A 125,846-nucleotide genomic window follows, 5' to 3' on the forward strand; every position below is an offset into this window, starting at 1 on the left:
TGATAGAATATTTCCAACAACCTGCGGCACATGTTGAAAAATCTCAGCTTCCTCAGGAAATAGTCTGCTTATTCCTTTCTTGTAGACAGCACTGATGTTGGTTTTCCACTTCAGTCCGTTGTCGAAGTGGACGCCCAGGTATTTGTAATCCTTAACTGTCACAACATCCTCTCCCAGAATGCACAGTGGCTGTGAAACCGTCCTCTTCCTCCTGAAGTCGACCACCATCTCCCTGGATGTCACCACATTCAGAAGCAGATGATTTTTCCTGACCCTCTCTACAAAACCATCCACCAGCGCTCTGTACTCACCCTCGCTCCCATCACTCGCAGTTAGGTAGGAGTTGTACAGCGTGAAGAGGAAGGGCGACAGTACAGTCCCCTGCGGAGCTCCTGTAGTACTCACCATCACATCAGACAGACAAACTGAGGTCTGTCTGTCAGATTGTCAGTAATCCAGGAGACAGTGGATGTGTCTACCCCCATAGCTTGCAGCGTCTCCCTCATAAGAACTGGCTGGATGGTGTTGAACGCTCTGGTAAAATGAAAGAAAGTGATTCTCACTGTGCGAGCAGCCTGGTCCAGATGTGAGTGGACTCGCTGCAGCAGGTAGATAATTGCATCATCCACTCCCAGATCAGGCTGGCAGACGAACTGAAGAGGGTCCAGTGATGATTTCACCTGTGGTCTGAGGTGGGCCAGGACCAGCCTCTCCAGAACTTTCGGTAGTCAGTGAGGCCAGATGGAGTCGGCTTCTTGGGAACTGGAAGAACTGCTGTACTATGTGTTTAACCTGAACTGACAATATTTTGGACATTTTCTTAACTAAATATATAACAATTTAATGACTCAGTACTATAAAATTTTTACAACAATAAAGTGAGTTAAAAAATGATTACTGTGTAAGGTCATATAAATTACAAAATTAGGATATATTTATATATATATAACTTGTAACTGTATAACATACAACACTTTAACATGGAAAATTAAAATGAAGAATAATTTAAACTATGACCTTTTTAACTGAAAAAACTGATGTGTGACATTTTTTTCATAACTCACTCCTGTAGCATTCTATTTAACTCACTGTGAGTATAATAGAACATAATTACTTTCCTGAATATACAGATAAATGTCTAAAAGGTAAAAATATTTTATGTCCAAAAAGTCATCTTCACTGTGACAAAACACCTTTTTTGGCCATAGTATAAATCAGCTCAGAATGGGAACTGGGACCATATTTTACAGATCTTGAATGATTGGATGTCAACAAATTTTGAAATTTTCATCCACTTGGTGCTTGAAGTAAAGTGAAAGAAAAACAAATATACCAACAGGTAGAAGCAAACAATGAAAAATTTATTAAGAATCCAGAACTACAACCCATTAGATTTTCTCTCATACCTGAGTCATGTTTAATGTGTCGGGTAATTCAACTAAAATAGATCTGTTTTAAATAACAGGTCATCGGACGTCTTGAATGCAGTGAAAACATGTTTTATACATGTAAGTGACATATAACTGGTGATTACACAGGAACTTGTTGAAAACCAATGAAGTTTAGTTGTTGAAATGTTGAAACATATAAAAAGGTCTTGTGTTCGCTGCATTTTGTGGTAAAGTTTCTGACATATTCAAAAACCAAACCAATAATATCAAACCTATACCACATGGGCCTCTCTTTAAACACCAGACATTATATAATTATATCTTTCACCTGAAAATCAGCAAATCAGAGATTCCTGGGAAGTTTTCTGATTACTTAATAAAATGACTATATCAATACAATATCATGTGTCCCATCATATGTAAAATATGAGACACGTAAAATAAGTGTTGGTGGAAATTTAAAAAAAGCTGTATCATATTTTAAGCTCTCTGTTCCTCTAAAAACCAGCTGCTATGTATTGTAGGCATCAACCTCCTGCCCCTCACATTGAATTACACACCACAGCACATGCCATCACCATCAGATTCTTCCATTTTTGGTAAATCATTTGAATGTAAAACTCTACTTTTATACAATATTTCTGTATCAAAAAGCTACATTCTTGTAAGTAATGGCAACATTTCTCCAAACACAAGCTGCACTGTTCAAACTCCAGGTTCCTTCAAGAGTCTGTTCAGAGTGATGACTCCTGATGCTCCTGCAGCTCCGAGCCGCCTCAGAGCTTAGTTCCTTCTTCAGTTTGACTTATTCCAAACTGACAAACGAGTCCGTTTAAAAAAAATAAATCTCATAGCCCTTTATCTCCACTGCAGAGTGAACTGATGCATATCTGAGCAGTGGGGAGGAATCGGAGATAGTCCATTGTCTCTTGTGGCAAGTATTTAAAAAAACACATCCTTTGGCTCTGCGTTCAGTGTCTGTGTTCGCTCCGGCTCCCCTTTGAGCATCCTCATTGGTGGGTTAGCCCTGGTTTACGTCCAGTGGTAGAGGACCAATGAGACGAGCACAGAGGCAGAGAAAAGACAAGAGGACAGGGAGATGGCCGACGCTCCGCCACATTCCTTGGCATTCTCCTGTGGAAGTTACAGTGGATATCAAGTCAAGTCAACTTTATTATCAATAATGCCATATGTGCAGGACATACGGAGAATCGAAATTGCGTTTCCCTCTTATCTGCGGTGCAAACAGCATTAAACATGAAATATAAAATATAAGTAAGTAAAAGATATAAAGTAAATATAAAAGACAGAGGCAAATCTAGAAGTTATAAAAAGTATAAATATGGCAAATATAGCGGTATGAACAGAATTAACGGTGTAAACAGAAACAACAGTCTGACAGTGTAGGTACGACAACATAGACAGAATTATCAATGAAATATAAATATGGCAATATGGAAGTATTAACAGAATTTATAGTATAAATATAAATATGGCAATATGGAAGTATTAACAGAATTTATAGTATAAATATAAATATGGCAATATGGAAGTATTAACATAATTTATAGTATAAATATAAATGTGGCAGATATAAGCAGGATTAACTGTATAGACAGTGAGGTCTATCAAAGATAAAGATGTATACAGTGCAAACAGTGTTGTAAACAGTTGTTGTACAGCAGTTGACTTTACACAGTGCAATTGGTTTGTAAGAGTTTTTTTTGGTTTTTTTTTGAGTTTGTAAAAGTGGCTGGTGCCATTTGGTTTATATATATATATATATATATAAACCATCATCGTATAATTTAGGATTTTCTAAAAAAAAGTAACAAGAGAATTTATACAATGAAATTGTTGTAACTTTGTTAGTCATCTATGTTGTGTGTAATCTAATTAAACAAATATCTGTAACACACTATAATGTTGCTGTAACCAGCTGTGATGATATTTTTAATTATTTAGTTGATGCAACACTGGAAGAGTTGTAGATGTTAACAAATAAATTAACAGCTAAACTTAGGTAAGTGTTACCATGTTTGTTATTTGAAATAATATTGTTGTATTTACGAAATATTTTTTCAGTCATGAATGTAAAAGAGTTACACACAAGCCAGTCTGGTCAGTATCAGTTAGAGGGGTCAGCAGCAGCAGCACTCACCTTTGGGTGGTAGGAGTGGCACGACTCTGGACGCCGCCGGACCTTCTGGGATTTCATCCTGTTGCATTTCACTGTGGCATTATGTTCACTGACGTTAAGGAAAACAGACTGCTCACTGCTTGGAATATAAACCAAGACCACAGACAACTGGCACAACTGACAAGAAACACATGGATGGACAGACTGGCTGTTAACTGATGGACCTAACTAGTAGAAATATGCACCGAGGGGTATTTTAAAGCATTCAGTCACTACATGAGCTCAGGAGTTTCTGTTGACACCATCAGCACCACATAGTTCAAATAACAAGAGCTGTGTCCTCTCTACAGCGTCTCCAGCAGGGGGCGGTGTTGTTGCTGTTTGTCAGTGAATGAAGGATATATTTGATCTCTTTGGGCTCCAGCGGGATCGGTCCATACTGACGGGAACAGTCACAGTCGGCCTGAGTCACAACCAGAACCAGATTACTGTCGGGAATCTGCTGCACCACGAACATCCTGAAACAAACAAGTTACATTTTACACACTGAACCTTTAATACACACCCAGATCATATTCACTCAGTTCACCTCAAATAAAGTGCGTTGAGATAATTTATGTTGTGATTTGGAGCTAGACAAATAAAATCGATTTAAAAATTGAATTGATTTGGTCTTTATCAGTCCAATTAACAAGCTAGTTACCTTCACTGTAACTATTTATATATAAGTAAGTAACATAATAAAATATATAATAATATCTTTATTTATGTAGCACTTATCTGAACAAGGGTACAAAGTGCTTCACAAAATACACTGCAGTAAAAAAACAAATGAATAAAAAATGAAAGGTAATCGGATATTAGGGAAATATTCAATTCAGTTCAATTCAATTTTAACCACAAAATCACAACATATTAATGTTGAGACCTTAAGACCTTAAGTTGAGACCTTAAAAATAGAGAAATAAAAACAGACATTTAAAAGATAATCAGTCACAATGACAACGATGTTTGTTGATTACAGATGACACTCCTTTTAGTGAACAGAGGAAGTGTGTTTAGTTTAGGTCAGTGTGTGTGTGTGTGTGTCGTACTTCTGGCAGCGTCCACACTTGATGAGGCTGTTGGCTTCTCTGATAGATGAGTCGTACATGAAGCCGGGATACACAGTGTCACAGGGCTGCTGCGCCTCCACCTTCCTCTGCTTATGAGCTGAAACACACACACACACACACACAAACACACACACACACACACACACACACATTTTAACAATATGAGCATGCAAACACAACAGAATAAACTGATGGTCAAACACCCTGTGTTTCCAGTCTTCCAAGATTCCTTTTGCTCCTATGGTTTATTTGTTCTATGCCATAATATAAAGGTTGGATGGTCTGATTTGTTGTGTGAGAGGCTGCGGAAACACTAGAAGGGATTTCCATATTAAATCAAATTAATGAAAAGATATTAATAAGTGTGGTAATCAATGATTGTAAGATTGTAAGACTATTAGTGTGGAATATTATGAATATGTGATGCTGATAAAAAGTTCAAATGAATATATCTGCTGCCGGAGCAGAATATTAGTATAGTAGATCATCCGGCTTATACATTACATTTTTAATAATAGGGAATATTTAACACTGTGTGGATTATTTCTATGTTAAAAGACATCAAGAGTCAGGAATAAAAAAAACATCAGTCTCTTCAGCAAATAAAATTGAGTTATCATCATGACTGTGTAACCGTCAGACAACTCACATTCAAAATGTTTATTGCAACACAACAGAGTTAGTGTTTGGTGTCTGGGCTCAGATATTATCACAAAGATATAATGAGCGTGATGAGCAAATATTTATAACCCCTCGAAGGAGCCTACAAGTGGCTGCTGGGTAGTGGAAGAGCTGAATCAACCGGCAGCAATACTGATGATGCAGCATCAGCAGGGGGCAAGCAAAAGGCGTGATGGGAATTTTTTGCAGCTCAAATAGACCACCAAATTGGGAGAGTGTGTACTGTGGAGGAATGTGGAGAATGGAACATGATTTGAGTGCACCGCTCGAGCTTCGCTCCATTTATTCAGGTGGACTCACTCTCTGTTTCTGCTGTTTTTTAAAACACTTCAAACTTTTATTGTAAACTTTTTTTTCCATGTCAGGATCCTGTAGGAATGACGACTCTGTCGACCTGTTAACAGGATTTTTGTAATCTGATCCTCTGAACCCCCACACCATCTGTTACCATGGTGATTTACCACGGTTAAAAGTGAACCAGCTTCATGGTGCAGGCTGGAGCAGGATAACCCCCTAATCTCACATCATGATAAGAAGCTAAACCTGACGACCATCAAACCACCCCCACAGTCTGTTTTTATTTTGCTATAAATGTATTTTACAAAACAATAATTTTGAAAAGCAGCCAACAAGTAAAGATTTTAATTTGATTTTATCAACCTGCTATTTTAATTGGGTGCATGGAAGGGAGAGCAGTGATTGGTCAGCAGACATGATGTACTTACTTGTGTGATAACCAGCCTTGGCTGAGTGGATGAACATGGACCACAAAGAAGACACAGGGAATACACCAAGGTGGTGATGAAGATCATGATGATGGTGATGATGATGATGAAGATGAGACCGCCATATTGGAGACAGATGTTTGTAAATTAGACATAAATGAAAACACACACCATCAGCGGCTCTGACACACGTGTTTTTATTTAACATCTTTACTTTTTGTGACTTATCTGCTATCATTTCAAAATATCTGTTTTCTTCATCAGTAACATTCAAACAGCTGACATTTGATTCCACTGCAAAAACAACAACAACAAATCACCCGAGCATTGATATAAACGAGGCGTTTTGCTCGAGTTGATCATCGGAGCATCTTACCGTCCACAAAGTAATCAGAGTGCCAGAGACCACAGAAGTTAAAGTCCAGCAGAAACCTGCAGGAGACACAAACACCTCGTTACAGACACCAAACGTGTTTATTCTCTCATGGGATAGGCAGAGCCTCATTCCTTTCACCTTATTTTATAAAACGCTTTTTAATGCAGGTGGTATTGGAAAGATTTTAACATATTTTCAAAAAAAGAAAAGTTAAATTCAGCATACAGGCTCATTACTATAAAATAGCAGAGTGAAGAGTCATCGATTAAACTTGTATTTATTGTCTTTATAACCTTGAGAAAATGACTGATTTTCATTTTCACTCTCTGGGATGATTTGATGTGTTCACCACTGTTTAAGTACATAGAGTAGCCATGGTTGTGAAATGAAGTCTATGCTTTGTTTAAGTTAACATCTGAATTCACAGTTGCAGGAGTGCCTCATGTCACTGTAACATCCTGGATTCACATCAGCCTCAAACCACAGTTCCTGTCAATTTCACTTATAGGACGACAAAGTAAAAAATCCTCAAAAAGCAAAACAACACTTACATCAGTGCGTTGGAGAAGAACCACCGCATCAACGCCGCAATGCCATAAAATGGCTGCAAGAGGAAAAGAAACAAGAAGTTGTTTTTTAAATCTAAATATTTTAATATTTAATAATTTAAATATTGTGAACAAACAACATCTTTTGCATAATTCTTTCATGACACTTGTTGCTTTTCTTAAACGGACAAAACCGAACATGTCGTTAACGGATGGATTTCTAATGAAAACCAATAAACTACATTTCTACAGCAGCTATAACAGTAACTACACCTACAGCTGTAAAGTATATTTTAGTGCAGTGATGCGACTCACGCTGAGCAGAGGTCGGGCGCTGCTGGCGTGGTGATGAGTGTTTTTACACATGGCCTGGTAGTCAAACAACGACACTCTGCAAACATGCAAACATTCAGCTCAGTCACTCAAGAGTTCACACACAGTCATGACTCACTGTCAGTGCTGCTGGTCTTACCAGCAAAATCACATGTATACATTTGCAGGTTACACATCATCAGTGTAGATGACATTTAGAGCCACTAACCAGAAAGTTGGTGGTTTGAATCCCTGTCTCTCCCAACTGTGCTGACAGTGTGATTGTAATGTATCATAGAAAAAGTGCTGCAAATAGATATATACAGTTTGAATGTGTGTAAATGGGTTAATGGCAAAAGCTAAATATTTCTATGCTTTACCAGAAAATAACTTGTTTTAAAATGTTTGGATGTGTAATGTGTCAGATATATTTCTAAATATAACAACATGTTGAACTGAGATCAAAGCAGCAATCATACTTTTTAAACATGCCCATCTTGATGAGTGACGCCATGACAGACCCGTCCACCTCGCCAAAGAAGCGACCGACCTGGAAACGACAACGAGAATGTACAGTTGAGATTTGTTCTTCCAGTTCAAGGAAACAAACATTCCTCCACAAAGAGACAGTTATTAGTGCATTATGATTTATCAGTCCATATAACAATCAATGCTAACAATTAAAAGAGATAGATGAAGATAGAAGCTGTAATTGTGGACAACTAAATAGAGTGTTATGACTTTTATTTCACAACCGACCAGAGTAAATTAAGATTTATAATGCCATTTCATTTTGTGTCTGTTCCGTCTAACAATGAGTTCACATTTAATGTTTTCTGGATTATTTTGCTCAAATCATTCAGTCATGATGTATGTGTTTTTTTTTAAATTAATTTATTTTCAGTAAACACAGGAGCTGTGGACTTGAAGGCCTTGAAATCTATAAATAGTTTGGATCAGTTTATGAATCTGAGCAATGGAATCTTACATTAAGCCTCTATGTCCAGCCAGTTTTGATTATTAAACAAATATTGCATAAATATTGCAACCATCTCCTCTGGAGTACCACACAGCCATTCTAGGCCCTGTTTTATTTTTCTAATAATTGCTTCTGTTAGTCTGCTAAGGACTAGTGAAGTACAAAGTGGGTTTAAAATGATTTGATTTGTTTTAAAAGCACCTCATGGACTGGAACTACGTCACATTACATACTCCAGCTTCTGACCCATCAGATCTGCTGACCAATCACTGCTCTCCATTCCATCCACCCAATTAAAATACCAGGTTGATAAAATCTAATTAAAATCTTGTTGGCTGCTTTTCAAAATTACTGTTTTTGTAAAATACATTTATAGCAAAATAAATACTGAGCTCACCTATTATGTCTGACAACCAGTAGAGTCGCTCCACAGAGTACTTGGCAGAGATACACTGTTCTTTGTCAAAAAATTGTTCCAGCAAATAAAACTACTTTAACATTTCTGTTTGGTCACAGATCAAACAAATGAGATACAGTGAGTTAATTAACAAACTTTAGAGGAGTTGGTCGGTGTGTTTATGAACTGTGGGAAGAGTCAGTGCTCTTTCCTCACATTAAGTTTCCCAAAAATGTTCCTTTTGCTTTAGGTAAAACAAACCTGACAGCCCAGTACTCACAAAGCTGTTATCTTCCTCTCTGCTTGACCACATACATCTAACTGCATATTTTAGCATTATACTTTTTCCTGATCAATAAAAATGTGGCTGTGCTTCCCTGATGCTGTTGCACTTCAGCTTCAATTCATTTACCATTAGTTATCTTAGAATCTGAGATCAAAGCAAACAAATTAAATTTCACATTATAATTAGCTCTTACAAATATTAAAACACTGCCAACAAACATTAAAAACTCTAAATGAATTGATCCGCAATGCACTTCATTACGTTTCTGGAAGATAATTTGTCTCTTGAAAGCCTCGTCTAGTCTACTGCTTAGGCATGATGTTTGAGTTTTAAAGATTAAAATTTTGATGTAAATGCAAAAAAATAGACAGTCTGAGGTAGCAGCAGGAATAAAATATTAAAACAAAGATTTTCACACTCTTTCTCACTCACTCTCGCTCTCTCTCTCTCTCATTCTGTGTGTGTCCCCTGAGCGTTTTGCCTAAGCAGCTTTGTTCGTGTTTGCAAGCTGCTCACTGCTCGCACTTTATCTCTGTCTGGACGGATTTTCCCAGCAGCCTCAGAGGACTCACAGGTTGCTGAGTGTTAGCAGTCAGATATGCTGATACTTCACTCTATTGTGAAACTCCTGCCAGGAGCTATGCAGACATATCGCACAGGAGCAGGCTCAGTTATGATGAGTCTGCATGAGAGTGCCATCAGAACGGGTTTACCGACTCAACTAACACCCTGAACAGACAGCTTACAGTACAACATCAAATCCCGAATGTGCATCTGACAAATCTGCAGAAATGATGTGACGCAGAACTGAATCTTACAGTAAAGGAATGTTTCCAATATCTTGTGGAATCAGTGGCCCTGTTCAGACATTCCTTCTGAGAGAACTGGGCAGCTGTACGTTTTGGATGTTGATATGGTGACTGTGACCAAATAAATCAATATATGATCACTAAGATGTACAACATTTCTTTGAATTCATTATGAAACAGTTCAGAGGAAGCCACCTCCTTCAATGTGGTCCAGGACATGTTCACATTCACACAGCTAAAATAATGTGACCACACGAGTCCCAGATCACCTTTCAATGTGGTCATCAGATCTTAAGATGCACTCAGGATGCATTTGAGATTGTGATCAGATCTCTCGATAGATAATACCAGATGTTAAGGGGTCAATGAATCAGTATTAGTATGTATATTATAATAGTAATTTAATCTTAAAACGAATCATTTAAAAAAATAACTAAATAAAAACCTTTTGGTGTACACATCTTTGTTTGATTGATTTGGATATACTATATGTTCTGGGTCATTGTCATGCTTGCTCGTTGTGGGAACTGTTGGTTTTCCATATAATTTAGTAAAGTCTCAACCTTACTATGTAATAATAATGTATGTTGTGATTAGATGCTATGCAAACAACATTCAGTTTTATTGAATAAGTCCTTGGCTGTGTTTCAATAGAAGTATTTCTGATGTGAACCCTCACATGGTGTCTGAGCTGCTGATTTCCTCACATCTGTCCAGTGAGGAGTTACATAAACAACAGTTTGAAAACATCACCATCAGAAAACTAAATAGAAATATAAAGGTTACTTCAATCCCCTGACTGTGGAATGGACACAATAAATCTCTCCACTTAAATAAGGTTTTTATATGTACATCCCTCACATTATTGTGTTATTTAGACTTTTCAGTCAAGTTTTTTCCATTTTCAATTAAATCCCTTCTGTTGTTCTTCCCTGTGAGTAAGTGATGGTTAAATGTTTTTTTTCTGAATAAACTGAAAATATCTCTTCTCAGGAATTGCCATTCTGTTTCTCTCTGGAAACTTTATTATAGCTTTCAGCGCCCGGCCTACAGCACTGTACATTTTGTTCATATCTTCTGTTATAAATAACGTTTCTCCTTTCCTAACTCATCATGGCTTCTCCTTTCCTTGACCTTGTGTTGTTCACGCCCAAACATGTCAAACATGTTTGACCTTGATAATTATTTTACTTGACAAAACCCTGCCATTTTAACAGTATATCCACCGCAGATCAAGTATATCCATCTGAGCCCATCTGAGCGGTTTGCAGCCCTGAGGATGAGCTGTGGGTGCAGACAGGGACCATTGATCACACAGACATTTCCTCAGCACACGGCCCAACACCACCAGCAATAACCAGCCCTGTGTTTTGCTTGGTCACCCTGCTCGCGCCACTTCCTCCCTCCAACATCTTTAAGTCAGCACTGACCCAATTTCTCTGCTGATTAAATATTTACCATGCCTGCGACAACCTTCGAGTGGCACCTTCACACCTCCAGAGGAGGATTCTGGGTGTTTCCACAAGCTTCCTGTAAAAAGTTCAGACCTCAGCGAAATATGGAGGGAGCACTTCATCATAATATCTGCTTAGTAAGGCCATTGGGAATGCAGCAGACATGCAAATAATAAAAAATGAGCTCCTACAGTAAGTTATTCGAGGTTTAAGGTTTCCCTTCACCACAACATTTTGCTTTTGACAAATGTTGGAATCATTCCCAAAGAAAAGAGAAGCTAACACAAACTTTCAGGTGATGGAGTGGTCCCCTCACTTGGATAGTACATAAATGACCGTGTTGATTGTGTGACTGTCTGTATCAGTGTCCGTTTCTGACTGTGAGCTGCTCATTGCATCGTCTGAAAAACATGCACCCTCACTTTATATATGAGGCCTGTTGTGAGCGTGGCTGCATGAAAAGCATTTTGAGTGTTCGTAAAGAAAATCACATACAGAGCATTTATCATGTTAACAGGCCTGCACGCTCACCGCTCAATTTCATTTTTTTTACCTTTTATAGGCAAAATGATATAAAATGGACACTTTTGACAATAGCTAACCTCAAACACTCAAGATTCCTGTCGCGTAAAAGCCAAATGAGGTTGTGTGAGATTGTGTTTGTCGGCTACTGGAGGTTTGAGCAGCCTCTTCTGTCGATCCTAACAGAGCAATTACTCCAGTTTCCTTTTTAAGGCCACTTGGGGATGAAGGTGGGGGGGTTGTCTAATTTGGACACAGAGCAAAATGATTATCCCACTGGAGTTTTATTTGTGAGTTAGTGAGTTGCAAAGATTACAGTTAATTTAAATGAGTCTTTCCTATTTAAGAGGAGAGTCCAAAGGGAACGTCAAGTCACTGTGTTTCTTTAACATCCATTTAGAAACTAAAGTGCATTCGTTTTTCACTGAATGGATCTAGAGACACAATAAACTATTGCAGCTCTCTGTTTACAGCCTACTCACATTTACACATTATTACATAAGAGATGCAGTAATTCCACAGTGTTTCATTATGAGAATGTAAACTACACATAACATTCAGTCAGTACAGTAACCCTGCAGCTGGAGCTCCATTTGACCCTGACAGCCCAGATAACTAAGCCTCATCTCGCCTCAGCAGATCCAGTTGCTGCTGCACATCTGGCAGCCTCACAGTCACCGAGGCTGCACTGTAACACATATATCACAGGTTCGACTCTTGGTAACAAACCAAACAACACGCTGGAGCTCTGGAGAGACATGAAATAAGTGAAATAAAAGTAATATATTGGAGCTGATGAGGAGATGTGGGGCATGAAGTGGGTGTGGCTGCACAGCTGAGAGTGTGTGTGTATTTATCGAAGCATGGTGGGCTCAGGATTAATCCTCAGTAATATGGCTCCTAACAGGCTGAGTTAATCCAGAGCTAACAAGCAGCTGTCAGATGGACAGCAGGCGCACGCTCTGCACGTCTCCACAGATACACCCAACATTCCTTCTGTTAATATTTTGGCCAAGGACAGAAGATTTATGAAAAATAAATAAATGAAAACAACAAATGAACAGAATAAAGGGGAGCACACAACATACATACAGACTCTAATTAAAACCAAAACCAATTATATGAATTTTATGTCTGTATTTTTTATTTTACTATGCAGTATGGAAACATTTTTGTTGTTGTTATTACTCAGTAAGTTTGGACATTTATTAATTATTCTGGTCGCACGCAATTGATTCACGACAGATGGTGATAATGCACCAAGAAATGCACTGATGTAGAAGACTCCTGGCAAGCAAACGTGGAAATGATGTGCATTTAAAAATACCTCATATAAAAAAAGTCTTTGCAAATCTTTTGTGAAAAAAGAAATACAATAAGCGGACTTGTCAGAACTCTACAAAACAAAACATTCGGGGTGTTTTCTTGTCTGTGACAAAGAGCTCAGTGTCTCATGACCTGTCCATGTCTGAAGACAGACACAACTAAACGTCACATCTGTACTTAAAATGAACAGCTTAAAGGCTGCAATTAAAAATACATGTTATAATCCTGTGTCTCTGTGTTAAATGTTCATTTATCTCTTGTTAGTTGCCTTTTCCAAGAGCTACTATTGTAATTTTTAGATCTAAATCTCTGTCTTTGAAAAGTTTGATGACTCATCCTGCCCTCAGGGGTGTTTTCTCATTCTGCGTCCAATCATAAAGCTTTCTGGAATTTTTAGATCAAATTCTTCCAGTTAGCAGCCGGCGCACAGGGACCTACGCTGTCTGATTCATCACTTAAATCCGAGGGCGGAGGTAAATGTGCTGGTCCTCAATAGAGAGCAGGCTGTCGTCATGACTTTCCATGTTGAACATAGCTGTAACAATCACTCCATAGCTTCATTTGACCAGACAAGTTATGCTGATTCAAATGGTGTCCTGACATCTGTTTCATTAGGTATTTAATCCAACAGTTTAGGACTTTAATTAGCTTCAGACTTGTGTGACCTCCGCCTGGACAGATCACGTCCGCCAACTCACTCCACGCTGGCTCAGCTCCACCCACGGTCAGATAAGGTTGGCAGGTGCAGCTGCTGCTATATTTCACTGCTAATGCTCCACACACACAGATTAAAACCATAACTGTCCTCAAATCCTGTGAGCCATCCAGATGTTGTTTATGAGCACGTGAAATGATCCAAAGAGCCGCCGCGCAGCAGGAAAATCACCTCCTGACACTGACCTCATGGACACTGAACTTCCTGATCAAAAATTTATCTATTACTAATCTACCGACTCTGAGTGGATTAAAGGAGAGTGTTGACATTTAATCATCAGCTGTTATTTAGGTGTGTTTTCAGGTTATTTCAGTAAACCCAGAAAACCAACATCAAAACAGTTTACTCGTGTTGGTCAGGTCTCATTCTTTTGAACAGATCTGGGGCAATTCACAGGGCGTGGCTCATCATTGTGACATCAGCCAGCAAGGGGATGCTAGGCCAATAACATTAATGAGTCAGAACCACACAGCGAGCCCAGGTCATTTCCCAGCATCCTCTACACTGTGAGTTTTATTTTCTCCCATCAAGCTGGAGGTTTTACCCTCCTGTGGCCAATCTGACTCACCACATTTGGACTGTGGGTATAAACTATTTCACGCAGCACTCTCTTCCCTGATAAATCTGATAAATCAATTCATGGTTATGAAAGGTTAGGAAAACAGTTTTGCAGAGTCCAATTTGACATCGTCAAATTATTTCTGTTGTGCAACGGTTAAAAAAATTAAGTGTTAATTTTGAGTTAGGTTTGGTTTAAACTCTGTGACTAGGATTTTTTTCTCATGTTTACACTGAAACCTTTTTTCATGTCTGCAAGAAGGTAACTTTGATCTTAACTGAACTTTCTTTGTCAGAAAACTCAGAAAAAGAAAAGAAAACTAATTCATCTCTTTGAAGTAAATCAATGAAAAGGAAAAACCCAGAGGGGTAAAACAGCTTAAGGCTCTGGAGTGGACAACACTTGTACTTTCTGTAACTCTTGGTGACATATTGCACATATTCTTCACCTTTTTTCCCATATCTAAAATTTTTATTGTATAGCTTTTGACTTTTGTACTACTTAACATTTTTTATTGATTATTATGTAGCAAAACACCTGCACAAATTCCTCGGATGTGAAAACCTATACACATGATTCTGATTCTTTATCAGGATTGATAAAATTCAATTTTCACCACAGCCATGAATGGAAGATGTTATTTTTAGGGTGTGAATAAAGTTGGATTCACACTGAGATCTGATCAGATGATGGAGCTCACCTCGTTCCTCTCTTTGGACAGCAGGATGAAGCCGTTATTGTCGACCAGGAAACAGTTCAGGTCCTGGACAGGAAGTGGAAGAAAGAAGATTATGTATTTACATTGTTAAATACACAATCTATATAAGCATTCATATTTGGTGGTAATCATCAGACAGAGGACAGTTGGTACTTACAGAACTCTCACAGCTGAGTGGACACACGCCTTCAATGTTTGCACACTGAGAAAAAAAGATCGAAGAGGTGAGGAGAGGAGGAAGCATCACATTCTCACAAACATGCTGAATCACTGATCAAAGCTGCAGAAGCTGCTGCACAGACCAACTCCACCAACTACCAGCTCACTAAATACATATTTCATGGTATAAATAAATGTTTTTTTGCAGTGGAAGAGCAAACCACATCTTAAAGAAACAAAGGATATGTGACACTGAGGTAAATGGAGCAATGAACTAAATTTTTTGAATTAATTAGTTTTAGGCATCCATCCATTTACCCATCCATCTATCCATCTATTCATCCATCTATCTATCCATTAAATAAAAAAAACACAAAAAATCATTCATTCTCACATTCAATTTAGAGTCTGCAATAAACCTAACATCACTGCATAATGCCAAAATATTAAATATATATCTTTAACAATTAGAACAATAACTCTCGCCTGTGGTCTGTGTTTTGCATGTGGTTTACCAGTTTGAAATAAATAAGGACTTTTTTGAAATATGAATCCTACAGAGCTGCTCTGGTGGAGTCCTACAATTAAAATCTAGAGCTAGATATGAGCATAAAAAAGTCAGTAATCAGAAATCACTTACGTCTGTGTCGCTGGGCTAGAGACAACCATGTGAAGAGTCGAGGAAGTTATAGAGGGAAAAAACCAACAGAAATCATATGAATATCATTATTGCTATTATTAAAATAAATATTTTAAAATCTTAACAAAATGGTGTACACTTAAGGGTCACAAATATTCAGTACAATTTCATTAGGACAGTCCACACACAAAGAATTCACACAGAGAGTAACATTTCAAAAGGGTCTTAGTTGAATCATCAACTTTGGGGTACCACAAGGTACTGTATTAGGTCCTAGCTTTGAATAGAAAAATAATGCACACAGTGAAAGCAAGGATTCCTTTTGACAATGCCAGCTGAATGTAGCTGTGGTACATCACGTAGCTTGCTCTGAAATCGAACTTGGTTTCAAAGCTCATTGAGGTGATCAGCTTTTTCTCAGTGTTTGAATCTGTGTTAAATTTACTTTGAATGGGGTGATGTCATGCATTGATGAACACATTGTGACTTTAAATGAGAAAAAGGAGACAGAGGCAGCTGGTGAACCTGGTGTTTGGATTTTATTTCCTGTGTCCAATGTTGCATTAACAGCTTGCAAGGCACATTAGCATGAAAGCTATGTTGTTTGTATGAAACGGTGATTGTTATTATGATAAGTGTGCCAGCACCAAGTGTCAGGTATGCCCACCGTCAAGCACTAATGCAACATTACGTGTGAGTCCTGCCTGAATATATTTATTTTCTCCATCTGTGTCCTGATTCACTGAAGCTGTCAGTTTCAGAGCAAAGACACAGAGACACAATTAGACTGTTGAAATAAAGAGAAAAACCTTGTGAATCTTAAATATTGACTCTGAAGTGGATGTTTGGCCGAGCTTTGTTTCAAATTGACTTTTGGTTTTTATTGAACAGAAGAAGCCTTGTGTAAACCTCAACTCAGAAAATGTAAATCAGCGACAGGATGACGGGATGTAAATGTGCGTTCAATGACTTTGAATCATATGAGTTAATGTCTTCAGTGAATACATTAATCCAGCCTGTCACAGCTGTCTGCTCTCATTAATAACATTATCTACACCATCAACCTCCACAGGACATCTGCACACATTCAGCTGCAGCTCTGTGTCTGCTTCACTGAACTGCAGGAAATGTCCACAAGGTCAAACACCTGCAGTGTATGTGTGAGAAAGTTGATCCATGTCACATTTGTGAGCAAATATTGAAACAAGACAAGAAGTCTGTAGCCAATAGAGGGTCCCTGGGGCTGTAATGCTCATTACACCAGGAAACTAAATTGCTGGGTGGATTTCTTAAAATAGGATCTAACCATTGGTTAGGCAAAAATAAAATAAGGATTAAAATAAATTTGTCCTGAGGGTGGTGCCAGAGGAAAGGTCATGTTGTTCACTAGATTAAAAAAGGTTTATGTGGCAGATTTAAGACATCTCAGTCTCAGCTTGCATCAAACACCAGCATTTCATAATTTCAGTACATCTGGTGCAGTACATCTGGCAAACTTTCCCTCTTGACTATTGGCAAACCTTTTCATTGCTAACCTTCCAAAGAACTGAAGAGCCAAAGAGCCATAGAATCCAAACAGAGCATGAAATAACAAAGGAGGTGTGGTCTGAAGTCAGTTGGGAAACAAGAGCAAACTGCTCAGTAAGTCAGTCGGCCTGGTGAGCTATTGGGGCTGTGCTTGCATTTCACCAGTTGTTGCATATAACAGCCACAGTAGCTCACCAAGTACCCTTGCAGACATTGATTATGTCACAAAGCTTCTAAAATCACCCATTACTTTACAATTTGACCAGGCACTAAACTGAAAGGAATAACAAAGGACACATTGCACAAGAACGTTTAGCATAAAAGACACAAATGTGAGATTCATTCTTAACTCTGCGACTCAGCTGTCCCCAAACTCACCTGTGCTATGGACTGATGGCTAAATCGAGCAAGCGAAGATGGGTTTGCATGTTAGCATGCAAACTTCTGTGCACATGCCTACTATTGCAACTGTTAGATGTGTGCATGCTTATATTGACTATGCTTGTTCTTTTGTACCTTTAAAATCTCTAAGTTTAAATATGTTTGTAATTATTGCTGTAATTACAAAGCCAATGTTATCATTAACAGCTGTTCATTAAACAAATGCAGCTATTACAGCATAATGTACAAATAGCTCCTTTAAAGCACCACTTTCTCTAAACCGAAAAGACTAAAGAAGAGATGGTTTAATCTTATAATGAAAACTCTTGCTCATGACACTAAGAGCAGACTGAAGAGCAAAAGAGACACTGACATTGTCTTAACTTTGCTCTCTTAAGGGACAAATCCTGTTGTTTTCATCGTAATTGGAATTTATTCTGTGCACATTCCTTTTAAATCTTAATGAAAAGTCTTAATGCCTAAAATTAATGGCCTCTGTTCCCTGCTGAATATAGAGGAAGAAATAACCCTTGAATACAGAGGATTACTGCAAAAATCCTTAATTTGTCCTTGGAAACTCAGGGATGAACTCGCTGTACATGCTCAGTCTTCGATTCCTGCCTAACTGCGGAGCATGCTGCGTCTCTGTGTGGTGCAGTTTATACACCCACAGAACAGGGTTATATAAAATATGATGATGCACCACAGCTAACGTAATGTTTGCTTCATATTTGGCCACACATGGCTCTCTGTGTATACTCACAGGTCAGCACAGTCAGGGCTTTCAGACAAAGAGTGCAAAACAAAACAGTTTGCACAAGACAGTGTTCAGGATAAAGTTTAGCACCTAACTACAATGCTACGGACTACATCATAAAGTAAGCTATCGCAATATTAATTTGTAACCTTGTCTGAAACTGTATATTCTGTGTTCTTCTATGTAAGGGGGATGAGTGAGGTGCAGACATGTGAATTCACGGATGTACAAATCAACTCTTCCATTCTTCTTTTGAACCTAGTCTACTTTGAAACCTGGCAGAAGAATCGTAAAGAACTTGTGGAGTACGTTTGGAGTCCTTGTTCTTGTTCACACACACACACACACGACATGAAGGTGGTGATACACAGTCCTACTGATTATTCTACAGGTGGTCAAAAGGAAGCATGGATGCAAACCTTGCAGGGTTCAACCTTTTCAATCATCTGTGCAAATGATTTATATGGAAGTATATACCTTCAACGTGTCTGTTAGGCCTCAAGGACACACACGATAAGTGTTAATGAGAAACACTGACAGTAAACACACCCACAGGACACCTTTAACTGCACTGTGTCCTTGTGATCCGCTTGGGTTTAAGGAATAAGACTCATGTATCATATCTGTTGACAGTATCATTAGTGTAAGCTTCTGCTAATAGACAGATTTCAGGGAGAAGTCCTCAGTAATGACATGAGCCAACATGTGTGAGACAGAGCGAGTCCTCCAGTCACCTGCTTTGTGATGGTCCAGAACCTCTTCTCCAGCATATCCAAGGACATCTGCACCCCGATGGCTAAAAATAGAGAAAACACACACACACACACACACACACTTTTTGAGATTGACGCAGGACAAGATGGACTGAGCAGTTTGCTGTGTTAGTGACGGAAAGAGGGTGGAGGACAGGAAATCAATTCAACCCTGGGTTCACCTCCGTCGTGTCCTGACACTAATGAAGGGATGTAAACAGTGATGAGCTTGATAGTGAGTGTGTGTGTGTGTGTGTGTGTGTGTGTGTATGTGCATCTGTGTGTGTGTGTGCATGCTCCCTGATGGCTGGGTAACGACATGTCCCTTAGTAATGCACCATAACAGCTTCGTCACAGAGTATCAGAGTCAACGACACAGCAAGTACTTAAATGCAATGTTTATTTTGAACTGTTGATACTGTTGTTTTAAAAGACCCCACAAATCCCACCTCACAACAGCAACTGTCCAATCACAGCTGGTTTATTACTGCAACGTAAAAGATTTGAAATTGAATTTGAGTATTGCACTCCACAGTACTACTTCCTGAGGTTCAGTATTGTCCTATTATTGCATCATCATTTCTGTTGGTTCATCTGTTTCTATCTCAGTCTGAAATCACAAAACACCATCCAAGGTTTTTCATAAACTAGACACATAAAAGTTGTGTTTACTTGTGTCAGGGACCAACAGGGGGTCAGCGCAACAGAATATCTGCAACTCTTTCTGTCACATTGATAATGAAAACTCGTCTTCACACATCCAGCTGGTCTACAGTCTAACGCACGCACACACACACACACACACACACACACACACACACACACAAACACATACACACACACACACATGATACCACCACACTGAGCCTCTTGTGTACTGGTGTTATTGGAAAAGTAGAACTGCTGTAAAAAAAACACATTTCTGGTCACTGGTTGTTATTGAGCTTATAGTTATTGTGTGTTTCACAGACTGCAGATTCTCTTCTGATGCCGCTGTAGAACAAACTCAACACTTCACATCAAACAGTTGCATGTTTTTTTAATGCTGCCTCTGCAGCCAAATTCAGTGATGCCATTTCCAGTTATGCTTTTACCCTTTCAAAATATACGAACCTTTAACCTCTTTTAAGAGTTACTGTTTCAAATCTCGACTATATTACTGCACTGAAAATTAGAAAGTTAAAATCAAACACCCTCCCATGGCTAAATGATCACACTGGAGCATCGAGGGGACCAAGCAGAAAATTGGAACTGAAATGAGAGTTTTAAAAAAATCCCCTGTGAATACACCTCATGTATAACACACTACTAGAAAGCACTGGAAACAATTTTAATAATCAGTTCTGTTCGCATTGCTCTTTCAATATCTGACACATCTCCAAAGACAGAGAATATCTGTCACTGTTAACTTGATGCATTGACCAAGATTATTAAGCAATCTGCACAATGTATCGGCACTACTTTTGATGCATGATGTCTGTTTGATGCTCAATTGAAAAAAATATTGCCCAGTCATGTTTTTTGCGATCAAAAAATGTAATCACATAAATAATGTAATTCCTGTTTCCTACTGATTTACATAAGGCATATATGAATGTATTTCCCCTGTCTTGACTATAATCCTCACATTACTCCAGTTTGTCGGTAGTTCCTGATTCTAGTTCAGAGTTAAGGACAGAGGATTTCGCACCTTGTTTTGCTCTATAGGCAAATTGTGATTTCTGAAAATGGGCAATGCAAATACAATTTAATTGATTCATGGATGGAGCTCTGCTATTAATATACATCACAGCTTTTGACTGAGGGTAATCAGACCTTTGCTGTTGGAGACCACAAACAGAACAGGACCAGTTAACCTGTTGACAGACAGACATCTTTAGTGTCTTTATAAACTCTCAAAATCTGTTGCAGCGTCCAGCAGTGGCAGAGCAACACAGTCATCCCCAGTGTTTGTGTCCACCTGATCAATCTTTATCCTATATTAATTTTCTCCTAGCTATGTTTCTAGTCTCCACCACCTACTGATAAATATCTGTGTGGAGGTGAGGGGGCTGGGAGAGCACCTTCACCTGCACCACAGAGAATCAATCAGCGCAGGTGAGAGGTGTTAGCTGATTGATCCTCAGGTTTAAAAGACGGTGGAGCTGCCTCGAGAAGAAACACAGTGAGACACACACACGCTGGACAAACACGCAGAGAGACGATGGGCTTAAAAGCGAAGCACAGCTGAGACAGCTGGACACTTTAAGTTGTATTCTGAAAAGGTTTTTTTTTTTAAGTTGAATAAAAAAGTTAAAACCAGAATGGTTTGTCTCTGGCTGCTGTGGTGAGAGTCCCACTGCATGGTCTACTGCCACAATCTGGCTCACCAGCTGCCCTCTGACAGTGTCTGTCTACCGTTTTCTTTTAAGTTGGTGGGGAACAGCAGCCTTTTACAGCCTTTCCTATGAAAACACCTGCTGCAACTGAAACTGATACTTTCAGAGTGAAGGGGAAAGTTTTGATCCTGAGGGATAAACAAGAGCAATTAGTTTATTTGTCAATGTTAAAAGTCAGTTCATATGTAGAAAAGTTAAAATGTTATCAATATGAAAGATATCGTTATGTTAAAATAAAATTTTTACTAACGTAGACTGTGGTTCTAGGACTGATTGTATTAATAGCTGTGGGAGTATCTAAGTTGAAACTCTTCACTGAATAAAAACTAAGAAAAAGAGCATGAAATGTGATTTGTTCTTCAGAGGGAGTTGTGACCTTTGAGTCATTTAAACCTCTTAAGGCATCACTTCCCTCCAATTCTTTAAAATTGCTGTGGACTCAGTGGTCTGCAGCTTTGCTCTGCTGTTTCATTGCATTTCTCTGTTTTTTTTCTTCTTTCCTGTCAGCAGTGTCCTTATGGGCGCCCTTCAGCACTGCAGCTGTACTGTCTCTGCTGCAGTCTGTGAGGACACGTCCACGATGGGGCAGCACACACCTAAGACATTTATTCTCAATTATTCTGCTGAAGCAGGAGCTCTTCTCTGAAACCATTAAATTTTTATGGTCTGATTTAAAGACCAGCACGTACTCTCTTTGTAGACTTTGTTCTTTTTCCATCCTTCAAGTGATGTTTTGATCCATCTTTTTCATTCCTGTGCCAGTTCACATGTATATTGTGCTGCTGGTGGGAGTCTCAGTGTGACTCTTTGATACTTCTCATTGCTGTTGTTGTCCCTGGTTTATTCCGCAGCTTATTTCATCACAGTGAATTGTGCAGTTTCATTACGAGTCTAACACAAATGTGTAAATGAACTAATGACAACACAGACACAAACACTTTCTCTTGCCCTTCACTCAAAGTGTATTATGTTTACAATGTGTGAGGTTACAGCAACAATGACCTTTATTCAGCAAAATCTAATCATTTCCTTCTTAAGCCCAAGTTAAAATTTTTACTAAATTTGAAGAACTTTCCTCTTCAGGTTCCTGGGACATCTCCTCCTCAATAATAGGAAAGATGGACAACTTAAGAAAAAAGCTTCCCATGGCTGTTGCCGGCATCAAGGCATAAACATATTATCTGATGAAAACTGCGCTGTGTCTCAATGTGAACTGGGCCAAAGATCGCTTGTTACATCCAGAGATTTGTAGGTTCTATGTAGGCCTTTTTTTAATAAAAACAATATTGCCAGAGTGTTTAAAAGAATGGAGGGAAAAATGAAATCAGTACAAAGGAAAGAATTACGTTACCTAGTTGGAAACATCTAGACCCCAGTTTGGAAGTTAACAGTAATAGCTGTAGATAAAAGTTAAATCAAAGTGGTAATGATGGTTGCAAAGGATTAAAGTAAGTTTAGGAATATTGGCGCTGTTCTAGGTGGCTGTTGCTCAGGTGGTACAGTAGAGCGGATCGTCCACTAATCAAAGGTTTGGTGGTTCAATCCCAGTCTCCCTTGGGCAAGATACTGAACCCCTGATACCAGTGTGTGTGACATAGAGGAAGTGCTGCAAATAGATGCTGAATATGAATGTGTGTGTCTAGAAAAGTGTTATATCAACACAGACTATTTCTCATTCAGTCTGTCTTTAGTCACATTTTGTAAATGTGCTGCAAGTCAAAAAGAATCTTGTCTCTACTTTCAATTAGCTTCTTGAAATGCAGGTTCTGAGTCATTCTATATTTTTCTTTTGGTCAATAAATGTCATATAAAAAAAATTGTAGTGTGAAGAAGTGCATGTGTGTGCGTGTGTGCGTGTGTTTGTGTGCCTACAGCCTCATATATTCTATTCATCTAAACCATAGAACTATAGAAAACACACTGTAGTTTATTTGGACTCAGACGACACACAACTGTCCTGCTGCTGCAAACACTTCCTCAGAGGACCAAATGTGGATTTATCCGCCACTGAAAATAGTCTCCAAATGACCATCAGGCCTTGGAAAAAGGGAGTAAACAATGTGAGTGTCACCATCTTAGAGTGATGTCAATAGAGATTTGTAAAAAATTGGCAGTGAATGTGAACCGGTGCCAACTACTATAGGACTACACTGTTCTCTGAAGGACCTCAGGGTTCAGATAGTGTTTTCAGGGTGCACCCCACCTCTCACCCAAGGTCAGCTAGGATTGGCTGACCCTCAAAGGATAAGTGGTAGAGGAAATAGAAAAACATCTGTGTAACATGTTTGGAAGCTGCTGTGGAACACTTATACCACAAGGTGGCACCATATTTGGTGATGGTACATATGCTCCCCTATCTGTTTTTTTAATATAATTTCTTAGTTCTTTAATTTCATACAGTTCTTCTTTTCAAATTCAAATGTGCTTAGTTGCCAACTATAAAAAGAGTATGACAGAGTCTCTCTCAGACAAAGTGTACCTCGCTCTCTTCATTCATTCAGAGCTCAGCCTGCAGCTGCAACACACATTGCCGTTACTATTTCTGTCAAACCGCTTTAATGCACATCACACAATCCATACAACACAGAGAGGATGGCTGCTCCAACACACACACACACACACACACACACACACACACACACACCATTAGCAGCAGCTCAGCAGCAGCTCCTCCAGCTCTCTCTCTCTCTCTCTGTCTCTCTCTCTCTTTCTCTCAAACACACACAGAGGCTGGCCCTCCCTCACTCTGTGGCTGGGTGTGTGTTGGACAGAGCTCTGAGGCGGTAAGAGGAGGCTGAGAGCAGCAACGTGGAGGAAGTGAAGGAGGAGGACAACAATGATGAGTGGCATTTGATCGGAATTCTAACTCCAGTCCAGCTTCTGGTTTCTGGGTTAAAGAAGCTTCCTGATTCTGGTTTTAATGAGGAACTGATCTCCATGTGTTTAGAAGACAAGACCAGTTTCTGTCCTTGAAGAGTCCAGTTCAGCTCAGATTCAGATTCTGGTTTTAGAAGAGAAACCTCTGGTTTTGAAGCTGAATCTGGAATTTTTCCTTTTTCCTCTGAATGCTGCAGATGCGGGAGAGAGAGAACAGTTTATCTGCTCTGTCTCTGTTTGAAGCAGCAGAACAGATGGTGAGCAGTGTGTGTGTGTTGTGTGTGAGTGTGTGTAGCTACTATATATACAGGAAAGTGTGTCTTTGAAAGTGGCAGTGACTGTGTCTCTGTGCATGTACACTTACGGAAGTAAGTGCACAACCTGTCTTCATACTTTAATGTACTTTTGGTGTGGGGTTGTTTATCCTTGCTCGAGCAGCACACTTCACCTGCAGCTAATGTTTCTTTTCAGTATTGAAATAATCTGAGAATAACAGAATATTTCAACAGCTCTGCCAGTTTTTGGCTCACAGCAAAAAGGATTCTGTGTGTTCTGACTGTGCCTGTGTGGGTTTTCTCTGGTGCTCCAACTTCCACCCACAGTCCAAAGATGTGCAAGTTATTTGGAAAAATGTGAGACCCCTCTTGCCTAATATCAGAAGCTCCAGCTTCCTCCCACAAGCGTCAAAGGTCAAGCATCATAGCTAATTAAGCAAATTCACAATCACTGATTTGGTGCAAAATATGTTCTGATATAAGATTTTTACCCCAACAACAGTTCCAAACTTAGTTTTAATGATTAGCCAACTATCAAAATTGTTGTCTATTTGTTGCAGCACACAAAAGTATTTTAGAGAGTACTGTGAGTTACACCATATCACATCATCATCATCACTGTTGGTTCACTTGTGTATGAGTGGGATGAACGGCTGGTGACTGAAGACAGAAGTTCAACCATCGCATATTGTCCACATAGCTTTGGCCATGTACTGTACAACTGTTTGCCTGTGCTTTTAATAGAGAGAGAGTCGAAAGGCATGTGGGGGTGAGCTTGAGTGTTTGGCGTGCAGTCAGTGTGTGTGTGTGTGTGTGTGTGTGTGTGTGTGTGTGTGTGTGTGTGTGTGTGTGTTGTGCTCATTGTTTACATGCATCTCCTGCCTCAGTGTGGATGCTGCAGTGTGTTTGTGCTCTCGGCCGTTTGGACCAAGCGCTTCGCTGCCTCGTTTTCTGGTTGTTGTGAGGGAAAGTGTAGCCACAGGAGGGCTGAGGCCGCCTGTCAGAGGCCATTAAGCACCTAGCAGGATGCCACGTTAGAGCCCAGAAAAGTGGAGCGATGCACTGCAGATGAAGCAGGGAACATCATAGTGGCAGGACTTTAGTGACAATCTCCAAACAGCAGCAGAGTTTTTAATCGAGATAAATAAACCAGCACTTTTGCACATAAAGAAGAACAGTTTTTGCTGCTTTTTGTGACAAAGTTTGTTAGAATCCCTGGACTGTCACAAAAAATGCTTCAAAAAGACAAAATCCATACCATTAGCGATATTTTTCAGGTGTCTTGGGGGTGATCTATACTAATCGCTACATCCCTGTTCATCACTTGAGCAAGTCAGCCCTAAATTGATCGACAATCAGTAGCTATTGTTGAGGTACCCAGCCAAAGTAGTTCACAAGAAGTGATGCAAGATGTTTGAAAGAAATACAAAAATCAGTAGCAACCATTTATTTAGCATTTACATATTAGTCTGCAAAGGAACTCTACATTAGGCAGTGTACACCCTGCACAGGTCGCCATGCCGTATTACAGGGCCAACTTGCAAACAACCATGCACGCCTCCAATCAATTTAGTCTCCAATTAACCTAATCCAAATCTACATGTATTTGAACTCTAGAGTAAAGTACTAACATATGAAGCATGTTCAGTTCACTATTTACCCCTGGTACTGTGAAAGTGCTTTAAATGAATACCTACAAAACAGCAGGAGTGTGGTGATGGCACAACAGTAAAAACAGAAAACAGCGTGAGCAGGGGGTTGGGTGCCAGTGTGGGTGTGTGCGGGGAGGGGGGGTTTCGCTGGGACCACTTGTTCCGATACCATCTGTCCCACTCGGGGATTGAAACCACATTTTTAATCTGTGACCTGCCGATACTGCGCGAGCGGCGTCTAATCTGGTTGATGGTGCATTTGACAAGCTGGTCGCTTCCAACTACTTTTGCACATGACGTCCACGATGAAGATGACGAGGATAAGACAAAAAAACATGACCTAACCTTTAGAAAAACAATGATTTTGAAAGTGCCACATTGAGATCTCTTACATGTAGTACTTTTTAATAATAGCCAGCATGTAGCCCAACACCAACTTTAAAAATGTCACATACCTTAAACCTTGGAAACTCTCAAGCTCTCTTGAAAAGTAAACTTTGGACGTGAAGATCAACCATATACAACTATTCCAGTTCCCAGCCCAAGTAGGAGATCAACCAGAATCAGTTTGCTCGATGCACAAGGAAATGCACACATGAAATAGTGTCAGTAAACAATTACCTGAATCCCACATCAGTATCATGTATGATGCCCTAAACCTTAGCAACACAACGCTCCCTCAGCCTCTGTCGGTTTAATGGTCACATACACCTGATCTTCACCTGGGTACTATCTCTTTCTTGAGTCACAGTAATTTTAGTTCAAGTACCTGTTTAGTATTTGTTGGCACCAAATTCAACAATGGTGACTGAAAAGTCACCATTGTTTGAAGTGGCAGGAACAGTGGCAGGAACTGATTTTTCGGTATTTGATATTATGACATTGTGAAAGATTATTCAGTCCCTCGTCTGAGAATTCATTTTCTCCATAGAAGCAAAACCCACTACAAGACCTTTCTGTTTACATGGACATCCTAAACACTTTTTTTCATGATGACTTACTATAAAAAAAACATTAATTTAGACAAAGAAACTCAATCGCCTAGCTACAATTGACATAAAAAAACCAAGCTCTAGTTGCGAGACTTCTAATTTAGTGCCATAATCAGTAGATTTCTTTGGATTAGAGCATCACTTACGCTCACAAATCCAAAGAAAGAGATGCCAAGTAGGACAAGGAGGAGGGGTCTCTCAAAGAGAAGCATCAATATAGAGAGAAATCGTGCCGAGCAGCAAAGTAGCACTTTTTCACTCTGAAATGCAAATTTGCATTTGTTTGTCCCCATGTCTGTTTTCCCCACGAGCTTCACTTTTTTTTGGCTTCACCTGGGTCAGCCTCTGTCGGTTTAATGGTCACATACACCTGATCTTCACCTGGGTACTATCTCTTTCTTGAGTCACAGTAATTTTAGTTCAAGTACCTGTTTAGTATTTGTTGGCACCAAATTCAACAATGGTGACTGAAAAGTCACCATTGTTTGAAGTGGCAGGAACAGTGGCAGGAACTGATTTTTCGGTATTTGATATTATGACATTGTGAAAGATTATTCAGTCCCTCGTCTGAGAATTCATTTTCTCCATAGAAGCAAAACCCACTACAAGACCTTTCTGTTTACATGGACATCCTAAACACTTTTTTTCATGATGACTTACTATAAAAAAAACATTAATTTAGACAAAGAAACTCAATCGCCTAGCTACAATTGACATAAAAAAACCAAGCTCTAGTTGCGAGACTTCTAATTTAGTGCCATAATCAGTAGATTTCTTTGGATTAGAGCATCACTTACGCTCACAAATCCAAAGAAAGAGATGCCAAGTAGGACAAGGAGGAGGGGTCTCTCAAAGAGAAGCATCAATATAGAGAGAAATCGTGCCGAGCAGCAAAGTAGCACTTTTTCACTCTGAAATGCAAATTTGCATTTGTTTGTCCCCATGTCTGTTTTCCCCACGAGCTTCACTTTTTTTTGGCTTCTAACAGTTGCTTTGTGTTCTGCTCAATGTTAAACTATCTTCAGCCATCACCAACCAAAACAAATGCACAATTTACCCCAAAAATACTGCAATAGATTTTCAAACGCAAGCTTGTAGACTTTAAGTCACTGATAAACCTGCTGGGTAAAGTTTGAGTGTAGGTGAAGCTGACATCCCCGACCTACACCCAGCAGCCTCAGCGCTCTCAGTTATGTCCTTAAAAGTCACGAGTCCGAAGAAAGACACGCAAAGTCGGGTGGAGGAGAGGACACGCTCAAAGAGACGAATGAATGAGGAGATGGTGAATAGCAGAAAAGCAGCCAGGAGCGACTTCAGCTCTTGATAAACACAGGATGACATACCAACCCCTTCTTTTGCTTTAGCATGTTTGAGCGGGTGTAAGAAAGCAGCGCTTGGTGTGTGGAGTGTTTTGAAGCTGGACCAATTTGTATATTAATCCCAAAGTAAAGTCTCTAGATGAAGACATCGATGGAGACGTTACTTTTTTATTATTAACTTCCATCTGCAGGATTTATGTGAAGCAAGATAGTGTTCTTTCTATAAATCCTTTCTCCTCATTCCACAATGTGTAACATGATTGTTTGCCATCTGTTGTTACGACCATCGGACAGTGCAAAAGGTCAGAAGTCATCTCCTCCACGAGATGCTCTAAGGTCTGATAAAGGCCCCGCTCATCCTCTTACAGGATGCTGTAGTTGATCTAATGTGACTCAATTGCTGTCATTCGGTGCCTGATCTGACACTGGTTTTTTTCATGATGCATTAGTTCCATGCTTTGCTAATGCTCAACCTGAAACCTGCCAGTAAATCCTTAAAAGAAAGCTAGACACCTTGGTTTAACCTGGTCTGGGTTAAATTAAGAACTGATTTCAGGTAATCTTGTTGATAAACATCTCACTTGCTAGAGAAATCAGTTCATCAGAGGAAATAGGACAAAATAAATATAGACAGTCACGCATAAGTTCTCATATCAGAGACAATCACATCTAAAATATATTTGAATTCATCAAATGACATATGGGTCCTTTATAATTCATTAATTTAGAGTCAGCCAATATAGTATTTAAATGGTGCATATGTCAGTGTGAAGCCAAAATTCTTTATACAAGTTGAACTGTATTGAAACAATAGTTATTTTTATTTATATTTCTTTTTTTTGTAAGAATTGTCTTCAAATATCCTGAGCATCAGAATTTACTGTGCATCACTATCTATCCTCTATACTCACGTAGATGGTTTGTTTTGTGAAAATCTCCTGGGAACTATGTGACATTCTAATTTCTTCTCTCCTGCTGTGTGAAGTGATGTCAGATATTCATATGTCACATTTGCCCCCCTCCACATCATCTCCCTGCTCCAACTGCATTCTAATTTCTCCTGTTCTGTAATGTCATTTGTGGCCTGAAGGCACTTTCCTGCCTCACGCAGTCCACAGCAGAGTGACTGGCATTTTTGTGCCATCCTAACAACAGGAGGACCTGCAACAAAAGAAAGACCTTGAGGCAGAGTTTCTCTGGCTCTTTAGAGCAGCTACAAATGGATGATGGAGTGACAGCACTTTTCTTTTTTTCCTCAGCTTTATCTCAAATGTGCAATTCCCTCTGCATGTTGAAAAGGCTGAAACTACAAAAGACATCGTGAGGAAATTAAAATCATCGAAAGAAAACAGTGAATATCAAGAAAACTGTTTTCTTAATAGCATGTGTGAGAACAATGCAGACGCCATACAGTAACTGCAGCGTACAGGAACTGTAGGTGGGTGTTCAGAAGACAAAAATTGGCATTGACTTTTCTCCGGTGTTGCTGGAGGAAAATACAGGTTTATTTTACTTCATCCTGAGGCTCCTTGTGTGTTCTCTCTGAGCGAGAACGAATGAAAAGGACAGAAGAAACAAGCTGTGAATAACATCACAACTCTAATGCCAATATACTGTAGATCAGCTCCGCAGCGACTAAGCTGATGATGTTTTTAAATCTGTACATTCAAAGTACTCCACTTAATCCCACACATTGAGTTGCACTCTTGCTGGCTGCTCTTGCTGAGAGGTTTGAGAAACAGGCTTGTGAGAAGAAAATCATCAGTTTCAATTGTGGACCAGACCGTAAGTATAAAAGCATGGAGAGGGAAAGAAGTAAATCTTTCATTTAAGACCAATGAAATGAACAAATGTAAACGCATGTGGAGCTGAAAGAGAGCAAAGTAAATCAAAACGAAGCTCACAAAGGATCAATGTCTACAGTGGAGAAGTGAAGTGGGAGAAAATCCAGTCGAACGATTTAGCCCAGTTTGTTTTCTCAAAATGTTAAACGATAAAAGTTGGAGATCGTCAAGAAGGAGGTTAGGCAGGTTTTAAAGCATGAGAACAAAAGAAGAGCTGTTAGAAAATATCTGCTGTTACTGTACACATCCAATCACCAAACTTTAAGCTCCCCTCCAATGAAAATCATCAGGCTATTTATGGTATTCTTGTATAATGCAGGACATATAATGATTCATATAATCAATCAATATCATGGCAAAAGTATTTCCACCTTGGAACTACAATGCACCAATGACTGAAAAGAAAAGACTGCCAGCGTTTCATAATTCAAGTACCTAAGCAACAAATTTCTTCAACTTGCGGGGTTGTTCTTCCTTTAACGTTTCTCCATTGCAAACCTCTGACACTCCTTATTTCACCATAGCATATCAGAGAAGTCCTGTGTAGCTACTTATCAGTACAAGCTTAGATAGTTAAGTCCAAGCTGATGATCATAGCCAAGGTTTGAGAACACGTTGTTAAAGCTGTTTACAAACGTTAACATGCCAAAGGCTCATCTGTATGTTTTTTAATTTTTTAATTAAAAAACACTTCCATTTTTCCTCAAATAACATCATCTCATTTCTTTATCTTTTCTGTTCTCAGGACATCCTCGGCAGCCAGATGTCAGCGTGACCCAATAGAAAGTGAGGACAGCCGGATGCCAGACTTAAGCTGCAGTTTCTGCAACAGACATGAAGAACCTGGACCAGTATGGACGAAGTCACATGAAGACTCAGATGGGTGAGGCTCGGCGGAAGATTCCTCCCTCACACAATAATAATTTAACTGATGCTTTTACACATGTTTAGAGCTCTGAAATACAACTCGACGGTGTACTCAAAGAAAATTGTCTTTTTGAATTATTTTACCATCAAGATGTCATAGGTATTACAAACGAAGACAGAGAACCATTCTTATTCATGTTTAGCATTGCTGTACTTTGTTTCCATGCTTATTTCCTGATATCACCACAAGATTTTCATAGTTTTATAAAAATAAACTGTCTTTGAATTTTGTAGTTGATTTCATGTTTGTTTCTCATCATTTCCAGTCTATGCAGCTTTGTCCAGCCTGGTGTTGGTTCTACTTGGACTGTTGGGTTCGGCCCACAGCTGTCCTGGTGTTTGCACCTGCTACGGTAACACCACTGACTGCTCCGCCATCGGCCTCCTCTCTCTGACACCCATCCTCTCGCTGCTGGACCAGGACTCTTTGGTACTCCGCCTACACCAGAACAACCTCTCCTCTTTGGGCAAAACAGAGCTGGCAAACCGCAGCGGCCTGGAGCTCTTGGATCTTTCCCAGAACCACTTTTCTTCCCTGCAGCCGGGAGCTTTCTCAGGCTTGAGCGGCCTACGCTGGCTCAACCTCTCCACAAACTACCTTGGGGTAGGCCTGGTGTCATCTGACCCCAACAATAGCACAGAGGCCACACAAGGCTTGAAAGGAAGCCAGGGAAGAGTGGGCTTGAGCAAGGAGGTTTTCAAGGGGCTGTGGCGGTTGCGAGGCCTCGACCTGTCGTCCAATGGGCTCCTTTGGCTGCCTAAAGGCCTACTGAATGGGTTTCAGAGACTAACCTGGCTGTCCCTTGCCAGAAACCAGCTCGTGGCCCTCGACAGAGTCACCTTTGAGCCCGTGGTGGGTCTGCAGCAGCTCCAGCTGGCAGGAAACCCCTGGGAGTGCGACTGCAAGCTGAGGGACTTCAAGCACTGGATGGAGTGGTTAATTTACAGGGGTGAGCAGGGCTTTAGCAGACCTCTTCAAATCTGAAATACTCTGAATGTTAATAGTTTTAACAGTCGGCTTACAGTGGTCTAAGAATGTGCAGGTGAAAATATATATATTGTATGTATTTCAAGTCTGTTCTTCAAAAGCTGTTTAATCAAAGCACTTAATCTCTGCTCTGCAGGATGGATGTATATTGAGCAAAGACATCTAAAAAAACCTTTTAATGACCTCAATCTCTTTCAATCCTGCCCTGTCTCCCTTCGTTTCCTGTCTTCCTCCTTCCCTCTTCACCTCCCTGTTCTTCTCCCTTTCGTTCCCCTTTCCATCTGTTTTACAGATGGGCAGGTAGATGGCATGAAGTGCAGTCTCCCTGGGGATTTGAAGGGCAGGGACATCCGCAGTGTGCCAGCAGAGATGTTCAGCTACTGCCTGCAGAGTCCAGCCAAGGAGGGCGGGTCAGGTTATGCCACAAGGCCTCCCTGCCCACCTGGCCGGGTCAGCAGTAATGAGGAATGTGTTCGGCAGCGTTACCGCCCTGTAAGTGTGCGCCGGGCACACGGCACGCAAATTGTTGCAGGGGTGGTTTGCGGTACGGTGTGTGTCATGATGGTGGTTGCGGCAACTTACGGCTGCATCTATGCCTCGCTTATGGCGAGATACCAGAGGGAGATGAAGAGCCGTGGGCAGCCTCTGATGGCCGAGTGTGGAGCTGAGACTGACCTGGAGGATGGACTGTCCCCCCTAACCTCGCCGGAGGAGACACCACCCAAAGAAACTTGTGGCATTGTGCACGGGTATCGAATCAGTAGCTTTTGAAATACTGTTTTCTTATTTCTGATTATTCACCCTACCTGGACAATTTGGCTCCTCTGCTCCGGACCTCCCATCACTGATGAGACAATGACAGGAGAGAGAAACCCTGCAGCTCTACCATTGTGCAGAAAATTTGTGGGCGGACCGATTGTGCCACTAATGGAACGGACTAGATTCAGTGAAACTGGAATGCTGCAGCCCTTCCTTTAATGTATGGATGCTCTGTGAATTGTTATTCCCCACGCTGCATCTCTCAGCCAGCTGTGAAGCTGCTGTTTTTGCACTTCTGCACCTTGAATTATCTTAATCTATACTTTTGTTTCTTTGTTAGGAATATGAAACAACCAATTTAGTATAAAACCATCTGTCTGTATCTGAGCCCAACAAGCACAAGTTCAAAAAGTTCAGTACAAATGTTTGTGAAACCCTAAAAATTGATCTTGAGTTTATTTAAAGTCTTAAACATCACCCATTTAAATCATCTTTGTTCCTCTGATAGGTGGATACCCTGTTGAACACTTAACCTTACATCATATCACAATCCTACTGTGGTGGGAGATGCTGCTTTAAGCTTCACCACTGAGATAAACTGCATCCCAACAGATACTGGAGCTGTACTGCCTCCTAGAGGGCAAACTATGAGCTACAACAGCTTGGAATCCAGCACATACAAACTCACACGCTCAATGACTCAAACATTTATATTCTTACCACAGCAAAGTATGAGACCCTGACTGAAAGTATCTGAGGCTGTCAGCCGGTATATATGCTGTAACTTTCATAAGTGTTATTTAGTTTGTCCATATTTTCTGTGATAATTCAGATTTAACCGAAGAACTGTTAATGAAGCTGAAGATAATAAACTCTATATTTATCTAAATAATGTTTTTTATCCTTCTTAAACATGCGCTTGACATGTCAACAGAAACAACAGATGGTTAGGCCTTTTTTTTCCAAATGATGCAGGGGAAAGTTCATCCACACTCTGGATTTCATATCTATAAAAACTCTTCAGACTTGCCAGGCCTGTGAAACTCCACCAACACTCTCACCACCACAGCCCCTGTAAAGTTTTATCGGCAAACAAGATCATCACTATTTGTTGAAGGCAGCATCTTCTGTGTGTCTGTATGTTAATGTTCAAATGCTGGGAATCTTTACTTTCTGACGCAACAGATTCTTATATTATTAAAAAAAAAAAATTGAATCAGTGTGACAACAGTAACATTTGCCATTTGACAGAACCAAAGCTGTTCCTCAGATGGAATGTGGAGTGTTCAGAATCAGAGCTGCAGCAATGACACTCACCTCCTGCCATGGCCATCTTCCCTTCAGATGACACCGTCACTGATGTCGTCGCTATGACATACTTCACTCCTGTCAGGAGGGAACATTTAACAGAAGATTAGCTGATGAGAGAAATTTGATGAGGACTACAATATCTGATGTTCTCACAAACAAAAGTGAAAATAGAAATAAATATTGAAGGTAGGAGACAGACCTTTGTCGTTGACAGGGAAGAAGAAGAAGCTTCCAGGAGTGTTTTCCACGGCCAGACGGTACCACAGAGGGAAGTGGTCAATGGTGAACAGGTTGTCTTTATCAACTGGAGTCAAGAACCTTCTGTTGGGTGAAATTTCATTTTTAGACAACCTTTAATTTAACAACACACTGAAATGTGATGGATTAAAAGCTTCACTGGGCAACTGGTTGTACATGTATAATTTATGTGATCTCATTGTGTACCTTCAACCATGAAAAGGGTTTAAAGGTAGAAAACGGGAGCTTATCTTAAAACAATTTCTAACCTCAGTAATATCAAAGACCAGTTTTAGGTCTAACAGTTGGAGAGAACAGTTCCCAGTGCAGCTGTAAGAGTCCACCCTGGGATGTCCCAGTGGCCTAATGGTTTAGGACAATGACTATGACACACCAGCTGCCTTAATCTGAAGCAGAAACACTTATTAACTATTGTTCCTTCACGATAATAATAATAAAATACAACAGTTCAAAGGGTTAGTAAGGTGCTGTAGGTATTTGTCCAACGTGCTGTTTTGTTGTGAACAGTTTAAACTTACTTTGCCACTCTGGTCTCCACTCCTGCATATCTCATGATCCTCATCAGGCCGGAACGAGTACCGAGGAAGGCCGTCTCAATCCCTGACTCCACCCTGCAGAGACCCAACACAGGATGAGCATGAAGCTTCAATTAATCAAGAATTAAGCTTCAAACTTTATTCCTTTACTCAAGAGCTGTCTCCAGTGCTGGAAAGCAACATAATTGTTGACTACTGTTGGTGGCTGAAGCTCTTTGTAAGAGACCATCCTCACCACTTGCTCCCCACAATGTTCGTAGAGAAAACATATAGCACCTTAAAGCTTCAGATGATGTTATACATATTGTCTCACCTGTCGTTGAGCATCAGTGCGTTCCAGTACGCCTCCAGTGGAGCTGTGACCACAGCGTCAAACAGCATCTGCTGCAGCAACAGCTCATCACCTAACAGACAGGTTCGGTCAAATAAATAGCAGAACCCCTAAGTTCTCTAAAAAGACATTTTCTTATTCTGTCCAACTCCAAAGAGAGAAATCTCTGAAATACCATTGCTAAAATATTCAAAAGAAATGTCTGCCTATAATTCACATGAATTCAGAGTAGAGGGAATATGAATTCAATATATTTTATGCCTTCAATATTAAAAAACCTACACTCAAGCTCGGGCTCCAGCCCCAGCAGGTAACGTATGGCGACCTGAAGCTGTGAGTATTTCCTGTGAGCGGGGTCGATGTCTGTCTCACAGTAAGTCCTGAGGAAAAAGGTTAATTCAATCAGGATAAACACACACACAGACACATTATGAAATATTTTAAATATTTTCACTTCACTATTGAAACAAATCTTTGGTAAAAAAATAAAAAACACAGAGTAAAACATATTGGTATATTAGAATACTGTCATGAATTTGATTTTAGAGATTTAAATTATCCTGACTTTTTACTTTTACACTAATCTCCTGTCATTTCACCAATTACATATAAATGTTTTAAGTTGTCTAATTAGTTTTTCTTTTTTACTGCTGCTCTCATTTGCTGATCACTGTCACAAATAAACTGATGTAAAGTTAAACTGCTGCAGCTGTATGAAACTGTAGCCGTTCGTGTTTCACAGTCACAGTCATGTTTCAGGGTTCAGACGTACCACTCGGAGGCAATGCTCAGGTCTGGGGAGGTGAGGTCATGCAGCCCTGCAGAGGATGGTAAAAAGACTATATTTAGTAAAAAAGTTTTTCTTATTTCTGCCACAGACAGTATCAATTAAAGCAGCTGACTGAAGATGCTGTGCTGCTGAGTGGGTATAAAACCAGTAATTCAAGTAATTCAAAAGCAATTCAACTGAAGAGTTTCTTTCTAATCAAGCTCAATGATACAATCATGTAGGGAATTGTGTGAAATTGTACCTTCCTCAACAGACACATTTCCTACAAACATCAGCCTTCCATGACCCTTTGTCAGCACCATGCCGAAGCTGCGGAGACACAGGGAGGAGATGAGTTTAACATGCTGCTTTCTGGTCACATCACACAAGTCAAGCTGCATGTGTCAACATCATCAGGATGACACAGTTCGACCCCGCTGACTTTCTGGCAGTCAGGATTCTCACTGATGTTGCTATAGGACAGCGACAAATAAGTGATCACAATGTATAAGCAAGTATTTTTTATGAAGAGACAAAAAATATAAGAACGTATGCTTGTATGATTGAGAAAAATTACAAATGGGTTATTCTATCGAAAAAAGAGGACCACGTATGGCTTTAAATGAATGATTCTCATGTTGTGTTGCAGTTTTAATCTATTGACACAGCATCAACATGAACTACATATTTCTGCCCACGTTTTCACAAGTTACTGTTGTGCAAATCAAAAATGCAAGTTCAACTTTGTCTCTGCTACATCGACATATTATCATATAATTATCTAGACTTCAGATTTGACTGAAGTGATTTAGGATCATCTCCAGTATTTCATTTTGCACACAAGTGGCTAACCTGTGGCTAAGCTGTCTTTTTAATAGTGCTTCATTAAAATGACCAGCTTCCAGGTACAGTCGCACATACTCTTATCTTAAGATGTGAATAGAATAACTCAAGTTTTTTAACATCAACCCCTCACATCATCATAATATTCACTTGGTGTAAAACATAGAAAAAAAGGAGGAAAACAGCATAAGTCTCACATGTTGATAAAGAGAATATACTAAGAAGCAGAAGAACTTGGATGATGGTGATTAGAATGATAATTATTAATATAAATAATGTATATTATTATTTTGCATGGATCTTTTGTACGTCTGGTGTTGACTTTAGTCAGATGACCATCTCAAATACACAGAAACAACATCACAGCAGTGTATTTTAAGAAATACTAGCTGATTTACCTGAAAGGGGTGTCATCAATGTTTGTGTAGAAGTAGTCATTGACAATAAACAGAGGTCTTTTCTAAAGAGAAGAGAAACATCAGTAAAGTCAGTGCCTCTTATTCACTGTCACTGCGAACATTTCATCCACAAATCACATCATCCAAAAAAAACTAAAAACTAAACCAGCTGCACCTCTAGATCAATATCTGTCATATATGTTTATTGCTCAAATATGGTGATGGTTAAATTAACATCTTAATGTTTGCATCTATAGGCTTCTTTAAAAGACCCAGTGTGTAAGCAGGTTTAAGCAGCCTGAATTGAAAGGTGCATTACTGCCCACTACTGACCTAGAGGGAAACTACAGGTGTGTTCCAATTCCACAGTGAACAATCTAGTCTACATGATGCTCTGCTGAGGGTATTTGATATCAACAGAGGTAAAGATAATACGAAAGCACACAAATGATAAAATGCAAAATGTAACTATGGGATGTCCCACTACAAAGTCAAATAAAACTTTGAGGGTTCCAAATAAATGTGGCTGAACAGCGTTCAACCACGTACTGAAGGGTGAGGGACAGTTTAATTTCCGGGATGATTGAATTTGCATCATTCCAACCTGATAAAATCCAGTGATTCAGACCAAACATGCACTTGTTTGAAAATCATTTTGGGTGTTATATTAAAAATAACATTCATTAACACTGTAAGAACAGATGGCTTCCTCACCCCTTTGTCCACAGATGCTCGGATGTTGAGGCTCATGCTGCCGGTCTCGCCTTTCACCATGGCTGTTCTCAGCTGAAAGGACGAGAAGAAACAAATCAGTTTCTTGCTCTGCACATTTTTACTGATTGTTTGGAAGATTGGTTGTGTAAAGATTGGGGCTTCTATTCCCATGATTTGAATTTATATAGAGTCACGATGTGTTGTGAAGTGACAGAGCACTACACAACATGCAACAACATTTTTACCTTCACCAAGTTTTCATTTGTGTTTCTTTACCTGTCTGTTAGTTTGCATGATTACACAAAAACTACTGGGCAGATTACAACAAAACTTGTTTAGTTGGGTCATTGGTTCAAGTTTGTTATTCTTCCATCATGCAAACTTTACAACTTAACATGATGAATGGGAACGTGAAAGGTTGATAAACCTTCAAACTACACTATCACCAGTGTTCAAATTTCTAGAGGCATGGACTGAAAGCGTTTTATTCTCTATACTAAGTTCACTTTTGCAAAACATTTTGTCAACATGCATCAGCACAACAGCTCATCTCATCAACATTCACTAAATCAGTGCTGTGTCTCAGTTTGCATACGTACACTCATACTTGCCAAATTGAGTGTATATACGTATGTTCACACTGACAGGTATGCCAACATGCAGTGCACTGTAAGTACCTGGATGCTGAACTCAAAACATTCAAAAAGTTGATTGACACCTCTCATCCTCAACAGTCGCTACCTTGACTACTGTATGTAGCAAAAGGGGAGGGGATTCGACAAAAATGAACATGTAGTCAATGCCAGTGGTAGAATATTTTCCACGTTTCCACAGGGGGCACACACACAAAAGTAAAACATTTGTTTTTTAAGTTAAGGTAGATATTTCGTCGGGTGACAGTAATTTGATACGTTGATGTTTCTGAGCCACAGCTGCTACAGAGCGCTGGTCACGTTTTTACTCAAAGTTTAACAAAATCAAACGTATTGCATGTCCAAAGTGCACCAATTCGACACTGCACTTCCTTGGGCCTTTAACAAAACATGTGCCAAGTGTGAAGCCGATTAGATGAGCAGTTATGTAATGCAAGAATGAAAATGATCAAAACACTGTCCACCCTGACTGATCCTGTGCTGACTGTGTGAAGGGCTTTGAAAAAGGGAACTCGGTATAAAGAAATATGAGTTGGAACTTGTAAACAACAGCGAACACAGGTTTGCTTGTAAAATATTTAAAAAGGTTTCTTTTTTTCAGACTATGAGATTAGCTGACAGCTGTGTGAAGGGTATCACTCCAATATTCCGATAATCACTCTTCCACATTTTGTTATCTGATAATCATACATAGTTATGTTTGTGTACGAGTGTGTGTCTGTGTGTTTACCATTTCCTCGGTATCCTCCCACTCCACCTCAGACAGATCCACACTGTTGTAGTTCGGCTTTGGCTTCAGTTTCTTTCCATCTTTATACTGTAGGACAGAGTGAGATACTGTATAACTGTCCTTATAAATACTTCATAGCTTTTCCCTTAATGTACCCTTCAGGACATCTGCTACACTGCAACACTTGAAACATTGATCTAGTGAATCAGAGCGCTTGCTGCAGGGCTCCTGTCCTAAATTTGACCCATGCAGTGACTTAAACGCTCGACCCAGAGGCAGCACTCACCAGAGGTCGAAGGTCGGGGTGAGCCAAGATGTAACCGTTGTTTGTGAGGAGGAAAGCGTAGCCATGTGCTCCCAGCTGAGGAAGAGGCAGGAAAACAGTGAAAAAAGCTCAAACACGCTGTCACTGATTCAAACTCTAAAACTCATCTCTGGTCCTCTACGTAATACTTTTTCTGAGACATTGACATTTCTGAAGAAATATTCAGCCATGGTGTTGACTGATTCATTTGCTTGTGTTATGTTTTATCATACATGTAAAAAAAAAAAACACCACACAGACATGTCAACTTTGGTCTTTAAGTTTTTTCCTTTCGGTATATCTGACAGTGGCTTGGATCAGAAAATTGTCAGAAATAATGTAGATTCAGACATGTCCAAGAACAAGTGTGTTTGACAGTTTAACAGATCTGAGCTCACCATGTATCGGGGCGCCAGCTTCATCACCTCCATCAGTGGGACGTCTGTGCCGACAACACCCAGCAGGATCCCGTGGGACAACTGGAGGGACAGGACACAGGGTTATGGCTCAGCACTATAAGACTTCTTCATCATAAAGGGTTAAGATATCTAAGGTAGATCTGATCTACACATTCACATTCTATAAAACATTATCTGATTATTGAGATTCAACAGCTCAGAGGTCCTTTGCCTTTTTATATGAAGCAGCTTTTACCATCAACATTTACAGTTACAGAGACACAGGAGATGTTCGTCAATCTTTGGACACTGACCGTCTCCTTCTTCTTGCTGAACACCGGCATGGCCACAGAAGTCATCAGCAGTAGACTCTGAGCCTTGGTGGTGAAGAGCTGAGACAGGAACATATTTAATTCACAATATTATTATCAAATTAGTAAAAGCAGAACCCTACAGGTCCAATAAAACATTTCTAAAGACTGTGTGACTACGGCTGGATTAACGGTGCTGGGTGGTACAGGAATATTAGAATCTGATGTGACACAGTCACATACTGAATGTTTATGAGGCTTATATTGATTTCTTTTGTTTTGTAATTATTCAAGTCAGAGAGTTCAGACTCTTTGCTCAAGTTGTTGTCTATTATTCTTGTGTTTTTGTTTCGATTCCATGCTTCATTCTTTGTGTTAAACAGTAAAAAGTTAACACTAAAATTATATTCTTCTTTTTCAGTGATATACAATACGTATGTTTATGGCGACAATGCATGCAACTACTGCTGCTCTGTGGTGAAACTCTAGATGGCAATATAGGGCTGCTGCACCCTTATCCACAGCAAACCTACTACAGTCACTACAATCTAGAGCTGTGATTCTAGATCTGAGGGTCAGGACACCTGTGAAAGTCAAATAACAAAGTACATTTTCATATACGTATATGTTTCTGATTTTTTTCATCTTTATCAAACATCTTTTGACAAAGATATATTTGTTTTTCATTTTATATTTTTCAGCACAGATGAAATAACTGACGGTTTGACCACTATTACAGCTTCTTCGTACCTCCTTAGTGCTGGGAAGCTGAAGATCAATGGAATGGAAGGCCCAGAGGATCATGGGAGAATGAGGTGAGACACAAGGAGGAAACAGATGAAGTGAAGTGACAAGTGATCATGAAGATGAGGATCACCATATAGTATGATAATAAAGGATCAGTCCAAAATGAAATTAGTTGAGAATTGACATCATTTGTTATCTCTGATATGAATCATGAACTGCTTCTCTCAGCTCTCTGATTGGCTGCTCTGACATACCACAGTGTCCATATAGGCTTCTGTCCAGATGATGTCATGGTCGTGGTTGATGACCATTGGTCGGCTGAGCACGTGCAGGTACTCCATGACGTTCTCCTGCACGTCTGCCAGTGTGGAGACGTGGGTGTAGTAACCTGAGAAAACAAAACAGTGGTGAACACACACACAAACAAACACACACGCAAACACGCTCACTCACACAGAGCTGCTAACCTTTATTGTTGCAGGCGATCCACTTAGTGTTCTGAGCAAAGGTCATCTCTCTGCCGATCAGGTAGGTGAAGACTCGCACCTGAACAGAGGAACACACCAGTTCACACTCTGCTGTGAGTCCTGGATCTTTTCAACATCTGTGTGAGCTGCATATTTTTTGACTTGTTGCTTCATACCACAGATGAGGCCATAATCTTTTAAAATTTTGAATAAAGTTATAATTAAATCATCAACAGTAATTGTTATTAATAAAAATTAGAAATGGTAATTATTTATATTATTTGCATCTATGTTTCTTGACAGTCTGTAATATTTCTTTACTTAAAAAACTGTTCCTGTTAGCATGCAACTATTTGAAGTTTTATTTGATCTTATTCATAACTTTTTAAAAGTGAAACAGTTCTATGGTCGCCTGTTAAAGTAAAAATACCTAATGAGGTGTCCCCACAGTACTGTGATATAGACAAGGACATGTGTCCATATCTGTTTAAAGCAGGACTAATTTTCTCCATATTACAGCACTAGAGAACTGGGCTGGGGTTCAAGCAGACGTTCAAATGCTTTGCAGTGACCATCTCTGAATCATCCCAGTGACTTCACATTTCAAGTTTTTATTTGACTGGCCTAGAACGATTGTGGATTGGAAGGAAGCTTCTGTCCATTACAGTAACATCAGAATAGCGATACCTCATGTACGGTCGATGAGTGATACAAAACCGACCAAAGGTCGCTGGTGTAGAACTAAAATATATGATATGACAAATATAATGCTGACTTTTTCAAAAAATTTAGTTTGATACATTCGTTTTGTTCCAGAAATACTTCTGCAGAGGAGCCGATGTGGTTGATGTTAGGCTGCATGTCTGATTGAGCCACTTGTTGAACCGCTTGCACGGTTAATCTGTCATTGAGTTAGATCTTTGCTGGCATTCATTCAAACAAAATAGTTCCTGTCAGCTGCCCTGTAAGCCTGTATCTTAACATGACAATCAACGGATGGACACAGCTGCAGGCTGAAAAGTGGAGACACTGTACTGAATGATGTGATGTTCTGGCTGATTGGGTCCAAGCTCTTTGACTCTGAGCATCTCTTGCAATATTCTTCTCTGTTATTTTTAATTGAATTTCAAGAACTTTCTGCCCGTACTTAACTAAGCTTTAAATTCTCTGCTCAAGTTCAACAACTCTATAACAGCATCCCTGCATGACCAGCTGCTAATATTCACGGGCCTAATCACTCTGCTGCCACCTTTATGGAGGTGGTATATAAAGCTGTGGAGGCACAGGAAGAATGTACCTCAGCTTCTTTCCATCTTTTGTATTAAACTAAATTTAGATTGAGATGACAGGACAAAGATTGTTGCTTCAAATGATGACATGATTTCTACCATATGATCATAAATTATTTCTATAGGTACAGATACCTCAAAAAGTAAATGTTTAACTATAAAGACATCTGACTTCTTTGTTTTTTCTTCCTGACCTCCCTTATGATAGGACATCATATCAGTCAATATAAGCTCTTGATTGTCTCTCTTGCTCTATTATTTGTGGATGTATCTACAAAAAAGTGTTTATGGACCATGTTAGAGTTGATAATGACAATGACTTTGACCTGTCAGTTTCAAAGTTAATCACTGGGAACAGATCTCGGTTTTAAGTGGTCTGCTGACATTTCCTCACCCTCCGTTCAGGCCAGTTAAACTCCTCAAAGACGGACTCAAAGTCCTCCATGGCTCCGTCTGTGATCAGCATGATGGCCTGGTTACACATGCTGCCCTGGCCGTTCACCCTCGCCTGCAGACAAACACGTAAATACAGATACAGACCAAACAACTTTCCCCTGCAGGATGTCAGGCTGGATTACACCTGTGTCACGGAGGATGGACAGTCTTCATACTTGAATGTACTTTTGTTACACAGGACACAAACCTCATTGAGGATTTTGAAGGCTTCCTTCATGGCATTCTTGATCTTTGCTTCTCCTTTAACATGCAGCTCCTCCACCAGCAGTTTAAAGTGCTGAGAGAAAGAGAGAAAGAAGGATGTTCTGCCTCTATCAGCACATTGTACTGTGACTCCTGTGACAACTTTTTCCATTATTCAATCCTACTAGCCAAGTGCACATGGATTATTTCTGATGTATTTGCAAATGTTCAGAAATAGCCTCTGAATTATGTACTTCCATTTCATATATGATGGAACTTAATATAATTGAATTCATTAACATAATACCAACAGGAATGTTTGCCTTCCAACAGCAGGTCAACTGTATATAAACTGCTTGTTGTCCCACATAGAATGATGTAATACACATCAGTCTGATCCAAGCACCTTAACTCACTCATGACACCATTCCTAACCTCAACCCACATAGGCTTAAAATCAATGTACACACACACACACACACACACACACACACAGATCCAGAATGAGTCTGTGGTTTCTGATGTCAGTCCAGGAAGGAGGCCAAGCAGTTGATGCAAGGACGAGGGTATTCCTCTGTGTGTGTGTGTTTGTGTGTGTGTGTGTGTGTGTGTGTGTGTGTGTGTGATGGCTGCTAAGATGCCTCCCCAGCTCTTTAAGCCTCCATGAAGCAGATAATAGTCTTACCTCTCTGTTATCCAAGTCAGCCTGGACCAGAGTTCCTCTGAAACACGGCTCCACATAACGGACATAGTCAGTGTACTGCAGAAAGCAAGACACACACACACACAAACAGGTTCATGAGCAACAGCAGTCGCTGGTTTTCACACCGTCCGCCAGAATTATTCTTAATGGTTACAGGCAGGTGTATGGATAACGTAACACTTGGTGAAATATCCAATAAAGTGTATGCCTGCGTTTCTCTCACAGCAATGACGTTGACAAAGTCGTTCTCTCCCAAAGTGTCCAGGATGGTGTTGATAGTGTGTTTGGCGATGGTCATCTTCAGCCCCTTCATGCTGCCGCTTATGTCCACCATGATGATGATGTCCTTCGGAGATGTGGCTGCCTGGATGTACCTGTGCACGGGACAACAAAGGACATTCTGTCTTTATTTAATCGAAGTACACAACAGTATTTATTAGTACATCTAAGATAATGCTTCGAATGTTGTAATGTGGGTCAAAGAGGGTGAATCTGCAGCATTATTGTTGACTTCATATATGCCGACACAGGCCTGACAAAAGTCAATGTTTAGGTGAAGGTAAGAAACTGGAATGGCATTATAAAATTTACATTGACAATGAACTGGAATTCAATATTCTTTACACAGGTTTTTTGGGTCAAAGATTAAATAGTTACACAGCAATGTTTGGACCAAAGCCACAGTGTCGATTTAACACTATTTTTGCTGTAGTGAGATTCATATCACCAAAAAGGAAATAACCCAGAATTAGGCCAGTGTATTAAAGAATTAATGAGTGGATTTGATGCTATTTTTGTGTTTCTAGAAAGCAGACTTGGTGCAGCTTGGTTATAACTCTGTTGGAGCTCTTAAGAATGTTATAATATTTGTATTGTATTTAAAAAATTGTAATCTCTATATTTCCTGTACTTAGTATAGTAATATATATAAATGCAGAAATAGGAATATTTGACCTAAATTCATGGGAGGCTTTGTGATTACAAAATGTTCCTTTCTGTCTCTTTCATCAGAATGAAGTTCAGGGAAAAGCTGTTCCCCTTCACTATTTAGAAATGCAAACAAACCAAACAGTTTAAAAGCATGTCACTGAGTTTCAGTTTCTGTGCCTCGCAGATGCATGTTTCAGGCTTTGGCAGCACAGCAGCAGTAATGCGGCGTGACGAGGCGTTCAGGGACATATGCAGCTCTCTGGTATTATTTAGAAATGCATGAACAGTCGCATATGGTGCCATGTGGGCAGCGCTGACCCGGCTAAGGAGCAGCTTATCGTCTTTTCCAGGGGATCAGGGCTCCGGCTAGCCGCTGCTCAGCCGACACACAGCCAGCGGTACCACCGCCTCAGACTGAGTGAAAAGGTGTAACACAGGGGTTTTAAAGGTCTTGTCTCACTGAGTTCATTGTTTTGGGAAATACAGAGATAAAATGGATGCCTGACAACACAGTATCTGAGCATTAAACATTGGTCTAGTAAAGTCCTCCATGCCTCTCTTATTGACTCTACTTGATGCAGACTGACTGACTGACTCACTTCCTCTCAGAGAAATCTGAAACAAACAAAGAACATAGACAATTACCCTGTACCCAAACTAATACTAGTTTATTTGAGGTGGTAGAGGTTGGCTAAAGGCAGTATAATACACTATAGATAACTGCTCTGTGAATAGATACGTTTTACACTCTGTAGTTGCTTTAAGCCTCTTTTATTTCTGGACTCTAACACACCTTTATTAACGGGCTAAATTTAGCAACCCATCTGTCCCAGTGTTTAAATCAGACCAGATAAGCATTTAATATAATCCATATCAGTAAACAGAGTTAATTCAGTGGGTTTGAATGGGTCATCAGCTGAACTGGAAACTCTGCCAGCTCTGTGTAACTCCAGCAGAGCTAAAGCTAGGAGATTTTCTGTTGTTTGTGAAAGTGTGATCTCTTTTTTGACAAAAAAGCAATTGTGGTGACTTTATTATTACTATTTCAAGTATCAACATGACTACTTTATTTGTCATAATGTGGATGTAGCCTTATAGCACTGTCCCTGGAATCCTTGTCCAGACATTTACCATGCAGATCCAAAAATAAAACCATGATAGGTATTTGCAGCTGTTGATTGAATAATTTGAAAGACACTGACAAAAACTGTTTAATATAGATACGAAGACCTGTCTGTGCACTGAACTCACCAGTTTCGGTTCCTGCAGTCAAAGGCTGCCACACCATTGGAGTCTGGGGTCCATTTAATACCTGACGGAGAATCAATTCATTCATTCAAATTGAATTATTTTGAGAGTGGCAGCAAAACAGTTTTCTACAAAAATGACATGTGAAGGTTAAAACACAATGACGACAGAAGAATTATTTATCCTGAGCAGATTGGATGCTACAGTGACTCATGAGACTGACCAGTTACTTCAGGGCCTTTATTTTCTTGTGCATCTTCTATAGTAATTGTGATATGTTCTCCTCAGCCCAAATATCCAGGACTTCAGGTTTTTCGCCTGCCAGCTGGCATTTTGGTCCCATACAGTGTGGTTGCTCACTGACCATCAAAACAGGGGGAGAAATCTTTTTGAAACCAATGAAATATTGATATACTGGTACGCTTCCCATTCATTGGTTCGAAGAGTGTTCACATCAGAACCGCTCCAGAGTTCACTTGGTTGGTTCACACCATCCAAACTAACCGCACCAAAGGCGTAAACAGGGTTCCATTCAACCGGACTAAACAAGGCTGGTGTGAACCAGCCCTTGTCTAAAGGGAATCAGACTGGGTACTGCTCAGCTCTTAATTAAATGTAGATTACATAAACCGTCCACCTACTCTCTTGGACAGTAATTTAAACATGAACCCACCAGGGTAGATCCTGAAGAAGCCAGTGGAGCTGCCAAAGTACTGCCATGTGAGCGTAGGATCTTTCTGGAAGTTACTGATGAAGACGTCGTTTAACGCCTCTGAGTTGTAGATGGCATTGAGGATGTTAGGATCTGCACATAAAAGATAGCAAACAAAGATACAGTAATACACAGATTTTTGTCATATAAAAATAGATACTCCTACAGCTCCAGAACTTTCTGTAGAATAATTTTGTATTGAAGTTTTCTTCAGTACAATAGTAATACACTGGCAGCTCTCTGCACATCAATGCACATCCAGTATCAAGTACTTTTAATGTAAATACATACATGCTAAATACATATAGCATTTTAAAAAGGATAACCACTGACCTTTGTTGTAGACATTGGTGGGAACCTGGATGTCACTCTGCTGCGTGTTCACCTGCAGGTTGTTGAAATGTTCGTTCTCCTCAAGTGGAAACTCCCCACCCAGTTCCATGTAGTTCCCGTCCTCGTCCATCGTGTTGATCAGCATGGAGTTGTAGTAATCAAACTGAGAGGAGACAGGCGGTGGACATGACAAGATTCTTTTTGAGAATGAAAAAAAACACCCAGCGCCAAAATAAAGCGCCCTAAATCAGCTGAAGTCGGTTCAGCGAGGGGGAGAGACACCTCTCCAAAATCTTTGACCTGAATTACACACAACCACATTGAGCCAAATAATGATAATTTGAAAAGCACAGTAGGAAACATACACATGAATGAGAATTTGCATTTTTCGTATTAGGAGATAATTTATGCACCTAGCTATTAATAAGTTCTAATGGGCCATTGAGAGTCATATGGTGCTTTTCTATATTGTGTCCTATATTAACATCAGCTCTGAAATCCACTGAGTTGTTCAGATGAACATATTTTATATATATACAAATAATATCCAGATGTACAGTATATATTTCTTTCTATTGTATTGTTGTTTGTATCTTAAGATATTATCTGAAAATGTGTGTGGAGATATGTCTGTGAATCTGTGCAGGAAATAGCAAATGGGAAATTTGATTTGTGAAAGTGTCAAAGCAAACACAAAAATTTACACAAATTTGTAAATGTGGGCAAGTCATTTAAATGTCTAAATACCAGTATAATCACTCACTGAATACAAATAGAACATTTATAAGTTTGCTACGCTCCCACTGTGTCTGACGTCAACTTACTATACGACATGGTTTCAATGCATTGCATGTTCAAGCATGTTAACACAACTGCTGGAGATGATAGTTACTGGTCTAATTTACTGATTAAACCAATAAAAGAATTGTTTTTTGTAACACTTTCACAGGAGTCATAGGACCTTATTGTGCCACAGTATGTGTTCTCTGTACATCGAGTCTTTGCTGCGCTGTTGACCCAGTTTCCACGCAGGATCAGTGAAGTTTGATCTAATCTAATTTCAGGTGTAAGCTGAGGCTTTAAAGCGTCAACCTGCTGCAGTGCCCACTGTGAAGTGGCCCGCTGCTGCCTCTGATCCAGACACTGATACGATGCTATGCTAGCACTCAGCTTGGAGACAAAGCAAAGCAAATTAAAGTTTGACTACTAGAAATTAGATGATCGTGGTTTATATTTACAATTTGCAGATCAAGTTTAATTGTGTGGTAAATATGAAGCTACTGGCCCTGACCTTGACACAGACATGCAAAGAGCTGGATAGCCCAGCAAATTTCAACTGGTCGATACAGACAAAAAACTAACCGCCATTGAAGCGTTGAATTCATGGTAGAGGTCAGCGTCTTCTGCCGACTCTGCTAACCTCTGAGGGAAGAAAGAGATGAACAGATCAAAACACAAAACAAAAGGGTTTCATGTCTGTGGGGGACAATTATAAACCTTTGTTCGATGTAAGGGATAATCCACAACAAGTTATTTCTCACTGTAAATTTTGACTGTGAACACTTGAAAGTCTTCCTCATCCTCACCTTCACTGACTTCATCTTGCTTCCCAACATTCGTTCAATTTCATCTGAATAATCCTTCACCAAGTCATTTCCCTCAAGCTCCACGATCTTGATGATGGACTCCACATCTTTCAGTTTCTGAGAGGAAACAAAAAATGATTTTAAATTTCAAAAAAACATGACTGTTTGGTTTGTTTACATTTCTAAATAGTGAAGTGGAACAGCTTTTCCCGAAACTTCATTCTGATGAAATAGACAGAAAAGAACAATTTGTAATCCAAATATAGAAGCCCTTTGTATATAATTTGGCAGTAATCTAACTTTGAAGTGCTTCAGGTCACCATGTTTCTGCAAACTGATCTCGTGCTGTTTGCAGATTGACTTATTTTCAGACTGTGAGACACCCTCAGAACAAATCTGTTTTTTACAGCAAGGTAATCAGGTCACTTTCTCTGGATCAAGAAGCTAGAGGCAGATCAGCCAGCTGAGAGAGATGAGGGACTGCCCAGTCCGCTTATTTACACTCTGAATCATTCAATTAAGTCATCCACTAATTCCAATTAGTCCAAGCAACCCTGAAGGGAACATAACAGAGCCAAACATTTGTGTAATGTCAGTGGATGTTTCCTGTCTCTGGTCCTGGAGGCTCTTAATAGAAACAATTGTATTAGCCCACACAGAAAAAGTTTCTCTGCCAGAAACTTAATAAAACCAGCAGTCATCTTGTTACATGATGCTACATCATCACAAACAGTGTTTCAGTGAATCTCTGTGTGAAGGTAGTGAGTTTAAAGGCATTGAAAACCAATGTTCATGATCAGCTTCCAACAAAAGGCGATTTCCATGGTAACAGATATCCCAAAATCTTTTATATTCAACAAACATATACAACAACAACTAGACTAAAATTCAGAGTGCATACCATCACCAAGACCCAACAGTCCCACTGCACCAAATTGCACATACTCATAAATATAATTCTTTCAATATTTCCTGTTTTTTGACAAGTAATTATTTACTGAGAAATCAATGGTGGAAAAATTACTATCTTTCAACACTAAAGAAAGTGAAAAAAACAACTTTAATCCATCCGCTGATCCAGATCCGCACCAAAATGTTAGTTTCTTCCCTGATACACCACCACAGATTTAAGTGGGAGGACGTGAATCCTGAAACAGACCTGTTGCAATCCACTAGTGAGCAGGTGTATCACTAAGTGAGGTTAGGATAAGACAAGCTCAGTGTCCATGTGTCACTCACAGCCTTAATACCTCCATTTTTATTTGGTTGAGATTCACCTACTTCCACCAGGACCTGACTCATCATCCTCATTCCCATCTTCATCCTCCTTTGGATTATCGCTACCCACTGTTTACATGACTGCTCGACTTCAGTGTGTTCAAACTGTAGCCGCCACATCTCAAAAGCAGCTGTCTGTGTGTTTGACAATTTATTTTAAAGTGTTCCTGTTAATCTTTTAAATCACTGCATGATTTGGCACAGAGCTACTTGGCTGAGCTTCTAAATCAGTCCTCTCCAGCTTATTGCCTAAGAACCTCTTTTGAGACTGCTGGCTCCGATGAGACGGAAGAACAATGATGGTTCTGCTGTCAGAAAACATTATCATTATATGTGAACATATCAAGGTGCAGGCTTTGTCCACACAACCTCTTTAGCATCATGGTTCCCTGTCTGATGAAGGTGAAATGTAGAAACCTGATATATAAAAGTGTGAGTGGCAGGTACCTGGTCATGTAAGCAACCAAGTAGAAGTTAAAACTGAAGGAGGGTGTGTCTATGTACATTTTTACACACCTTTTGAAACCCAGAGCCTTTGCCTCGTTTCTTTCAGATATTTGTTGATGCCACTAACCGCTGCAGTAAATGAAAGCAGTGCTGCAAAACTAACAGGTTGAGCACAAAACTCATTGAAGTCAGGATTGGATATTTTTTACTCTTGCAAATATATTCAATAAACATACTTTGGACTCATCTGCTTTTGAATGAATGGTTTCTGTACATTTTATTATCTGTTCTCTTATCGTCTCATTCACAACAAGATAAAACATACATGAAAACAACTGCATGGAACTGGAGAGAAAAAACAATGACACAATCACAAGTTATTTTAGGGTGGGTTTGGTTTCTTTACAGGCCTGTTGCTGCATTGTGTGTTTTTACCACAGGAGGTGGTTTGTGTGTTTGAAAGCAGACACGCTGCAGGCAGCCTCTGATAAATCTAAATCTGACAGATAAATGGATGAATGTCTAAAATCAGAACAGGCCACAAATCCTGGCGCTGGTAAAGAGGGCTCGGTCCTCAATCTGGGCATTACCATGATCTCTGTATGAGTGTGTGTGCGTAGACACACAGATGGAAGCTATCACACAGAGACAAATGAGGATTCACACACTAACCTTCACTTTTTCCTTCTCCCCAGTTCATCCAGTCTGGTTGATCAGTTTGTGATTCAAAAAAATCATCACTCAAAAAAACTGTCAACCTGTTTTAGGATCTAAAGGAAGTCACCCAACCCCAGCAAAGATTTAGAATTATGAAGTTTTGTTCTTGTTGTACTGCATAACAGACAAATGTTAATAAAATGACATGTCCAGCAAACCCAATGCAGTCTGTTGGATATAAAATGTTCAATGACCATAAACCTCAGCATTAAATTTGACAATCTTCAGCACGTTTACACACCATGGACTATATCCTGTTAAATTTAAAATCCTCCTCCTCACCTAAAAAACCCTCAATAATATGGCACTGTCATACTTTAAAGAGACCATAGCACCATATCATTCAATAGAGCACTGCACTCCCAGAGTTCATGCTTACTTGTCGTCCCTGAACTCTCCAAAAGTGGCGTTCTACTTTATCTTTTATGTTTAACAGTCGGCCTTTTTCATCAAGCTTAGTCAGAGCTGGTTCAGGTCTGTCTTGGATCAGCTCCTCTTCTCACTCTTCATCACATTAATGTCTTTTCAATACATGTTGCTGACAGAGTCCTTGTGCTTAATCATTGCAGATCCTGGATCGCTGCTCAGGCCACATTGGGAATGTAGGATCATGGATTGTGATGATGGATTCTGGATAGTGATCATGGATTGTGATGATGGATTCTGGATAGTGATCATGGATTGTGTGATTTGTGAATATGGGCGACACAAATAACATTTTGATTGATTGGTTGAAACTATTTTATTGTTTGCCCATGAATTCTTGCGTTATGTGAGGTTGCTTTGACCTTTGGCCAATATAAGTGAATGTTAATGCCAGACTTAAAGAAGTTCCCTTAAAGCGTTCCCGAGACATTACATTACATCACATATCACAATGTCAAGACAATGTTGTTTGGAGACACGCTCTCTCACAGTCTCTCCTAATAATTGTACTTTCTGCATCTGTTGCAAAGGTCAGCATGACCCTCTTTCTGAGTCATGGCTCAGGAGCAGGTCGTGGTGGTCAGTGGTTTGATCTCCGGCTCCTTCTGTCCACATGTTGATATTTTAGATAGGAAAAGCACTGAACCCCTAATTACCTCCGATAACATCACTGTTTGAATGTGTGTGTTAATGGGTGAATGTGACTCATAGTGTAAAGTGCTTTTATTGACAGGGAAGTTTGATATCATGCACATTTTACCATTTACCATTTGTGGAAATTGCACACGTGAACAATTATGTCTATGTCTGTCCTTGACAAAATCAGGCCCTGAGGGCTGAACTGCAACAGACTCATTTTGGAGAGGGGGAACAGATAACATCTATACATTATCCATACACAGCATGAATGAAAATTAAACCTGATTTGGACTTGACTTACTTTCTGCAGCAGCAGGGAGCCAGAGTATTTGGTGGTTAAGTCTCGCAATTCAACGGAGAACATGGTCGCCCACTGCTGCACCCTGAAAGAAAACAGACGTCAGTGGAACAGCACGATCACAACAACACAATAGCATCGTCAACTGGAGGGATGATTGTCTTTATTGTCTTGCTCTCCACTGTTGTGTTTACATGTCAAAGGCATTGCTCGGGTGACAGACTGTAACTGAGTACATTTACTCATTCTGTACTTAAATACAATTTTTATTTTTTATTTTTTCCTTAAACCATTTTGCTGATTCAGATTTTACACACACAACATCTAAAAGTATGATTGTTGTAGGGAAGTTTAACAGTAAACAGTTAATGGTCTGTATTCATATTGCACTTATCTTGTCTTGATGATGACTCAAAGTACTTTAGAGTACAGTGTTTGCCATTCGTCCATTCACCCATTCACACACATTGCATCTATGTGCAGCACTTTCTCTATGAAAACAGTACAGCCATCATGGCGGTGTGGGGGTCAGTATCCTCCCCGAGGACACTTCAGCATGTAGGTGGGGAAGACTGGGATTGAACTTACTTCTGGTTTCGAGGACAACCCACTCTACCTCCTGAGCCACAGTCAAAGGTCAACAATGAACAGTGAAAGCCAAGGACCATTTTATTCAATGAGTACTTGATACTTCTGATATATTCTACCATTAATAATACTTTCGGCTCCTTTTGTGTAGAATAGATGAAACTTATGTCCACGTTCTTCACAATATAATATGTTTATTTTTCAGTTCAGTAAATATCTTGGCCAGAACTTTTAAAACTAAATATGAGGGATTGTCCATGTTATGTTTTTCAGTTAAAAAATTAATTGCTATTGTCTGAACACTGAACGCTGAGTATCCTGGATCAGTTATGTGGTTATGGTTGTTATGTATATTGTGTGTTGGATGTCATTCCGGTTGTCTGTTGCCAAGGCGACACTCTGCAGGAGCAGCGATTTATGGCTGAAAAAGGCTGTTAAATATGAGAGATTTAGATAATCTGTTCTTCATCTGGGTCACAGCAGAGAGCTGCAGGTGTTTGACCAGAACAAACTCACAGTAACACAATGCAACACAAAAACAGCACAGAGAGCTGCAGACAGTGTTTGGATGACAGGGGAGGCAGAGGGAGCTCAGTGCCATTTTAGGGGACCTGAACCTAACTGAAAAAACTGACAAATAATCAATATTATACAGCTCAGATTCTTTACTACTGTTAAAGTACATCAACGTTTAATTAACATTAATTAAAATGATGTGAAACCAGACGTCATAGACATCTGACCCTGACAACACACTACTGTTTGTAACAAGTCAGAAGTCAAAAAGGCTGTTTTAGTGAGGAGACTCCAGGGTTGTGTTTCAGTCTGAATGGGCAGAAACTGAGCCTTTTTGAAATTAGTTGTAAACACTTCTGTCAGAAACACTTTCACCTTTTTGTCAGTCCCCCCCACAGAATTTCACCATTGCTGTTCCTTGTTTGTACGATTTTCTGTAACCAAACAATCAACTGCAGAGTGGACCATCAGTGTTTTTACTTCTACACACATAACCAGTGTATGTGTGTGGAGTCAGAGCATAGACTGTATATAAAATATAAAAATGTACGATGCTTCTCCACTTCCCCCCACTACGATGATGCCAATATCCTGGATTCAAACACTGCCGTCTTGCACACTTGGAGCCTCAGTCTTTATCTTCCACACTAAACATACATCGGTTTGATAGTACCTACCTATAATGAACAAATATTTGATTTACACTTTGACGCTATGGAGCAGCCAGAGTCAATGACCTATTGATTGAAATGATTTTGCTTTGGTTTTGGGCACCTGTCATGTTGTTCATCCCAGTAGATGAGTCAGACTGGGATCACATGAAGAGACAGAAGACAATGAAACAGAAAAACTGACGGCAGATACAAACAACTTTGTTCCTAGTCAATTGATAAACATAATTGAAAAGCATCTCCACTTTACTTTTTATGCCTTAAACAGACCTGTGAAGCAAACTCTACCTGCAGTGTCTTTCCATCTGTTACCAATTCCACCCCCCATCCCGCACGCACACACACACACACTCATACACACACTCAAAATCAGATGATCCACTGTACTGAGGCTGATCTGTCAAACAGATTAGAGCCAAATCACAAAGACTGATAGAACACAGACATCACCTAACTTTGGAGGTCACAGTCATCTAATAGAAAAAACACAACAAAAAAAAAAAAACACTGCAAGAAACGAATTTGTGTCAGAAATGACCGACGATCATGAATGTTCCAAGAACAGCATTCTCAGAAAGCTATAAAATCTCTAAGTTTAGAATGATAAAGGATTTACAAGCTACCAGAAATACCCGATGATTGTGTAATGTGGGAGTCATATTTTCTGCCTCACACGACTGAAACAATGATTCAAATTATCTGTTTACTTGCATCTTTTTTTGGTTTTCTTTTAGTCGCGATATTGTACACAGAGCAATGCAGGACAACAGATGAACAGGATGTGAGGTTACAACCCAGGCTGGTCTCAACAAACCCAACAACAACACTGTCTGAGTGGCATCACAAAAGTAAAACATGAGATTCAGGGCAGGGTGGAACGTCCTGTAACCAGCAAAGGTCATAACTGACTTACCTCTGGTAATCGTAGGTTAGGTACATTATAGACAAATCAACAGAAACAATGATGAGTAAGAGGTGGGAGATAAACTGTTGCTGTGAAAACTTTTAAGAGTTGTAAAATCCTAGGTTTTATAAACCTTAGTCACAGACACAGCCACATCTCTTCAGCCCTGAATTACCAAGCAGTCGCAGGGTTTAGGTGTGTTTGACAGTGGCAGTCTTTGTCTGGGCCTGCAGTGGTTGGTTGAATGGCCAATGTGGGTCAGGATAGAAGGTGACCCGGGCCGGCGGCGTGTGGCCGGTGGCCAGCGAGCCATGCCGGCCCCACAGATGGTGATGGAGGAGTGAGATTTTGTCCTCCAGGAGGCTGCAGTGGTGCAGGACTGCAGCTGCAGGGAGCCTGACATGTTCATGCTAATGAAGTTGATAGCTGGGACCTAACTTCTGCACCTACATATATTATTACACTGTTAAGTGTGTGACGATGTGTCACTTTCAATGGCTTTTACATAGAAGAGACTGTGCAAATCTGTGTATCTGTGTTCTTATATTGCATTAGTAATCAAACAACCAATCCAATCCGATCCAAACAGTTGAGCTGCCTGATTTCATGTAATAAATATGAGCTTGAACACACTTTTTCCCAGCAAATCGTTTTGGGAAAATGTCCCGTTTAAAGTTTTCACAGATAAAAGGGTCCCTGTTTCTTTAAATCTAAGGTAGAATATGTTGCCATGGATACCATGAGTTAGAATTATGCAAAATTAACTAATAACAGTCCATTTTTCCTATATATCACTGAACATACTGACAACTAACAATTCATTACTTGATCGTGAAGACATTTTACAAACCAGAGGATTGTTAGGTTCTTAAGTTTTCCTGTCCCAGAACACACATACAGTGAAATCCAGTGTCTCACAGTAAAAAAACGAATCAAAACCAAACTTACTGAAAATGACCACTTGAACCTACATCAGTGTGACAAAATTAAATGATGAAGTCATCTTTGTGAAAAATGTGTTTAATATGCACTTTTGGTCCATGTCTGATACATAAGGCGGGGTTAATGACCCACACTGCAGCAAGCCTCCAGAGAGCGATGGAGACACTTTGGCTTCTTTTCTAGGGAGCAGACACGTTGTGCATCAATATTCATAGTCTATGTTCAGACCAAACAAAATGAGTTTTCTACTTCAGCTCTTCACAGATTGTTTGGTCATTGTTCCGATCACAGCTTGTTCTCACAGATCAGTCTACTTGAGTGGGATTACAGACATTTATTGTACTGCAGCAGACAGATAACATGCAGGTGCAGGTTTACTAGCATTCACATTTTTATTATCTGATGTTTTCCACTTCATTCCACTCCCCACCAGTAGGGTATTTATAGAAAAACACATTTGAATTGTGATTGAAAGACTCTCTTACAATTAGCAGGTAATGATATATTCTGTAATATTCACAGAACAGAAACAGCCTCCAATAATCTTTGTTCTCTACACTTCATCTTTAAATCACTGCTTAAATATATTTTTTATAGGACAGCATTTTCAACACGCAATTTTTAACTCTGGTTGTTTTAACTCCCTCGTTACTTTTATCTTACTTTTTTGCAACCACATTTTACTGCCTAAGATTAGTATTTAATTCATAGCACTGCCATACAAGCCACTAGCCAGTCAGATTTACCTTCAGCCTCAGCGTACCCTCAGGTTAGGCTTTTAACATTATTACGATTAAAAGGCTGAAACACCTGATGATGCAAGGTTCAAATGAAGATTATTACTTTGATTTTCATTATAACAACCAGTCTGACAGAGCTTAAATATGATGGTACACAACTGTTCCTGGTCTCCCTTTCCCCCTCCCCCCATCTCGCTCTCTTCTCTCCCCTCTTTCCCACCCATCTCTCCTCTCTTCTGCATTTTCTCTGCTCACTAGAAACCTAGTTCTTGAGGTTTCTTCAAGTAATGATGGAGTTTTTTTCTCTCCACTGTTGCCAAAGTGCTGCTCATTGTGGGAAATGTTTGGTTTCTCTCTACATTTTAAAGTCTTGACCTTATTATGTTATGATTCTTTTTGTGAAGCACTTTGTATCCTTGATTAGGTAAGTGCTATACAAATAAAATTATTATTATTATTATTGAATCAAATTCATGCTCAAAAGTGCAGAGATGGAGCTGAGAAGATTCCATTTCCAATTAATTATCTTCTGTTACTTAGTTTTAAGGTTTCTGAGCACCCACACTGGTGAGAGGATGAGGTCTTCTTTTGAAAAGTGAATAATGCAAAACTTCTGTAGAGTCCCAGAAAAAATACAGAGCTGCAAATGAACATACTAGATCTCCTTTGAAAAGTGTATTTCTCCGGTTGAGTCCTGTTATGACACAGCAGATATGAGATAACTGAAAGCAGCTGCAACAATCTCTGAGCTGAATCTGAGTCACGGACAGAGGAAAGCAGCTTTCTGTGAATCCTTTGGGAAATCTGCCGCCTGTGGACACAAACATATTCCCCTGGGGTTTTCATGACAACAGAGTGCACTCTGGGAGTCTGTCGTCTCCAGCTCCATTTATCCAGAACAAAGTTTCTATAAGCGCCACATCCACACAGACTGAAACACTGACACTGGACGCTGCCCAACAATGCCTTTCTCAAAAGCACATGGAATATAACCTTTGAGCTTTACCAAGGTTCCATTAGCACCACTAAGAGAGCAGACCTAACCCCAACCCCACACCATGCACGGTGAAATAAGATGATATTTAAGACATTTAAGACTTTTATGCTCATCAGTCACACCCATGGAGCTTTGCTATCTCAACGAGACTTCAACGTTTCCAGCAAATATGCCAAAAGAAATGTGTCAGACTGCATTTTGGAGTAATGCTTCTACAATGGTGACAAATATATGGACCCCCTTACTGCTAATGTGTAGTGAAACCTATACACATTAAGGGAAACGATCTGTCTGTGACTGTTGTCTTGCAGCAGGGTTAGGATGTTTGAACCAAGGTCCAAGTGAAGAAGGGACACTTACGTCTCCGGGGGGATCTTCATCTGAGCCTGAGCTGTAATCCACAGGCAGAAAAATCCCAGAATCCTCAGGAACTTCCTGCTGTCCATCCCGCTTCTTAACTCGGGGACCAAGCTCCCCACGGATCTGACTATAAAGTTCTGGAGGCAGTGTCACAAACCGAGATCAGCTCTGAAAGTTCAAAGAGATCATAAGGGGTTTGTAGGAAAAGGTTTCCTCATGTTGCTAAAGTGAGTAGATAGTGATGGGGACAGAAGTGGGGTTTTGACCCTGAATGCTCCCTGTCAGGTCTCCATAAAGCTTTTCTGCTGCTGGCATCCTCTCATCGTCTTCTGGGAAACTTCCAGAAGATTCTTGAACTCACTTTAAAGTTATCCAGGTCCAACTAACAGGATGGAAAAATCTGTTTCAAAATGAAAGAAAAAACTCTTGTGGTTAAAGAGGTAAAGTTGATGTTCTTAGAGGCTGCAGATAAAATGTGACTGAAAGACGTTTCCTCTGCACCTGCTCCAGGTTCTTCAAGGTGTTTCCAGGTTCTTGCAGGTTACTCCTCATGAAACCAGGACCAGTCATAAGTGGGTTAATATCTCCACCTTTAGATATTTACAAAGATACGAAGTCAGCAGCCTGCAGCAGATTTTGCAGCCACTCGTCTCCACTGTCGCCCAATTTGCAACATAATCCACTTGGATTAAAACATCTCTTCCCCATGGAGAGAGAGAGAGAGAAAGAGAGACAGAGAGAGAGAGGGGGGAGTGGTGGAGCAGAGGATTGGACGAGAGCTCTGTTTTATCTAAGAGGATTAGAGTAATTTCTGGAGACAGACTCTCCTGCAACCAATCAGAGCAGGCGGAAGAAGAAAAAACCCAGAGGTTCTGTTTGGCCACTGAAAGAGAGCGAGAGAGAGGCCGGCAGCCAAGAGAGACATGATGCCACAACACACACACACACACACACACACACACACACACACACACACACACACACACACACACACACACACACACACACACACACACACACACACACACAGTCATGTCTCCATGACTTCAGAGGACATTACATTGACTTATTTCTAGATTGTATTGATTTGTTGACTTGCTTGTCCAGTCCAGTGCCTGGCTCAGGGGCAGCGGCATAAAGACATCTGAAAACTTAAACTGACATTAGAGAGTTTACCAACACAAAGAACACTTCTCTGAAAACTTTGAAATTTCAAAGGCAACAGCGGTGCCATTACAATGTCTCTGGAGTTAATCTCATTTGACATTGGACGAGAGGCGGTGCATGCCCTGGGCATCCCCAGTGTATCACAGGGTTGACAAACGGAGACAAACCATTTCACACACACCTATGGATAGAACTGTCTTATCTTGTTTTGTTATATGTGTAGCAGGTTGTCACAGTCAGTGCTTTGTGGAGCCGGGTCCATCTTCTCATTATCTTGTCTTGGTCATGGAAAGAAAAGGTTGTCAACAAACAAATCTAATCTGTTTTCTGTAACCTAGTTAAGACCAATCCAGACCACATCTGGATGTTGTCTGGCTCACAATGAGATCTCAGCCAGAAGTGAATGACATCTTAAAGTGAAGTGAAAATAAGCTCTCCCTGCTGACTAAAGATGAAGCCTCTGTTGTGGCAATGTCCCTTCTTAAAAAGTTCTTTAACATAAAATTATGCCCAATTTCTTTCATGTTTGTTGACACGTCCAGCATACCCAACTCATTTTTACCCTTTTTACTCAGAGATTTGAGGTCTTGTATGTGGACCCTACAGCAGAAGAGACAATGGAAATGTTCTTTCATCACCATTCCAATGTTTACCTGTTAAATATATGTCACATATATTAATGTTTGTAACACTGTACCCATTTCAAAGGGAAAGCATAATAATCACACATTTTTGGCCATTTTCAAAGCACACCCTATAACATAAACCCCCAAAACCGCGACTTACAGCAGAACTGTGGTGCAACTGCTGCCAGTGTGGTTGTGGTGTGATTGTTTATCAGATTCATTATTCTATGACGCCAGCACAGAGCCCCAAGGGGGGAGGTTTTTAAGGATTCGATTGTGTCAACCCAGTGGCAATCAAGAAAAAAAAAAAGTTTTGTGGTCTGATCAAAAAACTCCTTCAGCCAAAAGCCACATCGGCACGGTAAAGTTACAATTGAGCAGAAAAACGGACACCTTGCTAAACACAGTCTGATGCATCGTCAAACATCCATGATGACACAGTCTTGTACCTAAAACTTAGTGAAGCAAGTTTTAATAAAAAGCTTTAACATCCGTTTGACCTGCAGTGTCCGATTATCCAAAGTTTCCAGCCTCCTACAGTCAGTCTGAGGCAGTCCAGCCTCTCAAACACTGTTCACCATCCTGAGCTCAACATTTAAATTTTGTTTTCAAAACCTGCACATGAGAGCCACCGCCCTTCATCTTGTCACTGCACATGTCAGGACTCCACTCCTCCTTCTTTACACTCAGTATAAAGAGACTGAAGCCATCAGGTGTTCAGATGCACACATCACTCTGAACTTCTACACTTCATTCATTATTGATGACAGTCACCAGAATAACCACTGAGTGATCAATAGATCAGAGGGTCCTTCGCTGCTGTGGCTATCACTCTATGCACTTATCTGCACTGCACCTCACAAGAGATCACAGTCCAGTCAACCAATATTGATTTAACAGCTCCCTCTAGTGTTCTAATGTTTAACTCACAACTGATGTACAGTAACATGCTTATGTGTCTATACTTCTATACTTGGTTTTACACAACCCTAAACATCATTTTCAACTTTAATCCTCTAAGCACTTACACTCTCTGTCCAACTTCACATGGTCAAACATCAACATATAGAGTTCACACTGTGATGACTCCACCACATCATCAACAACACTTCAGTAAAACATGGTCGCACACGGTCTGACCTGCTGTCGCACACTAATGACTTTATACTTCATTAAATGTCCATAGTCCACCACTCATATGGTTCCTTTCTGTTTAAAACTAAGACATTAGATGTGAATGCAACAATTTCCAACATTCCAACAAATGCAGTGTTTCATATGTCCCGATGTGGGGACATGAAGATTGGGTTGTATGTAAAGAAATGTTATATATGAAATGCTAAAACATCTTATTCAAAATAGCTTTTTTACGATCACAGGATAATGTTTATGAAATGATAAACTGAAGACATATGGGAAACTATTCCTCCAATGAAAATTGTAGGTTATTGAACATACATACGGAACCACCTGTATACTACAAATACATGTGAAACACTATTAAAAGGGCTTGAGGCCCTGTGCTGACCATCTACCCCTCCATCTCTCCCCTCTTATCCACCCAAAAATATTTTTAAAGCTCTTGCAAGGAACTTTTCATTTTCGTCATATCTGATGACTGGTGCATCACCAGCAAGGTCCCTGCTAATATAACAGACAATGCAACTAATATTGTCTCACCCTCAACTTAGTTTTGAAGGAATCAATTAAGGTTGACACAAATTTTGTGTCCATCCTGGGGACATCTGGGACTATTCGCTTCTTTCACAAAGCACCGAAGCATCCAAAGCTAAAAGAGTACAAATTTAATTGCAATTGCATGTTGGAGACTCTGTGAACAACAACAAGCCGTTATAACAGCACTTTGTCTCCTGGGAGAAACACTTTGAATGGAGGATTAGTCCCATATCAGCCAAACCTGCAAAGCCCTCAGGCTCTTTGAAGACACTTAGGAAATTTCAGCAGAGAAGTATGGAACCATTTCTTAAGTCATACCTCTGATCTCTTCTTCAAAGAGCAACACGCAAAAAAAATATGTGTAAGTATAACAAAAAACAGCCTGTTTCTTCATGTTCTGAGAATAGATGTAGTCATCGGCAGGTGTAGAGCTAAAAAAGAGTACAGTGCTACGTCTGCTTTACTGACCGTGGAACATGGATCAGTACCAAAGCATATTGCTGTCACTCCTGAAAAATAAAGAAAAACGATCTGTATCAGGTATAAAAGACATTATTGTGTTGTCCTCAAAAGAGAAAAGATGTGATTCGACCCCATTACATTTGTTTTCATCGCTCAGGTAAACAGATTTTCACCAAGCAGTATTTTTACAGGATCTCTGAGTTTCCATAGTGGTTCAAAGCTGGAGTGCAGCACTATTACATGTAAAATCACACATGTCAGATTCAAGCTTCACACAACGCTGATTAACCAGCACCAGTTTGAAATCTGGTACCGTGACAACATTTCCCCAATGTGGCACAGATGAGTATTGGTGACGAACATCAGCCTGCAATGGCTTGTTCCTTAAAGCTTAAGGGGGAGTAAAGTATTGTGGCTGAACCTTTGGTGTGAAAAACTAGAAAACATTTCTCTCCAGATCTAGGCTCAGAGTAAAGATGACAAACAGTGGAGACAAACAGATTGTCACTGTGCGGCTTTTCCTTATCAGAGCTCGTTTTTGTGCAATTATCCTCACTGCCAGAAGGAGGAGACAAATGTTCTACACTGTTGAAACAGTGACACACGCAATCAGAGCTCAGCAGACTTAAAATGGCTTCATGTGGCAGAGCCAGAAACATGGGGATAGGTGTGGATTAGGGTGTTTTGAGTCGATTTATAGAAGTAAGTGGTTATGACGTGGGAAAATGATGTCATCAGCTGAATATTAACATTGAATTAAGAGCACACAGCTTTAAAGGCTGAGTAATGACATAGAAAAGTTTCCCTGACGATTGATCCAAGCTCGCTCACAAGTTGTCACACTCAGTTCACCTCTCCCTCCCCACAGTAGCAGTTGCACATAACTGTGACACCTGAGTTGTGTGACATAAAGCGTGACATGCCAGAGTGTCATCGTGTTCCTCTTGACACCCACCGCGGGGGTCAGAGTTCAGGTGGTGTCCAAAGCAACATGCCAGTTATATAACCTGCCCCCCCCCCCCCCCCCCCCCCCCCCAACACACACACACACGCACACACATGTGCTCACTCACACACACACAGTATGTGTTCTTTGCTACTCTCACTTTCAGTAAAGTTTCCCATGTAATTTATGTAACTATGGTCGTCTCTTATGATCATAGCGCCTCTTTGTGCTTCATTGACAAAAACATGTAAACAAACTGAGATCGACATTTTCTGTAAAGTACAGAATCATTTTCAAGGTCCCTCATGAAATATTTACAACAGCAAGTAGTATAATAATGAATCCTCACTTAGGATGAGAAAGAAACAGTTTACAAAATCAGTGCAATAAAGAAATGTGTAAGAAATCAGGCAATGTTTTTATGACTTTATTGCCATTTTAATGGTATAGGGATCACAAGAAATGAGTGCAGAGAGAACAATATCTGTGCTGTGGATTTTTCTCTTCTGCGTCTCTACACAGCAAACAGCTGCTGTGCAATCAAAGTCCAGTCCATCATCCTTAGTCTTGTGTTAACACACCGTCACACTCATGACGGCTGCTGTGTGTATATGTGTGTGTGAGGAGGGTTTCATCCCTCCGATATGGAGGGCTTAGCCCGCCCAAAACACAACAATGGTCGTATTGAGGAGGACGTTGCCCCGCGTGGCCTGGTGTGGATGAAGGGTTATTGAGGATTTTGAGGGGCTGGGGGTAATGGTGATGTGTTTTTGGTAGGGGGGTTGTTATGCGTAGAGATTCTGAGCCCTGCAGCTGTCGCCTGGCACGCTCCAGCCTCTGGAAGAACCAATAGCTCACGTCAGTGCCAAATGTCCTGCTGCGGGCTCAGGGCGGGGGCCTCTGTCATCGTGGGGCATCTGGAGAGGGGGTAAGGTGGTGGTGGGGGGCGACCAATGACCACCACAACACCACCAACACCACGTCTCTCCCTCACCCCTGGGCTGCATGTCACCCAGCTGCTTCACCCTCTCACGCCCTGTTAAAAGGAAACGTGTCACAGCTTGAGCGTCAAGCCGTTTATGCCGCCAGCACGAGCGTCAGAACCAGCAGCTGTCAATCTCAGGTGACTGGTCAGCCAGATCGTTTTCATGATACACTCAGTTAACTTTCTCTGTGACGACAGGGCAGTGAGCAGAGGAGATCAGTAATTAATCTTCATACATAGACTTTTAATTTCTAAACAGGGGGTCATGTCAAATTATCCACTGACATGATGGAAGTTCATGTGATACCTGAACTGGGACAGTGACTGTATGTAGGCGTGTGCAGATTTAGTAATGTAAAATCAAATAAGCACTTGATCTGCTTACAACTATATTCGAGCAAAGGCCTCACAGGTACACAGGGATATGACTGGCTGATTGGGAGGAGGGGAGAGGTATGTGTCATACAATCTGAATCTTTGATGTTATTGACTTTTCAATGAAGTGATTTGTAGCCTCTTTACAAAATTTCTGATGAAACTGTTTTATAAACCAAATTCATTATATATATATATATATATATATATATATCCTTACTGCTCATTAAGTAAACAGCACATTTGGACAACTGCATCATTTTTGGATAAAAATAAAAATGCTTTGTGTATGTTCATATGAACATGAACCACAAATAACACATATGAGTAAATGTGCAGAATGAGTAAAACATGAGCTCTGTGTGAATCCTGTCCAGACTGGTTCCTGACTGGATTTACCCTGTTCCCTCTCTCTCTCTCTCTCTCACACACACACACACACAGCTTTCCTGAAATTTTAGATAAAAATAGCTGTAACTTTATAACTTTATTACTAGGAAACATTTCTAAGCATTTAGCAGTGTTCTACAAATACTGTTTAAATACATAAAAAGCATGAAATAGTAGGTACAAAAAATGGTTGATAAATATAAATGGTTAGTGAGAACTGTCACCACATGTTTCCCTCTAACACTGACTATGTGAGAAATGATTAGGCGTGCCGCATGATACTGCTCCTTCCACTTCACAACTCAATAAAGGATTCTGAAGAGACACATCTTACCCAGAATGACTTGTGGTCTCTCATTGTTTCCATTAGATTTTTGGAAAGGTTGGATTTGAGTAAATAAAGTAAAACTTCATTAATGAAATCAAACTACATGTTATGTAATCAACAAAGTGATTGAATGTGAATAAAAACTGAAAGAAATGTTCTCCAACAGTTCTGCACTTGTGTGACATTGCTGTGGTCGATGATCTTTTACATGGCCTCCTCAGCTTATTGGCTGCCCCTTCCACACATTACATCACCGCCGTCCATATCTGATTTCTTAAAAGTTGAAATATTCACAGCGGCATCTGTTTAATTAAAACTCCAGGCATGAATGATCCATGCCAAACCATAAGTGCAGAGGTTTGAACTGCTGCCCTCCTTCTACATCACCTCTTGTTCTCTGTTCTGTCAGAGGAGCAGCACCCACAGTTGGTTTATTATTTATCTTCCGGCATCAGGCCAACAGTTGCTGCTCAGCCTCTTGTCCTCTCTGAAGCCCTGCGCTGCCACCTGGAGCTGTCACTTCACCTCAGTCCTGCTGCTGCTGCTGCTGCTGCTGCTGAGAATTAGTAAACGTCCCTGAGTGCATTGAAGATGTGCAGTGTCTTCTGAGCATTATCCATGTTGATGCAAAAGCTGGGGCAATGAAGTAGTTTTAGTTTCTTATAAAACCAATAAAAGAGCTGGTTCAGGGCAGAGGAAGCAGGTGATTGGTACCAGCCAGCCCAGAATCAAAAATGAAAATTCAAGAGCAGTAGGTGGTTGCTTGTCTGTTTGATTAGGGTTAGGGTTTGTGAGCCTTTGCATGCTGAGACTTTTCATGCGTTAAGTAAAAACAGAGGAATAACTCCTTTATTGTTCAGATGTTAGGACTTGTCGAGACTCATCCTCACCAAGGAGGAAAGGTCATTTCAACTCTGATGGTCTGATGCCTTTCAACATCCATAACTGCAGCAGTTGTTCGTCTGTTAAACCTCAAACATCATCCTGAAGACGCCAGCCCCTCCTCCCTGAGTCTACCTGATCCTCATATCCACCTCTTCTCTCTGTGTTTTCAGAGGCTGTAAAGGACCCAACAGACTCGCAGTAAAGATCAGGGCCCTCCATCAAACCGGGGGGCGCATGCCCGCTGCCTCCTTGTGTGGTCACTCATAAACCCATCCTCGTGGCGAACGCGTAAAGACACCTCGTTAAAGAGCCTGTTACCTTCGGCTGGCGTGGTGCTCCAAGAAAACAACACCTCACAAACACTGGCACACATGGTTTTCCACTTCAGACTGCACTCATCGCTGCTTATTGACCGTCGGATGCAGTTTCATTCACCTATTAAAGGAAGCATTGTATTGTTTCAGTCGGTTTGTAATGTCTTCACTTACCCACATTAGATGGCAATAGTGTCTTTGTATGTTGTGTTTTTTCTATGGAAGCCAAAGTAATGTGGAAGTTTAAGTGGAAGGATTGTATCCACCCAAGTAGAACAAAGTTGTGTAGCTGTGAAGGATGAAGAGGTTAGCGTCCGACCACATGGTGTCTGCCCCCCTCAGCAGCTACAACACAGATTCCTCCAAACTGAATCACAGGTCAGTTCGTCATGGTGATGATTCGGTTTCACTGTTAAAATGTTTCTGGTCTTTGTCAGAGCCTCTGAATGTTAAAACAGAAACTCAGATGTTCTTCAACAACATTTACTATTTGGCACGAAGATGTCTGCAGCACGAAGGCCTGATACAGTCATAGGTCTGTGTCAGATCACAAACATATCAGGATTTTCACCATCCTGTTTTTACACCTGTAATGGTGAAAGAAAATAACGATTTATATTTAGTATTTGAAGACTTCAAATACTAAGTCTTCACATCACTCTGATGGCAGATGGACTACAGACTGTCGAGTGCTTGTCGAGCTGATGCTGACTCTACAACTTATTACTACAACAGTTTCTTTCCTCAGTGGTGAGAGGAAGAATCGAGTTAATAAAAAAATGACACTGATATAGAATATGTGTAAGACCTGAATGAAGTTTGAGAGAGAACATTGTTTCACAAAGTGTGCAGGTTTCAGTCGTGTACATAACGAGTGGGCAGGAGGGAGGGAGAGAAAGAGCATGTGCGTGAGAGTAAAGACTAGAGTAGAGAATTAGAAGTAAGCAATTTAACTGTGAAGTAGCGGTAATATAGTGGTGTCATTCACTCACTTAGTAATTTGTAGTAAATTTGCAAAACCTACAGTTAATCCCTCTCATGAATTGTTTCAACTTCCAGAAGAATCCAGGACTCCTCTCCTCTGATAACAAGGGACTTCAACGTCAAACACCAGGCATGACTGCCACCAACCCTCTCCTCCTCATAGTAAAGCAGTTTCTCGCGCAGTTATCAGCAAATCCACCATGACACGACTCGTCCACCTCTGTAATCCAGCCGCCTCCATGCTCACAAACGGAGCTCGACATCAGAAACTGGACCGTTGCTTATCTCTTCCCACTCATGGAAGGGAACGGCCTTCCACCACAGTGACAATAAAGTACAATCATTTTTTCTTTTCTCCATCAACAATTCAGGGTTGTACCAAGCCTCCAGTATTTCTGGCTTCCTCATCAGGGCCAACTAACGCCAGCATTGTCACGAGTGACATCACAGCTCTTTCGCTGCCTCCACAGCTGCAACATGCATCATCAGCTTTCCCCAGTGGATGGCCAAGATACTTCCCTGGTGCTTGCTCCTTCTGTGTCAAATTCATTCAAACACAATGTCAGGCTTCTTTTCATCCCTGTGTTCGCAAGCTTTACCAAACTTCTTTGCTCGTGCATACTTCCATCTATCGTAACAGATTTTGTGTCACGATTACTGTGACATGATCACAGTTGTCAGTATTATTGAGATATTTTTAAAACATGCTGTAAATGTTCAAAAATTACTTATACACAAACTATATTTACTATAATTACACCAAGTTTCATATTGATGCTCTTATTTTGTTTTTTTTTATGCTCACCACATCAATGCACAAAGGCATGTGTGCCGCACCTTTGAGGAAAACCTCCTATTTTAGCCATTACTGAATCAGGGTGGCCCCCTGGACCCCCCCAACTCCTCACTTACCTTGTCAGCAGCAGAAGGTCCAGCCCCTTCCAGCAACCCTCAGTGACCATCCGTATAGGATAATCAAATTGGTGAGACCAAGTCTACTGTTTTTTCCTACTGGTCGATCCATTTCCCCCCTAGGTTTCTCCTTATCCCCATAATTTCTCTTACCAAAACCAAACATTTGTTATTTTCAAATTAAAAACCACACTCTATCTGCAGCAGCAACACCACTCGGTTTTGTCAGTTCATCCTCCTTCTCCATTTTCTCTGCATTATACCTGCAGTGATGAAGCCCAGCTCCTTCACCCACCCATGTACAGTATGTCTGGTGCCTCTGTGCAGGCCTCATGCCAGAAATGGCTGCCGTCACTATCCAACCACACCTGCAGACTGACCAGCTGAACTTCTGAACACAATAAGTTTACTATCAAAGAAATCAGGTCAAGGGAACATTAGATAACCACAGTATATAACACTTTGAGCTTCATCAAATGGTTTTCAATAATGAAATTTGATATAAATGCAATAAATGTGCTAAAATGGAAACATGAAGAATTAACTTATCTGCCCACTGTGGTACAAATTTATGGAGCATCAAAATAATCATACAATACATTGACCATAAACTAATAATCTAATGTAAACTAAACACTAACTAGATGACCCTATGACGACCATTTTAAAAAGGCTCCATAGAAAACTTGGGCTGTCTCCTATTGCAGTCCTGGCATTGGTAGAACCTTCTCAATAGACCTTACTGCATCTTCATCTGTACAGCAGCAACAAACTCAGGAAAAAAAAATAGTGTTTAGAGAAATAGAAGACAAAAAGAAGACTAAACCTTGACCTTTTCTCTCAGGTCAGAGGTCACGTCCAGCAGAACAAACCTGGCTTCAGACCAAATCAAGATTTAAAAATCTGGCAAGGCCTTGGCCTCCCGCTCTGCCCCTTCAAACTATCAATAAAAGGATTCCATCTTGGCACTGCGCTCAGATTCTGCAGATTGAACGGACGATTAACACACAACAGGCTCTCAGAGCGGCAGAAATCCCCTCTCTGCTGCATGGTGTCCTATTACCACTACGATTTTCAGGGGTTTTAGCGTCTTCCTGTGGAAATCAATATATTCTCTGTGGTAAAAATGATTCATGGTGAAGGTCTGACCAAAGCAAATCCAGTACCCAGCGGATGCCTGCTGCTGCTGAAAGGCCATACTTCAAAGTGCTCATCCAGAAACCTTCAGATTAAACCACAAACAGCTTGGGTATTGTTTGGGTTTTTTACTACATTGGTGCTAAATCGATACTTTGAAAAAGGTACTGCTGCTTTTTTCCCCAAAAAAAGACAGAAAACAAATACATTGGAAGTTTAAATTTAACATATTAATTGATAACAGTTTAAAGCATACTTAACTTAAATATACAAATGTGGCTTATGTTTTCATTCATATTTCCTCACTATTTTTTGATGAACATATCTTGCGATGGTCTCCTCCAGCAGCTGCAATTTTTCAAGATTGTTTGGTTAAAAGATGAAAGTGAAGTTCAGAGTCTTCTGCCAGAGATTCTGGTCCAGGACCTGCAGGACCTCTGGCTGCACAGGGTTAACAGGCCCCAGGAGACCAGAGGTGCACGCGCACACACACATGCAGAGTGCACCAGCTTAATCCCCCCCCCCCCCCCAAAAGCAGCAGCTTTAGTGTAATTCACGCCGCAGCTGTCTACTGCTGGAAGAATTGAGAAATTGTCCTGCACATGTTCAGCTGCAGGAACAAATGTCACGGAGCGAGGCAAATGAAAAAACAAGATGAACTCCTGAGCCCCCCACCCCCTATTACATACACATACACCCCAATACACATATAGGGTATAAACCTACACATGCTAGTGATGGCATGATGTAGAGGGAGGCAGGTGGAGGCTGCCTGTGGTTTTATGGCACAGAGGGCAGAGAGTGTCTGTGTGTGTGCATCTATCAAATTACTGGATTTCGTTTTTATATCACATTTTTGAAGAAATTAACCCAAACATACATACATACTAACACTTAAAGCATAACTCACTCTTTCTTGCATCAACAAAACTTCAGTGTTCCTGGTTTTATTTTTGATAATTCTCTACAATAATTGTGTGATGTATGTGATATTTGCTGTTTGGTTATTTTATAGCTGTTTTCAGACAGGAACTGTGGAGAATGTCTCCAAATTTAGTTCTTTCACACATGAACAACTCCTCAAGAGATTATCTGGTCAGAGGAGTTTGGTACAAATATTCACTTGTTAAAGTGATTCGATTTTAGTGGTTATAGGTCAAGGTCACAATGACCTCACAAAGTTTACTCAAAGACGAACTGATACATTTTGGGGGTCAAAGGTCTAGGTCACATGCTGGCATTGTTTTGAACTCAATATATCAGGAATGCCCAAAGGGAACTGCATCACATCTGGCACAAACATTCATTTGGAACCAAGGATAACCTGAATAGAATTTGATGGCCAAAGGTCAAAGGCCAAGGTCACTGTGACCGCACAAAAGCAATTTTTTGCCTTGTGAATGCAATATCTTTGTAACAGCTTTAGGGAATTCATTCACATTTGGCCCAAACATTCATTTGAGCTTGGATTTCATCCTGGTAGCCCAAGGTCACAATGACCTCATGTAACTGTACTTCAGTTGTCAAGGGTCAAGGTTACAGAGACCTTTACATGAAAAAAGGTATGTAGAGATATGTACACAGAAACTGCACTGGTTGGCAGAGGCATGCAATTCTAGTTGTTTACAGCACAGTGACACAGAGTATTCTATGGCACCACGTATTCATCCTGAGATATCGGGTGTTTTTTAGTTTCACTTTTGCATCAAACATTTACTTTCTTACATACAGCCACTTTGAGAATGTCTGGAGAATCAAGTGAACGTCTGAAAACAGCTTAAGAGGTCAAGCTGCTGATAACCCCTGTGCCAGTGGGTCAGATATCCCTGTGGTAAACACAATAATTTTACACCCACATATGTCACTTACAAAATTAACTCATGACGTTTGTTCTTTGGTTGGAAAGTGGTCTCAGCACTGACAATGTAACGGCAGCAGTAGTCGCTGCTGTCTGACACACAGCTCCTCGGCCTGTGGGGATTGAGCAGCTGTTATAGCTGGCTGGTGGTTTAGCATTACAATGAATCTGCAGGCAGCTAAACTAAAGAACAAAAAACAATGCAGTGGCATTTACACAATGTTGCTTTCTGCTCAATGAGGCATAACATTCATAACAAATACATACTCTAACTGGTTAGTCAGTCAGGTGAGTTAGAGCGGCTCTCAATGAGATGCATTTCTTTTGTAGTCTATGAAGGGATATGAAGGACGGATTACTGCTCCTCAGAAGGTCCCATTTCCCAAGTTGTGAACTTGTTCGAACTTCGTTGTGTTCATGTGCTTTTTACATCAGAATGTGGAGAAAACAAGGGCGCTGTAAATAAAATCTATGACTTACTGCGTTTGGAGCATTTAAACAACACCTTAACACCTCTTAACATAATTTACATGATATCAAAGAGCAAAGAAAAAGGATCAGGTGTGACAGACATATAAATAGTTTAAACATATGAACGTTAATCATAAATATGTCTGTACTGGCTAAAAATTGTGTTTCACAGAGATGGACTTACAGTTTGCAAGTGATAAATTGTAACATTTGACTAATTCAAATTAAAAGCTACATACAGGCTCATAGTGAAATTATTTTAATTGGTTTATAAGAGATGACGCCAACCACTCGAGATTAATCTTTTTCTGACACCACTTGAATGCACAGATACACTGTATATAAAGATGGATGCAATGACAGCTCCCAAAAGTGAATCAAATCATCTTGATAGCCCCCTAGAGGCTGGCTACACACATTCTACAGAATGCCACATTTGCAGTCTTTGGGGAAACATTAGATTTCAAACTAATTGTGACGGCTTGTGACGGTCTTAACAGTATCAATTTTAATGATGCATAAATACATCAGTATTGGATTAAAAGAGGTGTAAGGGGCTTGTGAGAGATGAACGTGCAGATTACAAATGACAAAACATTTGACAAGCGGAGATATTATGTAAATTGATTTAATTGATAATGTCAGCTCCTCCACAACTTGTGTGCCAAAACTTTCAGAGTTGTTGTTGTAACTTCAGATGGCGTTTACATGAATTTTCCGAGTTGCAAACTCATTTTTATAATTATTCTGACACCACATGAATGCATGGATAGATTTATATAAAGATGGAGAACATGACAGCGGACAAAAGTGAAGCCAAATTATCTTGATTGCCCCCTGGTGGCTGGCTGCAGTGTTGGTCATAAACGCCACCTCCTCCATGGTAGTGGATGTGACCTAGACCACACTTTGTACAGGACAGTGCACTTTCAGGTTTGAGGGAAACTTAAAGGTAGAGTTTGTTATTTTGGAGGATGACTTTTGATATTTGAAAACAAATACACCCCTCCCTTCCTGTTCCTTCAGAAGCTCAACCCCCTCACATTCATATGTGTAAATTGCAGAAAGCAATTAGCCACCAGAGTCATCAACAATATCTGTAGACAGAATACACCCTCTCACAGTGTTTGTCTGCTCTCAAACAAACAGACAGTCAGACACTGATGTACATTACCGCTGCAATACCGGGCCGGTCCACTTGGAGGACATTACGTAAATGTTTGCCGTCTCTGGGGCTGGCCGCACGGTCTGGAAGCTACTCCTAGTGGTTTATCTGGGATTATTTGTGTTAGCTGCAGTCTGTGATACTTAGCATTTGCAGCGTTACTGTGGAAATGATTGTGGATATAATGTTCTGTGAGAGAGCTGTGCTAGCATCTCCAGTGGCTGTTGTTGTTACATTCTGAAACAGTATTGGTAGTGTCCACTATCTGAAGCCACTTCTACAGGTTGTCCTCCCATCCCTCAGCAGTAGAAGGCAAGGAATGATAACATTATCCTGGTTTTATTCAAAAACCATTAGCATATACAGTTAATGTAATTTTAAAAACAGAATTTTAAATACTCTGAGAAAAAGTAGATTTGGGGCTGTATACATATTTGACCTCACTTGGTTCAAAAGAGAATCTTTTGATCTATTGTACGATGGAGAATGTTTTTATACCTTTGTTACTTCTCGCCTCTGAGAGTCTATGCATGTGTTGAAAGCAGAATGAGTTGAAACTGCTCTGGTCACACCTCATCGTATTTTTGGCTCCAGAAAGCCTCTGTGAAAATCCGTGCTAAAAGAGAACACCGGCTGCTGAGATAAAAAAGGAGAAATATGATGAGACGTATTAAATCTTGAATCATGACCATGATAGATGTTTAAAAACAGCTACTCTTGGCTGTTACTCAGATCCCAGCAGAAAGAAAGAAAAAAAACTATCTGAGAACTGAGATTCTCATGGGGTTCTTGGATTCTTTCTACTCAGAACACCCCTGGACAAAACAAATGACTACTAGAACTCGTGACACTTACAATCCTCATTTACCACTTGTTTTCCATCTGGTTAACAGTAGTAACATCAATCTCCTGGTCGTATTCAAACAGAATAATAAGAAGCAGAAGACAATGATGATTGAGAAGACCATACACAAAAAGTGCACAGTAGAAGAAAATGATTGCATGCAGCTCACAAAAGTAATTTCAAAAGGTAAAAGTAAAAAAATTAAAAAGAAAGAGGTTAATTGGATACATAGTGTAAACACACACAAATTGGATTCAATTGCATAAAACACTTTATGTGGTGTTTTGTTATGTACTGTAAACAGAGTATATTACACACAGTGAGAAATATTCATGAAAATGTCTAACTGAAATCTATAGCACTGTAGCTTATGGAGTAGAAATAGAATATAGAAACTTCAGTAAAGCTTGTGAAAATGTAATATGTTACTTTCCAATACAGGGGGAGGAATTCATGATTTATGTTGCCGATGCAGCCTCTGAAGGTTGGAGGCTGAGAATGTCTGACACCCAAATATAAATACATGTCATAACTACAGATCACGTCCCAGCAGCAGAACGAGGAGAAGTTCAGGTGTCTCAGCTGAGACAGGATTCTTTACATTTAAACTCATCACGACAGAGCAACATTTTCTCTGTACGTGCCAGCCTGATAAACGCAGTGAAGCCTGTGGTGTGTGTGTGTGTGTGTCATACATTCTCAGCATGTCATTGGTCTTACTGAGCATTAGTGAATACATTTACCAACATGCCAGGCGACTCAGGAAGCTCTGCAGTGCTAGCCGCTGCCTCAGGGGGGAAGCACTCAGCTGACAGAGTCTCTGAGACTCCACATGGTGACAGCACTTAAATCTGAAATCTAAAATAAATCCACAGGTTTGTAAACATTTAAATATTTTCCTACTGCATCTGAATCAGATTATCGAAGATGCATTATGGGAAACATAGGATCCAGTGATTTTGGAGCTTGACTAAAAGTCAGGATATTTTGGTTTGTGATACTTGACCCTCTCTTTTTATTCTCTCTTATGAGTCCCCCAGATTTAGGGGAGGGCAAAAATAAACTATTAAAGCAAATGTGTTGCCTTTAGCTATACAGTATTGAAGCAGAAACTGTAAGTCAATTAATAATGTTTTGTGTGAGACAGTAATTGACATTTTTGATTAATTTTGATTAATCATGTGAGTAATTTTTACTCAAAAAGCCCCAAAAAGTTGATATTTACTGGTTTTCCAACAAAAAATGTGAGCCTGTAAATGTGGGGTTTGAAAACTTAGAATGGATTGGACAGTTTTATGGACCAAACAATTAATCAATCAATCATAGTATTGAAAATCAAAATGTAAAATATATGTTGCAACCATACTTAATACGACCTCAGCCTCCTCCTGTTATTGAAGCTTATACAGGCATTTTCATCTCAGTGTGATTATGCAGTAGTTGTTTAGCTTTTTTTTTGTCTCCCAAGTGACTCTGATTGGTGATCGTGGATCGTGGTGGCAGCTGATCGTGGAATATCATTACAGTTACATTGCTTAGACATACAATATGCCTACTCACATATACTAGCATTACTAACACCTCTGTCATTACAATTGTCATTGCTGCTCCCTCCCTTATGTTGGACACTGTGTATTGTCTAGAATGTTCTAGAATGTTCTAAATGGGAGATGGGATCCCTCACATGTGGCTCTACTTAGGTTTACATTTTTTCTCTTCCCCCTATTTATAGGTGTTTTTTTTTTGCTCATTGTCACCCATGAGACAAATTGTGGATTTGATTTATTGGTTGATCGATTTATATTGTATCATACACTGCTTAGAATAAATTAAGGGGAACATTCAATTGTCACAGTATAACTCCAAGTGAGTTAAACTTCAGGGAGATCAATCTGTCCATTTAGGAAGCAAGTGATTTTGAATCAGTTTCACCTGCTTTGGTTCAAATGAAACAGGTGCAATGGAGGCAAAAGCAAGACAACCATCAAAAAGGGAATGGTTTTAAATGTGGTGGCCACAGACAGTTGCTCTCTCCTCCTCCTTCCTGACTGATTCTTCTCTAGTTTTGTGTTCTGCTAGTGTCCTTGTCACTACTGGTAGCATGAGGCGGTATCTGCAGCCCGATCAGGTTAAACAGGTAGTCCCTCTGGGATGGCAAATCCGTACGTCTGGTCGCAAGAAGGTTTGCTGTGCCTCCCAGAACAATCTCAAGAGTGTGGAGGAGATACTAGGTGATGAGGAGAGCTGGACAGGGCCGTAGAAGTGCATCAGCCCAGCAGCACCATTGGTATCTGCTCCTTTGTGTAGGGAGGAACAGGAGGAGCACTGCCAGAGCCCTAAAAAATGACCTCCAGCAGGCCACTGCTGGTGTAGTGGGTTCTTCCTGGTGCAGGACAATTCCCAGCCCCATGCGGCAAGAGTGTGTAGGCAGCTCCTGGATGACAAAGGCATTGATGCCATTGAATGGTCCTCTCGGTCCCCTGACCTAAATCCAATTGAGCACCTATTGGATGTTTATATTGGTGTATCTGACGCCACCAAGTAGCACCACAGACTGTCCAGGAGCTAACTGATGCCCTGAACCAGTTCTGGCAGGAGATCCCCTAGGACACCATCCACCGACTCATCAGGAGCGTTCACAGACATTGTCAGGAGTGCACACAGGCACGTGGGGGCCATACACAGTTCTGAGTCACATTATGAGTTGCTGTGATGAAGTTGGATCAGCCTGTGATTTAAATGTTTTACTTTGATTTTTGGTTTGGTTTTGGATCCAGCCCTCGATGGGATGATAGTTTTGGTTTCCATTGAATATTATTATGTCATTTTGCTCAGAACGAAAGATAAAAAAACATCAGTAAAGATTTTCAACTTAATAATTTGTTCATCAAGATGTTTGATTTAAGTGTTCCATTAATTTGTTTGAGCAGTGTGTGTTTTATTGTATGCATGTGGTTTAATGACAGTGTCAATGAAGTATTAGATTTCTTTTTCTTGCTGACACACAGCAGCTGCAGATGCTTAGAAATGGATGGTATATTTGTATGTGTAATATAAATGTGTAAAAGGCTAAATCATAAAGTAGTAGTAGTAGATCAACAAACTACTTCATACTGCAACTTAAACAAACTTTTACCAACTGTACCTGAAGTATCTCCATGCCACATCATCCTACACAAACAGCCCAGTGGCCTGCTGAACGAGCGACATGCAAACGCCTCTTAGGAAGATGATTTGTGACGCTGTAACTTGGCTCTGATACAAGCTGCTCTCTCATTTTTCATTTCAGGCATTTCGCTGACACCCTTTACCCAAAATGACTCCCCAGCAGGGCAACAGGAGAATTATAAAAACACATGTCATGTTGTACTGTGAAGGGTTGAGAATTTTATCTGAGATATACCTTACAGTATCAGGAGCAGATACTGTTTTAACATCTGGGGATCCAATGGGAATAGAGGCTGGCTGAAGTCATCCTGCATGCTTTCACAGCCATGCTGGAAAACCAACATGAGCTCTTGGTGGATCTCGGTGTAATGTGACCACATACCTGTTGGACAGAGAAGCGTTTGGGCGAGAAATAAGATCCATGGAAAGCAGGTTGTAGTTTTGTTTTTCCATCGACAGTTCCATGACGCAGCCCTGCCCCCCCGTGCTGAGCTTTGCATGCCCAACATGTTCTTGTGGATTCATTAAACTTTCATCCTGACGCATCTTTTCCTGACAAGACATACCCAGAGAAAGGTCACATACCCGGGCCTGGGCAGCATCGCCCTCTGTGACGCTCTGGACTAAAATAGTGTCATAAAGTCATCCATCAAACAAGTAGGCCAAGGGTCAGTGACGGGCCAGCCGCAGAGGGGGAAGCACAGAGATAAAACCGAACCGAGCCCAGAATACTCAACAATTTTTAGAATGTAAAAATATGTTAGACTGGTTTCCTTTTATCCAGACAGACATTACAGCCACTGGGCTCAGTTCATACCCCAAAAAATCTGCTTGTAGATACTTTAGATATGCTGTGGTACCTGTGGTATACTGTGTGTTATCATAAACATGTGGTAAACTGATGATGAAACTGGAATAATGTCTGACCAATATGGCAAATGCAGCTTTGACCAAGTCCTATATCCCAGATACACACTAATAATGCACAGCACAATATCAGGGGATAGAAATCACAGTGTGTGTGTGTGTGTGTGTGTGTGTGTGTAAAATGTGCAAAGAATTAAAAGGATTAATAAACTGCATCATCTGCTGGACTGAAACTGGGAGAAGATTCCACAGGAGAGGAGCTTGAAAGCTGAAAGCCCTGGCTCATACTCTTCTTTTGGAAACTTTAGGGACGACAATGCAGATAGTTAAACCGACACCTTTTCAATCAAACCACAGTTTGTACAGAGTAATAATAAATTATCTGCCTCTACAAGAAGAGAAGAGATGTCATAAGGATTGAGCATCTAAGAACCAATAATGTGTCAACAAAAAGTCCAACGGTTTGAGGGATGATGCCAAGAAAAGTCAGGGTATCACCAGAGACACCAGGATTCATCTACATCTAAATAAAGGTCCCCAACCTTTATTTGTGCACAAAATGTCAAGGCAATAGATTTGGTAGAATAAAAAGGGTCAACAGACCAAGTGACAATGTCATCTTGTGCTTTGGCTTTGCTTGTTACACACATATATAATCTGTTCATGTGCAATGTCCATGCATTGTGCACCTGCCTGCTTAGGTGCATCTTGATAGCATTGACTTCAGAGCAGGTTTTTATTGGTCAAAACAGCATCCTCTTTCTGCTGCCTCATGATAGCAATGCACCAACAATGTACCAAACCACACCTCATTTTAAGACCAATGCCACCATGGATGATCAGATGGATGCAAGCTCGTTTGCAATTTACTATATGGGAGCTGGACAGGAAATTGACAACAATGTGAGTCTTAAACTAATAAAGACAATTTGTGCCTGGTGTAAGATACGGCACTAAATGTTTGCTGTAATGACTTAAAACTGGATTTGTAGTTTCTGGAAGAATTGAATTAAGAGTTTACATTTGACAATGGTCAGCAGCGTTAAAGGTCTGACAAATGGAACCCACCAGCTCCATGTCCTTGAGGTAAGGTAAGAAATGAATGGTCAAGGTTAAGATGAATAATACGAGGAGTCAGGTTTAGTAACTTCACTCATTGTTGCTGCACTGTCCTGTGACAGACGCGAATCCCATCACACAACTCCATGTGCTGTGAGTGAGAACTGATCCCGCCCTTTACTTTAATCTGACTCCAGACACTCGGATGGAAGGTGCAGCGCTCCAGTCTGAGAGTTAGGGTTAGCCAGTCTCAGAAAGCCCTCCCTCCCTGTGTCTGTACAGAGACGAAGGGCAGACATGTCTCCGTCTGAAACTGATCTCTGCTGTGAACCCAAAACAAAATGAAAACTAAACAAATCACAAGCCTCTTCCCATGCTCCCTCCATTCATATTCATCCCATAAGAAAATAACAAACCTATTAGTGCCGATCATCAACCATAAATATCAAACAATCGCCAGGCCCAGATGGGGGGGATTATGTCGCCTTAAGTCATTACCGTCACATCCTCTCCTTAAGCTTCCAATTCCCCCTCTCAGCTGCATTGTAATACCCCACCGCGGATCACTTTCCCATATTAAACTCACTGTTTGCCGATGAGCTTATTAATGCTTTTGTTTCTCTGTGCCAAAACAAATGCCCTCCACTCATAAAAGTCCTAAGCGTGATTAATCTGTTTTAGCCCCAGTTCAGTCAGAATGCTGTGGAAACTGGCCGCTTCCTAGGTGGCGACGGGACGTTTTTTCTCTTGACGCCCGCCTCCTTTGAAGTGAGGACAGTGCATGTTTCACGCCGAAACTGACTGTCAGAAGTCGGGCCGGGCTTACAACAGGCCGTAACCTGAGAGCACAGAGGGGCTTAGGCTTCCCCCGCCAGAGTTTTGATATCAATTAGATTTGTGGTCACCTGATATGCAGAGGGCCCGGCACTGAACATCTGCACAGGATAATGAGAGGAGGAGGAGGAGGAGGGCTGTAGCTGTGCTGTGGTACCCTGGCACTGCTGGATCACATGAAACATCAGGCCACATCGATCCACGGATCAGGACGTTAACAGCTTCTTACAGAACCTTAAATAAACCACCAGCAGAAGGTTCACTGCAGTAGACACATCCGCAAGTAACCAACCAAGTACGGCTGCAAATAACTGTAAAGTGACAATTATTCTCTCAAGTAATCAATTATTATTTGGTAAAAATTGTTGTTTGGCCCAAAGGCCTTTGTTTGAATATAAAACCAACAAACATTCAGACATGTTTTCTTTCAAAATTTACAAAATATTATGGCTAAAAAATGTAGAAGACACTGACGAAGATGTCAAAAGACTTAGTGGTAATAAGAGCTGATGTGATGGTAACAAAATAACCTGATCTATGCAGCAGAATTGATACGTTACATCCTGCCTCTGCTTGTTGTGGCACACCTCACCTGAGTCCTGTGGAGGATCTGTTGCTGTTGTGATGCAGAAACCCCCCACTGTGATGTGTGAAAGGAAAACCACAGAGAAAGTCTCAATTCCTCCACAGGACAAGTCTGAAAATGGCTTAGGACATTGATTTCAAATGCAATTCTGTCATCCTCCCATAATCTTCCAATGATAACAGTGTTTGTCTGCTTTCTAAAATCTTTGCTCTGTACACCTGTATGAAACTCACTGTGTCCAGTTGTAGGCTGACTAAAGTTTCTGTAGTGACTCAATTTCTTTCACACACTTTTTAAGCTCATCTTTGCTGTTTGACAGATTGTCCCATTTCTACACTAAAGACATCAGGAGATGAAGAGAGGCAGTTTTCTCTTGTCATGAATGTATTTCCTCTGTGGCAGCAGAACAAGTTACAGCAGCCTTCAGAAACTCCTGCAGGTTAAACATAAGCACTTCATATGCAGATTTTGTTTTTATTAACTGATAAATCAACATCTGAAAATAATGAAACATGTACAATTTTCAAAATCAAATTGTTTTGTCAAATAAGACAAGTAAACAATACGTCCTCAACAAGCTGGAATCAACACATGTTTAACATTTGTGACAGGAATTAGATTCCAAACCTGTGGATATAGTTAATAAAACAGCGGGAGCTTTATTATGATTTGGGGATTTACCATGATGCACTAACATCAGCTACAATAGAAAAAGGGATATTTTAGCAGTTTCAGATGTTTTCAGATGTTTGGTCAGACTCACACTTTTGTGCTGTGCCACTTGCCTTCGGCTTCATGTCTGGAACACCTGACCTTTTGTGGATCATCTTACCAAATCTGGAAGTTACTCCAGTCACGACTTATTCCACAAACCTTAACAGCATAGTTGTAACTTGTAAGCCTGTGACGGGTCATGTGTCAGAGTCGGTGTAGGTAACTAGACACATGATGCAAAATTATTCCTTTCTGATTACTTTCTCATTTCACTAGCTATTAAGAACATTGATGTAAAGAATATACCATAAAAGTAACTGCATTCAAATATTAATTGGGATGTATAGTACAATGGAAATGGTCAAGGTTTCCAAAGCATCTGCATCAGCCCAAGTATACACGAAGACGGGAAAATGCTTCATGCACATGCATCTTTTTTTTTTTATCCCAGTCATTGTGGAAGTGGGTGCGTGTTTAAAAAGCACACATTTACTTACAATCTGTTATTTCCACTGACAGTTGTCAACATTTATGTTCTGTTTGGAGAACGAAGCTTTAAACATGTTGTTGATCAATCACCAAGTCTATAAAATGTTAGACAATAGTAGACATTGCAAGCACAAAATCAGACGACATTATAAATGTCAAGGTTAAAATGAGATGAAGAACCAGATGAGGGTGGATGAAACAAAGTCTTTAATAGGACTCACAGGTGGTGAACAAATAACCAGTGAGGGAAGCAGTGTCCAAAACACTGAGGCAAAATAACGTCAAAAACAAATGACAGCGAAATGTACTGAAAGTACACTGAGAACAGACACAATGACAAAGGCGAGAGCGAAACAGGGAGACTCTATAATGGAGGGAGGAGACACAATAGGTGCGTTTGAGATGGACTTGGTCTGACAATGACTGACTTGATGCCAATGTGAAGGACATGTAAAGTCAGACACCTTTTACTTCTAGTAGTGCGTCAGCGAGCTGAATACAATGACCAATCCCAAGTCTTTTCACATCTCAGTTTAATCAGAGTACTTTTAAAAATGAAAACATGCCCCATGATGTGTTCAGGTGTATGGGGGAAAGACACATATCTGTCAGGGACACACTGTTGGAGTGATAACTCTCTTATTTCTGTTCTTTGAGAACCAAAGTCTGTCAACCAAAAAATAGAAATCTTTTTTGATCTGTGCCTCTTAAGTCAGTCTTCTCTTAAAAGAGCTTTAATCAATGCCATAGGATTCAGGCATGTATGTGTATAGATGTATATGTTCTTTCATATAAACCCCTAGTCGGAGAAAATAAAACTACAGTGTTATACTATTACCTCCAGGAGCTTTTCAGACTCCTGAACGAAACTGATTTTGCAGCTGAAAATGAAAACTATAACATTAAGTGGCCATGTGTAAATAAAAAACTATCTGAAAGCAGGAGATCACATGGACTGCATCTCATCCTATTAGGAGAGAAATAAAGAGCAGAGCAGCTATAGTGTGACACATCATGGGTTCGAGGTGCAGGTCCTCAAAGAAGCAGGAAACAAGGAGAAGTGAGGTGACCATCTTTTAAATACAGCAGAAACAGGAAGTGAGGATACAAGACAAATGATCCAAGACAGTAGGCAGAGACTTACAATGCAGGGTCACAGTTAAACACAGAATATGAATCCTTCAATAGAAAGTCCAAGTCTCTCAAGTGTTTACTGGAGCAGCATCATGGCAATAAAAGGGGACATCCTTCCTCATCCCTTTATATCACACTAACATGAATCTTAAGGCAAATGTGACAGAAAGTTTCATGCCAGACAATATTAGTGCAATTTCTTTGATTGTTAAATTGAACCCAGCATAAAAACTGTAGAAGAAGCTCATACTGCAGCTTCAGATGGATCTTAAAAGTTGAGGTAATGAGAATCCTCATGACATGGGTAACTTTATTCCTCATTTTAGTTCTCTGCTGCTCGCTTCTCCTGGTCAGTTCAGTCCTTGGAGGCCCAAGAGGTTGAGCCACTTTAAATGTACACCGAGAGTTTGGAGAGCAGAGCTGAGGCTGGGCAAAAAGTGGGAAGTCCTGCTCTCTGGGGACACTGGGCGAATCTGTCCCGTAATTAACGTCCTCCATGTTACTTTGCCAACCGCTCGCAAATGGTACGCAAACAACCCTGCAGCCGTCTCACGTTTCAAAGTCAAGTCCTCGGCACCAGCTGTAGAGCAGAGCACTTTTTTCCTTCAGTCTGATGCTGAGAGGAGAGAGAGGACGAAGACTGAGGAGGGAGCTCGTGTGATGAACTGCAGATGTTCTGCAGGACAATCTGAAGCTGCTGAGAGGCCCTCTGAGCACTGACAGCCTGCACAGCAGCAGCATAAAGCTCCCTTAAACAAAATTAGCTTTTATTCCAACTCATTGTCCTTGTCGGAGTTTCATAGAGATTGTAAAACCAGCAAATGTTTGACATTTTTACTGGAAAATATGCTGCAATGATAAATTGATCATCAAACTAGCTACAGATCCATGTTTATTGAGTCAAACAATCAATAATGGACTTATTATCATTGCAATCTCTAATTATCACAATAATAAATCTCACATTTGAAGTCATCCAGCTTTTCACTGAAGAGAGGCAGTGGAGACACTGGAAATCTACAGTTCTACAATGTGTTTCAAGATAACACAATGAGAGTTTCATGGAAGACTCATTCACAGCACCTTCATCCAACATCTGTCCTGCATCCAGACGTCTGACTTTACACTTGACATTCCCTCTTTTCCCTCTCAGTAACCCTAACCTTGGCCGACCCCTCCCCTCACTTTTGTCCTCAGTGACCCCCTCACCGGTGCAGAGCTGAATTTACATTCTTCACCAATCCTTTAAGCTCGGCAACCAAGAAGCTCTCATCCCCTGATCAAAACAGGCCTGTTGACACGTCCAGCCAGGTCCCAGGACGCAGTTTGTCCTCCTCAGCTCTTCTAATTGGCTCACTGAGACGAAAAAGATGTTGTACAGGTCCATGAGGGCAGGAGAATAAGAGCCATTGTGCTAAATTTGCTAGTTGTTGCTAATTGTTCATAGTGACAAGCACTGCAGCTTCATTAGGAAGGGATGAACAGAGGGGGGAGCAGTGGGTCAAAGGTCAGGGATGATGACATGAAGAAGAAAACACCTGCACAGTGAAGCTGTGGAGATGAGAACCAGCTCCACCATCACAAATCAGCAGGGAGCTACATCTGGAAAACCACCTAGATGTACAGACTCTAACTAACAAAAATAACTGCTACTAAAGCTGAGACTCAGCCGGACTCTACTGTATTTTCAGTGAGGGGACACAGTGGACCAATGAGGAACATAAGCATGACTTGTAATTTCTCAGTTGATCAGAAAAGACTCAGTAAGAAAATGATCCATATGAAGTATTCAGGAAACACTGTTTCATCAACAAAGTTTTATATTTATTGTACAATGTACTTCTACATTATAAAAACTATTTATTCACTAAGGACCAGGAATTTACGGATTTGTACTTTATTCATTTCTTGCTAACTACTCCATAAGTGTCTAAAAAAAAGAGATTATTTCCATTTTAAAGCTGTTAACAATGAGTTAAAAAGTGAGTTTTACAGATATTGTTTAGTAAAAAGCACAAAAAAAAAGAAGAAAATGAATGGAATAACTATTACTAAACATATATAACCATATATAAAGTAACTTAATATTTAACAGTTTCACCATTCAAGTAAGTATTCAACTCTGTGATGTATAACCACTAAATTAAGCAAACTGCAATGATGCTGTGTAGCCATGGTAACAGCACAGGTATAGAGACGTCACTCGGTCCAGACGTGAGATGGAATGAAATCTATCAAATAACTCTGTCGAACATCAACCTTTTGTCATCCATTCAATGTGTAAGTTCTTTTTTTCAGGCAGAATCTATTTTATGTGACCATTTCCTACTTGTCTTGGTATCAAATTTTTTAAATTGGATATTTTCAGATTGTTAGTCAGACATAACAAGCAATGTAATGACAACACTTTGTGCTCTACGAAACATGTGCTGGTAATTTTTCAAACATTAAACCTAAACCTAGCCAGACACTCAGCAGTCAAGGAAAGAAATTCCGAAACCCTCTTATCTGATGTGAGGGTTTTTTGTTATTGGGTTTGGATTACTTCTGAGCTTGTGGTTGTTTTCCGAGTCACTGCGATACAGTCAGTCCCTGAGGAGCTGCAACCTAACCTACCCCTGCGCTCACTTGTTGTGTTTACCTCTTGTTTGTGTGAAAGTGAGGTGTATAGCATCTGACCTGAAATCAGATCTATGTATGAATGATGACAAATGGTGAGCTGATGACTCTGTGAAGTGCCTGAACTCTGACTGGTAATCCTGCCACGCAGTGACTCATCATGGTGATATTAAGCCTATGACGGGTTCTCATTTCCCAAGCATTCTCATTTCTCCTCTCTCGCTCTGAGTAACCAGGATGATGACGGCAGTATTCAGGCATTGAACAGCCATTAAACAACCGTTACATGATGGAAACTAGGCGAGACTCTAACAATAGGTGTTACCTTTCTCTGTTTGATGCTGTGCTTTTGTCTGTTCGAGATGAGGTTGCTGCAATTACTTAGTCTCCAGTAGAGGGCAGGAAACCAGTTAGTGATAGTTCCTGGTAACTGAAGGGGTTCTTAGCATTTTATCTTGCAGAAATGTGTGCACTCACTACATCATATATTCCACTTAACCTATAAAATGTTTAACCTATCCAAGTTTAAAGCTGAAATAATGAGTTGATCCATGGAAAAAATTATTGCAACGATATTGATTATAAATTTGAAATAGTTTTTGTGCCCCACAAAAATCCAGCTTCTTATTTTTTTCTTGAAGACTTGTACCTCAATGTTATAAGTGTGTACCTTTAATTGGGGCCCAGAACATGACAGAGTCCAAATTCAGTTTGAACTCATCATGAAATCGGATGAAGCCTCATCATGGCTCTCAGTCGCCATCGGCCCCAATCATTTACATTTCAGGAAGTTTCCAGTGGGTCCAGAAAGTGAGAGCTACTGTCTGATCGTTGGCCGTGGCTGCATGCCTGAGGCCTTTCTGTCATAAAACTCACTCTAATCAATTAAAGCATACAGCTGCAGTGTGTTGAGCTGATCGTGTTTCCCTGTTCAGAGCACCTGCTATCAGCCTTGATCACAGCCCTCTGCGACCCAAAACCCACTGACTCACACCGGCCTCACAGTTGGCCCGTCCTCTGACAGGGCATCTACACACACACACGCATGCATATCAGCTTACACAGCGGCGTGCGTGCCAACAGCTAACACGCTCCTCCACGCACAGCCACACAAACTTTGCCATTTTATTTTCGTGCCCGTCACAATTTCACACGTCTTTTCCGGGCGTGGTTGGATAATCCCTCGCAGGGCGAATGCCTGCAGGCCGGCGGGGGCCGCGGCGTGCCAAGCTAAGACCATCACGACCTCAAAAAAAAACCAACAAAAAAAAGGACACAAGGCATTCTGGGTGCTTTCTACAATCTAAAGAAAAAATGTCGTCTCACATTTCCAGAAGCTTTTCTCACAGAGGATTGAATGACATGATCAGTTAAACTCAGATCAGTGAAGACGACCTTAACATGACAAAAGTAAAAAACTGTCACATTTGTACATGATTTACTACAACCATTTTTAAAATAAAGCCAATTAAGTTTTACATCCAGACATTTTCAAGAGACAAACAATTGTCAAGTGTTTTCAAATTGTCTTGTGATTTCAAGTTCGTAATTCCCTCTTTGTTTTTGGAATACACAGCAAATATTATCAAAATGTATTTGAGCCTGTTTACATATCAAGTGGCCCCGAATAGGACCCGGACGCGGGGGTTGAGAAAGCCTTTGACAGACATCAGTGGTTATACATTGGGCCCCAGAGAATTAATTAAAAAAATCAACAGACAATTAATTTGCAACTAGTTTGATGTTAATCCAGTGATTTAATTAATGGAAATAAAATTAATGTTTCATTGATTCTTAATTATTAAAGATAAACTGGCAATCATTCTCTTGTAGAAACCTAAGGATGTGCTGGTTCTCTTTCTGGTTTCAAAACAAGACCTATGCAGAGCTCATCTTCTTCAGGAACTTCTGATGAACATATTTAACTATTTCCACACATAATCGTTGAAAACTGAGAAAAATATTCAACTATTCAAATACTATTCAAAATCAATAGTCAGTGTGGAATGTTAAAATAGAAAACCCAGTGAAGAAGAGACTCAGTACTTTTCAACAAGCTTGAAGTCATAGTATTAGAACCTCAGAGGGTGCCCTGGTGTCCCCCTTGTGGAATAATATTGTATGTCTGCATTTAGTCGGCAGTAAAAATGTGAGCATGTCCATCAGTCTCGGGACATGAATCACAGTAAAAGCCTCCTGGCTGTGGGACTCTGGAGAATAATCGTCTCCAGCAGTTTGTCTTTTGTCTGCAGTTACAACTCATCACTGTGAAAACACACTCATGCTTGGAGAGTGGAGTCAGAGCTTGTTAAAAACCAGGATTACCTCACCCATTCTGCACGGTAAAGAGAGAGATTCCTTCCAGTCTACTGTCGGGACGGGGATGAGCCCACCACCTCCGACATGAAGCCAGAGAACATGAGTGTTGGTTAATAATGTTGTCTCAGGAAATGGATAAAAACTGTTGGACAGTTAAATACCTTGCAGAAACTATGGTAATGAGCATTGTAGTGTGAGATACTAGACAGATCATTCATTTGATCTTATTTTTAAACCAGCAGTTTTAAAAAAAATCTAATATGGCATATTTAAAATTTCTCTTTGTTTCAACCATCTTTGAGCAAAAGAGTTAAATGGTTCACATCTGTTTAAATCTGACCTAAAACAATAGTTCATCAAATCTGGTGTGAATTCTAAATATTATCCTTAGTATTTCCTCAAGGCAAACATCACTCGAAAGAGGCAGACTAATTATAGCAAGTTAAATCGGTTTGTCTGGGAATCTGACTATTAGATCTGAAAAAAAGAGCCAATCCTTTAAAAACACTGTTTCAGTTCAGTATCAGACTTTGCAAACCCAACTCTTCATGGTCTCGTTTTTTACCTCTAAAGTAAATGAGAGAAATGGGACCATTCACAACTTGTTTGAATCACTTTTACAGTGTCCAGAGGAAATTGAAGTCATCGACACACACTGGTGACTGACCCAAGGCCAACAGACTGACAAATATGAGAGGCAAACTGCAAACTAAGTGACTCCCTCAAGTGTTTAAGCTGATTTATGGACAGTTTGATGAAATCGGACCAGGCCATCTCTCACGGCATCATTGCTGTAAACATGGCCATAAATAAATGATACACATTACCTGACAAAGTGGGGGCCTTGCTGTACAGTGTCTGCGGCTATCCAGTGGGGGTGAGGTGGGAGCACTGGTCAAAGGTCGTGGGTGACAGGGGAGGCTGTAAACAGCAGTGGTGGGCCACAGTGGGCAGGTACAGCAGAGTTTTATTTATGAAGCTGCAGCCCAGGTCACGGTTGCCAGGGGCGACTCAGGGTCGTTACCGAGCCCATGGGGATAGGAAGTTGGTCACAGGGTCAGGGGGCGAGGGGGTGTGGTAAAGGTTTGGGTTTGTGGGCAAGAGGGGGTCAGATCGACAGGTGGGACGCTGCTGCAGACCAGCCACACCTGCCCGGCCTGTCAATCAACATGCTGCCACCAGTGTGTGTGGTTACAGTGAGAGAGTGTGAGTGTGTGTGTGTTTTGTGAATGAAATGACAGAGAGAGGGAGAGAGAGAGAGAGAGAGAGAGGCAAACTGAAAACTATTTTACAAGACTGTGTGTGTGTGTGTGTGTGTGTGTGTGTGTGTGTTTGAAACACTCAAAACAAAGTAGGCAAAAGGCAGCACATTGCACATGATCAAGGGTTTGGTTCACTTGTTAGTGTTGTGTCATATTTTTGGTCTGTATGTCCACATTTGAAGCATCAGGCTATAGTGATACCAGTTACTGGAATGTGGAAATTTAAAGAAAAAACAAGATACAGACATTCAGTGACTGATATCCACTAAATATTAACACAACAAAATACCATAACAGATCTGTTCAGTTGTGTGGAGCTAAATGTGCAACTTTTTGTTTGAGCAGATGTTTCCACAGGTTACAGTTCCCTGGCCAGCTTTGCATCGTCCAACCTCTTTCAGTTTAAAATTTCCCTGACTCACCGTGACTTAACTCTCTTAATCGATCAATCAGCCCTGTTACCTGTTACCCTCTCACCAAATGCACCCCGTGATCCTTGACACAGTTTGATTAACAGTGAATTGGTTTTCTATAGGATCAATAATTTGATCTGCGCCCTTTAAAACACAGAGCTCCAAACATGATATGGTAATAAGAAACTTTATTTCATCAACAATTTACAAAAACTGAAAAGAATTGCAATCAATATATTTAACATTTTCCAAGTGTCCATGAGTGTTAAATAATGAAAAAAAAAGAGATACAACAAGATAATCTGATTAAATATACTCACAATATACTCTACCATTGTATATTGTGTACACATAGGCTACTGGACTTACAAGGAACATTGATATAGCTGTTATTAACCCTGGCCCTAACTATTGTGTAATTATTATTATTATTTAATTATAAACGCACATTAATTTAGATGTGCTGCCCCTGATGCTAATAGAAAGATGTGGAGGACACAGATTCAGAGGTGGAATTGAGGTGCAGAGACAACCACATACTGACCAACTTATTATTAATACAGGTTTCTTTATACCAGAGATGTTTGACTCCACAAAACTTACAGACAAGCTGTTGAATTCATTGTTACAGTTTGAGGCTGAAGCAGGCACTAAAATCAGTCTCCAGGCTGAGAGATGAGGAGATAGAGGAGGAAAGAAGGGAAAAGAAAGTGGACAAAGAAGAAATATGAAGAAGATCGTTAGTTATCTGGGGAAATCTATCAACTAGCTACCAGTTGGTTTCCCAGAATGCTCTGCAGTCAGCCCTTGGCTCCGTCTGGATCTTATGTAGGCCGGCTGTGTATGTGTGTGTGTGTGTTGTGTGTGTGTGTTGTGTGCGTAGTAGACGTACATTTGCTGTGTCAGTGGCAGGTGCAGATTAGACGGGTCGTTGTCCTGACAGTTGCAGTCGAACCAAAACAACACATGCAACACACACACACACACACACACACACAAAGCAACCTCTGTGAGTCAGCACTCTACACTTTCAACGAAACACATTCAGAGAAAATCTTCATCAGAGTTGAATATTTAACTTTATATTTGCTTTTTATATTGAGCATCATCAACTATTTGTGGCTTTTTGGGCTGAATTTAAAACTTTTGAGGACAGCTTCTTACATTACAGTGATAACGAAGGATTTGTCACCTATTGCTCAAACTCAACAAATAGATTTAGTCATAAAATTGGTCAGAAATTAAAAATATTTCACTGAAGTATTTTCTCTTTTACAGTAACTTAGGTTAAATTCTGCCTCATACACAGGCTCTGCCCTCTGGTAGTTTTTCATTAGAAAATAAGTTGGAGTCTTAGCTCTGTATCAGCAGAACCCTGAATAGCACACATTGAGTTTTTCCTCGGACATGTTCACATGTATAAATGATTTTGTGCTTTCACCCTGCACCAGTGAGGATACGCCTGAAGGACGGACACTGTGTTCTGTGCAGGGGGAAACAAAACCCTGTCGTCTTTAGAGGGCGCTAATCATGCTGTACTGCCAGTGTGTGTGTGTTTGTGTGTGTGTGTGTTTTGAAGGCCATGAGGGACCCACGGGACTCTCCAGTTGCAGGCCTGCAGACTGGCTGGCACCCTCAAAGTAGCTTCTTCATCCTGGAGACAGCTGTTGTCTCCGTGACGACACGATTGGCCAATGGGGGAGTGGGTGGGAGGGGAGCTGGATAGCCCTGGATGTGCGTATGTGTGTGTGTGTGGTTGGTCATATCAAGTGGCGAGGATCTAGTACAGACAGATTTAGTCATAAATAGACAGACAGAATATAGTGAAACCTGCAAAATTACGTTTCTGAAGTGTGTACAGCTTGTGTTTAAATTGTTTGTGTGTGTGTGCGTGTGTGTGTGTGTGTGTGAGAGAGAGAGTCCAGTTGGCTCCGTCCAGTAAACACCATTCCCTCAGTCCCACTGTGGCAGGAGAAAAGACTCTATATAGATTGAACAACAAGGAAACATAATTCTGGGTCTGATCCTGCAGTTAGCAGCTGGACGTGTAAAGAGCCTTCAGGGCCAGACGCAGGTTTCTCTAACACAGTGTTAGCTTACATCCAGCTCTCGGACCTGACCACAGCAGAACTCTGCTTTTTGTCCCAATATGAACACACAAACAAATATGTCTCTGTGAGGCCTCATACACACATAAATAACATTCACAGTTGGCTCAGCATTGATTCTTGATCAAATTTCTGGTTTTCAATTTCTTGTTTTGTCTAATGAATGGTAATAAATCCCAAAAAGTTCATGTACAATCACGTAAGATGAAGCAAAGTTGCAAAACGAAAATAAGCAGATACCAAAATATATGTAGAAACTTCAGAAGGAGCCACATGTGAGGAGGGATCCCTCTCCAAGGACGGACAGATGGTGATGGTGGATCCTGGTCATGATGGTGAATTGTGGATCATGATGGTGGATCCTAGTTATGATGGTGAATTGTTGGTCATGATGGTGGACTGTGGATCATGATGGTGGATTGTGGGTCATGATAGTGGATTGTGGATCATGATGGTGGACTGTGGATCATGATGGTGGATTGTGGGTCATGATGGTGGATTGTGGGTCATGATGGTGGATTGTGGATCATGATGGTGGATTGTGGGTCATGATGGTGGACTGTGGATCATGATGGTGGATTGTGGGTCATGATGGTGGACTGTGGATCATGATGGTGGATTGTGGGTCATGATGGTGGATTGTGGATCATGATGGTGGATTGTGGATCATGATGGTGGACTGTGGATCATGATGGTGGATTGTGGGTCATGATAGTGGATTGTGTGTCATGATGGTGGATTTGTTTTCTTGTGTTTTATTTTTTATTTTTGCATCTGCTGCATGTTAGAAGCCTCATCAACTTACTCACTGTGAATCCTGCAGAAGATCTCTGTCTATGTTCTCACATCGGCTCCTTGAGTTTAGACCAGGGGGCTGGCTGGGAAAACTCCGGAGAGGTTTTCTGAAGTTCAGCGCATGTCTGAAAACAGCTTAAGTTAAGTTTACTTTAAACAAAAGTTAACAGTTAATGAGTTAAATTTCAACTTCAAATTCGTCTCAGCTCTAAAAAAAGTTCTTATTGTCATTTTGTAGATAAAAGTGTTGGTTCCGGCACCGTTGTGACACAAGCACCGTTTCAAATGTCAGACTATTAGCAATATGATGAACATAATTTTAACTCTCATGAAGTTTATCCAGAAAATAATCAGCAGATTAATCATCAACAAAATAAACCATTAAAACAGAGGACTTCAGTGTGTGGATGGGAACTCAGAGGAGACAGCTGCTGTTTAAGTGTCTGAGATAATGAATCCTCCGACTTGAGCAGACAGTTGGAGTTCAGAGATAAAATGAAAAAAAAGTCACAGCTATTTTGAGTGAATGAAGAACACACTGTAAAGTGATCGGCCAGATGATGCAGTGACAGAGCGTGACATTTGCTCCTCAGGATGTGACCCTGCACCTCCGAACACAATGTCCGGTGAACCTGTGACCTTCCGCTGGAAAAAGTGCTGATGTGGTTTGAAGTAGGCAGAGAGCAACGACTTGTGTTCTTCAATGCAGAGAGACAGGTGTGTGTGTGTATGCAAAGGAGTCAAATTGAGACAACGCCACCTGGGGGTAAGGATCCCCCAGAAAAATGTGTTTAAACAAAAGAATTCCCCTTAAAAACTTGTAATGAATTACAGAGTCGTGGATTCTGACTTTATTTAATAATGAAGATAAAATAAGTACAAACTGGCTGAGGTCCATAAAAACACCTAAAAACACAAACAGGCCTAAGAAAGAAAAAAAGATGTGAATGCCTCCTTACCAGGGACGATACACAAAAGTAAAACTCAAACTTGTGGAAGTACACTTTAAGGTTGAGCCAGACAGGAAGGGGGTTTGCCAGAACACTTCCAGGGCACGTGGGCACCACCATACACACACACACACAGACACACACACACACACACACACACACCAGTGACAGGGTCAAAAGAGCACACAGCACACAGTGTGTGTATGTGCGTTTCCTCATTTCTTTTTCTTTTTTTCAGTCACTCTCAGACTTTGTCAAGTTGTTAACACACACACACACACACACACACACACACACACACACACAATTCAGACAAAAAAACGTCCACATATTCTCATCTGTGCGCCATTTAAGATTACTGTGATACATGAATCCAGCTGTACTCCACTGAAAACATTTTAATTTGTTGAGGAGATAAAACATAAAATCACTTGTTCAATTGAATTTTCTTAGACATTTGTGCTACTACATCTGCTGTCCCAACATCTTCTGCTTTCTTACAAGTAGCCGGACAGAGAAACAAAACACTAACTAGTCAGAGGGGGGAGGTCAGGCCGGGGTCAAGGCTATCATCCAGATATCATCGGGAGCAGCTGATGATCAATGAGCTCGACGTGTCGCAGGACACAGGTTTGACCCTAAAGCTCTCCCAGTGGAGATTTGAGTGCAGTCCGACACGTCTGCTGCTGCTACTGAACACATGAGGGATTCTAACGTTACAGGTAGGACAGATTCAACCATTAATGCTGCAACAAAAGTGTTTCACCCCACACTGGTAGCGACTAGAGACTGTCCACAACCACAGAGTGTTTTCGAATAGTCCGTTTTGCATAGGAACCTTCCTAAATGAGTGAAATGACCTAGAAGTGTTTCAGCGGCTGCCATAGTAAGAGTTGTTTACATTTGAAGAAGGAGTACCCAGTTACTTCAGTTGTATTGGATTTGGCTGCAATGCTGTTTACCACTGAAACTCCAAAAGTGTTTTGTGGACTCAAACACTTTCACCCTACCCTCCATCGGCATAGTGGTGAACAAAGATAATGAGTGGATTTTCATTTTTGGGTGAACTATCCCTTTAAGGACAGAGGACATCACAGCTTGTTAATCCCCATGAGACAAATAGTGAATATGGGCTATACAAATAAAATCTGATTGATTTTTAAACAAAGCTCACCACTCACACTGGGCTGAAGCTTCACCCTCCAACAGTACATTGACAGACAAAGGTCACAGCCAATCCACCACAGCAGTGGTGTAGGGACAAATGTGTGAGTGTTTATTCAAAGTTTACTTCTTTATCAAAGTTTAGTGAAATTCCACAGAGGAAGCAGGAACCTGAGTTGGAGAATCACGTTTGTCATGAATGTGCCACTTACATTGATGAGTCCCAGCCCTTGCTGCTACAGACACTGTCCGCCTGTCAACTTAAAAAAGTATTGTTCAAGTATTGAACGTGCCACTTGCAGATTGCACCAAATATTCTACACACTGTGCAAGTTCGAAGATGGATAGATGGTTTTTGAGATTGGCAAACTAGGCATACAGACAGAGATTATTTGCAATATAATAAGACGTAAACCCTGCACTGGTAGGACACCGTTAATGCTGCTCTATTTAAGAGATTTATTAAAAACAAGACAAATCATCATTTGAGGACAAATGCAGCATTTCCCCACAATACTTAATGATGTCCACTGAGCATCAGACAAAGTTCGATTTGTTTCATCCCTACATTATCAGTGCTGGGCTGCTGAACTTCACCTTAGCAATGAAGCTCCCAAAGTCTTCAGTCTCCTCCTCATGGATTGATTACCCACGACCCCCTTCTGTTTCTGGGACTTCCTGGTCAGAAAGTCATTTGTCAGTATTAAGGTGGATCAAGTCAGGAGCCACCCTAGGTACCAAGGTTAGGACACAGCAGTTGAGTAAACAGCAGTCAGGGTATCACTTTCAGTCCGGCTGCTGGCCTCACCTCAGGGTAAACAGAGGCAGCGTCCGAGTTCTGCTGCTCAGGTATCAAACTGACCCACACTGGAAAACCTCCTCATTTCTGTCAGACTGACTCAGACACTCACAAGGAGGAGTAGGAGACGCAGAGGGAGCAGACAGATGATGGCTGGGTGTTTATGTCTCCTCTTTGTTAAGCGTACTATCTAGTGTCCTGTCTGAGTGGAGGCTTTCACTGCAGGGCAGTCTGTGACCTGCTGGACCTGCAACCCCCCCCCCCACCTCAAACACCAACAAAGGCTGGGAGAGTCTCACATTGGTCCATGTCTGCTCTTTCTGTTGAGGAAAATAACTTTGATTAAGACCAAAATCTAGTGGTAAGCACTGGAAATCACTTATTATATGATATTTTGGGAGTTGTAAGACTTCATTTCCGCTATACATACAACAAAATAAAAGACATTCTAAACCTAAAAACGTTTTAGTTGATTTGATTAACAAATGATTACAACCATTGCGCAGAATTTGTGCAACATTTTCACAACCTGAATAATGTTACTATGATAAATGTTACTTAAAGATTAGTTTTTTCAGTTTCATAGATGATTGATTTTACTCTCAAAAAAGCACCTGTTTTAAAATAATTGGGAAATTATATTTTGTTCATTTACAGATTGTTGAATATGTACACATGGATAAGTTTATATTTGTTGGGAGGACATTTTTTACATTCAGAATGGGTTGTGACCACTCAATTAGAACACATATAAATATATGGTTTAATAAACTATTGGGGGTGGTGGACTTATTTTTCTGCAGGGATAATAAACCATTAAAATGAAAATCAGATGCCAGTGCTTGTGCAGCAAATTTGCTTCCTCCCCGATACACAAATAGTTGTACACGGGAAAATCGTATTTGTCATTTGTGAATTTTGATATGCACACGTGTAACCATTTTGACTCCAGTTTCTCTCCAACTTTCATATCTGTCAGGACAAACTACGTTTTGAACCATTTTCCTTAAATGGCTTTTGTCTCTATTTTTTCCTTCATGCAACAGTTCTCTGGTGTGTCATGAATATGAGAACATTTCTGATGTAGCCTCTTGCATAGAAATGTATCTTTAAGTCCGGCAGCATATTGCCTAACAGATAATCATCTGAGAATGAATTAAAGTGATACAGATGCTGACTTTGTAAGGTACCTTAAAGCACAGAAGAAGCAATGAGACACCACAAGTGGCTGAAACAGGAGTTTCTGTTTACATCTGATTTAAATATAAGACTCAGAAGGTTACTTAGAAGTCGTAATTACATGAACCAATTACATGTCAGTTTGAACCAATTCTTATTTGGTTTATTTGAAAAATAACGGCCATTGTGGTTTCAGACCAAACTTTTTTGTGTGCACTTTGACATCTGCATATTCTCATTTAGGATGATGATATTGAGAATAATAAAAATAGAAATAATAAAACCTACCCTTTGTCTTAATTACAATCCGTTTGCACCAGACTCACCAAATTAAGAAAATGAATCTTAAAATATTTATGAAACTCTGAATTAAATTCAGATCAGTGACACAGTGTTAACACAACCTGTCCTACAGGAATTAGGGTCTATCCTCTGGTCAGTGAGTCAGGAGCTTGTTTTGTTTGTGTTTCTGAATTCCCAGTTGGCTTTGAAGTACCCGCTCCCTTAAGCCAAACAGAGGAAATGGTCAGAAGGGTCACCGCCTTTTCAGCCGTTGGGTTCACGTCCAATCAGAAGGTCACGGACACTGACAAGGGATTCAGTGTTTCCATGTCTGTCAGGACGGGTCCAGCTCTGCTTTACTCCAAGGTTTCTCTACAGATGTGTAGCATTGGGATTTTACTTTATTTATGAAACCTGAGAATTTAATAACACTTTCTTAACAAGTTAAATATGTGCAGGAAAGATTAAATGAATCTTTAATATTTATCTCATCAAATCATATCCAGCAATGATAACAATTCTGAATAGTCAGTGATTTGTAATTAAAAACACAGAATGAAAACAAGGAACTGTATTTCAAAGTAAGGTTTTCTATATCTTAAAATTTAGTTTTAACCATTTGTTTTTTTTGTTTTGTTCTTTAAATGTCAATATCTGTTTCAGGGTTAAAAACCTTGTCCTTGTCCATTCCTATTCTGATCACATTGTCTTCAACGTTCTTAATCTTAAATCAATCCTTAATTGAAGCTGCATTGTTGGCGGTTTTCCATACAAAGTGGTAAACATCACCTCTGGAATTTTTTTTCTGGTCTGGTTTGGCGTTGAACTTGACGTCCCCCCCATGTCTCTAGTCCACTGTTTGACACTTAACTATCACATTTCCAAAACAGCAGTGACTCGCCATGTGTCCGATGAAATGTTCAATGATGCTTGGGTTTCAGCTCTTCAGCGGCCTGATTCCTGGGGCTCACACTGTGGCGTCCCCTGGGTGCACTACCCTGCCGGACCAGCAGCTCCACCGCGGTAGAGTTTGGACCTTATCAGCAGGAAGCTGGCCCCTGGGAGCCATCTACCAACCCTGAGCTTGCAGGGCTGTGCTTGTTCTCCTCACTCTCTTCTGCCAGGTGTTAAAAGAGAGATTCGTAAAAATGGAGCAGCCATACGTGCGGCAGCCTGGAGCTTTAAATGAGCTTTTCATCAAGGTGGGGGTTGATAATCCTTCTCGTACAGCCCGAAGCACTCAGAGCCAAGGCCAGCCGCCTGCTGACAGGTCGACCATCATGGGGGATTTTATGTGTGGTTTTCATGTTTACGTTGGTCTTCTAAATAAAAAATAAAAAAGTTCACGAAAAGTCATCGTTTATTTGCGTTCCCACGCAAGTCATACCAATATCGCAAATGAACAAAAACTGACCAGTATTTGCAGCAGCCAGTAACTCGATGGAAAAAGGACTAATGCTTACTTAGTCAGCTTGACATACTGTATGTGTATGTGATAAGTTTAACTGTTTATTTAGATTTTGGGATAGCAAGGATATGCTAATTATACAAGTAGCATTTCTATACCCATACATAATGGCCTGCATATATAGTTATGATAAAGCTAGTTTCTCTTATAGTAAAGCTTCAAAATCTTCCTCAACAGGTAGAGTAAGTCTAAACAGTTCAGTCAATCAATCAATCAATCAATCAATCAATCAATCAATCAATCAATCAATCACATTTTATTTGTATGGCCCATATTGACAAATCACAATGTGTGTCATAGGGATTAGTCTTATTATCAGATGTGGTTTCTTTAAATAAGTATTGTTATGAAATCTTCGAACCAATCTTCTTTGTGTTTTGTACTGTGGTGAACTTCAAGTGAAACACGAAGTCTTCAGAAGGACATTTTCTGCAATTTCATGAACTGAAACATGTTTAGAAAGACAGCTGTGAATGCTGAGGGATTGTTGCAGAGGAGTGATTGAAGGAACATCCCGTTGAGATGAAAGTATTTTATGTATCTCTACAACATGCGAGACATAATGGTAACAGATAAATGTAGCCTTTCACTTGACAATGTCATTAGACAGGTAACAACGTGTTGCTATAATGTTAGATAAACCTTGCTCCTGATTACCAGCTCTGATTTAGCTACTTCACCTACTTTGCTTTACATTTTTAGGTGTAAATTTATTATATTTTATTTGAATACTTTAGGTTTATTGTAATTTTTATGTTCTATTTTTTTCCCTTTTGTAATTTCTGAGCATTGCTAGAGGGGAGCCTGGGACTCAAGCATTTCATTGCCAGCAACTGCTAAATGTAATTGTTGTGCATATGACAATAAACCCTTGAATCTTTTAGAATACTGGTTTATACATCTGGCTTCTCCCTGGATACCTCTCATAATGCTATAATCAAATGAGAAGTATCAAGGGTTTCCTATGGAGAAACATTGTTGAAAGAACCATCTCGCAACATGTCTGTAGTGATCGCACAAGTATGTGAAACTCTGGCTGTTCTTTTGAGACTGTCGTTGATTCACTGCAGTTTCAAGGTAGAAATACTGAGATGTGGACCTGACTGATTATTTCACCCATTGTCTATAAAACACCATGTGACATGTCAACAAGGTTTAAAACTAGATTTTTATTGGAAAGCATATTTGAGGTCAAATAGTGGGTGGAGACTAAGGATGAAGAGAGACCTGTGCCGGTTGTCTCAGTAGTAAACTATTTTTATTGGTGAATGTGCTGCAGTCAGTCGCAACAGAGAAAGATGTTTAGTGTAGGTGAGGACAGAAGGCTGCATTTCTCTCTTGACGACACACACACACACAAAGTCACTTTGTGCATACTCAAAAACATACTGTACATACAGTACATTGACAGACAGGTTTAATAACTGCTAAACACTAACACATACTGACAGTAACTCAACACACATTGCTGAAGTCCAACTGTGAACCTAGCAGCTCTTGCATACAGGTGTTATTCTGTTTGACTGGATTGAATTGTGCCAAATTCAAGACTGTTCGATTCATTGAGGATTCATTGAGAGCTGCGTGTGATGGAAGTTTCCTGACCTTCACTTACCAGCAGAGATTGACAGGTCAATGCATCATCTATCATTGAGTCAATCCCGTGGGAAAAATACAAAAGCTGCAGCCACTAGAAATTGCATTTCTGTGGATGACTGGTAGCAGACAGCTGATATAATTATTACTGACAGGAATGACAACTTTTAACCAGAATTATCCTTTAAGAAGCGAATTGTTATTTGTAGACAACAAACAAATCTTAATATTCACCAAAGACACTAATGACTTAACAACGGAAACCTTCATTGAAACAGGAGTGTGAGCAGTGAGCAGTCGGGATAACCGTATGTTCCCGAAATAAGGCCTTGGGTGCCTCTGGTTGGGAATGTGAGCTATGGAGGCCCCTCTAAGCCCCTGGACCAGATTCCTCCTTAAAATAGCGTCCTGGGTGAAGAGAGACGTTCTGAGGCCACGGAGCTGCTTTCTGCAGGCATTCACACTTCAGTTAATTTGCGGTGTCTTAATAGCATTGGTGAACTGCATGGAGAAGCAGGAATATCTGTGATATCTGTTTAAAAGGCATGTCTTGACCTCTGATCTGCTTAGTGTTGGCCTCTTGTAATGATAGTGATGGTTGGTGACTGTCTCTCATGACCTGCAGGAGTCAGGTGGGAAATGTACAGCACAAAAGAATAATAAATGGCCTGTATTTATATAAAGCTTTTCTAGTGTTGATGATCTCTCAAAGCTCTTTATAGTACTGTTTCTCCATTCACCCATTCATACAATGCATCTATGGGCGGCACTTTTTCAATGAGAACAGCACAACCATTTGGGGTTACCCTTCACTGGTTACCAGTAGCTGCGCGTATCCGCTTCAAGACTGCTGACCGTGCTGTGAATGGATCGGGCCTGTCTACATCCGGGACATGGTTAAACCTTGCACCCCAGCCCGTCCACTCTGCTCTGTATCGGCCAATCGGCTTGCTGCTCCCTCACTGTGAGGGACACCTAGTCACTCAACAAAATCACGACTGTTTTCTGTCCTGGCTCCCAAATGGTGGAATGCCGTCATCATTGACATCAGGAAAGAAAAAAGTCTACACTTCATCCGCCGCAGACTAAAGACACATCTCTTCCAACTGCACCTCGGCCAAGAGGATGATGGTCTAAGTCAATTTGTGATTATATGTTGCACTTACATGTAGCACTTTGTAGTTAGGCTTTTTTGAAGCTAATTTACTTACATGATTCTCGTGGGTCTGGGTTTGTAACCTCATGGTTCAATGCACTTATTGGAAGTCGCCAGACATTTACACAATGCGCTGTCGCCAAAGGTATACCAAACACATGGTGGCATCTATTACATGAAGGATTGAGTATCATTTGGTTTTTCAGGGACTGGTGCTAAATTGATACTTTCCATTGCCTAGACGGTGCAAGGGAAAGTTGAATTTAATACATTACCTAGTAAAAGTGTACTTAACATTAATACACAAATATAAATGAGTGCAAAACTACAGGCAACTACACTTGCAACTAAAGTTCAAAATCCAATATTAGAACAAAGTTATAATGTTAAAATGTTATCTTAAGTACAGTATTTGTACTTTTAAAATGACTAACTAAAAAAAATAACTAATTAATTGCTTATCATTATAGTTACAGATTGATTCTTTTTGAGTGATTCTTTTTGATAATGATTTGCAATATACAAAAAGCTTTTATTGTAGTATTTCAGGTTCAAGTTTTCAAGGTTTGATACAGTAATATTTTGGAAAGCAAACCTCTCCAGGAGGGACGGGGGCCACAGGAATCAACCTGTAACTTAAGGTCTATCCCCCAAACGTTAGCCTGAGAGAGCAGACAAAACATCATCAATTTATGATTGATACTGTTCCATGTCTGTGAAGAAGGAACATTTCCCAGTGATGAAGATGAATGATTTGTGGTGGAAAACGTCACTTAAACAGAGGAGAGATTTAACTGAAGGATAATTAGAGGAGCTCCACATGTTACTCATGTAAGATTGTTATACTCTGGAGTTAGAGTTAAAACTACATAATCTTAGTTAGATTTAATTCAAAAGTAATTAAATATACATAAGTTAAATCATGCTTTAAGAATCTTTTCCTTTTTATTTAAATATTTAAATATGGCTTAAGTGCCTTTGGCATCAGTTACAGCTTCCGGTTTTCTTTCATGAGTTCCTACGAGCTCTGCACTCCTGGATATGGGCAGTTTATCTAATTCAGGCAGATCCTGTCAAACTCAATTAGCTTCGATTGGAAGAGTCTGTGCACTACCATCTTCAGGTCTGCCCACAAAGGGTTGATGTGGTTTAAAGGGCCAGTAAGATTTAGGTGAAAGGGATCTATTGGCAGAAATTTAATGTAGAATAATCCTCATGATGTTTTCACTAGTTCGTTTCATCTACATTGTATAAATTGTAGTTTTCTTTACCCCAGAAAAGGCCCTTTATATTTAAATACTTTATATTTACATTGATGGGGTCCTCTCTACGGAGGCTGCCATTTTTTTTCAGTAGTCCAGACTGGACAGGTTCTTTTTCATGTTTGGAAGGGGAGGGTGAGGTGAGGGGTATTCAGCTGCAACATGCAATTTCAACACTAAATGTCACTTAATTCTACACACTGCACCTTTAAGTCTTACTGATGAATAAGAACATAATAACATACTGTAAAAGCAACTCACTCACTCAATCCAACGCACACACCTCACTCATTCACTCGCTTCACTTACGCACCTCACTCACCCACCCACTAATATCAACCTGCTCTGTTAGCATGACTGTTAAGATACAGTATAAGTAAGTATTCACTAGTGTTCAAAAGCTGTATTCAGTACTCACTCTAATTTGTGTGTGTATAATTTATAAATAGGCTGTGAAATGAGTGTCTTGTTTCTAAAGTTTATTTGAAAATTATAAACATTTTAAAAGTAATTAAGTATAGTAAGTGTTACTCTGTAGGGCAAGATTGTGAGAACAATTAATAGGTTGAAGAGTGCACAAGACTTGTTTAAGACTTGAACAATAAAGATTAGCACTTGGTCTTGACTTTGGATTTCGTAATCCTTGATTTGGGACTAATTTGGGACTTCTCTGTCTTTACATTTGACTCTAGACTTTATCATTAGGACTTGAGACTTATTTGTCACTGGACAAACAATGGCTTTGTCCCGCCTGTGCTACCTCACTTCAATGTGTGAGACATGGGAGTTGGGATTGGCTCCAGCCCCCCTCCACCTTTAAAGATATATATAGATAGATAGATATAGATAGATATAGATAGATATAGATATAGATAGATATATAATTAGATAATTGTTTTGACAGCTTGTTTGTTATGGTATGCTGTTTTGTCATATACATATTTATAGACTGGGATTGAATTGCCAGCCTTCTGGTTAGTGGATGACCGCTCTACATCCTCAGCCACAGAGTCTAATGTGTGCATAATATGTTGAGTTAAAGTTTGTAAGATTCAAAGTGTGGTTTCTACTATCATGTTACAACATATTTTGGAGTTTTCTTGTTGTGGAAGGAAATGAATAGAACATAATAATTCTGTCTATCTACAGTATGTGTCTGTCTGCCATGTTTATATGTCTCCTTAGCTCAGAGTGGAGCAGAGCTGTTATGTGTTTCACAGATGGACAGACACCTGTCGTACTGAGACAATGACCCCCAGTCAGGAGGTCAAAGGTCACAGAGCTACACAAACACACTGGCCCACTTCTTTAGGTAGATCATATAGGTTTGCTATATTTTGTTTATGTAGAAAACAATTAAATTATAGTCATATATAATAACATGTGTATATATATAATATATGTATTATACAGAATATATATTTATATACACATAGATACATATTATATATAAGATGTGTGTGTTTGTGTGTGTACTCTTTATATACATATAAATGTCAAACAATGTTCAATCAGTTTGTCAAAAAATAAACAATAATAATGAACAGAAAGATATTCTTAATGTATACTACACACACTGTCTATGCTGTATATGTTACACCTGGCATGGATGTTGATACTCTAACCTCTGCAGGAAGTGTATTCCAATGGTTAGTCAATTTTTAAAACTTTTTTATGTATTCATGTTTTAATATATTTACTCCTTCATTAGATCACAATAGTGGCGAGAATTCCCCAACGACTGAAAGATTCTTTGACTGAACGAAATAATCAAGAGATGATGATGCTTATGATGAACAGTGTGTCAATACCAGACTTGGGGATGAGTTGGTAATTACATGCAGCAAAACCAAAGCCAAGCAATATTACAACATTTAAAAAAGTGTGGATGAGAACAGGAGACTGTGCAGGATGGAACTAAAAAGGTGAATAAGGACTATAAGAGATAATAAACCGTAAATCATGGACCTTAGTGTACACAAACAGCCCGGGGCTGCAGAGTCAGCAGTCCAAACACTGGTGGAGCATCTGGAAACTACATCCACTTCCACCTCTGACACTGCTTCCACCCTGAACCCCCACAACCCCCGTGCAGGCAGCAGGCTGGGACACTGCAGGGTTTAGGGCCTGGAGGGGACAGCAGCCAGTCTGAGGACCTGAGGGAAGTGTCCAGGGGGGAAACTCCCACGGGGGACAAACGATCCTGCCATGTTACCGGAGGGGACGCTGCGACCTGGAAGTCTTGTTTTCCACATCAGACTCAATATGGTAGACCAATCTCTCCACGGACGCCATGGGAACCCAAAACACTGTCCAAGTACGAGGGAAAGTTTTGGTTGTGGTGAGACATGGAAACGCTGAACCGAACACACTAACTGAACATGACTGAAGCTGTGGCCAATATTCACACTTAGACATTAAATTAAGTGAAAAACTTCACAGAGCAAGCAATAAAATGTTCCCACTGTGTTACTGATAAAATATAATCTTGTGGAATCAGGAGTATTATCAGAAGTTTAACAGAAAACAAAATGTAACTTAACGGAAACGTGCAAAGCAAATCAACGATTTCATACTATATTGCATAATTAGATTGTTATTTTCTGTGTAAAGTTAAAAGTCAACTGTAGAACAGAAAGACACACAAACTCACATTGGCTGTGAAGATAGCGTGTATCTGCGCTGATAACACTACTAACATTCATAATTCATATTATAACCCTTATCTCCTTATTGCTTTAAACCAGCTTTATAAGTAAACAAGTCAATAAATCTTAACTTTGTGTTTCATCAAATATGAATATAAAGAATGCAAAGCTTAAACTCACCTGCACTGAATTACAAACTGTTGTCAGTTGTTTTCCTTGTACTTGATTCACTGACATTATTTATGCAAATGTTCTGTCATGAAGATCTTGTCCCTGTCCCTTTGATTTTACCTCAATGGTTTTATAGATCTCCTCAGAGAAGAAGTATTCAGGCCGAGAGGTTCAACTCAGCACACAGAACCCTCAACTGCAGTTGTTCATTCATCATTGCATTGATGAATCTCCATCGCATACACTGCAGGTTATTAGATGACACTTTTTTGTTCATCAAGATAATTCCCAGAAAAGAAAACCACTTTTAAGTTCCCATAAGATGAAATTTAATCACCAGAAGAACTGCACAAAGCTCAATTTAGGCTTTAAACTCCCTGTGCCACGTTCGCTTGACTTCAGAATTTTCTTATCTGAAAACTTTTTCTCAATCAAACAGCGAAATGTGTTTGAGGAAGAAAACTCATGCTCTCAGTCTAAATACATCTTAAAACACAACCTGATCCATGTCCACTCAGGTTACCCCCCTGCAGCCCCACAGGGCCTGCTGCTCCGAGGTGCAGTGATCGTGAGCTTCAGCAGGTTCGATATTAAACCTGATACCAACTTGTGGTGTTTATATAAAATGACCAGCAGAAGTGAGGCTTTGAAAACCATCAGACCTAAGCTCAGGCTGCTGCAGTTTAAACTCCACCTGTTAACAGAGAGCAGATGATTTTCTTCTTTCACTGAGATCCAGTTTTTGTCACTTGTATGTTTTTTAGCCACGATGGTGTCTTGAGACCTAAATCTCACTTTTGAGACTCTTTTCCCTGTTTCTTTTAATTCATGGCCAAAATGGGTGTATGAGTTTGAAAAACCAATTCATAATAATAGAATACTATTATTATTAGATAGTTAGTGTAATGAAAATTATATTTTTATCTATTAATAAAACTTGTGGTTTGTTTCTCCATTTTTGGTAAATTTCTCAGGAGCCTTTATATTTTACCCCTCTCTCTGTTCACTGCATGGTTCAGTCTTGCTTGCTTTCCAGTGGGTGTTCCAAGCAGAAGATGAACTGTCACACTCCGGACACAGTCAGGCTTGACAATACGTTTTGTGTCATCAATCCTTGACGAGTGGTCTGGAACGGGAAGAGTTTTCTACCTGTTGTGCATCGCTCACTGCGTGTGTGTGTGTGAGAGAGAGAGACAGAGAGAGAGAGAGGGAGGGAGAGAGAGAGGAAGGGAGAGAGATCCATCCCTCTCCAGGCAGCATGTTAAGACTAATTTGTTGGTGTAAAATTCACTTTTGTGTTTTAATATATACTGTATATATGTTTTTTTTTATATTGTCCATCTCAGCTACACAGCAAAGTCCATAAGTCACTTTGAAAACGTATGGAGTGTTAATCTAGCTGCTGTTGTTGAAGAGTGCTAATGTAGCTCATGTACAGTTGTTCTCTTTAAATTCAGTGTAAATTCTGGCTTCTTTATGGCCCCTCATTTAGAAAAATCCTACATCCGCCCCTGCTCAGCAATGGACAGGAAGAAACGGCACATCATTAGAAAGGCTTGGTTCTGGGATACCCCCTTGACCCAGGTGGGACAGAGAATGACAGCTAAGTAGTCCCACCCCCTTGCAGGACACCACAGCACTGGACAGCCCCTTCAGTGACGGACTGAGTGTCTGATTATCTTAACTTATTTTATCTTATCTTATCTTAAACAGCACCAAGGTCAAACGGGTGAGTTTGTTGTTCTTAACAGGTAAAAAGCTGCAGAACAATGAAATATTCCAGAAACTGTGGGCTGTTCCTGCATTCACTTCTCACAGCTTCTTCTACTCTTTCAACATTTGGACCCCACACTGCGTGACTCTCTCTCTGTCTTTCTCTCTCTCTCTCTCTCTCTCCTAAAAAAAACACACACACTCTCAGATAGCCTGGTGGGTTCGAGCCGGGGACCCCCCACCCTGTCCTGGCTGAGTGCCGGGCGGCAGAGGGCAGGATGGCGCCTCCGCTACTTAGAGGGCGAAATTCGCTGGGTTCACAGCTCTGTCTGCGAGTGGAAAATGGGATTATATCCTGCGGTTTGTCTAAATCCACTGACCAGGGGAAAAGAAAAGCTCTCAGTGTTGTTTTCTGTGCCTGGTGTCTGATTAGGAGCCTGAAATCGCCATTACAGAACATCTGAGGTATTCAGCTGGACGGCGGGCTGAGCGTGAGGCACTGACTGCAGCAGGTGCAGCTTTATGAGGCTGAAGCTCAAACATTTTAATGATATAAACAGTTGAATGTATGAATCAACTGAACTCTAACCTTCTTTCAGTCTGTGGTGAATCATATTTGTACTTATAATATGTCTTAATTTGATCAATATTTCTCTATAGTGTGATGGTACATTTTTATCACAGAACATGTGCTAACATCTTGGTGTCTTAACAGGGATGACTGTATTCCTAGATGTGTCCCAATCTGGAGTCACTGATTTAAAGCCTTATTCATTCATAAAAATTATTGGGACACAATCAGTCTTCAAATGCAGCCTCCGAAGCATACGGCCCCTGATGGCAGGTTTCTGAAGAGCCAGTCAGAGGATGTCATCATCCTCTTCTGCCTGGAGCGGAGATATGGTCAAATCAATGTGGACACATGTGAAAGAGATGAAGGAAACCAATGTTTCTAGGAACAGCACAACAGCTCCTGTGTTGACTAAAAATGATGCCACATGCAGGCCCTGTCGTCTTTGGTCTTCAGCGTTGACCGAGGAGCAGCTCAGCCAAGTCTGGAGCCAAACAATGGAGCGCCTTGAAATTCAACAGAAATATTTCAAAATCTATTCTAAAACACACAGGCGTATATGAATGGTTTAAATTATGGCAGTTGCACCCTAGAGCCAAGCAGTCAGGTTTTGGTTAACGTGGTCAACTCTGCATTATAATAATCCACAGAGGTAATAAAAGCTTCATTAACGTTGAAGGTCATTACTATTTCTAGAGATATATTTCTCAAGTGAAAATAACATGACAGTTTGTCTTTTAACATGAGACTTGAGAGTGGGGTTCTGGTCTAAAATAACATTGGCAACCACGTGCTAAGCTGTACATGCACTTTTTCTTCATCTGCCAGAGACAAGCTTCACTAAAGAGAAACATGTGGGAGGTTCACACTGTCCGTCAGCGATGAGTCCCGGGCACCTCCACCGCAGCGTATGTGACAGAGTAACACGGGAGGGTCAGTGTCCCAAACATTCAAGAAACTTGGTAAAAAGACCTGACACTCATGCACTAAGTCCCTTCTCTCCCAGTAGAACAAGGCACAAAGATAAACCAGCTTACAACAGCCCACAAAACTTGTGTCTAAGACGTTTCTGATAAATAAATACTTCACACTTGGCCAGGTCATATTTTGATATATATAATATTACAAGGACTGAAGTAAAATACTTATCAAAAGAAGAAATATGTAAGAATTTCTAGGGCACTAATATATAAGTCAGAATAATAAAATAAAAAAATTATATGATATTAATGTTAAGTTAAAAAGCTCTAATATTCTTTATGGCTTTGCAAGTTTTGTGTTGAGTACATTATCTATTCATCCTGACTGAGGAAATGATGTTTTTGTTTGTTGTTGTCTTCCTGGAGTAGGTGTGTAGCCTACAGCTGGCCTGGCTGTGATTTTAGTGTCATGTAACAACCAAATACTCCGTGAAACTGAAATTGCAGAAGGTCTATATTTAGTTGAGTTGGTGGATAAACTGAATATACCTAGTGAGATCATACTTATTCCATTTAAACTAATGGTTAAGAGTATCTTCTTTAGTTGAAGGTTATGAATATGATTAGTGTCACAAGTTAACTGGCAATCAAGTATTTCTTGCTGCTTTTCCTGACAAACTTTTTTATCTTGTGACTTTACACAATATGACTTAATCCAAGAAACTACAACAAACTTTTCAGTGTTACTCAAGATGCGCCCCTTCATATCATCTGACACTTCTTGCGAGAAGCACCTTGCAGTAGCTTATGTGCAGATATTTGCAGCCCCCAGTGGGAATCAAACCCTCGACCTCACCAGTCAGAATACCTTGCTCTGCACGCTGAGCTGCACAGGACACATGATCCCAGTCATATCAGAGGGTTTAAATGGGTTTAAATGAGGACCCTGGGGAGTGGTGAGGGAGGTGGGGTTGAGAGGAGATGAATGGCCAACATTGGGAACAGCAGAGGGGCATTCTGGGAACTGGTCATGCTGAGGGGTTCCTTATGGTTCTCTATGAGAAATGGAGAGAGTGTGATAGGAGCCAAATGGAGCTGACAGCCAACTGGTTTGACTTCCTCTGATATCAACACACACACACACACACAAAAACACACACACACACACACACACAGAGTGCCTCATTGCATCAAATCCCTTTCACTTCCATTCTGACCACGTTTTTTTTTCTCCTCCATAATTTTGTTTTGAAAAAACTCAAGCTCGTGTTTCGCCTCTCTGAAAGCCACCAGCGCTCTCCAACTACTTTCATGTGTCTGTCCAGCTCCGACCCTCAGCTACTTAAAGACTCTTGTTTGGCTGCCGTGGGGCCGAGGGCAGATTTTGGCAGGAAGGCAGGTGCTGATAGGGACAAACTCCATAACGCAGAGCAAGCTGTGTGCCAAGAGACTAATGGCTGCCTTAAAAAAAAAATGTCAAAGGAACGGAGTGTCGGGTGTGGTGAGTCTGCCAGCGGAAAATATCCCTTGGACCCTGTTGTTGTTCTGAAGAGTGATGAGTTTCCTCTGTGGACAATAGTCACAGGTTAAAAACAGACGGAATAAAGAAGCATTACACTCTGTTATTATTTTATATTAACTCTGTGAGCTGTGTCATAGCTTTCAGTGTTCAGAACACTTAATCCACAGTGTACCTGCTCTGTCAGTGTGTCTGCTTGTTTAGAGCACTGCTGGGGAATAACACATTTACAATGCTACTGGAAGTATTTAGTTGTCATTGAGTCCTTGAAGGGGCAGAGTGTGAGATTTCAGTGAAAGGGATCTATTGACAGAAATTTAACATAAATATTCCTTGTGATGTTTTCACTTGTATGTAATTGCTGTGTTCTATATTTACATCGGGAGCAGGTCCTCTTTTATCATGTTTTTTACAGTAGCCCAGATGAGACAAACTAAACACCTTTTGAGTTTTAATGACGACTGAAGACTACCATTAGGTTTTCTTTCAAGCTTGGAAGGGGAGGGTGAGGTGACGAGTATTCAGCTGCAACATGCAACTTCACCACTAGATGTCTTTGTTTTGGGCATGGCAGTGAAGGGGTAGTGGCCATCTAGCCCTTCAAACATCCCTTTAACTATAGTGTATTCAGGATCCCCCTAAAAATGAAATGGTCGACAGAAATTATGAAGTATGAAATCTTGCAAAATAACTATTACATTTTTTAAAAACTAGCAGAATATCTTAGTTTAATCCAGAATCAAATGAAAACGTTATTGAACCGCTGTGAAAAATCATTATTGTTATTATCATTAAAAAAATGTTGGTTTATCTTATTCTTTGCTGCTTTGCCTCATTTGGTTTTTCCTTTCTGTATATATGTATGGGTCTGTGCATGTATGTATGTATGTATATATGTATATGTGTATATATATATATATATATATTTATATGAGTGTGTGTCTATATGAGTACTATAAGTTTCATGTTTGCGGATGTCTATGGGTGTGTATATGAATATAGTAAGGTGTATATACAGAGGCATGTATGTATATTACTTTCTTCCATGTATTACATTTTGACATTGACATAAAAAAATAATAATAGCGTTGGTTGGCTGCTGATGACATAGCGAGTGGTGTCCCTATTCCTAGAGGAAGATGTTTTAGCCCTCTCCCTTGGCTCTGTTTGAAGGGGGACACTTCATATCAAGGGGCCGGGTCAAGGGAGAGGAATTGAGTCAGGGTCTTAGAGACTTTAGGGATGACAAGAAAGTTCTGGGGGCACAGGGCTCTAGTGGGGTGATATGGTACTATGAGCTCTTTAAGGTTTGATGGTGGCATATTGTTAAGAGCTTTGTAGGTGAGGAGAATTCAAATTCTATTCTAAACTTAACAGGAAGTGTAGTGAAGCTAATACAGGAGAAATGTGATCTCTTGTTCATGGTTCTTCAGGACACGTGCTGAGGCCTTTTGGACAAGCTGCAGTATTAAAATACTTGTAGCCTGAAGAATTACATGTTTTGTTTTCTTTTTCTTGCATGTTTGCAATACACCTTAATACTTTTTCAGCTAAAGCTCTGTTTGAATTTTTTTTAAATTTCCAGGTATGGGGCTACAGCTGCAGATCTGTATATCTATATGTATAAGTTTATAATTATGGATTTTTCTTGACCAGCAAAGTGTCCATTTTTTAATCAGATTATTTCAATAAAATATGTCCGAATATAAACTAGAGTCTTGATGGTTACGGTTAACTAACTGAACCTTTAGTCCTTCTGTGGCTGCTTCATTTGCAGTGAACAGCAGTTTGTGTTTCACTGTCAGACCTCAGGATGTAGAATTCATCATGGTGCACATGCTGAAACATGATTCCTGTTGGTTCCTTGGGCCTCCCTCACCCTCGCCCTCGCCACTCAATGTTTATGGCGTGTGTGCTGCAGTTACTGCTATGTAGCCGAGGCTCGACAGTGACTCTTTACTGCCGACAGCCTGAGCATTCCTGTTGCTTTTGTCACAGCAACGATCCATACTGATGCATGAAGAAGAAGAGGAGGGGAGGACAGGCAGAAAGCGAGAGGAAGTCAGGAGCGGGATAAGACCCGGGTTCAGTTTCCATGACCGAGGACATTCTTTGACTATGTAAAAGATTAAAAACAGCTCTGCTGACTCGTACATCCTGGTCATTGAGTGATGAGAGGAGCACGATGGCCTTCAGACGATCACGTGTAAATTTGAGGAACTCTATTTAACCATATGTCAGGGGGTCCCTCGTAACGATTGTCAAATTCAAGCACAATACAACCTTCCTAAATACATCCTACTGTATGTTAAAGTTAATTGTTGTGTTGTGTTGTTAGTGTTTCTGCTGGTCCTCATGGTTCTTTAATAAAACTTTTGAGTAACTTTCTCCAATGCAAAACTCACAGGAGCAGACCATTTCCACTTCCAAAAATAATTTGTGGATTCCACGATTTTATTAAAGGGTGTTCACGTGCAGACACAGAATGTTCTCTATCTGTACGTGCAGCACTCTCTCATGGGGAATGGAGAGTTGGCTGAGAGGGCATGGCAGTATTGACAGGTAATAAATGGAATGATCATCAACTGACAATATCATGTTATAACATGAAAAACATGAACAATTGGACATCATAATGTGATGTATTTGATCCAAATCAACTTCTTATCATCATTGTTTCCAAAACAGTTGAGCACAATGACTGTGTTCATTTAAGATACTTTTTAACCTTAAAGTGTAAAACAATCTGATTAAGCCTATATGATATGAAAGTGGTTTTCAAAACATTTTGATTTGAGTCAGATACAAAACATATAATCTGAGAAGATTTTCTATCAACCAGAATCATGAGAAGTGATCAAATGTAAATGGTCTCCTCACAGAAACACACATGAAAAGGGAATAAACAAAGCAAACCAGACAACATCAGAAGTTGTCAAATGAAATCTTCTAATTATTATGACAGAGATTGGATTCATCATGGCACCTTAGGCACTCTGGACACATTTCTGTGGATGACAATGACCAGAGTGACGTCTGACACTTTGTCAAAGTGTGAAACAGGAAAACAACCTGGGAGGTTTGGAGGCGTGATGTGCCCTGATTGCTGCAATTCAGAGTGTTGCTCCTGTCAGACAGTCAGCAGAGGAAACACAGTGGTGGTGGTGTGCCCCCACAGGACAACAAGCTAAAGGACAAACCAGAGCAACATCATGATTGCTTTCATACAGGACACAAGCCTCAGTGAAGGATGTGACAGTGATGTGCATCATGTGTTGTGGTCTTTCCAGTTTCCACATCTCAACCTACATGAACAGCTATGAAAGATTTTTGAGTGATGTGTTGACATCATTATTTCAATATCTTTTGATGGTCATGATGATGGGAGGATGCCTCCCCCCTCGAAGGAGAAGCTCATATTTTAATTAAATGTCCAAAAGAAAATGTAATTGAACACATTTTTCCAGCAGATGCCACTAAACCACAGAAGAAGTAGTCAAATATCAGAAGGACAATGGTGTGAAAAACGTTACAGAAATATGACACTAAGACACTGATGATAAGGTTTGTTACTGAACCTGATGCATCAGTACTGTTCCCATGATTGCAGATAATACTTTGGTGATTAGAACTACAGTTGGGGTGTCTGCATACATGATTTAAATTTCCATTACAAACAAGAATTTCCATTAATGATAGAAGTTTCTTGCAAAAAAATAATAACTGAAAAGCTCATCATGGAAAATACATACAGCAGACAAATGAGAGAAAAATAAACCAAAGTGTGTCAGTAATGTAATGAGCCTCCAGATCATTCTCAGTGCTCCTTGTCATAAAGTCTTCCAAGCTCTGACCTCCATCGTTCTTCTAAAGGACAGTCACTTATTTGATGTTTTGCTGATGGTATGTTGTCTAACATCGCAAAATGTTTGACCACGTAGAGAAACCTAAAACCCCCTAACGGCTCCAAAAGCAGTACATGGATCTCTTGAAAGGTTCACTCACTATATGACCTTTTAAAGGACCTCCATAACCCTCTGAAGGACCGTCAGAACCTTCTTAATGCCAATAAAGACCTCGTAACACCACCCATAGAACCTGTCCAGTGACTACTTACCTTGTAATTACCTAGAAACCCATCAACCAGTAAAACATCCGAAACAATCCTCGGACCCATCTTAATAACTATTTCAGTCTCATGAAGGAACCCTAGAACCGTCATTATGTACTGATAGTTGAAGTGAAGTCAAACCCAATATAAACTGTCCTAAACTGTTTTCAGATATTAACTCGATCACAGCAACAGTATTTGATGAGGGGTACTGCCTGGATTATGCATGTAGGAGGCGGGGCATAAAACATTCAAATCTATCAATCAAATTTTATGTGTATAGCCTATACTGACAAATTACAGTTGCCTCATAAATCACAAGGTGCAACATCCTCTGCCCTTAACACTCAGCACGAGTAAGGAAACTCTACCATAAAAGACTTTTAGCAGGGGTAAAAAACGTAGAAACCTCAGAGACCCGCATGTGAGGGATCCCTCTCCAAGGACGGACAAATCTAATATAAATGGAGAGGTGAATGTTTTAAGTATACGACAGAACATGTCTGATGGAGATTAAGCAAGCAGCAATAAAAATGTTAATGATGATGTATTGCCAATAATGGTAGTATATGTGAACATATTGTATATCTAAGCAATCTAATCATGATCAGGATCCACAATTTGGCTGTAGCTGTGATCCTGTATCTGCAATGATAAAGCACAAGGACTCAGGGGAAGAAGTCAAGTAAGTAACGTGTATTATCAGACAATAATGTGATGAAGAGTGAGAGGAGGAAAGAGAAGCTCAATGTGTCATGTGTCCCCTGACAAGCCTATAGCAGCATGGTCCAAGACAGACCTGAACTAGCTGTAACTATAAGATTTATCGAAAAAGAAGATTTTAAGCTGACTCTTAAACGTTCACACACACACACACACACACACACACACACACACACACACACACACAGTCAATCTAGAGGATACACATATATGCAGTTATCTTGTATATATATAATAAGGTGTTTCATCTATGACTTCAAATGTAGAAATTGTTACTCGTCTTACCTCAGAGTGAAGAATCCCTGTTACTCCATGTGTTAGATAATTGCATTTCAATACTTAGATGTATTAGCAACATGTTTAATTTTTAGTTCCAGTGAATTGTTCATCTTGAGTGTCAAACATGTGCTGATTACACACCTTCATAATTAAACATTTTTAATATGTGATGAAACTTTTTTGCTTCATTCGGTTGCTAAACAGTGAAAATGATTCTGAGCTGTGGTGCTGGACATTTATCACTATTTTGAATATTCTATAAAATATTCCAACTAGATTACTACTTATTTCATAAATGACAATGAAAGACCATGAAAGAGAGTTTCAGTATCATGTGAAAAAATATCACTTGTTTCTGATAAAGTTGTTTTTTTTAGCGTCAGAAAGAAAAACGTTGCACTGTGAGAAAACAACTACTTCGTAAAATATTATTTTAGACTGAACAAACTGCTTTTAATGTGACGTGTTTCACAGCTTCGCAGCCATCATCTCCTGTCCCTGTCAACTTTTGTGAAGCCTATTTTTCTAACCACTTCAGGAATGTTCAGTCCAACGGTCAGGAATCACTCATGAATTGGTGTTGCTGAGGTGTTGACGTTCGACAGATACTTCACCATTTGTACAGGACAAGAATGTAACAAATTGTGTGGACCACCAGGACGAAGAGGACAGGACACCTCTGAGCCATCGTTAGGCTCTGACGTCCAGTAGCTGGTGAAGCCTGCTGCGGGTCCTGGATCTGTGTCTGGGTTGTTTTCAGCCACTGGTCTTCTCACAGACACGTGGCCCCCTCTCGCTGTGCACTCAGCTGGGAGTCTGAGGGGACACAGAGAATCAAACATTCAGTGCTGAAGGTAAACATAGGGCTGCTGTGATCTTAGCTGAGGTCTGCTTAAGTCCTGCTGGGCCAAGCAGGAGGTGGAGGGTCACTCTGCAGGAACCGGTCCTGCACCTCTGAAACCAAACGAGGGCTTCTACACCCACAACTTTCCTAATAATGGAATTACCTACTATGTTTATTTCACCAACTCATACCACATCAGCTGTGTCACATCATCAAATTATATACATGTATTTAGAACGATGCTTCTTTGGCAACTCAAAGAAGTTAAATTGATACATATAGTGCTAATTTGTTTTAAGGTTTCATTATGCTTGTGACTGAGAGTGCTGTCAGCTCTGCTGTGAAACACAGTAAGTGAATGAACTGAATGAAATGATTCATATTAAAATGATTCAGTGTTTTCGTTTGCCCCCCATCCATCTCAACCACCCCCTGGCACCTCTGCAGCTGATGTTAATATGCAAGTATTTTAGTACGCAACATTCAATGAATGAAAACTCTATTGTGGTAGACATATTGCTTTTATTCTTTGGGTATACACAGTTTTTTATAACACAAATAACCTGCTAAAAATAAGAGTTTGTCATTTTCGGCTTCACAAACTGAAAACCGATGCGTTCTCTCTCTGGCCAAATGATCACATTCACAGGGGTGTCATGATCAATGCCGATCAGAGAGGCCAATTAAAACCTGTCCTCTGTCATTTGGAGAGTCATTGGTGTGAATGTAAATTGTATCTATTCCCATGGTGGATAAAAGCCAGATGTTATTGTAGTGATATTCATGGGTTTTTTTGACCAGTGGAAAATGGGCTAGAGATAACTATAACTGTTAGCATGCTAACCAGCTAGCCACAAAATATCACAACTTATAATACCACTCTGTACCTCCAGAGGTGACAGTGAGTCACGCATCCAGAAAGAGTGTGTCTCCTTGTCTTACTTTGGAGATGGAAGCTAGAAGTTACACTTAACTGTTAAACTGTTCATTCGCTGTCTATTATTTACTAATTCCCCTTTTGACATATGTGGTACTACATTCATTCTAAAAAGAAAAAGTACGCAGGTGTATTAAAGGAGACAGCATTTGGGCAACAGAGTTCATGTGAACTGCATCAAACACATGTGAAACAGTCTCAAGCTATAAGTGTCCGGAGTCTGTGGATCAGGGTGCTGCTGAAAGCTGATGGGGCTGTGACACACAAATGCTGCAGCCGCACACAAACTTCACTTTCTGCCCTCAGCGGGATCAGAGTGTGAAGAGCAGCAGCAGCAGCAGCAGCAGCGAGGCCCTCAGTGTGTTGACTCAGACTGTAGAGGCTACTCAGACCTGCAGGTTAAAGGGTGACAGACCACACAGAGAGGATGGCCACCTCATGACCACACACACATACACACACACACACTGACGTGACCAAGATCACAAACACAGTGTAATCTGAGCCTCATTAGCCTGTGAGGGATTACTGTGATCTGCTCTCTGCTCATCACAACATTAACTGCTGTGTAACACACAACTGGCTGAGTATGTTTACTGCTACCTGTGTTAGACACTTACATTACACACACACAAACACACACCACAGCACAAGCTATGGGTCACTGCAAGTTTACCCCCTACAAAGAGAAAGACAAAGCTCAGAAAAAGCTAAGCCTCCTCGGGGGAGTTGTTGTGGAAATCATTATTCGATGGTCCTGTTCCTGTATAAAAAAATGACTCCTCCAGGCCAAAAGAACAGAGGGATCTTCATGTGTGTGTTCATGTGTCTCTGGTTTTGAAAAGTGAAGTTTGAGGAAATAACTGGATTGTTGGAAAAATTGAAAAAAACGTAGTAGTAGTGCATGAATCACTAAGAGACACAAAACAATCATAATGGTACTTTTATATGTTTTTTTGTGTGAGAATGTAGGAGAGTATATATTTCTCTCTTGTTAACTGAACTGCTCTGTCTTGTTTCTTTATTCACATGCAGCCAAACAACCTCATTGTGTACTTGTGGTGGATTCTATTTACACGGTAACAAACATATCTCATATCCATCCACTCAGCAGGCCATGCAGAGTAGTCCTGGTATTCCTCATGGCTTTCTACTCCTTCTGCAGTATACCCCGACCAGATGAGATATAGAATCTCTCTCGTGTGGTTTGGGTCTTGGGATCAGTTTAATCCCATGTGGATATGCCTGGAAAAACCTTAAAAGGAAGGTGTCTGAACCAGTATTAATCTGAGCTGCTCAATATACTACTACTCACATAGAGTAGTAAAGTTACAATCTGGAAGCTCTAAAGCATCTGACATGTAGGTCATACATATCAACCAGGGATGTGTGAATGTAAACTGTTTCCTTGGTTTGTTGCATTTGATGCAAATGTTATTAATATGTTATCATTAACCCCCAAATATTCTTAAAAAAGACATGAATCTTCTAATCTAAAACCAACTTATGTTTGATGTGTAATTTTAAACATTATTGTGTGACAATACACATACAGAGTGTGAGGGTGGGCTCTAGTGCTCGTCTTCAAAGGACGTTTACAGGGAGGACGACACAAGACAGACAGGGCCCCCTGCTAAACACACACACACACACACACACACACACACACAATTTGATTAGCAGAAACACATCAAATCCAAAGTCCTTATTCAGTCTTAAAGATATCAAAATACATATTAATATACAATATACACTGAGCATGGGACACACAAATCACAGAAGAAAACACATACACACACACACACACACACACACACACACACACACACACACTGCTGAGACTGGATCTTTCCGAAGCGGCTTTGGTTTCACTCTTTGATCTGACTGAGATACATGCTGCTCTTCAAACTGACCAGACAACAACAAAACACCCACCATTCCACTCCAGAGGACAGCTTGCCATAGCCAAAAGCTGGTCCAAGGAAGTACTCTCAATTGTTGCATTATTATTATTATGATATGGGACTGGTTTAAAGGCTACACTCAAGGATCAGTTCAAGTTCAGTGATTCATGTTTTGTCTGTAGCTGAATTAAATTTTGAATGAGAATTTTTGAAAATGACGCAGCAATGGACCGTGTCTTGTTTTATTTGTTCCGAAATCCATTGTGATATCTTATCCCACACACTGTGACAACTTGCTCGTTCATGGGACAATGTGAGACATATGCATACACTCTATTTAAATGACTATAACACTTATTATTTCTAAACAAATCTATCGAAGTTTATTTAAAGAAAACTTTGGAATAATCCTACAATAAAACTGAAGTGACTGGTGTGATACATTGTACAACTACATGGTTTGAGCTTACACACTCGGGTGCACAGTCAGGGGCGTCTCAACAGGGTAGGCAATGCATAAAATCGCCTGGGGCACCAAGGGCCCCCCCGAGAATGGCTGAACTCATTAGTCCATAGTAACAAGAATTTGTGTGAGAATTCTATCATTGCATAGGTACAAGTGGCAGCAAGGACACCATGGTCTGAAGCCCCCTATCAAGACCCTGTGTGAGCAGCTTTCTGCCAAAAGCTTTGTTATTTTAGAGGTTTGGGTTGAAGACCATACGTCTAAATGTGTTTGTAGGATGCACCTTAGAGGATGGTGGGAGCAGTTATACAGTTGTGAAACCATCGTATTATAATATTATACTGATGTAATGAGGTTATTAATGATAGCAGCACCAGTTTATTTAATATTTAATTTAAAAAAATTAAAATGTAGCTTTTATTGTTGAAATCCTTTTGAGAAATTGTTTTATTTAAGAGAATTCAGGTGCAGCACAGTGATGTGGATTTGAATGCATGCAGGTTTTTCCCTTTCTCTGATTAGGTATCTCAGATGGTGGAATAGATCAAATATGACGTGAAGCAAAGTTGGTGTATGCTAATGTTAGCTAGCTAGACTTAGCCGGGCGGCAGAGCAGCAACACACTGAAAGTTGTTTAAATGAGCTATTCACCAGTGTGGGGTGCAGGTTGGGACATTGAGGCAGAGCATGGATGACTAAAATGAGTTTCAGTCATAAAGTAAAGATTTTGAATTTGTTAAACGAAGGGTGGATGTGTCGACATGAGAACAATCCTTTTAATAATGCAATGAACAAATATTACTTTTGGAATTGGGAATGTGACTGGTTCACATGATATTGTTTTCCCCTTCATGGTCACTTTCCCTCCAATATGAAGGCAAATCAGTAAATATAAATATGAATGGATTTGTCTCTTAGATACACAAACAGACTTTCTTGGTGTGTTCTGATCTATGTAAGTGAAAATGAAATGAGATGATATATTATCTCTTCTGGGCAGAGAAGTGTGAGTGGATCAGCAGCAGCGTGTTTTCAGCGATGATGACCAATGTGACAGTGATCATCTCCACACATGATATCTGGGTCAGCGGCACTATTTCTTCAATTCAGAGAAACAGGAAACACAACCTCTCAGGAGTAACTGCTCTCTGCATGGATACAGTAGCACAAAAAAAGAATTGGTTTGTAGGTTCTTTAGCTTCAGTTTATTTTTGTAGAATGTATGCCCTTGACACATTTTAAACTGATATTCTGAATTAAATAATATAATAAAATATTGAAAAGTGACACAAGCACTTTCTGTGCTACGTTGTTTTCATGTGGAGTCAATCGAAGGTTGAAAGTAAAGGTGAGCATCTCGAGGCTGCGTTAATGAACACATGTAGTGTGTATGGTCAAATGTAAGTAAAAAAGAGGAGTTGGTTTCACATAAACCAGGCCAAAGGTAATGTTAGATGATTATATCTCACGTTGCAACTTGATGCTGGATGTTCCTCCATCACTGTGTCGCTCACATTTGTAAAGAATTTGCTCCTCCTGAAAATAGTCATGTTTTTAACCTCCCCATCTTCTAAACATCGTCATTCATCATTGTTTAATTTCTGCCACATAACACTCTGGAATCCATTTACCCTCCATCCCTCACTGGACCACACCGGGCTATATTTGTCTCTTTAATGAGGAAGGGGTTCATTCCAGAGGCTCTCTGGATAATCAGAGTGTCTGGCACAAAAGGCATCCGAGGGGAAGGGGGGGGGGGGGGTCTCACCAGGCCTCTGTGCCAACCTCGGATTTACTTTCCTCCCCTTTCAGAGAGCAACAACATCCTTCAAACGGCCCGAGGTTGCTCGTCCGCATGATGAGGTTCCTCACACTCATGAAAGCAGAAGCAGCGCTGTGACGGGGTTATGGTCCCCGTAACGAGGCAGAGTCTGGTGTCAGGTACCGGTAGTGAAACGGGGCGCCCCTGCAGGCTCGGGTGTCCTGCGCTCTGATCAGTAATTGTATTTACCTTGTCTCTGTCTTCCCTCCATTAAGGGCGGTAATGAGGCGAGTTGTGAGCTGAGGAGTTTGCCGCTGATGACGATCCGGAGGATTCTTAATAGACAGCTGTTGGCTCGGTGTAAAGAGAAGTCCTGCTGATCTGTTTGACAGCTGTGACCCGCTGCATGCCGGGCCAGCGCCGGCCCTGCTCACTGATCATATCAGGCCTTTGGTAGGAGACATAAAACTGAGATTAATCCAGCAGAGACAGTTGTCATGTGGGCTCATGTTGTGACTTCAGAAAAGTTGCAAAAGCTGACAAGTATTCAGTTATTATACTTATTTATTAAATATTTATTCATTCGATGTGATGTAGTTGATGGGAACATTTCCTGAGCCTGAACATAATTTTAACTTGACAGACACTGAGTGGAAAGTGGATGTAAACAGATGGGATTTTGCTTTGGGCAAATTGAGCTAAAGACATAAACTTCTCAACATCTCCCCATCAAGCATTTCTCTGTGAAATGACTGTTGGGGCCACTGATGGGGATCACTTTGTTTTAGGCGTAATGCCTGGACCACACTGCCAGCATGAGCAACGCGTGGCGGCTGTGCCACGGATCTGCTGCGTGTCTCACACAGGCAGTGTGTCTGCTGCATGTCTGCTCCAGTGCTGCAATGTGAAGGTTCTGGTGTCTACTCAAATAAAAGTATGGCTGTATACACAACTAAATGCCAGAACTTAACAGAATCAAGCTGTGCATCTTCCAGTCCTGCAATAACAATAAAAAACTGTTAAAACAAATGAAGAAACATATGAAGAAACAAAGGAAGAAACAAGAGAGTGCTTTTACTTTGAAACAAGTACAGGAACTGTTGCAAATAATAATGTGACATATTCGATAGATAGACATTGAAATGGTGGTGAAAGATCATTACAGTGTCTATTCAGCCGTGTACCCGGGTACCGTCAAGGAGAAGATAGGCGAGAACTTCATTGTCCAGCCGCTCCTAGGCTGGCTACCTGAGCTGCGCCGCTCATGCAGGCAGTGTGGATGCTCTAATCTGATAACAGTGGCGCTGAAATGAAAAGCAAGACGTTCTGTGTTGCTCATGCGCTGCTCAAGAAGCCAGTGAGGTCAAAAGGGGCAGCTTTGGATATTTATTGAGCTAGTAGAAATAATGGCAAATTAATGTCGGGTTTGAATCCTCTCAAGGCCTGGAGCTCTCTCCATCCAACCTTCCAAAGTTCACTCTTGTGTAATCCCTCCCTTAACACCTTCTTTGCCACATCTAACAACAGGGTTGTTTTTCTCTTACTGGATGAAGGTGGTTACTAGTTTCTAGTTGTCCTATCAACTGCCATTTCCACCACCTTGGAAAAGCTGTCAATATCCCAGAGAAAATACATTAGGTCGGTACAGGTTTGGATATTTTCTACCACTATGTGACTCAGGGTTATACAGAACTCTGTTAATGTTTCATTTCACTTGGTTCAGTCTTTTATAATCTGAGGAGAAATTCTTGGATATTTAAAAGTAAATAGTCAACCTAAAATCTAAGCTATCAGAAAATGTACCTTACATTGATCTGCTATAACCAGAAAGTATGTATTTGATATTGATAATATATTCATATAACAATAATAACTTTTATCTTACATTTGCACAAAATGTTCTCAAAGTATGACAGTACATCTACAAACAGCACACGTTACAGTTTGCCTGGTTCACTTGACCATCAGGAGTAATTTGATATTCAGTGTTTTACCCAGGGAAACTTCAGCATGGGGACAGAAGGGGATTCTAGTACCTTATGGTAAAAATACTATGAACAGAAAAAAAGATTCAACACTTCAGTTCCAACAATCCTCGGGCAAACAAACTGATCCAAAAAAATGAATTTCAGACATTTCAAGGTTCAGGAAGAGGTATGTATAAATCATTAGTCATTGATAAAACATGGTGAATATCAGCCTGAGCCGTGTGGAGGAGTCTTTGTTTCCCTGCATGAGTCAGATGGATCTGTTTTTGTTCTGTTTAGTGCACCAGCTGTTCTGTCTGAAGCATGAAGACATGAGGCCTGACATGAGCGCAGAGCAGGGACATATTTATAAGCCGGGTCATGTGATGAGAGACAGGAATTCAAAATGAGAGGCGGCGTTCCTGAGGAGCATACAAAGCTGTGAGTCCGCTGGGATCCCCTGAATAAACGTCGGGTCAATTTTTTCCCCCTCCTCCCTGTCTGAAAGGAGAGAAAGCTGCTGCTGGACTAAGAGCCAGACCCATTTCATACAAGGTCAAATATGTCAACTACACAACTACAGGAAAAAAAGACCTGCAGAACCACAATACAATTCACAGAGAGGTTCCTGTAATCACTTTGACTTCGACTGAATGTCACTATAGCTGCTTTCAGACATGCACTGAACTGACGTTATCCAGAGAGGTTGTGTATGAGAATGCAAATGGCCTCTGAGTGTGTTGATTACGTTTGAAAAACAAAAAATGCACAAATCTCAGGAGCAAATAGAGGTTTCATACAAGTAGAAGACAGATGAAACGTCAAGCTGAAAGGACAATGAGATTTGAGGGTTTTTGGTGATGCAGTGTAAACAAACACGTGGTTTCCACAACATATTTTATATGATACATCCTGCCTCCTGCATGCTCTACCCAGATCCCATTCCTCGCCTGAACTAAAGATTGTCCTGTTGTTTTGAACACATCTAACCTGGACAATCTACCACTGGACTCTTCATTTGAAAAAGTCTGGATAATGTCCAGATCCAACATAACCCGGAGTTCATGTCTAAGAATGACTTCAGTGACCTGCAGTCATAAAAATGTTGTTTTACACTAAACTTAGAATATAATCATATTTACAATCACATTTGGAACTGTTTGAGGAGGACTCACTAATGATAAGGAATAATTCTGAAATAGATTTGGAGCATTATGACAGCAGTGCAACCAGACAGGTTCACAACATGCACACCAGTTAATCCATATTGTGGAAACCACTATTGTGTATTCCCTTACCAACTGAAGAGCATCGCAGCAGTGGTTTCATCGACACCACGAGATTATAAAATTGACATGGTTTCAAATAAAAACTGAAAATCTTTTTCTTGGTTTGGTTTAAACAGAAACATAACTTTTATGTTTTTGACAGGAAAACAGGTGACATTTTAGTACCCTGACCCAAAAGACAGAAATAACTGCGGTTTCTGGGGAGTTCAGAGAACAGCCAAAGGCCACGTGGAAAACAAACACACAGACACAGCTACTGTGTCAAATTCACACAAACTGCTCCCTGAACATTTACCTTCAAAGGAGGTCTTACTCCTCATCCATAGATTTAACTCATTTTGTTAACTGATGTTTGATTTGTCATACTCCAAGCCAAACTGCACACAGTTTAGAATTTTTTTACAGTATTTCAATAGAAAACACAATGAAAACAATCATTTTACAAGGAAAAATAGGCCTACAGTTAAAAATAATAATATCCATTAATATGAGCCACTTTCCAAAAGCCATTGAAAATGATACTTTCAGATGTGGGACGGAGCGTACAAACTGCAGGCTCTGGTAGGAGACACACACGTCCTCATGAAGTCTGCTCTGCTGCTGAGACTGTACTACTGTCAGAGACAGAAGATAAGTTGATTTAGCTGGACTCAAACATAACTTCAGTGGCATACAGTCAAATCACAGATATATCCACATAGTATGGATATCATTACATACTTAGTCTGCATGCTGTTTACTTTGTTCAGTCTGAACTCTGTCTTCAGTCCACTAAAACAAAAAACTGTCTGCACAGCATAGATCTGCCTCCATAGCTAATCCACACCAGTGTGTGTGTGTGTGTGTGTTTGTGTGTAAAGTAATCTGCCACCAGTGGAGGACAATGTAGTCGTTGTAGATGTAGTGTTGGTGGTTTACGGCAGGCAGCAGGTGTGAAGGCTGACACCTCTGCTGTCAGTCTGGGTTTAATAAGTGCTTTGTGTGTGTGTGTGCATGTGTGTGTGTGTGTGTGTGTGGGGGGGGGGGGGGGGGGGGGGGGGGGGGGGGGGGGGGGGGGGGGGGGGGGGTTATGTGTGTGTGTGTGTGTCCAGTCACACATACAGTACAGTATTAATGAACTTTGTCCTTTAAATACAACTTTATTTTGTAAACTATTCTGTACAGACCTTTATGATATGTTTATTTATTTTTGAATTTTAATCATTTGAAAACACTTGAACAAAGTCAAATCAATCATCTTGTTAACATATATAGTTAAAA

General features: G+C 40.3%; 2 protein-coding genes and 1 long non-coding RNA gene across 7 annotated transcripts; 2 read left to right on the forward strand and 1 right to left on the reverse strand.

Moving 5' to 3' along the window:
- Positions 1-1,340: 1,340 nt before the first annotated feature.
- LOC109624117 (voltage-dependent calcium channel subunit alpha-2/delta-4) lies at positions 1,341-59,714 on the reverse strand. 5 transcript variants are annotated; one of them, XM_069528765.1, is made up of 41 exons: positions 59,515-59,713; positions 59,014-59,413; positions 53,299-53,380; positions 49,491-49,607; positions 49,267-49,326; positions 47,905-48,067; positions 47,533-47,664; positions 46,863-46,923; positions 44,905-45,055; positions 44,664-44,738; positions 43,983-44,072; positions 43,734-43,847; positions 42,051-42,129; positions 41,838-41,971; positions 41,587-41,604; positions 40,840-40,917; positions 40,526-40,606; positions 40,110-40,184; positions 39,824-39,910; positions 38,441-38,512; positions 37,727-37,788; positions 36,748-36,815; positions 36,489-36,534; positions 35,999-36,096; positions 35,699-35,789; positions 35,368-35,460; positions 34,791-34,912; positions 34,598-34,666; positions 19,252-19,313; positions 15,853-15,867; positions 15,211-15,255; positions 15,036-15,098; positions 7,768-7,838; positions 7,292-7,367; positions 6,980-7,032; positions 6,429-6,484; positions 6,053-6,073; positions 4,626-4,743; positions 3,931-4,049; positions 3,553-3,632; positions 1,341-2,525 (listed from the first exon to the last, which is right to left on the reverse strand). In XM_069528765.1, exons 2-41 carry the CDS (start codon positions 59,097-59,099, stop codon positions 2,424-2,426), a joined length of 3,285 nt encoding a protein of 1,094 aa, XP_069384866.1. In that variant the 5' UTR covers positions 59,100-59,413; positions 59,515-59,713; the 3' UTR covers positions 1,341-2,423. The 5 variants fall into 5 exon arrangements, with proteins under 5 accessions (XP_069384866.1, XP_069384865.1, XP_069384867.1 ...); XM_069528764.1 differs by having other exon boundaries at positions 59,014-59,713; XM_069528766.1 differs by lacking the exon at positions 41,587-41,604 and having other exon boundaries at positions 59,014-59,713.
- On the forward strand, positions 24,376-34,547 carry LOC109624031 (leucine-rich repeat and transmembrane domain-containing protein 2-like). Its single transcript, XM_020078530.2, has 4 exons — positions 24,376-24,781; positions 31,352-31,489; positions 31,800-32,483; positions 32,814-34,547. The coding sequence occupies exons 2-4, from the start codon at positions 31,441-31,443 to the stop codon at positions 33,290-33,292; spliced, it is 1,212 nt and encodes a 403-aa protein (XP_019934089.2). The 5' UTR covers positions 24,376-24,781; positions 31,352-31,440; the 3' UTR covers positions 33,293-34,547.
- A 47,799-nt stretch (positions 59,715-107,513) lies between the features above and the next one.
- On the forward strand, positions 107,514-109,095 carry LOC138410894 (uncharacterized). The gene is made up of 2 exons (XR_011243531.1): positions 107,514-107,806; positions 108,010-109,095. It is a non-coding gene; the product is annotated as an uncharacterized lncRNA (long non-coding RNA).
- The last annotated feature ends 16,751 nt before the right edge of the window (positions 109,096-125,846 follow it).

Source organism: Paralichthys olivaceus, chromosome 7 (assembly GCF_024713975.1).
Source record: "Paralichthys olivaceus isolate ysfri-2021 chromosome 7, ASM2471397v2, whole genome shotgun sequence".
Classification (NCBI taxonomy): Eukaryota; Metazoa; Chordata; class Actinopteri; order Pleuronectiformes; family Paralichthyidae; genus Paralichthys; species Paralichthys olivaceus.

What these genes read in the sequence shown, in the direction of transcription:
- LOC109624031 (XM_020078530.2), top strand. Translation starts at nt 31,441, where the DNA reads ATGAAGAACCTGGACCAGTATGGACGAAGTCACATGAAGACTCAGATG. An exon ending in TCACATGAAGACTCAGATGG is followed by an intron (nt 31,490 to 31,799) that starts GTGAGGCTCGGC and finishes CATCATTTCCAG; the next exon opens with TCTATGCAGCTTTGTCCAGC. An exon ending in GGAGTGGTTAATTTACAGGG is followed by an intron (nt 32,484 to 32,813) that starts GTGAGCAGGGCT and finishes TCTGTTTTACAG; the next exon opens with ATGGGCAGGTAGATGGCATG.
- LOC109624117 (XM_069528765.1), bottom strand. Translation starts at nt 59,099, where the DNA reads ATGGACAGCAGGAAGTTCCTGAGGATTCTGGGATTTTTCTGCCTGTGG. An exon ending in GCAAGATGAAGTCAGTGAAG is followed by an intron (nt 49,327 to 49,490) that starts GTGAGGATGAGG and finishes TTCTTCCCTCAG; the next exon opens with AGGTTAGCAGAGTCGGCAGA. An exon ending in GACTGCAGGAACCGAAACTG is followed by an intron (nt 45,056 to 46,862) that starts GTGAGTTCAGTG and finishes TCCCGTGCACAG; the next exon opens with GTACATCCAGGCAGCCACAT.